We start from the raw sequence: 127,873 nt of genomic DNA on the forward strand, positions 1-127,873 counted from the left end.
ACTTCAAATATGTATATAAAATCAATCATACAAATAAATATATACATAAGTAATTAGAAAACTATAAATTGGCATGAAGCCTATAATATCAATCATTAATTACACTGATGAATATAAACTATTGTAATATATCGTAATTGTTTAGTAACAATAATAATTTTTGTCAAAATACAAGTTCTACTGTTAAAAATACTCAAGTTCTAATAATATACATACTTGAATTCTATTAAAATAAAAGTGTACTACATTAATTGCCGTAGACTTAGTTATTTCTTAATTGACCTCTGTGCAACTAAAATCACATTTTAAACTTTACCTCTAATTATTCCCTACACCGCTATTGTGAATGGGAGATAGTGGATGATGATGTGTTTGTGCTGATGTGTGGTGCAACGCCTTTTTTCTAAATCGATTTAACAAAGGGTGTGAAGTTAAATTCGTCGGCCAGATACGTCCCACACCACATATGTCAAATACGTTCCACATACTATAAAATTCGTTTTCAAATGAATTAAAATTTATTTTTTAATAAAACGAGCACCAAATAATATGTTTTTTAAGAAATAAAGTAAAATTATATTAAAATATATTCAAAAAATTAATATATAAAATAAAAATTAGTTAAAATAATTTTATACTCGTCAAATATGGTAGTAAAATATAGAATTTTCAAATGCAAAAAACAGACACTTGGAGAAGACATGAATCGGGTTACCGGCAGAGTGGAAGTAGCCCAGGACTAGTTCTTTCCAAAAACATATAGTTTGTATGCAATTCCAGCTCTGGATAATTTTGAAAATTTTTTGGAAAAATCGTCAAATTTTGCCAAAAATAGTGGAATTTTCAAGTGGCTCCAAAGAGCATTTGGAGAAGACATGAATCGGGGTACCGAAAAACTGGAAGTAGCCCAGGACTAGTTCTTTCCAAAAATGTATAGTTTATATGCAATTCCAGCTCTGGATAATTTTGACGATTTTTTGAAAAATCATCAAATTTTGCCAAAAATAGTGGAATTTTCAAGTGGCTCCAAAGAGCATTTGGAGAAGACATGAATCGGGGTACCGAAAAACTGGAAGTAGCCCAGGACTAGTTCTTTCCAAAAATGTATAGTTTATATGCAATTCCAGCTCTGGATAATTTTGACGATTTTTTGAAAAATCATCAAATTTTGCCAAAAATAGTCGAATTTTCAAGTGGCTCCAAAGAGCATTTGGAGAAGACATGAATCGGGGTACCGAAAAACTGGAAGTAGCCCAGGACTAGTTCTTTCTAAAAATGTATAGTTTATATGCAATTCCAGCTCTGGATAATTTTGACGATTTTTTGAAAAATCATCAAATTTTGATAAAAATAATGGAATTTTCAAGTGGCTCCAAAGAGCATTTGGAGAAGACATGAATCGGGGTACCGAAAAACTGGAAGTAGCCCAGGACTAGTTCTTTCCAAAAATATATAGTTTATATGCAATTCCAGCTCTGGATAATTTTGACGATTTTTTGAAAAATCATCAAATTTTGCCAAAAATAGTGGAATTTTCAAGTGGCTCCAAAGGGCATTTGGAGAAGACATGAATCGGGGTACCGAAAAACTGGAAGTAGCCCAGGACTAGTTCTTTCCAAAAATGTATAGTTTATATGCAATTCCAGCTCTGGATAATTTTGACGATTTTTTGAAAAATCATCAAATTTTGATAAAAATAATGGAATTTTCAAGTGGCTCCAAAGAGCATTTGGAGAAGACATGAATCGGGGTACCGAAAAACTGGAAGTAGCCCAGGACTAGTTCTTTCCAAAAATATATAGTTTATATGCAATTCCAGCTCTGGATAATTTTGACGATTTTTTGAAAAATCATCAAATTTTGCCAAAAATAGTGGAATTTTCAAGTGGCTCCAAAGGGCATTTGGAGAAGACATGAATCGGGGTACCGAAAAACTGGAAGTAGCACAGGACTAGTTCTTTCTAAAAATATATAGTTTATATGCAATTCCTGCTCTGGATAATTTTGACGATTTTTTGAAAAATCATCAAATTTTACCAAAAATAGTGGAATTTTCAAGTGGCTCCAAAGAGCATTTGGAGAAGACATGAATCGGGGTACCGAAAAACTGGAAGTAGCCCAGGACTAGTTCTTTCCAAAAATGTATAGTTTATATGCAATTCCAGCTCTGGATAATTTTGACGAATTTTTGAAAAATCATCAAATTTTGCCAAAAATAGTGGAATTTTCAAGTGGCTCCAAAGAGCATTTGGAGAAGACATGAATCGGGGTACCGAAAAACTGGAAGTAGCCCAGGACTAGTTCTTTCCAAAAATGTATAGTTTATATGCAATTCCAGCTCTGGATAATTTTGACGATTTTTTGAAAAATCATCAAATTTTGCCAAAAATAGTCGAATTTTCAAGTGGCTCCAAAGAGCATTTGGAGAAGACATGAATCGGGGTACCGAAAAACTGGAAGTAGCCCAGGACTAGTTCTTTCCAAAAATGTATAGTTTATATGCAATTCCAGCTCTGGATAATTTTGACGATTTTTTGAAAAATCATCAAATTTTGCCAAAAATAGTCGAATTTTCAAGTGGCTCCAAAGAGCATTTGGAGAAGACATGAATCGGGGTACCGAAAAACTGGAAGTAGCCCAGGACTAGTTCTTTCTAAAAATGTATAGTTTATATGCAATTCCAGCTCTGGATAATTTTGACGATTTTTTGAAAAATCATCAAATTTTGATAAAAATAATGGAATTTTCAAGTGGCTCCAAAGAGCATTTGGAGAAGACATGAATCGGGGTACCGAAAAACTGGAAGTAGCCCAGGACTAGTTCTTTCCAAAAATATATAGTTTATATGCAATTCCAGCTCTGGATAATTTTGACGATTTTTTGAAAAATCATCAAATTTTGCCAAAAATAGTGGAATTTTCAAGTGGCTCCAAAGGGCATTTGGAGAAGACATGAATCGGGGTACCGAAAAACTGGAAGTAGCCCAGGACTAGTTCTTTCCAAAAATGTATAGTTTATATGCAATTCCAGCTCTGGATAATTTTGACGATTTTTTGAAAAATCATCAAATTTTGATAAAAATAATGGAATTTTCAAGTGGCTCCAAAGAGCATTTGGAGAAGACATGAATCGGGGTACCGAAAAACTGGAAGTAGCCCAGGACTAGTTCTTTCCAAAAATATATAGTTTATATGCAATTCCAGCTCTGGATAATTTTGACGATTTTTTGAAAAATCATCAAATTTTGCCAAAAATAGTGGAATTTTCAAGTGGCTCCAAAGGGCATTTGGAGAAGACATGAATCGGGGTACCGAAAAACTGGAAGTAGCACAGGACTAGTTCTTTCTAAAAATATATAGTTTATATGCAATTCCAGCTCTGGATAATTTTGACGATTTTTTGAAAAATCATCAAATTTTACCAAAAATAGTGGAATTTTCAAGTGGCTCCAAAGAGCATTTGGAGAAGACATGAATCGGGGTACCGAAAAACTGGAAGTAGCCCAGGACTAGTTCTTTCCAAAAATGTATAGTTTATATGCAATTCCAGCTCTGGATAATTTTGACGATTTTTTGAAAAATCATCAAATTTTGCCAAAAATAGTGGAATTTTCAAGTGGCTCCAAAGAGCATTTGGAGAAGACATGAATCGGGGTACCGAAAAACTGGAAGTAGCCCAGGACTAGTTCTTTCCAAAAATGTATAGTTTATATGCAATTCCAGCTCTGGATAATTTTGACGATTTTTTGAAAAATCATCAAATTTTGCCAAAAATAGTCGAATTTTCAAGTGGCTCCAAAGAGCATTTGGAGAAGACATGAATCGGGGTACCGAAAAACTGGAAGTAGCCCAGGACTAGTTCTTTCTAAAAATGTATAGTTTATATGCAATTCCAGCTCTGGATAATTTTGACGATTTTTTTGAAAAATCATCAAATTTTGATAAAAATAATGGAATTTTCAAGTGGCTCCAAAGAGCATTTGGAGAAGACATGAATCGGGGTACCGAAAAACTGGAAGTAGCCCAGGACTAGTTCTTTCCAAAAATATATAGTTTATATGCAATTCCAGCTCTGGATAATTTTGACGATTTTTTGAAAAATCATCAAATTTTGCCAAAAATAGTGGAATTTTCAAGTGGCTCCAAAGGGCATTTGGAGAAGACATGAATCGGGGTACCGAAAAACTGGAAGTAGCCCAGGACTAGTTCTTTCCAAAAATATATAGTTTATATGCAATTCCAGCTCTGGATAATTTTGACGATTTTTTGAAAAATCATCAAATTTTACCAAAAATAGTGGAATTTTCAAGTGGCTCCAAAGAGCATTTGGAGAAGACATGAATCGGGGTACCGAAAAACTGGAAGTAGCCCAGGACTAGTTCTTTCCAAAAATGTATAGTTTATATGCAATTCCAGCTCTGGATAATTTTGACGATTTTTTGAAAAATCATCAAATTTTGCCAAAAATAGTGGAATTTTCAAGTGGCTCCAAAGAGCATTTGGAGAAGACATGAATCGGGGTACCGAAAAACTGGAAGTAGCCCAGGACTAGTTCTTTCCAAAAATGTATAGTTTATATGCAATTCCAGCTCTGGATAATTTTGACGATTTTTTGAAAAATCATCAAATTTTGCCAAAAATAGTCGAATTTTCAAGTGGCTCCAAAGAGCATTTGGAGAAGACATGAATCGGGGTACCGAAAAACTGGAAGTAGCCCAGGACTAGTTCTTTCCAAAAATGTATAGTTTATATGCAATTCCAGCTCTGGATAATTTTGACGATTTTTTGAAAAATCATCAAATTTTGCCAAAAATAGTCGAATTTTCAAGTGGCTCCAAAGAGCATTTGGAGAAGACATGAATCGGGGTACCGAAAAACTGGAAGTAGCCCAGGACTAGTTCTTTCCAAAAATGTATAGTTTATATGCAATTCCAGCTCTGGATAATTTTGACGAATTTTTGAAAAATCATCAAATTTTGCCAAAAATAGTGGAATTTTCAAGTGGCTCCAAAGAGCATTTGGAGAAGACATGAATCGGGGTACCGAAAAACTGGAAGTAGCCCAGGACTAGTTATTTCCAAAAATATATAGTTTATATGCAATTCCAGCTCTGGATAATTTTGATGAATTTTTGAAAAATCATCAAATTTTGCCAAAAATAGTGGAATTTTCAAGTGGCTCCAAAGAGCATTTGGAGAAGACATGAATCGGGGTACCGAAAAACTGGAAGTAGCCCAGGACTAGTTATTTCCAAAAATATATAGTTTATATGCAATTCCAGCTCTGGATAATTTTGACGATTTTTTGAAAAAAAAAACATAAAAAGCATATGTTACACAAAATCATAAAATACATACGTAGAAAAATTACCTTTCAATCCTCAACACTTGTGTTGTTATAAACGATCAATAAAAGAATCGATCCCTAAATAAGGTCACAACTTCGGACACCATAGCAACTGTGTAGGGAATTTTAAGAATTTTCTCAACAAAGAGCTTAACTTTTTTCGACTTGTTCTAGAGTTTTTGTGAAATCTTTAATTTTTTAAGACATTTCCCAATATTCGCAAAAAATTACAAGTGTTTTTATGAAATCTTTTAAAATTTTTAATTTCTAGAAATTCAACTGAATTTCACTATTCATTTGACTTTCAAGATAAAGTCATTGAAAAATTAGAAATAAGTCCTAAAAATCAAAGATTTCACAAAAGGAAAGGCAACTGGGTATGACATTTTGCGAATTTTCTCAAACAATTGCTTCATTTTTTTGAGTTATTGTAGAGTTTTTTTCAATTTTCACAACGAATACGAAAAATATTACCTGAGAATGGTTATCGTGGTAGTTCACTACGCGCGAACGGTCAAGTAGAGTCGAAGGGACTCTATTTTTACATTATTATTACCTGAGAATATAAAAAACACAAGAAAAAAATTGTGCTGTCATAAACAAATTTCAAAAATCATATATAAAAAACGGCGATCCCAACAACAAATTAACAGCGCCCAAAACGATCAAACCTATTGGCAGCGAAGCAATAAAATATGCGTATTTTTCATGGAAAACTTACAACAATATTTTGCTACCTCCATCACTCTCATTATTTATTCACAAAATGAAATTTTGAACTGCCGTCAAGATAATTCTTTAAAAAGGAGTTCATTGAGTGATATTTAATATTAACAAAAGTTTTTACACGTAAAAACTGTTAACGAAAATTCAAATCAAATATCAAATATTGACCAACAGAAGTTGATTTTGGAAATGTTTTTCATAATAAGAATAATAGTATCGACCTGAAACTACCTACATTTTGCGCAAAATTGTATGCTTTTTCAAAAAATCGTTAAAATTATCCAGAGCTGGAATTGCATATAAACTATATATTTTTGGAAATAACTAGTCCTGGGCTACTTCCAGTTTTTCGGTACCCCGATTCATGTCTTCTCCAAATGCTCTTTGGAGCCACTTGAAAATTTCACTATTTTTGGCAAAATTTGATGATTTTTCAAAAATTCATCAAAATTATCCAGAGCTGGATTTGCATATAAACTATACATTTTTGGAAAGAACTAGTCCTGGGCTACTTCCAGTTTTTCGGTACCCCGATTCATGTCTTCTCCAAATGCTCTTTGGAGCCACTTGAAAATTCCACTATTTTTGGCAAAATTTTATGATTTTTCAAAAATTCGTCAAAATTATCCAGAGCTGGAATTGCATATAAACTATACATTTTTGGAAAGAACTAGTCCTGGGCTACTTCCAGTTTTTCGGTACCCCGATTCATGTCTTCTCCAAATGCTCTTTGGAGCCACTTGAAAATTCCACTATTTTTGGCAAAATTTGATGATTTTTCAAAAATTCATCAAAATTATCCAGAGCTGGAATTGCATATAAACTATATATTTTTGGAAATAACTAGTCCTGGGCTACTTCCAGTTTTTCGGTACCCCGATTCATGTCTTCTCCAAATGCTCTTTGGAGCCACTTGAAAATTCCACTATTTTTGGCAAAATTTGATGATTTTTCAAAAATTCATCAAAATTATCCAGAGCTGGAATTGCATATAAACTATATATTTTTGGAAATAACTAGTCCTGGGCTACTTCCAGTTTTTCGGTACCCCGATTCATGTCTTCTCCAAATGCTCTTTGGAGCCACTTGAAAATTCCACTATTTTTGGCAAAATTTGATGATTTTTCAAAAATTCATCAAAATTATCCAGAGCTGGATTTGCATATAAACTATACATTTTTGGAAAGAACTAGTCCTGGGCTACTTCCAGTTTTTCGGTACCCCGATTCATGTCTTCTCCAAATGCTCTTTGGAGCCACTTGAAAATTCCACTATTTTTGGCAAAATTTTATGATTTTTCAAAAATTCGTCAAAATTATCCAGAGCTGGAATTGCATATAAACTATACATTTTTGGAAAGAACTAGTCCTGGGCTACTTCCAGTTTTTCGGTACCCCGATTCATGTCTTCTCCAAATGCTCTTTGGAGCCACTTGAAAATTCCACTATTTTTGGCAAAATTTGATGATTTTTCAAAAATTCGTCAAATTATCCAGAGCTGGAATTGCATACAAACTATATGTTTTTGGAAAGAACTAGTCCTGGGCTACTTCCAGTTTTTCGGTACCCCGATTCATGTCTTCTCCAAATGTCCTTTTGATCCACTTGAAAATTCCACTATTTTTGGCAAAATTTGATGATTTTTCAAAAATTCGTCAAAATTATCCAGAGCTGGAATTGCATACAAACTATATGTTTTTGGAAAGAACTAGTCCTGGGCTACTTCCAGTTTTACGGTACCCTGATTCATGTCTTCTCCAAATGTCCTTTTGATCCACTTGAAAATTCCACTATTTTTGGCAAAATTTGATGATTTTTCAAAAATTCGTCAAAATTATCCAGAGCTGGAATTGCATATAAACTATACATTTTTGGAAAGAACTAGTCCTGGGCTACTTCCAGTTTTTCGGTACCCCGATTCATGTCTTCTCCAAATGATCTTTGGAGCCACTTGAAAATTCCACTATTTTTGGCAAAATTTGATGATTTTTCAAAAATTCGTCAAAATTATCCAGAGCTGGAATTGCATATAAACTATACATTTTTGGAAAGAACTAGTCCTGGGCTACTTCCAGTTTTTCGGTACCCCGATTCATGTCTTCTCCAAATGCTCTTTGGAGCCACTTGAAAATTCCACTATTTTTGGCAAAATTTGATGATTTTTCAAAAATTCGTCAAAATTATCCAGAGCTGGAATTGCATATAAACTATACATTTTTGGAAAGAACTAGTCCTGGGCTACTTCCAGTTTTTCGGTACCCCGATTCATGTCTTCTCCAAATGCTCTTTGGAGCCACTTGAAAATTCCACTATTTTTGGCAAAATTTGATGATTTTTCAAAAATTCGTCAAAATTATCCAGAGCTGGAATTGCATATAAACTATACATTTTTGGAAAGAACTAGTCCTGGGCTACTTCCAGTTTTTCGGTACCCCGATTCATGTCTTCTCCAAATGATCTTTGGAGCCACTTGAAAATTCCACTATTTTTGGCAAAATTTGATGATTTTTCAAAAATTCGTCAAAATTATCCAGAGCTGGAATTGCATATAAACTATACATTTTTGGAAAGAACTAGTCCTGGGCTACTTCCAGTTTTTCGGTACCCCGATTCATGTCTTCTCCAAATGCTCTTTGGAGCCACTTGAAAATTCCACTATTTTTGGCAAAATTTGATGATTTTTCAAAAATTCGTCAAAATTATCCAGAGCTGGAATTGCATATAAACTATACATTTTTGGAAAGAACTAGTCCTGGGCTACTTCCAGTTTTTCGGTACCCCGATTCATGTCTTCTCCAAATGCTCTTTGGAGCCACTTGAAAATTCCACTATTTTTGGCAAAATTTGATGATTTTTCAAAAATTCGTCAAAATTATCCAGAGCTGGAATTGCATATAAACTATACATTTTTGGAAATAACTAGTCCTGGGCTACTTCCAGTTTTTCGGTACCCCGATTCATGTCTTCTCCAAATGCTCTTTGGAGCCACTTGAAAATTCCACTATTTTTGGCAAAATTTGATGATTTTTCAAAAATTCGTCAAAATTATCCAGAGCTGGAATTGCATATAAACTATACATTTTTGGAAAGAACTAGTCCTGGGCTACTTCCAGTTTTTCGGTACCCCGATTCATGTCTTCTCCAAATGCTCTTTGGAGCCACTTGAAAATTCCACTATTTTTGGCAAAATTTGATGATTTTTCAAAAATTCGTCAAAATTATCCAGAGCTGGAATTGCATATAAACTATACATTTTTGGAAAGAACTAGTCCTGGGCTACTTCCAGTTTTTCGGTACCCCGATTCATGTCTTCTCCAAATGATCTTTGGAGCCACTTGAAAATTCCACTATTTTTGGCAAAATTTGATGATTTTTCAAAAATTCGTCAAAATTATCCAGAGCTGGAATTGCATATAAACTATACATTTTTGGAAAGAACTAGTCCTGGGCTACTTCCAGTTTTTCGGTACCCCGATTCATGTCTTCTCCAAATGCTCTTTGGAGCCACTTGAAAATTCCACTATTTTTGGCAAAATTTGATGATTTTTCAAAAATTCGTCAAAATTATCCAGAGCTGGAATTGCATATAAACTATACATTTTTGGAAAGAACTAGTCCTGGGCTACTTCCAGTTTTTCGGTACCCCGATTCATGTCTTCTCCAAATGCTCTTTGGAGCCACTTGAAAATTCCATTATTTTTATCAAAATTTGATGATTTTTCAAAAAAATTTTCAAAATTATCCAGAGCTGGAATTGCATACAATCTATATGTTTTTGGAAAGAACTAGTCCTGGGCTACTTCCACTCTGCCGGTACCCCGATTCATGTCTTCTCCAAGTGTCTGTTTTTTGCATTTGAAAATTCTATATTTTACTACCATATTTGACGAGTATAAAATTATTTTAACTAATTTTTATTTTATATATTAATTTTTTTATATATTTTAATATAATTTTACTTTATTTCTTAAAAAAACATTTTATTTGGTGCTCTTTTTATTAAAAAATAAATTTTAATTCATTTGAAAACGAATTTTATAGTATGTGGAACGTATTTGACATATGTGGTGTGGGACGTATCTGGCCGACGAATTTAACTTCACACCCTTGATTTAACAATGTTTAACTGGACATAGTATGTACATTTTTAAATTAGACAGTAATTTTGATTCAGTTTTTAGTAATGCAAACATATGATGCATATTTGTTTACTTAACTAATTTATAGTAATCTAACATGATGATTTGTGTGCCTCTATATTATTTTCTAACATTGTAATTTCAACATAAGTAATTTTTTTTGATGAGATTGATTTAAGCTTAAGAATTTTCTTATCTGGGTTTAGTTTTTGGTAAAATCACTTGATCACCTAGAACTATATGGCACTATATAATGTAAGTTATACTTAACATACTTTCCTTACAGATAGAAATGGACCGATCGTGAAATAGTTTCGCAGAATGATTTGTATATGTACAAATATACAAAACTTATTTGAGTCGAATTTTATTCCGATATTATTACAAATACAAGAGCTTTTTACGATTAAGTCATGTTCGGAAGTGGACTTTATATGGAAGCTATAGTCAATAATGGATCGATCCGGAAAATTTGTTTGTATATATACAAAACATGTTCGGTGTGAAATTTAATCAAAATAACGTAATGAAGTAATGAATTATTTACTATTAATGATTTTTCAGAAGTCGACTTTATATGAGGCGATCCAGAAAAACTTTCTCATTATATTCATTTTAAATATTGTCCAATTTTAAGTGAAATTAAATGAATTTAGCCTGTTGTTTTGTTTAATTTTTAAATTTGTGCTAAATAAATGTACAGATTTTTGTGGGGAAAGATGTACTTTGGAAAAATCTATATGCAACAAAGTATGGAATAAAATGTAATGTATCGTGATCCTTGAAGGACGTGAGTTATGTGCGTGTGCTCTAGGAAATATTTGATGTTATAGGTAACATATACTAAGTGTGCTAACCTCATGGCCACCGCTGTATATATGTATATTGAATTCATTCAATAATAAAATCAACGTAAAAAATTTAAAAACATGACTGAAACAAATATTAGTAATATTTCTTTTTTATTAATTAAATATATGTAGGTAGTTAATATTACATATTATCGAAATTTTATGTTTTTATTCTAAGTATTGTATCTTGTAGCACTGTGTAATGTTAATTTTCATATTATTGCACATGCTCAAATTCCAGAGTCAGTAAATTTTTTCAACGTCGTTATACCAAAACTGTTTTTAAATTAAAAATCGTAATTAATGTTTAAACTGTTAATGTAGGATTTCAAAAATATATGTACGTATGCATGTAGACCTGGTCCTATATGGTGCATTCTGTAATTGTTGACCGATTGTCATAAAAATTCTTTAATAAGAACTTTGTACAAACAACAAAATTTCATGGAAATGCTATATCGGAAATTGTGACCAGTGATTTGGTTACAGGATATACAAATCTACTCAGAAGAAACATTATTGTTGCTTGTAAAAAGATATACCTGTTACATACAATATCTACATTTATCAAGGTAAGATTTAAAAAGTTTCAGATCATTCTAATCTAAAAAAATATCTATTATTTTAAACTTAATTGTAGTGCCTAGGAAAGAACATGATACATTTAATTAATTTCACTTTTTATTATATTATGACGTGTTTTGCCGCAAAAAAACTACAAAACTAACAAATACATACAGTAATAATAAGTTCAATTAAAACTTTGCTACGATGCGACTGGCGGCTACTGCCGCTGTTGTGTTTAACAGTGACTGTTAACAAGTACATTTTGTGTACATTATAAATACATATGTATGTACGATCTTTTCAATTTGTTTAAATTAACTTTAACAAACTTGTTATAAATTTTTGTTTTTTTTTAATTATATTGTGTGTTAGTACATACTGTAAGATCCAAAAAAGTATTGACAAAAAACTCGTCAGTTTTTATTTAAAAAAATTATATCCAACGTGAGACACCTTTGTATGTTTTTGTGTCTTTTTTAATTCGTGAACGAATACCAAAATACAACAAACAAAATAACATAAAAGCAAGAATAAGAAAACGTAAACAAAAAATACATACATCGATATGTATGTATGTATGAATGTTGTTATCGAAGAGAAGAGAATTGAAAACAAAAGAGAGATTCATTGGTTGTTTTTTTTTTTTTTTCTTCAAAATCGAATATTTGGCTGCTGGGTAAAATACGAAATTCGTTTAACAAAAATTGTACATTTCATTTGCACTTATTTTCTTTTATAAAATGATAAAGATATTTGTTTATATATTAACAAAACTTTAATTTAAAATTCGGCTTAAAGCACTTTCCTTAAATTCAACTTTATTAAATAAACAAACGCCCGTTCACACAATCAAACACGTTTACAAGCAAATGAAGACTAAAATGTAAAACGCACACTATGCAGCACTAAAAGTACTCAAAATATAGTTTGACACATAAAAGAGAAGTGTCGATACAACAAATATAAAAAAAATCGAAAAACAAAAAAAGAAAAAATAAACAAAACAAAAAGTGTATCGATACCATCGCTAGTATTTTACAGTTTCTTCTGAATAAAGAACATTATTTTATAATAAAAAGAAGCCTGTAAGTTTTTTTGAAATAAATATAATAAAACAAAATGTTTTGTGGTGTTTTGTATGAGTGCGTTATGCAACAGTTGTGGTCTTACAATTAAAATGGAGTAATAAATAGCTTTTACATTTAACGATATTGTAACCCGCATTTACATATTGGCATAATATATGCACGTATTTGATATGAAATAAATTAGTAAACAATGTTGGCTCAGTTGTTTAAGCATTAACAAAATAATGTATATTTCAACATTTTTTTTTCTATATAATCGATTTTTTTCATTCGATGTCTCATTGTTTGCTTGTATTATTTTGTTCTCTTTATTCGTTAATAATAAATACAGTATTGTCAATTTTAATATTAAAAAAACGCAAAAATAAATAAAACCGCTTAAAATACCACATAAATATGATCGTCGATAATCGATAATCAGTCGTTTTCTTAAACCCGTGTTATAAATGTCGAAAACTATTTAAATATTCCTATTTGTTTTATATTGGCAGTATCGTATTAAAAACGACTATAACTTCAACTTCGTCCACCACACTCATAATAATTTGTCAGTGCTACGGTTTCTACTCAAAATTACATACGTTAAAAGGTATATTTAACGGTATTTAGGCTTATTTATTTAACGGCATTTTGACGGTAATAGTAATTAGGCTAAATTCAAACTTAATTATTTTTTTTACATTTCATTATACCAATTTTGAATTATATAAAAATATGTTAAATAGCAGAAACATGTAAAAAAACTTTAAGATGCATATGAAATACGTTATTGGCCACAAATGCTTTTAGTATTAACAATAAATAAAATATATAATATCTTAGCGGTAATTGTAAGTAGACTTGTTTTGGAAATGGTTTTTAAAAAATATTTCAGAAATTAACAAGAAATTATATTAGAAAATTTGAAAATTGTTACAAAATAACGATTGTTTGTTGACGGTAGTAAGGCTAAAATTGTATTTTACCGGCAACGAAAGCTTAACGGTAACAAATTTTTTAGAGAAAAAATCTTTCTTTTTTTATATTTTTATTTCGGTTGTTTTTGTTATTTTTTTAAAAAGTCAGAATTCCATTCCGATTTAAAGTGGAATAATAACACACAAATTTCAAATATATTTCTTAAATTGAATATAGACATTTCGCTTTTTATAAAGAAACACAATTGGCACACTTTCGATCCAAATAGAATTCTGTGATATATAAGTATTCCCAAAAAAAGCACTGAAATGAATTATAAAATCATTATGCATCGCTAAAAGTTAATCAAACAATTATCTGGCAACTTTTCGTCCGACTGGAATAAAAAAACACCAAATCACACTGGTCAACAAAATTGAAGTGCCACATGAACTCGTTGAAAATGCTGAATTAGGATTAATAACGGAAAGTATTGCTTAAACATTCAACTTTTATTGTTTCAATAGAAATCGGATATTTCGCGCGCAATATTTTTTGTACAAAATGCAAATTTATTTAGCATGAGGACAAATAACAGTTTTTTTTTAAATTTGCATTTGCAGACATTAAAAAGTTTTATGAACACGAATCAAGGGAATGTTCAATAATTTAAAATAAAAAATAGTCGGGTCAAGTAAAACTCTATGATAGCCTACAACATGATATATTCATTTTCGAAAAAATATACTTAAATCAGCACCTTTTATAAAAACTAAGAATTACATATGTATGTCGGTAAATGCCTATGTATATTCATGTATATTCAGTATCATTATTAATATTAATTATTATTAATATTATTCACAGACACAAAAACTATCCAATACAAAATGAGTTCTGCACAAACGGATTTAAATCTAAAAGTTAAAAAGTCCAGCGATAAGATATCCGAAAATATACACATTGTTGCAAATGATCCATCTTTAGCATTTTTTCGCATACAAGAACATGTACGCAAGGTTATACAGCCTATTTTAGACAAACGCATCGAAGTTATAATGCTGCAAAAAAATTTACAGGGACATTGTTTCGATATGGAATATGCTGTCAGAGCAATGAAAAATATCGAACACTCAGATGGTATATTTGATCAGGTGCAGGATATGATAAAAAATTCCATATTTTTGAAGCAACAATTGAAATATGAACAAATCAAAAATAAGCTGGATAAGGAGACACAAAAGAATTCGGTTTACAAACGATTTTCGGCGCACTTGGCATTAGATTTACCAGATTTTACCGATATTACAGGAGTAATGAGAGAAACAAGTTCACGTATGGAAACAATGATTACATTGAACAAGGATAATGCAAATACTACTCACCCTCCCAACAACATGGAACAGTTACAACGGTCACATACTACTTTACATTAAAATTAATTTAAAATAAATAAAACACTTATTTAAATTGTAGTTTTTTTTTGTTTGATTATTGATATATTTGTTGTTAGTGTAGTTTTTATTTATGTATGTAAGCGCATACTCGAAACATATTGGCAAAAACAATATTTATTTAATTCGCTAACCATGAGTGCGTTTATTGAACTCTGTGCTTAATCATATTTAAAACAACACACATCATGTGGTTGGTTTGCAATAAAGTTGTTTATTTTGAACCAAATTTTTTAACATTACAACTAATCTGCATACTTGCAAAAATATCAAACACTAATGCCAAAAATTGCAATATTTTTAAAATAAACTTAAACACTTTTCATAATCACATGTTCAAACATTTCTAAGGTATATTTCAAAATTTTTCAATTCGAATTATATTTAAAAAATTTCTATTGTATTTCAGAAATGTCCATTTATATATTAGAATTTTCTGAAATATAGTAATTCTGAAACAATTGGAAATGATGTAGAAAAAAAAAATATTCGCTAAAATTTTTTTAAAAATGTAGGTATAGCGTGTTTGATGGGCCTAGCAATACTTTACTAAAAAGTATCTAATCTAAGCATCCAATTGTACCTATTATCTTTATCCTCCAAATTTTGTGACGACAATGCAAACTTATCGTATGCATAAATTTGAATCTTTAGGATTTATAAATAAACCATGAATTCTTCTGATTGGAACATATAAATAATTAATAGATTGTATAACGAACATAAAAAGGTATAATAAAATTATTCACGTGGATATGACGAAAACTGAATACTACGTTTGTCGCGCTCAATAAAAAAATTGAAGTAAAAAAAGTAGATCTATAAAGATAAAAAGAGGAATATACTGACATTTTAAGAGTTTATATGTTTCAACGAAATGTGCATGATTCATGAGATAATGCAGTTAGCTACTTACGTTTTATGATCGTATTCCTTTTGAGCCGCAGCATTAAAAACGAAAATAATATTTATGAATCACATTCTTCTCCGGGGTCATTGTATTAATTTGCAGGCAAAAAAATGCATATACATAAATATTTATGTAAGTATAGCTTTAAAATACATAACTAACACCTTTGAATATACATAAATCTGAAATACTTTATTAAAAAAAATCGGAGAATTCTTCATTGCATTCTTATATGTACTTTTTTATAACATTAGTAATGGAGCAATTTAACTGCTTCGCGACAAGTGAGAATCACGAGAACTTAAGCATCGAAAGCATTTTTGTCATTTCACCAAAAACACATTGCCTAACATTTACAGCTTCTTTGTTCCTAATAAGACTGGTGAAGTATTTGTAAATGAAAAAAGTGTAATTTGCTTAAAAGAACATGAATTATAAAATTATTTCATATTCTTTACAAAAACAACCATTGAATTTATTTGTTTAAATAGGTATTTCTTTACAAATTAGAGTTTTTTGAAACAAAGCTTAATATTTTCTTATAATAATTTTTAAAGTTCGTTATAAAAATGGAAAATTGCATTAAATTGTACTTTAGGGACTGAGAAATTAATTCGTTTTATTCGAGGAATCGCTATAACCGAGTTCGTTATAAGAGATGGGTTTTGTATGAAAATAGTTATCAAAAATTCGGGACTTGAAAAATAATTCTTAATAACCTAGAATTCGTTATAACCGTGTGCGTTATAAACGGGTTTGACTGTATTAGTGAACATTTTATTGTCCATGTCATCAATAACACAAATTTAAAATGTTTCAGAGTCAAAAAATTATTTTTTTTTTTAACATTGCAAAATTAAGTAAAAATATCTACATTAGTTCGTCAAAAATGTGTAATTAAACAAATCAGATTACCCGTTAAAAATTTACGCCAAAAAAACGCTGCAATAATAGCAGACGTACAGATACATATATCTGGTAACATTAGCAATCTATTGTGTCATTACACCAGTGTGCTAATTTGACGTTTTTCTCGTCAAATCTGACGTTTTTTGAAATGGCAAATGTGGGAAAATGCATTTTAGCGGGAAATTTGGAGAATTATTTACCAGCGTTTGTACATTTCTGGCGTTTTTTCCAAGTCTAATGTAATAAACATTGAATATTTCACATATAAAATGGAGAACTTACAATATTTTCCGAAAATTTTAGTCTATAGTTAATCTATAGTCTTACTCTATAGTCGAGATTCAATATTCTTAATATTTTATAACATTTATTGATTTTTTTATTTATTTGGTCAATTAAAAATTACCAGCTACTGATTAAATTTTACGTTTTCTTAAATCTCTCAGTTTCTAGCGCTTTTTGCGTCATTGTTTAATGGGAAATTATGAAAAAAATATCGACAACACTGCATTTCACTACTCTTTTATGCATACATGTTGATTTTTCATTTCATTTTGTTTTGAGTGTGTGGTTTCAATACAATAGAAACAACAAAAGGTAAATAAAAGCTTAAAAGAATTAATTACTTACGAGGAATGCAAAAAGCATCACACATTGCCCAACAAGATTCCCAGGAGAATATACCGAGAGTTTTTACATCTACTGTTAATATGAAGCGGCGTACATTATCTGGCAGTTGTGCTGTTGGCTTCTTTGTGCTGGCATTTGGTTTCATCGCAATTGCATTTGCCACACCCAGCTGGCTGGTAAGTGATTATCGTATCACTGGAGCGAAATTGGAAAGATTAGGACTGTGGGTGCACTGCTTCCGATCGTTGCCCGATGTCAATGATGACAGCCAAAGACGTTTCTTTGTCGGATGTCGTTGGGTATACGATCCCTTTACTACAGGATATGATGAAATCAGAGGATTTTTATTGCCTGCTTTTATGATAGCCACCCAGTTCTTTTTCACATTGGCGTTTATTGGTATGCTAGCATCGGGTATTGGTGTTCTGATATTTTTCTTATGTGCTGGTCCTGATCAGAAGTATTTCATAAAACTTATACAAATCATTGGCTATGTGGTGTTGGGCGCAGGTATATGTGCTAGTATTGCTGTTATTGTATTTGCTAGTCTAGGGAATCGCAACAACTGGATGCCAGAACATGCGAACAATTGGTTTGGCTGGTCTTTCATTTTGGCCTGTGTGGGAGCCGTAATGGCCCTAGTGGCCGCACCCCTTTTTCTAACCGAAGCCAATGTACAACGCCGCAAACGCACTTTATTTAAAGAATCTCAAACACGTTTCGAAATGATGCATGGTGGCAAATAATGAATTTCAAATGCAGTAATTACACTTTGTCACTCAATTTTGGATACAGTCGTAAGTTTTATACCATAAACCACACTACCAACAAAACTACAAGCGATTTAAACAATAACTGGACAAAGCGCAAAATGACAATTTTTAAATATTTAGGAGACAATTTGTTGTTGGTACTTAGGCTCATATATAAACATTTTTCTTCTTAATTTTTTACAATTCATTACATTTTTTATACAATATAAAGACTGTACGAAACACACAAAAAACATTAAAAATATAGAGACCATTTACGTTAATAGTGGATAAAGGCGTAGTGTGACATTAGTAGTTATTGCATACCTTTAATACGACAGACAATACGAAATTCTAACATTCCTTAAATTAGTTACAATATAAATTATAAGTAAACAAATCCCTTTAGTTGGTTTATAAGGGATTGTTCATTCGATTATCAAAAAAAGTTGTTACTTTACAAATAATTGTGCCTTTAGTATTTTTATTACATATAAGTTTTAAAGCGAATCTCTGTGTCTTTTTATTCCGCCCACAATTTGAAATAATAGATATTAACAAATTATAACGATTACATATAAAATATTAAATGTACAAATCATATTATTAAACAATTTATGTAAAAATTAAATAAAAATGCAACATATTTATACATTTATTTAGTATGTATGTGAATTTTACGACTGATATTTATTTCGGTCAGAATAATATATATTTTTTGTGTATTATTAAGAATTTGCATTCCGTCCATGTTTATACAAATTACAAGCAATATGTATTTTAATAAAAAAACGAAAAAAAGCCATTGTTTAATAAATTTACCCATGAATGTGGAAACAGATTGTGGTAAGCAATTAAATTGTGTTTATTTTATTTAAATCTACATTTTGGGTCAAGGTACTACAAAAATACAAAGTACAGTTAGAATGTGGGAAAAAATGCAAACTTGTAAGTAAATTGATATTTTATTGCGATACTCTAGTGAGCAGAAAGAATTATTTTTAGCTCCCTTTGCCTTATTACTTTATGGGTACTATAGTTTCCCAGTAAACCAAACGATATTATAACGATATCGAAACGATATCACTTAGGTGATAAAATCTATCATAAGTGATACTCGTTCTCGTATCGAGAACGATAGTATTTACGTACAAAATTGTACCTTTCCTAATGATATCGTTTTTCCACAATTTTATGATATCGTTTTCGGTATTATAATTTCCAGTAATGACGATAGTAAAATCTCCATTTAAATATGGTTTTTGCATTTTTTATAACCGTCTATTAGTTTTATAATTAACCTACAAAACATTTTTGATAAATATTTGCATTCTTTTTATTTATACATATAAATATGTATATGTATATTTGTATTGTTTGTTTTTAAATAATATAATAAATAATAAATGTTAATTAACAATTAATGCGATTTAAATATAAGAAAGTGAAAAAACAAATAGTGAATAAAAATGCGCAAAAACAATTACTGTGATTAAAATTAAAGTAAATAGGGATTCGGTTATTTGAATAAATGGGTTTAATTAGCTTTCGATTTGTATTTTTCTATTTTGTTTAATCTATCGTTGGCATACAAAAAAAATTTTTTAGTTTTTTGGGCACAGGCATCTACAGATTCAGCTGGATACTTTTTCATGAAGGCATCTGAAAAGTATGTACATTTTTAATATGCAAATATATGAAAATTTTAGATAAATTAAAACCCACCTTTGATGGCAGCTGTACAAGACAACTCTTGTACAGATTTTTTTTGTTTTGTGCCAGTCCAGGAAAGATTTTTCGCCACAGAGTCCTTCATAAGGACTCTCCAGCATTTGAAAACAAATTCCATATGTGAACTTGCCGTAATTCTCCTAAAGTTGTTTGTCTGTAATAATATTAATAATAATAATAATAATCATAATAATAATAATAACAATAATAATAATGTTTACTTATATTACAACAATATTGAAAATACTATACTTACCAATATAGCGTATTTAGCTGGATCTTTTACGTCTGAATCGAATTCCATAAACTGTTTAAGATCCTCGAATGGAGTGTTGGGTAAAATGTTTAAATTTTTAGTTTCTAAATCACCTTGTAATTTTTTCATTCCATTCTTTGTTACAATAATTTCCTGTGTTAGTCTTCCCAATAAGTTTGTGTTGCTAGTAATTTTGACTTCGATATTGGAAAGTTTTTCTAAAACTATATCTAGTTTATCTGAAGATAAATGAGTAAAATTATATTGTCATATTTATAATATTTTTTTATTACCAATTTCTCACCTCTTTTATATGTACTATTTGTGGACTCAGGTTCTTCATTGTCCAGTAATATATTAAAATCGTGTGAACGCTTCATTGTCTTCTTAGTGGATAAATGGAATAAAAATAAATTGATTGTTAAAATGTAAACATAAACATTTTGTTACAGAAACAACATTTATTTTAGATATCTCATGTGAAAAATTTATAGAATTTGCCGAAAATATGTTGAAATATGATGATTTCATCGGTAGCTCAAAAAGGTCCCTTAAATTTAAAACTTCTTTTCCCATAAACATGTATTCGGATCCTTCTGCGATAATACTATCAATTTTAAATACTTTACTTTGAAATATAATGTAATTGTCCGGATGTTGAGTTGAAAAGTAGTAATTTTGTGTCTTCAAAAACGATAAAAATACATTGGTTTCAATTTTGTTGCCTTCAAAATTTCTTATGTTATATTTGCTTTTTTCTGCCATTCTGTTATATATTTGAGAGCCAATGAAGGATTTTTTATGGATAAATCTTTTAATTTCTTGTAGATAATTTTCAAATTCAAACGCATTAACGCTGTTTAATGAACCGAGCAATTTAGCATCATTAGCCAGATGTGTTAAGCAATGATAATTGTATGTTGTAAAATAACTATTGTAAAGCTGAGGTATTTCTTCAACAAAGGAATTTAATAGGTTCTCTGCTAGGGAATACTGTTGATCATTTTCACCCAATAATACCCTCATGGCCAAACTAAGCTTTAAAAAATGGATATATCTGTCAGCACTTAAAAATTTTGACATAATAGTTGGCCCAGTGTACAACAAAAATAACCTGTGTTCTGTTGCTTTCCAACGGTCCAATTCTTTTATGGTCCTTGACTTTCTATTAAATTCTCGTGGTATGTGGGAATTGATATTTAATAATTCTGAGTTTAAAATTAAAATGTTTGCTGAAGATAACGAATAATTTTGTTTCCTATCCTTACACCACGCTTTCAATAGAGATTTCATCACACCTAGGCATGTCACATGCATGTAATCGAAAGGGAATTTGTTTATTATGTCTATTGGGAGTGTTTCGAGAGCATTAGGGCTTAATACTGTGTGGTGTTCTGGAAAAGTTTTGTTACGGAAATCAAAATTAGTCCTATCTGGATACTTTTGATTATCAAATATCATTTTATGATTTATTACTTCGCCTTGAATTTGACATTTGTGACAACAGTAAAATCCTGAATGGGATTTTATATTGAGCACAAATGCTCTGGCGGGTGCGTCACAAATAAAATAGCCCACTGAAACTTTGTACACTTTGTTTTCAAACGTAAATCCCTCATAAATGAGAACCTTCAACTCCTCCACAAAAGCTTTTAGAAATTCCTGTGAATTTTTTGGTTTGGAATAACCCTCGAAACACCCCACAATAAAAATAACTTTTTTAACACTGCCTAAGATTGGCCATACTTGCAATCCCGAGCTTTTGGAAACGGGAAGACCATCAATATTAAAATTAATAGATATTTCCTCTTCACAAATTTTATTGTGTGAAAGATATTCATTAAGGAAACTAACTATCCCATAATGTATGTATGTTCCGCCTTCAATAGTTTCTTTATTGCAGATTCTTGGTGTTTCTTTCAATGTTCTGCAGTCTTTTGGTAAATTGGGTATACTATGTCTGATAATTTTTAACAGATCGTTTAGAGCAGCATTTGTTATGTTATGTTTGATAGACCACTGAGCTATTTGGTCACGTAAAGACTCCTGTTCTCTATCACTGCCCTCACTAAAACTATTGTTTGAATCGAAAGAATCAAATACATTCTCATTTTCCTCTTCTTCGACGGGAATTTCTATATCTGAACAATTTGAATATTCCGTATAATATTTGAAAATTGCACTACTTTCTCTTTTCCCCGCTACTCTAGGCATTTTCTTATTTCTAATCAATAAAAAATTGCGTACATACATATACAATTCATTTTTAATCTTCATACACATAAGATAAATATTGTTTTTGCAAAAATGAGATGATTACTTACCGTGTTTATTATTATTATTCAAAGCTTAATCACAATTAAAAATAACTATTATTAGATTAGCTTTTATCTATATTTCGCTTGAAAATGTTGAATTTAAATTATTTTTTTTTTGTTTGAAGTTTTTTTCAAATAATTATTGGAAACAAAAATATTTAAAAACGATATTATAATAATATCGTTTTCAATGTTAAAATATGATATCATAATCGCCTTTATAAACTAATACCGTTTTCGCTATCATATCGTTCTTTGGTTTATTGGGTTATTCCTGTTATATACGATTATTTTTCATTTCCAAAAAACAAAACGATAACAAAGCGGTTATTACACATTTTATTGCCTTTTTTATAATCATAGTTCAAAATTTATAGAATTTCGTTACACAATTTGACATTTTATGAATTAACACATAATTTTGTCGCTCTCTTTAACCATTGTTTACATTTTTAATAAACGATTTATTTGTAAGCTTGGCATTACTTTATTAGGCATTAGGAAACTTGGCACTACTTTATTAGTCATTGCAATTATTTTTTTCTATTCGAATTCATACAAGATGAAAACATTCAAACTGCTGTTTATGTTTTTATATATAACGAGACTGTCAAACTCTATGTATAAAAACATTTATCATGCAAACAAAACTGTCAAACTCTATATGCGACAACTGCGTCTTTGACACCTTTTTAAATTCCTTTAATATTTATATTACAAATTCTATTTGTTGTTTGTTAGTTGAAAAATATAAAATTTTAATTTCTAATAACCCAATAAACCAAAGAACGATATGATAGCGAAAACGGTATTGCTTTTAAAGGGCGATTATGATATCATATTTCATTATTTAAAACGATATTATTATAATATCGTTTTATATTTTGTTTCCAATAAAAAAATTAAGAAAATACAAACATTTGAAAAAAACTTCAAACATAAAAATAATTTCAATAAAAATTTTCGAACATAAGAAAACTAAAAAGGATATTAAAATAAAATCAACTAAATTATTGATAAATAATCCAAATAAATACGCGAATTTCGTTCGATACTTCAGTTTTGTGGTAAGTTGACATGTATGCAATTTTGAAAAGTTTCAGGTATTTGCAAGACAATGCATAATGTGATGAAAAATATGATTACTTTAAAATATGTATTAATGTATGTATGTAAATATGTACAAATGAATGCAATCCTTCCCTTTTCAGGCTTTTTTATATGTATAATAGCGAAATATTAAGTTAAATAGCGTTTTAAATGAAATTTTAAGAATAAAAGAGCATACAGAAAAAAACTGAAAAATGCGATTTAACTATCATTATTTTTGGAAATTATGATAGCGAAAACGATATCATAATTTTATGGAAAAACGATATCATAAGGAAAGGTACCATTTAGTACGTAAATACTATCGTTCTCGATACGAGAACGACTATCACTTATGATATTTTTTATCATCTAAGTGATATCGTTTCGATATCGTTATAATATCGTTTGGTTTATTGGGAAGGTAGAATTATAATTACAAACTATTAAAAATTTGTAGTTAATAGTATTTATTTACTTTTAAACAAACACTTTCATTTAATAGCTCATAACAGTTTAAAATCAAAATATAGGACCATGGAGTTTCCACCTTGTCCACCTTCTCTAAAACAGATTCAACACTTCCTGAAGTTGGCCCAAGAACATGATACTCGAGATATTGTTGTGGCATATTGGTCAAGACTTTAGTAAGTTGTCAAAGTCTTTAACTTTGCAACATTAAGCATTAATTGTTTTATTGTGTTAACTTTTCCTTTAGTGCTTTACAAGTAGGTCTTAAAATAACCACCCAACAACCGGAGGAAACGAAATTACTTTTGGGTAAGTACAATTCAAATGTTGCTTTATATAAAAGTAGTACACTTTGATTTGGAAAAGGTGCGTGTGGGTAAAATAAACATCCCTTCTTTGGATATGCACGTTATAGTAAACATTCTAATGTGTTTTATTGCTTCTAACTCTTCTTCTACAAAAGTCTGTTGTATTGTGACTTTTGTGGGTAAAACCTTTTAAAACTGTCCAGTTGAAGGCCTTATAAAGATTCGATGACTTTGTCGAATCCTATTAGTGTTATAATAGCTTCTGTGGAATAATCGCTTCTGTGGGACCTGTCATCCTTTTTTTTAAGACAAATCGTACATTAGGTACATAAGACAAGTCTCATTAACCTGTTCAGTTCGTTTACACTATTTTAGAATATCCCAAATATTAATTTGCCAAAAATTTGTTATATCGATAATAAAGTAAAATGTAAATTATTTTATAATTAGGTATCATGGATTGGTTAGAAGCCGTAAAAAAGGAAAATAGCGACAATGAAGCTATAAGTAATGAAGTTGCTGCTCAGGCCCATATGGAAAATTATGCCTTAAAACTTTTTCTATATGCCGACAAACAAGATCGTGAAGGAAACTTTGGAAAGTAAGTTAAAGCAACATTTCCCATATACAAAAGTATAAAACAATAGGATCTAATTCAATTTACAATTACAGAAACGTAGTAAAAGCTTTTTACTCATGTGGTGTTATATACGATGTGTTGCAAACCTTTGGTGAGTTATCGGAAGAAGCTCTACATAATCGTAAATATGCCAAATGGAAAGCTGCCTACATACACAATTGCTTAAAGAATGGAGAAGTTCCCATACCCGGTCCCATGCAGGAACAAAATGAAGACGAGGAAAATGTAAACGAAACAAATGAAGGTGATGAAACTAACAATGAAAGTCCAGTGGATACCGAACCCCAAGATAATGCAAATGCCGAAAGTGGTGAATCGGATAGACCAACAGTTGAAGACATATTAAACAATCCCGACAAGTTACCCAGTCCCCCCATGGAAGAAGAAAAACCCGGAGGTTTTGAACCTTTCGTACCACCAGCACAACCTCATCCAGTCTATACAGTACCACAACCAGCGGCTGATTTAAAAATCACTCCCGAACAAATGTTAAAAGCCCAAAAGTATTGTAAATATGCTGGCAGTGCTTTAAATTATGATGATGTTAAAACTGCTATAGAGAATCTGCAGAAAGCTTTGACACTTTTAACCACTGGAGTTGATAATTAGAATTTGTATATCTTAAAAGGCAATTTAAAGCATTTGAAAGAGAAATGTCATAAGTTTTAAAAATATTTATATATTATACTGATATATATGCGTATAATGTGCAAGCACTATGTTAAGCGGCATATAGCAAGCAAAAAGCTAATAGTTAACGTTTTATTATAATTATTAATTAACCATGTTAAACCATTTTAAATAAACTAGTTGGTGGGTTTAAGACCTACCAGCAATAACTACTCAAACGTTTGTATGTTTTTAATATACATTTTTATTTTTATCAAGACCTTTATTACAAAAAGTATAGAGGGTAATGAAATTAAATTTTAAATCAATTTAATAATTTCACTAAATTAAAAAGAAAAGTAAAATAATAAATAAAAATTTTAAAAACAAAAAGTCGTTTTGATTGCATTCAGTGGAATTTAAATATAACTGCTAGCGCAGCTAATAATTGTGTGAAATTTTAAATCCCAATACTGTATTTTTCTCCTCTGCTTTGAAAAATTTGGCTTTTTCTCAGAATTCGAAGATCAAGTGTTTTTGGAGAAAATATTGAACTGTGTGCGTTTTATATGAGAAGAAAAAAGTTTATTTAGTCCTGTTTCACACCATTTGTTTGTGCCTGTGTGACGGCAGATTGTTCGGCTTCCTTGCGGCTAGTCTGTAATTAGGAAGTATTTAAAATGTGTTATAGATTTGTTTAACAAATTTATTGAAAATTTTCTAGTAAAAGGAAAATTTATCTAAACTTTACTAAAAATGAAAAATTTCTCGTTAATTTTCTAAAAAATAAAAATTATTGAACATTTTCTTAAAAAATAGAAAATTTATTGAAAATTTAGAAAAAAGGAAAAATTATCGAACATTTTTTAACAAAAAGCTAATTTAGGAAAAATTTTGCTAAAAAGAAAAAAAAAAACAATATCGAAAATCTATAAAAAGCAATTTAATAAAATATTTTCTAAAAAATATAAATTTTATCAAAAATTTTCTTAAAAAGAAGAAAATTTATCGAATATATGTATTCTAAAAAAGGGAAATTTATAGAATATTTTTTTTGAAAAAGAAAATTTCTCCAAAATGTTCTGAAACAAAGAAAATTGATTGAAAGTTAAAAAAAAATTTATATCGAAAATTTTCTAAAAAAGGAAATTATCCAAAATTTTATAAAAATGGAAAATTTTTGGATAATTTTGTAAAAAAATGTATAGAAAATTTCTAAAAAAAATTAAAAATTTTCTGTTTTTAGATTTCTATTGAAATTTTTTCTAAAAAGAAGAAAATTTTCTTATTCGTCTGAATATTTAACGAAATTTGTGACAATATTTACCTGATACCAAACGACTAAACGACCACCCAACATAAAGGTGAACACCAACGCTGGTCCTGAACGTTCAAAGGGATCGCTTACCATCCAATGTTGATAAATGCCAAGGAGCATTAAAATTAAAAGCGTTATGTTAGCAGTATTTTTTACTTTATCTAAGGAAAAAAACATAATCCAACTTGAGAATAAAAACAAAAATAATGAAATAAATAATACTTACGATATGGAATAAGTGCCATTGCCAGACCGCAAACAATTTCCAGTACACCAACAGTGCGTCTGTACCATTTTGAGGGTATTTTAATGCCAAACAAGGCAGTCAAGGGAAACACTTTGGCATATTTAACATATTCAGTGCGCTAAAAGTAAAAAATATAAATTAATCAAACTAGTTCAATTACTTTAATGAATCTACTCAAATTAATCTATATTTAATATACATAAATCTTTAAGTTAAACCATATTATTATAAATTGACTACGTCATTTTTAACTCGTATAGACTTTTTAAATTCTCTTTTTCAATTCAAAAATGTTATATTTGAGAGGATTAAAACTAAACATACATACATATGAACATAGTTGGGTCGATGTATACTTAAGATCATTTTTTATTATGATTCATTTTAATTAAATACAAATTTGATTGTAACATAAAAAATACTTAAAAATAAACATTTTGATACCTTTCGCTGGGTTAGTGTTTAGAATTCTTGTTTATATATGAAAAAATAAACAAAAAGTAAAATTTGTATTTATAAACGTATTTAAGTATCTACGATTTCGTACGTCTGAGATGTTAATGGACATTTAATAGAGTGGTTCAATGTTTTATTTCAAAATAAAAACAAAAACTTAAGTACATTCTTCAGATTATGGCCACAGATATCAAATGATTTATTTTAAATAAATTAAAAATTTAAATTCGAATCTTCATAAATATAAGATATATTAAAAAGCTTACACATTTTTTTTATAGTCTAGTCTAATAGTCCAATCTATATATAATAATAGTATATATAATATAGTCTAGTCTATAGTCTAGTCTATAGTCTAGTCTATAGTCTAGTCTATAGTCTAGTCTATAGTCTAGTCTATAGTCTAGTCTATAGTCTAGTCTATAGTCTAGTCTATAGTCTAGTCTATAGTCTAATCTATAGTCTAGTCTATAGTCTAGTCTATAGTCTAGTCTATAGTCTAGTCTATAGTCTAGTCTATAGTCTAGTCTATAGTCTAGTCTATAGTCTAGTCTATAGTCTAGTCTATAGTCTAGTCTATAGTCTAGTCTATAGTCTAGTCTATAGTCTAGTCTATAGTCTAGTCTATAGTCTAGTCTATAGTCTAGTCTATAGTCTAGTCTATAGTCTAGTCTATAGTCTAGTCTATAGTCTAGTCTATAGTCTAGTCTATAGTCTAGTCTATAGTCTAGTCTATAGTCTAGTCTATAGTCTAGTCTATAGTCTAGTCTATAGTCTAGTCTATAGTCTAGTCTATAGTCTAGTCTATAGTCTAGTCTATAGTCTAGTCTATAGTCTAGTCTATAGTCTAGTCTATAGTCTAGTCTATAGTCTAGTCTATAGTCTAGTCTATAGTCTAGTCTATAGTCTAGTCTATAGTCTAGTCTATAGTCTAGTCTATAGTCTAGTCTATAGTCTAGTCTATAGTCTAGTCTATAGTCTAGTCTATAGTCTAGTCTATAGTCTAGTCTCTAGTCTAGTCTATAGTCTAGTCTATAGTCTAGTCTATAGTCTAGTCTATAGGTCTAGTCTATAGTCTAGTCTATAGTCTTGTCTATAGTCTTGTCTATAGTCTTGTCTATAGTCTTGTCTATAGTCTAGTCTATAGTCTAGTCTATAGTCTAGTCTATAGTCTAGTCTATAGTCTAGTCTATAGTCTAGTCTATAGTCTAGTCTATAGTCTAGTCTATAGTCTAGTCTATAGTCTAGTCTATAGTCTAGTCTATAGTCTAGTCTATAGTCTAGTCTATAGTCTAGTCTATAGTCTAGTCTATAGTCTAGTCTATAGTCTAGTCTATAGTCTAGTCTATAGTCTAGTCTATAGTCTAGTCTATAGTCTAGTCTATAGTCTAGTCTATAGTCTAGTCTATAGTCTAGTCTATAGTCTAGTCTATAGTCTAGTCTATAGTCTAGTCTATAGTCTAGTCTATAGTCTAGTCTATAGTCTAGTCTATAGTCTAGTCTATAGTCTAGTCTATAGTCTAGTCTATAGTCTAGTCTATAGTCTAGTCTATAGTCTAGTCTATAGTCTAGTCTATAGTCTAGTCTATAGTCTAGTCTATAGTCTAGTCTATAGTCTAGTCTATAGTCTAGTCTATAGTCTAGTCTAGTCTATAGTCTAGTCTATAGTCTAGTCTATAGTCTAGTCTAGTCTATAGTCTAGTCTATAGTCTAGTCTAGTCTAGTCTATAGTCTAGTCTATAGTCTAGTCTATAGTCTAGTCTATTCAAGTATATATAGTCTTATATAACAAATGCTATTGACCTGACTATTGACAACCTTAGTATTTGTTAAATAAGATAATTTTCAGCTATTGATTAAATTTGACGTTTTCTAGCGGCTTTTGCAGTTTGTGGCGGTTTTTGTAACATGATTTGACGGAAAAGGGCAATAGATAAAAAAGACGAAAATTTATATTTTTGATAAATGTTAAATTTTTTATTTTTCAACATGAAATGGGTGCGTATGATTAATAATACTTTTTATTAATATTACTCATACTCATGTCTTCATGTCTTAGGGTCAATCGTTGGCTTTCATATTTTGCCTTTAATAGCCCTGCTAAAACACTCATGCCTTTTTACTTCATTCATTCAGAGCACTTTCCGCCCACAAATGTTTATGTATGTAAATACATATATGTATGACCAATTTAAAAAAATACATATTTATTAATTTTAAGAATATTTATATAGTATTGTTTATAATTAAGTCTATAGTAAATTAGGATAGCTCAACATAAGAACATTGTCAAAAACTTAATAAGATTAAATTAAAAATAGATAAAAAACAACAAATTTGAAACAAATTAATTGATCTATTTAAGATTTACGCACGATTGTTTTAATGCAAATAAATTTTTGGAAACATTTCTAATAAGAACTCACAAAATATATTAAATTTGAACAAACAAAAAACATATTTTTTTAAAAATGTGTTTGCTTATTAAATTTTGAATGTCATTGCCTCATAATAGCGAGGTCATTTTCAATAAAAACAAAAAGATAAACAAATTTGATGAGGAAATTTTTCGAACATAAATAATATAGAAAATACAAAGAAAAAACTAATAAATATAATGGCATTAATGCATTGCTTTAAAACCTAAATTTTGAAAATCTATGAACTATTTACATTGCTATAAATATGTAGTATGTAAATTAGATTGGTTACAATTTAATGTATGTGCTTATTTTTATTTTTGGGAGAGTAAAGGTAATAACTTTTTAGAGAACAATGACCTTAAACAAAAACTTATTTTTCAGAAAAAAAGCATTTAATATTCTTTCGAATATTTCGAAACAGGTATTCCATTTCGATCGAAGTTGAAATTATTTTAAGAAAATTTCTGAATTTCTGACGTATTTAAATTCCACTTTTGAACTTGAAAAATTTTGAAATAATTTTAAAAATTTTAAATTTCAAACTTAAGTTCTTTAAATTTGAAACGCATTTAGATTTATGGAAGCTGAACAAAATTTGAGTTTAGTGGCTTTTTTAAAATGTTCAGTATTATTTGGAACAATGTTTAATAAAATAATAATACTTTTCTTTATCTAAATTTCCTTTAAATTAATAAGAAGTTTTTGAAAAAAAGTTTTTTAATTTAACATTTACGTTTAAGTTTAACGTTTTAAACCGCTAGATTTTTTGAACTAATTAAAACCTTTTTTAATATGAACTCTTAAGGGTGTTTGTGCAAATTACCCGAAACCACTCTAATGTACACCTTTACTAAATACATAGTAACTTTCTCTCTATGATGTACTTTTTACCTACATACATAGTATGTATTACATACATACATTCATACATATTTAAACAAAACTATTGATTATTCAACGCTTACACATATAAAATGTTTGTTATACTTACTAGATCCTTGTATAGGTCCTTACTTATATGTGGCGTTAACTTAAGTGTACCAACAAAAACAAAAAATAATCCCAATAATATGGAAAGACTTTTCAACACAATGGTATTTGAAGCTGGCATTTTTCTTGTTAATTATTTATATGTTTATTGCAATTATTTACAATACAATAATTCTAAAACTAGTCTATTTCGAAAATCGATTATTTTTTTAATATAACACTAATACGCATACAAGTATGTCAATACAAATTTTAAGTTTTATATTAAACAAACATAATTTTTCTTTATTTTTTTTTGCAAATTTTTATACTAAAAATATTTTCGAAATATATTAATTTTTGATATTTAGAAGCCGTTTTGTTCTATTTATAAAATGTTTTTCTTTGTGGATGAGAAAATATAACAAAAAGCAGAAAAAAACAACAATTCACACAAATCACAAATATTTATATTTTGATCATTTAGAAATGAAAATCTTATGACATCGACGGTACACGAGTTCGAATGAGACTGCTCGCAGTAAATTATCAAAAGTTGAGACCAGCATCCCGAAAATCGATTTTCCTTCCGTTGCTTTTTACTCTTAGTTTTCACCAAAAAAATTATACATATCTATTATTTATTGATGTATTTTTTATGTTTGTACTTAGAGTTTGTTATGTTTCTCTTATTTTTTCCGCTCATTTTTTGTACTATAGTGCAAAATAACAAGGGAGGATTTTTCTGTTTATATACAATTTATTCGTCTGGTGGTTGTTGATACAAAAATACGCAAACGTTACAATTTTTCCATCCCTAAATGTTAATTCAATGAGTATTAGAGTGGTTCATAGGAAATTTGAATTAAATGTTTAATATTTTTCCTCATATTACACGCCGTTTTTATGAATTGGAGTTTCAATATCGAAAATTTGTAAGGTTAAGTGAATTCAAGTGTTCGAACTAATATTCAAATATTTCAAAATTTGCAACAAAATTTTTAATAGAATAGGTTGGAATTTAGTAGTCAAAAATAATCCTTATGAAACAGCAACATTATGTTCGAAAATTCGAAATTTAATTCGAAGTAATTTTCAAAAATGTTAAAAATTGTTAAAACTAATAAGTAGTGAGGATTAACTTAAACAAATATCGGAAAATTGAAGTTGTGTGTGTGTATATTTCAAAACAGATTTTCATTGAAAGATTGAATTTTCACCAAAGAAGATTCGAATTTTCAACGAAAGATCGAAATTTCGCCCAAAAATCAAATTTTCTCAGAAAAATTAAATTTTATATTTTTAATCTCTGCAAACGTAAATTTTTATATAAATTGATTTCAGGTCCGAGTACCCTTAAAACTTTCCGTAAGGTATAAAGAATTATAAAAATGTACCACATCTTATTAATGTTGTACCATAAGCAAATTTAGTAGACTCAAATCAAGACCTTACTGTGAGTTCACGTAGTTAATACATTATTTTTTTTATTTAAACTCACTGATATGTAGCGATAGTAAACGACCTACATACATATTTACACCCAGTAAATATAATTATGGATGCAAATAAAACAAGCAATTTATTGAGTATACTCACTAACTAGATCAAACGATTTTGGTTTCTAGAATTAACTCAACTATAAGTTAAATTTTTAATTAAATATAATTGAAACCAACATTAAAAAAGATAAAGATCTAATTTAGCTATAGTTTTATCGAAAGACTTTTTTTCTATATAAAAAAAATCATTTTGTTTCTTAATGATATGTTCGTTGGGTGTAATTGGAAGATTTGATTGTAAGACTAGCGGCCTCAATTTAAGCTTAAAAAATATTATTCCCTTTAAATCGTTTGAATGAAACAAAATATTTTTGCGTAATAAAAATACAATATTCCTAATGGATTTACTATTATTATTATATCAAAAATCTATAATACTTCAATATAGCCAATGGATATTTATGTCTATTATAATAATAATTGCTTTAAACTGGTTCTATAAATATAAACTACATAATATTTTGCCACTTGGAAAAACATTGGATGATAATACTGTAATAGGTATGTAGTTAGGATATCTAAAAATATAACTTAATATCCATATTTATTAAACTTTTATGCTAATTTTGTTATTACAGCCAATAAACTTAATAATGATGATGAGGAAAATGATGAATATACTCCTGCATTGGAAGAAAATGAGCATATTCCATATGAAGGTGCTACAATAAAACTACCTGGTGGTGCTCAACAATTTTATGAAATGGTACATAATCGACGCAGTGTACGATCATTCAAATCACATCCCATTCCATCCATAAATGTAATAAAAACCTGTATACAAGCTGCAGGCACTTCACCAAGTGGTGCTCACACCGAACCCTGGACATTTTGTGTTGTTAGTAATAGTGAATTAAAACAACGTATACGTGAAATAATTGAATTCGAAGAGGAATTGAATTATAAGCAACGAATGAGTCGTCAGTGGACAACGGATTTACGACCATTGAAAACAGATCATATCAAACCTTATTTAACGGATGCTCCTTATCTTATATTGATATTTAAACAGATTTACGGTTTCACCAAGTCTGGCAAACGTAAACAACATTATTATAATGAAATTTCTGTGTCTATTGCAACGGGTATTTTACTGTGTGCCCTACAGGCAGCTGGTTTAAGTTCACTTGTCACCACACCTTTAAATTGTGGTCCTTTTCTACGAGATCTTTTGAATCGTCCCGCTAATGAAAAATTACTTGTTCTTTTGCCAGTCGGTTACCCGGCAGATGATTGTAAGATTCCCGATTTGCAGCGGAAGGATCTAAGAGATATTATGCAAATGTATTAATTGATGCAAATCTATTATTATTACTCAATTATGTATTATATACACATGTACATACATATACATATTATGTATGTAAACAAAAATTTATGATTTTTGTAGATCAAGGCGGATTTAAATAAATAAATCTCTATGAATACATCCAAGACTTATTTAGTAAGATGACAACATAAGCACAGGGTATATACTTTGTGGCATATGAAATTTCATATCACCATTCAATTTTCCCAAACTCTGAAAATTAATTAACTTGCACCTGCTGTCATTCTTCAATAATTTGTCTTGAAAAAATGTTTTTTAACGCCGTTTATAAATAGACAGGCATTGATGTTTTTATCAGTCATTCGAAACTATAATGCTGCCATACTTACAAATTAACACATATGGTTAAATTTAAAAACAAAACCGCTAAAATAGTTTACGAAATAATAGCTGATTATTTTTTATAAAAAATTTATGTAATTTTGCAATTGAATGAAATATGTACCCACTTCACATGAATGTTTAAAATTAAATAAAATACAAATATGTTTGTGATTTTTTAGAATCTTCTCAAAGGTTTTATTTATGAAGTTTCGACGATTTTAATTTCATAAATCTGGCAACCAAGTCAACTAATAATCGTCCATTTTGGCATTTTAAAAATATCTACGCAGTCGGGAAGTATAATAATTCGTGGCCGTCGTCTTTAAATTGAGTGAAAATATTACAAAACTATTTAAAATACTATTATTTAATAGAAAAAAACAACAAACAATATAAATTAGTGGTAATAATAACAGCTATTCAATGGAAAAAAGCACAATTTGAATTATTGTAAGAATGAAATTCCTGCAAAAGCAATTACTATTATTTGTTAACAATGTGTTCTTTTTTTTAAATTGTGAAAATGTATATATGAAAGGAACTTGAATAAATAGAAATTTTATTATTGGACGCAGCAGAATAGAAATAAAAATACAAAAATAAATCCATGGTAAACACCACTATATATTTAGTCAGTATTCAATTTAACTCATCTTATTAACCCACAAAATACTACGAATGCAGTAATATAGTGTATATAGAGAAAAAATAAAGGAAAGAAAATAATTCTTTGTAGTGCATTGCATTATTAAATGTAGCTCTAGCTGTCATTACATACGAATATGATTACCAAAGCAAACTTTCGAAAAGTCAAATAAATATTGCATTTGTGTGTGAGTTATTGAATGAGTAGAAGTATGTGTGTGCGTGTGTTTATGTGTGAGCTGTTTATTTGACACGACAACAGATCAGCAGCAGCAGCAACAGCAGGGGGAATCGGAAAATATTATGAACAAAATGAAAACGCGTGTTATATTATCAGAAAGGAAACACAAAAACTATCAAAAATAATTTAAAAATTACCAAAAATAAGTGAATTACATATAATCAAAACAACAATATTTTTGTAAATTGTTTAACATCTTTTTTATTTGTGAAAACACTCTCTTGTGACTGACTGACATATGTATGCGGGTTTCACCTTGTAGCCAGTCTGTCAGTCCATTTTGTATACCTACTATACTAATCTTTATGTGGTGTGGTGTATATAAATAAGATAAAAAAATTTCATTGCAAATGTTTTCTGGTGTTGGTGAACTGAACACCAAGAAAATATACATATAGTTAACAGATCCTAAAATAAATCCTTTTAACAAAAAGGTAAGTTTTGAAAATTATTGCTGGTAAAACTCCCTCAAGTTCTTTGTTTTTATTTAGAACAAATTTTCCATGTATATGTGTGTACGTGCCTTTATTATATTAATTCCACACTTGGTTACAACTTTTTTATGATTTTTTTTTGGAAATGCTTATTTCTTTAAAGTACAACATCATCGTTTCATGTTTATTTTGCTTATACTTACGAGAACTAAAAGATGTGTATATAAAAACTTTCACTTTTTCAACTTTCGTATCATTATTATAAATTTCATTTATTAGTTGAAAGAATGAGTTATTGGCTGATTCAGTGTAAAGCAAAAATTAATAAAGATTGAGAATTTTCCCTTAAATACATATTAGTAATGTCAGATTTTGGCGGGGAGGTTAAACCAGTATATACTATGTACATGTAATTCGGCTTTGGAAGTTATGACCGTGATGTTCTGCTGTTTCTTCTAAATGAGTCCAAAGGTTCAGTGTAGTAGTTTGTGGGGGGTATTATGAGGATAGTTTTCACATGCTGATTAGAAAATATGTGGGGGGAGGGTCACAAAGGAATCTATAAAAATGTAGCATAACCTCATCGCAGTATTAGAATGTAGTGATGTTATCTACGATGGGATGCAGTAAACAGGTGGTGAATATGACACTGTAGGCGATTTTCCTATTGACAATATTACAAAACGCGTTTTCTTCCAAAGCCATGGTTTCACAAACAGACGTAATTCCATCCTTTTCTCTTGATATTCTAAAACTTATTTCTTTAAAATCCACATGAATATTATTTTGTTTACAAAATTATATTTTTATTTTATTTAGTTTCTTCCCAACAACTTTTATCATCTTTGTAAAACATTTTAAATAATTCCAGATTCATTCTCCACAACTTGGTCACCAAGTATCAAACAATTTCCAATTTAAAAACGTAGAAAATTACGTTAAAATTCTTTACTTTTAAAACAAATATTTTGACTTACCTTGTTCTAAGAGGGTAATTGGAAGAAAACGCAAATTCTAACTTTACTAAGTGTCTAATTTGCTGAATGCAATGAATCGGTATCAAAACAAAAATAAAAATTCTGCTTTAGCCAGTAACGTTGGCGGCGGAACTTACGGAAAAATGTCCACCCGCCGCCAAATGGAACACGAAAGTGGTTATTATGAAGATGTACCAGAAGATTGTTATAACTATAATGCGAATAGCGGAGGCACAGGAAAACGTCCAAGACAATTGTCCAATGAAGCTTTATATGGCAGTGATAAAAAGTATAAATCTCAAGTGACGCATTCAAATATGACTGGCAACAAAAAGAAAAATACATCCTCATCAACAGCGTCATATGGTGGTCTTGGTATGACTAAAAAGGGTCGTAACGTTCCTGAAGTTAACAGCAATGGTACAGTTAATAAAACGGCGACGACAACAACATATCACACACAGAATCTTTGCTCGAAAAAAAGTAATCCTATTAAAAGCAACAATAACAATAATACAACAAGCAACATAAACAAAGAAGCAAAACTAAAGAATGTTGCTGGTATAAATCCCAAATTGTGTCTAAATGCTACAAATTACAATGACTACTCCCATAATAATAACAACAATAATAACTATGGAATATCTATGGAAAAGAATCATCATGCAAATGATTTAGTAAAGAATACAACCACAGTTGATATGAATGAAATTGTTGAAGTTCCTGACAGCGATAGCGAAGAGGAAGCTAAGGCAGCTACTTCTTTAGTTAGCAAAACAAAGGCAAAAATTAAAAACGGTAGAGCCAGTAGCTCCATAAAATGTGTACCGACATATGTAGTCAGTGGTAGCAGCAGCAATAGCAATCATTCTATACAAAATTTCCACGAACAACAGGCATCCAGCTCAAAGTTACAAACATATAACAATAATAACAACAACCATACTACTAGCAGCAATAAGGAAGTTAAACAAAAGGACACAACTACTGATAATGAGTCAAATAGTAATCCCAATGCCGATCTCGAACGTTTACAGCGTGAAATAGAAGATGTCACACAAGTTCATACAAGTTGTAAGTGTATTACAAAAAATAATTAAGTTTTCTGGGAAATTTTGCAATTATTTTTCTTTAAATTTTAATTAATTAACAACTAGGCATTGTGGGTGATGACGAAAAAGTTAACTTATCGCATTTCGAACTTATACGAGTTTTGGGCACAGGAGGTAAGTAACCAGCAAGTAAATGATGAGAAAATTTTTTTACATAATGGCATAAATTTACAGCTTATGGTAAAGTTTTTCTTGTACGTAAGAATGGTGGTGATGATAATGACCAATTATATGCTATGAAAGTTTTGAAAAAAGACACCGTAGTTCAAAAGAAAAAGACTGCCGAACATACAACCACAGAAAGACAGGTGAGTTAAGGTTATAAAACAAATAGCGCTAAAAATCTAGCTTGGAATTAAATCTAGATAGATTGAAACACCTAAAAACCGAGATTAATTTTTACAATCTTTTGTTTCCTAGGTACTTGAGGCTATACAGCAAAGTCCATTTCTTGTTGGATTACATTATGCATTTCAAACGGATTCAAAGCTATATTTAGTTTTAGGTAAGTGAACTCTACTTTTCATTCACAATTCCCAATAAACTTGTAAACTAATGAAATAACTCAACTTACAGATTATGTTAGTGGTGGTGAGCTCTTTACACATCTATATAAAGCAGAGCATTTTTCTGAATCCACTGTTCGTGTTTATATCGCAGAGGTCGTGTTAGCACTTGAACATTTACATAAACTTGGCATTATCTATCGCGATATAAAATTAGAAAATATACTACTGGATGGTCAAGGCCATATTGTTCTGGCCGATTTTGGTCTTTCGAAAATCTTTGCACCTGACTCGGATCATCGAGCCCATAGTTTTTGTGGTACTCTTGAGTATATGGCCCCCGAGATTATTAGAGCTGGGCCAAATGGTCATGATTTAGCGGTAGACTGGTGGTCGGTGGGTGTACTAACATATGAACTTTTAACGGGTGCTTCGCCATTTACTGTTGTGGAGCAGCAGAATTCTCAGAGCGACATATCGCGTCGTATACAAAAAGTAGATCCTGTTCTGCCTCCCACACTAGGGGAAAACGTTAAAGATTTTATATTGAAAATGTTGCATAAAGATCCGAAAAAACGTTTAGGTGGCAACAGCCGCAATGCAGCAGAAATCAAAAATCATCCGTTTTTCCGCGGCATTAATTGGAATGAGTTGAAAAGTAAACGCCGAAAAGCACCATTTAAGCCGACATTGGACAGCGAAGACGATACTCAAAACTTTAGTGAAGAATTCACTAAACAGCCAGTTATAGATTCGCCGGCTCCAGTGCCTGTAAATACTCATAGACTATTTCGTGGTTATTCTTATGTGGCACCACAACATCGTAAAAAGCTTTTGGAAAGAGAAGGAATTCCCGAGTTCTATGAGGAATATTGTAGTGAACCAATTTTGGTAAGTTTTATTAAAACTATTATGCAAACAAATGGTTATTTACAGCTCTTTTTAACACAGTCACCAACTCCTGCTCCTGATAATATACAACTGAAACAATTATGCGGTAATGGTGCATTTGGTAATTGTTATTTGGGCGTGGATGAAATGGATGACAGAATTTTTGCTATCAAAGTTATACCCGAAACTAATTATCGCCCGGCTGAAGTTGATGCGCTAATTGCTTGCGCTCAAGATGAACACCCCTCAATTGCACAATTCTATGCTGTTTATCGCAAAGATTCAGACATTTGGATTATTCAGGAATTCGTAGAAGGTTGTGAACTTTCTGATCAAATAATGCAATCCGAATGTGGAATTGATGAGCTGTTGTGCAGTGACATATTTAATAAATTGGTGCAAGCTGTACACCATATTCATGAGAAGAAATTCATACATGGAGATGTTAAACCAGAAAACATTATACTTACCGTAGACGATATGATAAAACTGGTTGATTTTGGAGCAGCATGGTAAAAGCTTCATAATATTCTAAGTTACTTTTATATTTCAATTATTTTATGCTTTTAGTTATCATGGCAATGTTAAGAGCTGGCATGATAAGCCTCGCTTTACAATTGATTATGCTCCGCCAGAAATGCTACAAAACCCCGATTATGCCACTTATACAGAGTCTTTGGATATTTGGTGTTTAGGTGCTACTTTGTTTACCATGTATATGGGTCATTCTCCCTTTCGGCAGGGCCGAGGGGATCGCCAGGTAAGCTACGAAATGCTAAAGCAACGTATTCTAAATGAGGCCATGTACACTGAGTCTGAGCGTTGGCAACAGGCCTCGGAAGAATTAAAACATTTATTACAAGGCTGTATGGAAAAAGATGTAAAAAAACGTTTAACACTTCATCAAATACTACAACATCCTTGGTTCGATGTAACCTTTAAACAAAAGGCGTTGCTACCGATAGCAACTGAAAGTTACGAAAGTGATCTTTATAATACAGACGACATTCGTAACTCAAGAACGGATATAACGGAATCCCACATTAAGGAAGAGAAACAGGAGGAAGAGGTCGCTATCGAAACCTGTTCTAGAGCTGAAGAGGAGAAAGAGGAGAAGCACATACTTGAAGATCTCGAAGTAGTTGACTTAAGACAACAAAGTTTGCAATCAGAAGGTGATGTTACAAGTGGTTTAGGCCAAAGCAAATCCTCTGATGAAAATAGCTTAACAGCAATGGAAACTGATGAAGTTTCTTTGGCAGAGATACGTGATGAACATATAGCTGAGATGCCCCTAATTGCTATAAATAGCTGTCCTCCTGAAAGTCTACCGGATTTGGGTGATTTCCAAGGCTTCGATGAAAATATGCCACCCATAACAAGTTGGCTACTAGACGTAAGTAAATTTATTATTTTCGACAACGTCAGACAAATTATCGGCCGAACAAGTGTGACACGTAGCAGACAAACTAAACAAAATGTCACAAGTGCGCCACCGCCAGTAACGCGGCGTTCAATGCGCAGAGAAACAAGTCTTAACAAAATCACTAAACCCTTACTAGCCAATAACAAAAATAGATCTCCTCCAAGATCATCAACCCAACGTAAAACCCGAAGTGCAATTATCAATAAAGAGTGTGTACCCGATGTATGGATGCCTGAAGAGTTTTCTGGTTTCGATGAACAGGAACGCAAACGTTTGGCTTTGAAAACCAAGAGTAGTTGGCGTATGTTCTGTACGATACTGCACAGTACCCAAATGTCTTTAAAATATTTCAACTTTGATCGAAGAGTCTATAATCGAACACTGGATGATAATAGTGAGGAAATTAAATCTAATAAAAATAAAACTTCAACAAGAAAACAGCAAATAACAACGCCGCCCATGCCACAAGTAACAGCAACAACCAAGGAGGTTTCAGTAGCATGTCGTAAACAACCCAGTCGTTTAGCTCGTGCCCAAAGGGCCCGTTATGTTTTTGAATGATTGCTGTATAATATATATTTCATAAAGTATCCGGACAGTCCTACTTACATTTGGCTGTTTGTAGTTTCAATTTAAATTTCTCTTACAACTGACGGTTCTCTGCTGAATGTGTATTTTTAATTAGTTTTTTTTATTATTATTTTTTTCAACTAACTAACTGATGGTTTGTTTTCCCATAATTGTTAATTAAATTTGTTATTATTATTTTTATTTTCTTTTATATTATTGTTTTGGCAACTAGTAGATATGTTCAAGTTCTTTTAACAAGTGTGCATTAAAAAAAAAAGAGAAATAATTTATATTTTAAAAAAACCAAACATGCAATAAATATCATAATTTTTTTTTATAACCAAGACCAAGTAGAGACGAAATGTGCGCCAGTGATTTTAAGCGAGCAGAATATACGATACTTGTGATGAAGAATTAAAATAGCCAGCAACCAATCGGTTAGAGTTTTTAAAACTATGACGCTGAAAAGCAAATATCAGGTTATTAAAATAGGGTGTTGTTATTTTGTATCGCTATAGAATAAAATATTTCTGACCCATTATAAAAATGTGCTGCAAGATGTCATAAACTATTCACTTTGAAAATATTTTGAAGTTTACATTGTAATGCACAAAGTACTTAATTATTGAGAATAGTACTATTTCTATAAAGTGCTTTTGAGGAAATACTAGTTAAAAAAGCTACGTCTTTGAAAATGGTACTTTTTTAAAAGGTACTATTTTTTAAAATATATGCTTTTAAAAAGATTGTTAGACGAATACCACTTTCTTAATCACTGGACCAATTAAACTTAAAAGTTTTAAAATACAATTTGAATGAATGCAACACACATTTCTTATTTTTTATTAAGTTATAGAAATTTCAAAATATATACTTTGAATTGAATAAGTTTATTTAAAGATTTGTTTAATTTTCTATTTTAAAACCAAACCCCCATTCAGTAACATATCCTATTAAACAAGTTTTTTTTTAAGTTACCAATTTACATGACATGATGTAGTTTATTTATTTAAGAACTACGGTTTGGAACTTTTTAATTACATCCTAATACTTGGTTGTCAATGGAAAATAAAAGAAAAGAAAAATGTATTTTTTTAACTTGAACTTGATATTTAGTTAGCAAAATTTCATTAGAACAAAATTGTAATTATTAAGCAAACCTGTGTATTTTAAATTATATATAGAATTATATTTTAAAATATATATATAGGATTTGGGTAATTTGTATTAACCATAAGTTATTCACTACCATCCAAAAGAAACAGCGTTGATTTTACCATAATTATAACATATATAATGCCTCATTACACCAAAAAAAAGAAAAAAGAATGAAAAGGAAATATTTCCCAAACACACACCTGCATCATTAATTATTTTTGACAATTTTTTTGTTTATTATTTTTCTTTAGTATTAGTTTTTTAGCTTTTAAGTATTTTATAAATTTGAATTTTGTTTCGTAATTTTCTACGAACAATGTGCATTTTTATTTAAAAACACACTTTATCTCTGGCATCGTTAATGTTTCGTTAACAAAATACTAAAATAATAAAATAAAAATATTTAATTTATAATAAAATATAAACAATGTTGTACTGTGTATGCCAAGCATTACAAAAAAAATTATTTTTCTAAAAACAATTTTTTTCTTTTGGTTAATTAGTTATTGTTTCCAAAAAAAAAAAAACAAGTTCAAAAGTTAAATTTTCATTTTATTTTTAAATTTTCATTACATTGGCTCTGTAAAAAAATATAAAATAAAATAGTATAAATCTTTGTTAAAACTTTAAATTGAAACCCTTTGAAGTTTTAAGTTTAAAACCCACACACAGCATTCATTACATTTTGTATAAAAACTGAACCACTGTAAAAATAAATTAAATTTATTTAAGCACAAACGTACATAAACATATCCGCAAGATTCCCGTTTAACAATTTTGTTTTAAATAACCATAACAGTGGTTGGATATTTGTATAAAATCATTTAATTATACTTGAAATATATAATACAGATCAGATGCCTTTGAAAAAGATGCCTTAACTCCCAAGACAAATGCAAAATTTAAAAAAAAAAAACAACAACAACAAATTCTAATGACACTTGTAATTAAATAAAATCAAAATGATAAAAAAAGAACATCATACATATTTACAAAAAAAATACATAAATAATAATTATAATAATAATAATAAAAATAAACCAAATTTTAAGATATAATGAATTTAAGAACCAATAACCAACATTTATAAGTAGCTAATTTAAGAAGAAGAAAAACAAAAACAAAACAAAACATAAAATAACTTTAACAAAATCTTTGAATAACAAATAAATATTCAATACATAACTTACAAACCCTACAAACATACATACATACATACATATTTGTAAATAGGCTTGCCTCTTAAGGGAACGTTAAATTTATAGTATAAATAAACTCATACTTAATGTTGTTTGTATACATCCTTAATCCAAAGATAAACAAACTTTTAACACATTACGTTCCTCCTTCTACTGTAAACTACAACAAAAAAAGAAAGAAAGAAAGAAAATCGCAAGTCTTTTATTAACATTTGTATACATACATACATAGATCAGCTTCAGCTGAACAAGTTTTGTAATATATATAAAAGCAATCGTTAAGGTAACAATTTCTTTTATTTAAATACTTTTTATTTTTATTTTATTAATTTTTCATAAAACTGTTATAGCAAATCTTAAACTATAGGTAATTAGTTAATACATTTGTTAGGTTATATTTAACTTGAGCTATTCTCAACTCTGTAGTGGAAGAAATAAAAAAAAAAAAGAAAGAAAAAAATGAAATAAAAACAATTTAATATAATTTAGTTTTTATTACTTAAGGTTTAGTAATAGACAATTTAACACACACACACATACATATTTCCCTGTAAGAACAATTAAACATGTATTTTGTTATAAATAAAAATAAATATATATTATATTAAAAATTTGTTTATTTTAAAAACATTTTTTCCTAACAAGTTTTTTAACCTAACCTAACAAGTTTTTTAAGTTCGAATTTTGGAAAAACATTTTAAAATGTTAATAATTATTAAATTAAAAATTAAATTAAATGAGTACCAGGCATGGAAAATTCAGTACTTTAGTACTTTTTGCTAACGCTGTACCCCAACGCCATTTACTTTTTCTAATTTATAAACTTTTGAAAAGTAGTCAATAGACCAGTCTGTAGGCTATAGAGTAGTCTATTATCTAGTATATAGTATAGCCTATAGACTAGTCTTTAGTCTAGTCTATTTTTTAGTCTATAGACCAGTCTATAGTCTAGTTTATAGTCTACTCTATAGACTATTCTATAGTCTAGTTCATAGTCTAGTATATAGGCTAGTCTATTGTATAGTCCATAATCCAGTCTATAGACAAGCCTGTAGTATAGTCTATAGTCTAGTATATAGTCTAGTCTATAGTCTAGTCTATTGTCTAGTCCATAGTCCAGTCTATAGACAAGCCTGCAGTAAAGTCAATAATCTAGCATATAGTCCAGTTTATACTCTAGTATATAGTTTAGTACATAGTATATAATCTGGTCTATAGTTTAGTCTATAGTCTTGTATATAGTCTAGTCTATAGTTTAGACTATAGTTTAGTTTATAGTCTAGTCTATAGACAAACCTATAGACTATAATCTAGTCTATATTTCAGTTTAAAGTCTAGTACATGGTATATAATCTAGTCTATTGTCTAGTCTATAGTCCAGTTAATAGCCTAGTCTATAGTATAGCCTACATTCTAGTTTATAGTCTAGCGGAATTAGTTTATTACCTTTAAACTTAGAAAATACTATTTTAGTTATAAATTAGAATTTAAATTTTCCATGGCTGGTTAGTACCAAAACTATTTTGGTTCAACTTCGTTTAGTAATGTTGTGAGGTGGACGATATTTATTCTATTCTGGGATCAATGCTATTTGTTTGAAACTGAAGTTAAGTGTTATGGTTTTTATTATTTTTTTATTACTTGATCCAAAGGAGAAACAATATCATAGAATGAACCAAGTTTTCATTTTCGGAGAAATAATCAGTCCCTTATTTTTTGTCCATAATAACAGAGCCACCCTAGCACAATAATTCACCCTATAAGAACAGTGACAGTCATTTGACCGGTCAATTGACTGTCACTACTGAGAATATACCCATCATTGCGTAGAACAAAGCTCCCATCACTTTCTTAAGGGCAATATGTAAAAAGTGATGGAAACATTTGTGTACATGTGATGTTGCATCACCCTCGCGCTTATGAATTCTATCGACTTTAAAACATATATTTGAGCTGCTCACTCTTTTGTTGTTTACTAATCATGGATGATATAAATATTAGACATGATTGACTAATCATGCTTGATGGATATATCCATCACAATTAACAAATAAAAAAATGATGCATTAATCGGTCATTGTTGACTAATCACACTTGATGAATATATCCGTCAAATCTGACGGCTATACCAATTTATAATAAAACACAATTTATTGATATTTTAATATATATATTTTGTTAATTTTATTAATATAGTAATCATATACATAAATTACCAGTCTCTTCACCATTTTACATATTTCGCAGAATCTTAAGTCCTCTGATGCTCCTATTAATTTGTAGAAATAAGTTGTCTGTAAAGAAATACATAAGTATTCATAAATATCGAAATATAAAAATCATAAGTACATATTTATGTTACCATTGATTAATTAAACTCCGAATTGTTTATCTTCTGATCCACTTCCTGAACTTTTTTAAAATTTAGTTTATAATAATTCTCTTTATTTTTAATAATTTAAAGACTTTGTAATTTTTTTATTTTTTTGCTTCTTGATCTTTAGCTTTCGCAGAAACAATTAATTTGTAACGACGAAAAATACAACTCTGTAACACAGTGACAGTCATTTGATCGGTCATTTGGCTGTCATTGTTGATCAAAATATAAATTTTAATACATTTTAATCAAAATGTAGTTGTTTCATTCTTTCATATGCAAATTCAACCCTATACCACACATTGGGTCCAGTAACGGTCATTTTACCGGTCATTTGACTGTCATTGTTGATGGAATCATCCATTAAAATTTTTTTTTTCGACAATTCTATAAAAAAATGTTGCGTGTGTGTTAGTAAAATCATTTTGTATGTGTTAGTTTCGGTCATTCATTTCTTATAGGGCAGTAATTTCGAAAACTGATGAATATTCTAAAAAATCATTATAAATTTATAAAAAATCGCTAAATTATTAACACTAATATTTGATTGGCAATAATCAATGCTGTTAACTTTTCCACATTGAAATATATTAAAATCGCTAAAATCAATCAAATTATTATTATTATATATTTAAGGATAAATTCATCTAACTTTCTGTTTAAAACTTTTAACAATAAATACCCCAATAAACACAATATTTAATTACTAAACATTCAATAAACTACATTTTATTGTACATTTTTTACTTAGCATTTTTGACATCGAGTACTCGCCCATAAGTAGATAGCGTATTAAGTAACCAAATACTCAATAGTTTCTCAACTCTATTATACTGCAGAGACCCGCGCCGATTCGTCTTAAAGACGACTAATCCTAGCCGCCGAACAAAACGTCAAAACCGCAGCCGCCGAAAATTTTTCAGCTTAATACGACTTGAAAATTTCGCCATATATTGTATAACTTACAGAAAACTTTCGCTGAATTTATGGAATTTTACAATATTAAATTAATTTGTTAAGCAAGTTTTCTTTTATCTAATTATAAAGTTGCTCATTGAAATTTGGTCGGTGTAAAGCTTTGCTCAACATTCAAGCTCTCAGATATATCCGTGTTTACGCTGCTAGAATTTGTTCGCGCCAAATCTGATGTGTTCAAAAATCTAGACAGAATAATTAAGAATGTGGAATTTTTTGGTACTTTTTATACCCTACACAGAACCCCCCGAAAAGGGTTTCTGAAAAGCTGCACAACTAAGTTTTATACAATCTTTGATGACCTTGTCAAATTTCATAAAGATCGGGCGTCATTTGACCCTAGTTCCCATACAAAGTCCACTTCCGAAAATTACTTCAATGTCCAAAATTAACTTATAAACACAAATATCGCTATGAAATTCAGCACAAATAAATATTATATAAATATATTCACAAAACTTTATCGGGCTTGGTCCATATTTGCCCTTAGCCCCCCCTATAAAGCCTCTTTCAGAAAATTAGTTTTTCACCCATAAATTGCTTAAATGTATCGGAACAAGGTAATATTGAAGATAATTGCTTTACTATGAGAAATAAATCACATTTAATATTCATAAATGGTGTAGGGTATAATATGGTCGCTCATGCCCTACTATACTTTCTTACTTGTTTTGTTCTTTAACTGAGTTTTAATTTCATCATTCACAACTATTAAAGCTTTCGTTGTAGTCGAATGAATTCTCACCAAGGTGAAGGGTATAAAAAGTTGAAATAAAAATAATTCTCGTGAGTTTAAAAATAAATCTCGTGAAAATATGTTGTATAACGAGAGAAATATATAAAATAGTATTCAGGAATACAAAAATTTCATACTCTGGTAGACAATCCCGATTTTAAAATATTTGCCTACAAAATCCCATTTTTTAATCTCGCGGACTCCGTTTTTATTTAAAATCGTTTAAAATTTAAAAACTAAACGTAGTTGAAAACATAGCTGGCTTACAGCGGTTTTAAGCCGCCACCGACATTTTGTAGTGTCAGCCGCCGCCGTTAATATTTATCGGCGCAGGGCTCCGATATACTGTCTTTTTCTCTGTTCGCTAATTTAGCGACGTTTGTGAATTTTTGTGTAAATTCGTGCCAGCACGTTATTTTTATTAAAATAATTATTTCAAAAGCATAATAAATTGATTTAAAAGTAGTGCAAAGATACATACGATATGGCGCAATTCGATTTAACTAGAACTAATTGCCAGTTTTTGGACAGGCATTTGACTTTCCCCCTTTTGGAATTCTTGTGTGGCAAAGAGGTTAGTTTTCGGGCATCGACGGACGTCGAGACAAGCAGCATTTTGTTTTGACACAAACTGTGCTGAGGAACAATAACGGAGCGAAATGACTAATAAAAGATGATTTTATTTTTAGATTTACGATCAAAAAGAGTTGTTGGAGTATATTTTGGAGACAGTTAACAAAACCAACATGATTGATTACACCATGGATACCCGCAAGCGTTTGGGCTTAAGCCAAGAAATGCCCGAGGAGTTGGTGCAACGTAAGGCTGAAGTCTTGGCCACCTTGAAACAGTTGCAAAATGAAGTAGCTCCCATTATGAAAGCCACAGACATATTGAAAAATGGTGAAAGCATGAAAGATTCCAAAACTTTCGTCAATGCTTTGCAAAAGGACTATAACTTTAAGGTGGAACATTTGGAGAGTGCTTACAAATTGGCCAAGTACTTGTATGAGTGCGGTAATTACCAGGAATCCACCTCCTATTTGTATTTCTGCTTGATTGTTATGTCTCCCAATGATAAGGTAAAGAACGAGTTTGTACAGTGCTAAATTATTTCATTAACTATTTATTATTTTGTAGAACTACTTGAATGTCTTGTGGGGAAAATTGGCTGCTGAGATCTTAACCTTGAACTGGAATACAGCTTTAGAAGATTTGACACGCTTGCGTGATTACATCGACAATGCCAACTTCTCCACCGTGCAGGCCTTGCAACAACGTACATGGCTCATCCACTGGTCTGTATTAGTGTTCTTCAATCACCCCAAAGGACGCGATTTAATCATTGAGACTTTCTTGAACAAACCCTCTTACTTGAATGCCATTCAAACTATGTGTCCTCACATTATGCGTTACTTGGCCGTCGCTGTCATCATCAATCGCACTCGTCGCAATGCTCTCAAGGAACTTATTAAGGTCATCCAACAGGAGTCCTACACTTACCGTGATCCCATTACTGAATTCCTTGAATGTTTGTATGTGAACTTCGATTTCGAGGGTGCGCGTTTAAAACTCCACGAATGTCAAACAGTCATTCTCAATGACTTCTTTATTGTGGCTTGTCTGAACGAATTTGTTGAAGATGCTCGTCTCATGATTTTCGAAACTTTCTGTCGTATTCACCAGTGCATCACCATCAGCATGTTGGCTGACAAATTGAACATGAATCCCGCCGAAGCCGAATGCTGGATCGTCAATCTAATCCGCAATGCTCGTCTTAATGCCAAGATTGATTCCAAATTGGGTCATGTTGTTATGGGCACCCAACCTTTGAGTCCTTACCAACAGTTGGTGGAGAAAATCGATTCGCTATCTATGCGATCGGAACATTTAGCCGGTTTAATTGAACGTAAAAGTAAGCAAAAACAAAATCAAGAGTCCGCCGATTCATGGAAGTATTACTAGACAGCACATACTATACTTCATCAGAATATTTTTATATACGAATTCTTATAAAATTCCAAAATTATTAAAACAAAAATAATAAGAAAAACATTTTTTATTGTATAAAAACTTTATATCGTACCCAAAATGCAATGCCAGTACATTGCAAAAGGCCTTGTGAATAAAATAACATCTTCCACATATTCTAGGCTGAAAACAAATCAATGTCTATTTATTTTCTTTATTTTATTCGGAACCTGATTACATACAATTTTCATAATTTATATTAAAAATAACTAATAAATAAGACGATAACCTAAATAATGTAATTACTATGGAAAAGAAGGTCAAGCTTATATTAATTATATACAAACACACCTTAGGATGTTTATATATACTGACTGATATAATATGTCCTGTGGCATCAGGATTGGCATGTTTTAAATATTCGTACTATACAGGTACGTTTCCAAAGCAAAAACGTAATTTAAAAAAACAAATGAACTAAAATTTGTGTTGTAGTCAATAGGATACTATGGAATAATTAACTAATTATTTAACATTTCTAACATTCAGTTGGTAGCCTCTTGATGTCATACAATGAATTGCTACCTTGACTTGGCAGCAGGGGAATTTTTAGGGCTTACCACCAGCCAATCTCTAGTGGGTAAATTCTGCAAGTAATTTATCCATTTACGTACGCAAATCAACCAGATAACACCATAAACCAAACACACTATTGATTCAATATAAAAGCCATCAAATACTATTCTACACTCGGCACCAGCAGCGGTACATTCCTATAGAAATACAAAAAAAAAATTGTATAGATTTCATAACGTCAAAATATATTTTTATTCAATTTACCTCCTTTTGTGTTTTTGTAAGACAAATATTGTCTTCGACAACAGTTTCGTCTGGTCTGATACAGGCCTTCCAAGTTAGCACATCAACCAGCCACAATATTACAGTGTTTGCCCAGTTACCGCCAAGATTTGAAAGTGTATTCAAGAATGTCATGTAAGTGCCTCCTACGGCAGGGTCTGATATCTTGGCGAAAAATGCCATCACAGCTACAAACATACAATACAGGAAGATTTGATATATACCGTAATTGACAACAAGCAGGACGTAATAGTAAACTGGCACTTCGCCACCAGCTATAATATAGGGTGTTAAATAGGCAATAACAGCCGCCAATGACGCGAAAAAGATACGGTAAGGAATGGCTTTGACATAAACTTCCATGGGACGCGGGCCGTTTGTATAACGACTCACCACTAGAGGCAATATAATTTGTAAGGGAATTATGGGTACCACCAACAAAGCCAGCTTCTCTTTGGGTACCCCTGCATCTATTAGTTTGAGTGATGTGACTGCATCGCAGGCAGCAAAAGTTACTTTCACAGTCAATAAAATGCCAGCCAGTATTTGTATGGGACGCATGCGCACCATGTCAATAAGAATTTTATAACTTTCATAAATATTCAGCTCATGTTCCTCGTTGTATCTCGATTCCGCATGATCGTCTTTTATATCATTTTCCTTTTTAAATATGGCCACAAGCGTGGTGGCTACTAGAAAACATATTCCCCAAAACCACAAGAATTCTGGTAGAGTTACCATACCTTCATCACGAGGAACAGTACGCAAATAGGTATTACAGAAGTCTTTCGATTCCAATGCTATAAAAGCCACATAACCCAAAAAATAACCAGCCGTTTGTCCCACACTATTACAAGTAGAGGCATAGCCCACATTACATCTCTTAAGCATGGTCAAAGCCCAGCCATCCACAGCAATATCTTGCGTGGCGGCCAAAAAATTGAGCAAAAAGAAAAGAGTTGTAAGTAATGGTACATTCGGTTCTAGGCCATTACCTCCCAACCAACGATCCACCACAAAAGACAATAATAGCATAAACAAACCAATCAAGTACTGACAGGGCACAAGCCAAGATTTTCTACGTCCAAAGCTCTTTACATAAAGCGAGTCCACAATGGGTGCCCACAACAGCTTAAGACTGAAGGGCCAGTAGGCAAATGAAAATTCAGCTTGTTGCTTATAGCTGGCACCCCGATTCTGCAGCAACATTGGAATGGCCGCTATCAGACCCAACGGTATGCCTTGTAAAATATACAGGAAAAGAAGAATTGCTATGTTGCCCCTGTCACCGCGTATATCTGTTTTTTCATGACGTTCCTCATGGTATGCCTCGGTCGGTGGCACTAGCTTCTGCCTGTCCCCATCGGACTCCTTGCGTCGTCTAACATCCATTACTTTGGCAATAAATGGAAACTCGCTTAATGAATTCAAAACGGCACGAAATCAAAAGCGACACGTCACTCCTTCAATAATCATTTACGTTGCGGTTGTTGGTGCAGCTACTAAAGCAGGTACTTGAGGTGAGGGTTTTTACTGTTTTCTTGTTTTTTAATAAAGCAGCAATGTATTTGTGTTTTTTTTCTGCGTTAGTTACTTCTTTTGTACGTCACAACAAATAATTTATATAAAAAACTTGATAAATATTTAAAAAATAATAGTGTAATTGATTATTTTTAAAAGTTCTAAATAGTTTTTCTTTTTCTAAAGACAGCAATGAAAAAACCACAGATTTGTGATGAAAACAACAATAAAAAAAATTTACATTTGTAATCACCTGTTTGAAAAACTGTACTTTTTTCAATACTTAAATGTGCAACTGTGCACATATTTTATATTAAGGGGAGTCCAATGAAAAAAAATAGGTTTTGTTAATTTGAAATTTTTAGTAAAACAATTTTTTTATGAAAAATTAATGTGCTGTTTCTAGATAGCATGCGAACACTTTGAGTTAAAATTTTATTTGTATTTTGTTATTGTTACAAAAACAAAATACATTTAAAATTTTTACTCAAAGTACTCACACGTTATCTGGAAACTACACATAAATGTGTTGTACACATCGATTTTTTTAATTTTAAATCATATTATTATTATTATTATTAAAATTACATTTCTATTAAAATAATCGCAAATTTGAAAAAAAAAATTGTGAATGAATAAAAAAGAAATTTTAATGAAAAATTAATTTTTTAGAAACAAAAAATTTTAGAAAAAAATAATTTTTTTAGAAAAAAAAAATACATTTTTTATAAAAAAAAATTTAGTGAAAAACTGAATTTATAATAAAACAAAACTTAATTTTTAGTTAAAAACTGAATTTTTTAGAAGAAATACATTTTTAGGAAAAATCGTATTTTTATAAAAAATGGCATTCGATTAAAGAAAATCGGGGTTGGGTCAATAATTACGGAAAATTGTTTATTTCAAAAACTCTAAGATATACATACATATGTATGTATACAAGCTCAATAAGAAAAAGGTGTTATTCCAGAAAAAGAGAGAAAATTTCCGGGTCGAAACAAATCACCCTCAAGTTTTTAAGTGGAATTGAAAATTGTTTGTTATTATTATAATTCAGAATGTGTTAACCAATATCTTCATTTTAATAGGTAATTGTTTTTTATATAAAAACAACAATGGAAACATGATTATCTATTTGCCAAACAGATTTGTTCAAGGATCTGTTAACTGCATATACGTTGGTAATTTCATTTCAGTAAAATCACTAGCATCCTTATACATAAAAAAACCCGTAATTTATTGTAGGTAAAGAGAAAAAACCAATTTCCTTTAATAGTAAATTAATAGTAAGAATATGGAATTTAATAATCCAAAATTTTGTAATTCTCAATATCAAGTTTACAAGATTGAAGTTGATAAAATTAAATTCCATATTCAAATGATACGTAGTGTAAATGAAGAATAAATTTGAACCTTGTCATGTTCTAGGTGTGAGCATTGAGATGCTACTCTGAAACATGTATATCGTCACCTGAAACGCAAACGGCCCTAACTAACCAAAAATTCGAAATCGATTTTATTGTTGATTCTTATGTATTGCATCGAAACAAATGTCCACACAAAAAATTGGACTCCTATGACCAACATTATCGATTATATTGACAAAAAACAAAAGACCCTATCTACTAAAACGTATGAATATTGAAGGTAAAAAATGTATCCATTTTTATATACGCCACTGTCAACTATGATAACAAATTATAGGTTTTACTATTAAACAATTTGTTTATTTACTACAAATAAATCGCGTTGATAGAAACAAACTTTTCGATTTTAATAGTTTTTTGCTTCTCCTGTAAACTTTTAAAAATGTTAGATAGGGCCTTTTGCGTTTTAGGTGACTATATGTAACTGGACTAAAAATTATATTTTCAAAGTACTTCTCATATTTACAATAAACTCTATAAAACAGTCATTTTAAAATAAAATAATACAATTACGATGCGTTGTTCATTTAATGTGATTAAAATTTTAACTTAGAAAAAAAACTACACAAAAGATAGTGATAATAACAAAGATGCTAAAAAAAGGAAACTTTATTTTTATTGTTCTTAAAATTTTATATATTTTACAACTGGCGAATAAAACGAGGCATTATTGTTGTTGTTGGTTAATTAAACATTAGAATTTTTAACGGCAGGCATTATTTTCGTAATAAGTGTTTTGAATTCTTTAAAGAAAACACAACTTTTTTGTTGTTTTGATTTGTATCAAACAATTACATACATACGTTGCTTAAATTTATTCTTCCCATTTGTGATGGACCTCGGGCGTTAAATTAACGATTTTAACGTGCACAGCTTGGAATTTTTCCAATTTGGGTGGTATAGCACATAAGCGATAACTGACTTCATCACCCGCCATAGGGACATATTCACCTTCAATGCTGGACAGGCAGGGCGGAACAGGCAGAGGCAGATAAGTGAGGAAATTAATTAGGGATAAATGAATTATATGTATGGTTAAGGTAATTAATGCACAAATTTGAGGCGCAATTTGTTTATCATTTACAAATTTTTTAATGTTTATACATATCTACATATATCTTTGCATATGCATGTATGTATGTATGATTGTATGTAAATTTGTATACTTACTCTGATATGTGACAAAATACTTCGTCCCCACCCGCTTTGGGAGTTATAAAGCCATGACCCTTAGATTGACTGAAAGATTTGACAATACCACTAACAACCGGATTTTCCATAGCACGGGCAGATCTAGTTTAGATGCAGTTTGTTAAGCAAAGGAATAGTGGTGCAATCATATTAATAGGGATTTACTTACGTTGATGCAGTTCTTGTGCGTTTGGTTATAATTGGACTTGGAAGCTGCAAGTTTTGGCTTGGACTGCCACTACTGCTACGGCGATATACTGGTGGCTTACCAGGAGTAAGTTTCTCAGGAGTACTTGGTGTCTCAGACATGTTACGCCTTTTCTATTTTAATCTGTTAAAAAATTGTAAATGGCGTCAGCCGGTCTGTTGCAAATTAAATATTTACTGTTTTTTAAGGTTTTACAGTTTCTAAATTTTAGATTTACTTGCTAATAAATACTTTTAGTTAAATATACTACAATTTTGTGGTAGTTTTTAATTATTTTAATTTCAATAGAAATTAATTAGCAAAAAAATCAGTGCAATTTAATTTTCGCGTTACTTATGAAAGTCACGGTGTTGCCCAAGTTTGTTATTTTAGCTTTTTAAAGTTTTAAAGGGTAACATTGTACGAAAAAAGTACTTTTTTGGGGAAATTTATGGGAACTTTTAGAAATATGTAATAAATAATTTTTAATTTATATGAAAGATTTTACTTGTTATTTAAAGAAATGTAAATATACATATTTCCTCGTTTCTACTACATTGTTTAATAGTTATGGTTCATCAAAACAACATTTACAGCGTATAAAATGGTAGTCCCCAAGAGGTGTCAGAGCTGGATGTACCCAATGAATAATAGGTTGTTCATTATAATTATATAGATAATAAAAAACATTTACAAGTTTATTTGCATATTGAATATACAAAATACATTCTAGTCAAATTTTAACTCGATATAATTATTAATTCATGAGTTATTTACGATTAGGTGACTTTCGAAAGAGGGCTTTATGTGGGAGCTTTGGTTAATTATGGACTGATCAAGAAAACAATTAAAATACCTTGGTCTTGTGCTTACTTTTCTTATATACAGTACCCCGTTTCTGTATTTTTCACATCGAGAAAAATTGTCGGAAAATTTGTGATCATCCTGTATAAAACAGGGCGAACATAAGAAATTTAAATATTTGTTGTTAAATTTTAACGCGTACATTTTGAAAATAAACTGAATAACCCTGTTAAAAAGTGGAAGACCATCATATTTTTATTTTTTTTTTCGATTCGAGAAAAATACAGAAACGAGGCACAGGGTTGAAATTATGTATATTAAAAATATAACATATATTATATAAATAAATTATTAATAAAGATTTTTAGACAGATCATAAATAAATACACAAATGTTCCATTAATATACATATATTTGCATTATATTTTTGAAAATAATGATTTGTATTTCATCATTTTATTTAACGTTTGTATCTTGGAGGTAATTGGTACCAATAGTATTTAGTAATCAGTAATCAAGTTCTTAATGTTACAGCACTACTGCCTCTTTCTCAAAATAATACAACAGAGTCAAAGAATCAAATCAAATGTCTACAAATGTTTGTTATATTTATATAAAACTCAAAATTTTGTTTACAGAATGCTGTTTTTCATTTAAACAAGTGATTAAGTATTAAAGAAAAACTCTTACAACAAATATGTCAACGGAAGAGACAGAAAATGACCATGATTATGCTGCGAGTCGGCTAAGAAGTGATAATGATAGTAGTGATATACGTCCCCGAACTATTCTACGGATAATACGCAATTTTATTTATTTATTTATTTATTCATTCATTCAAGTAATACAAAGCCTTTAAGGCCAATCTAACATATTACTTAGTAATTATCACCTAAGCATAAATAATTAAAATAAAATAAAATTATATATATGTACATATATATATATATATATATATATATATACAATACAAAAATAAATAAATTTTAATCAGATTCTATCAAAATTTTAATGGTTCCCCAACCGTAATGTCAAAAAGCAACAAGAAGAAGTATATAAAAGCAGTAATTTTAAGAAAAAGAATAATGGCCCAAATTAATAGCGACAAAAACCTTCTTTTGCTTGTATTATTTTAAGGTTAAAAAAGCATTATTTGAGGTTAAAAAAAAAGCAGAAAGTTAAGTTAAGGTTAAAGAAAATTATAGTTACATTTCCAAGAAACAAATAACAGTTAATCTTACTTACCAATAATAATTTAATAAGTTTGCAGAAGATATAACAAGCATTATACATATCCAACATTTGTGAAAAAATTTAACAGTTTAAGACGGAAAACATTATTAGAGTGTGAAAAAATACGCAATTCAGCCGGTAAAAAATTCCAACACCGAGCAGTTCGTATCAAAAATGATCTTTCGTAAAATGAATTTGTAATTCTAGGTATTAAAATCTGCGGTCTTCTAATTGATCTACTAAAGGTAAATCTTTTAAACAAGGGTAACGGTCTTCCATTTTTAATAACAGTATGAAAAAAAGTAATACACCGAAGTTTTACAAAATTCTCAAAGCTGCATTTTAAAAATTGTTCAACATATTGTGAAATATGATGTCTCCGCTCAACATTGTAGACAAAACGAACTATCGTATTAACAATGCGGTTTATCCTAGATAAGCCAGTGCCATTAGCTCCTGCCACAACTTCAAGTCCATATAAGACTTGTGACATAAGAAGAGAATAAGCCAGTTTATATCTGATATGAAGAGGATAATGAATATTTATAGAAAAAATTTTCCGTAAAGTGTGCAAAACCTTTGAAACAGTATAACCTATATGCGAACTGAAATTAAGTTTACTATCCAAAATAAATCCTAGGAATTTAAGTTGATCCACAAACTCAATTTTAACACCATCAATAAAAACATCGAAGTTAACATTAAATCTATCCATTGGATTAAAGACAATAGCCTTAGTCTTCAAAGCGTTAATAGACAAATAGTTTCTTACAGACCAGCTAGAGATAGAACGAAGGCAATAATCTATATTAGTACACAAAACATCACTAAAATCACGACTGCAGCTAAACAGTAAAGCAACATCATCTGCATATAAAAACGTTTTGCATATAGTCGTATTAATGAGGCTAGGCAGATCATTAATGTACATATTAAACAATACAGGTCCCAGGACCGAACCTTGAGGAACACCTGATTTAACTCGAACTAAACCCGAATCAACACCATTAAGTCTTACATACTGGGATCTACCTTGAAGATAGGATAAAATAAGTTTACAAGCCGTCATAGAAAATCCAAATTCAAGTCTAAGTTTGTCAATCATCCTCCGAAAATTAATAGAATTAAAAGCCTTCGACAAGTCTAATGAAACAAGTACGCTAAAATGGTCATTATTAATATTTTCTCTGATAGAATCAGTTAGATCAAGAAGGAGAGAAGTGGTATTGTAACCCTGACGAAAAGCATATTGGGAGTGATAGAATTCTATTGTTGTAAAACTCAAAATTTGTTCCTTAATAAGATGTTCCATTACTTTTGAAAGTGCAGGAAGTATAGAAATAGGTCTAAGATCTTCAGGTCCAGTGATAACTTTCGATTTGGGAATCGGAACGACACGAGCCGTCTTCCAACCAGCTGGGAACTTAGAAGTCAACAAAATGGAGTTGAATAAGTGAATCAATAAATCAGATACATAAGGAAATATTAATTTAATGAACCGAATAGAAACGCCATCAGTCCCAGTAGAATTTGATCGCACTTTATTTAAAGCAATTAAAACTTCAGATTCATCAACACATCGAAATGACACCCCACTATCCGGAAATTGAATATTCTCTATAGAAAAACTTGTATCATCTACTCCATAGTTTACAAAATAATCATTAATAACATTAACATCCAAATTAGAAGACTGATCATCATCACCAAGACACCCAACATTCCTAAGCACTCTCCATATACCCGGTCCATCAAGATTACTAAATAATTTCGAAAAATATCGCCTTTTTTCAACACGAATAACTCTTTTTGCTTTATTGCGATGTTTGCAAAATATCTTCCAATTCAGAGCAGTTTTATTTTTCCTGTATGCTAGAAAAGCCAAGTCTCTTAAAGATTTTGCTAAAACAACTTTATTGGACGTCATCCAAACATCATTATCAAATTTGATTTTTTTTTTTAACTACAGGCACAAAAAGCAATAATGATTGAAAAAGAGAGCATAAACTAGAGCATATTAAGTCCACATCACTGGAAGCATAAATTACAGATGTATCAAAATCAGACAAAAACCTTATAACACCATCCCAATCAATTCCATTATAATTAAGGTATTCAATATATTCATTTACATGACTTATATTAAAACCAAAACAGGCACATATTACAGCATGATGGGATAATGCAGGGTATTGATATTGATCCGAATATCGCAATTCCAAACTATCAGTAATCAACATATAATCAATTAGAGATGTAGAGCGATGAGAGATATCAAAGTGGGTTGGTTTGCAATTATGTATTATACTGAGCCCCAAACCTGAACATAGGGAACGAAAAATTACTGACTTCGAGGTGTCAAATAAATTATAATTAAAATCACCAACAATAATCACGTTGGAGTAAGTGGAAAGAAGCTGAAAATGTTCAGATTCGAAGGTATCAATGTCACCGTAAGGCAGATAAACCACACCAAACAGAATCTTCAAGTTGTTAAAATAAATTTCTAAAAACAATGACTCACAAACTCCAGGTAGAGTTGTTTTAAATACAATCTTAAATTTCAAATTGGAGCAGTGATTCTGGACAATCGACGTCGGGTAACTCGGATCATAATTATATAAGTGTTTTTACAGGGGCTAGCGTAAGCGGGAGTAATCTGACTATAAATGCCTCTGGAGGTACGATGGAAAGTGATAATGATATATTCTATGATGACGATGATGATGATGGTGGTGGTGGAGACGACGATGCTGCTAATGAGATCATGAATTCCAACTCATCTACCATAACTTTTGAAACAGGTAAAGTCTTGAAAGACGAACAAGTAGAGACAATATCGACCATTTTGCAAATCTTGCTAGTAAAGGGATACATTTAGTTATATGTATGCCATTAAGACAATATTTTTTACCAAATGTCTATTTTTTATGTTTGTACTATTTTTTGCACAAAAATTACAGTTTACTTTTATTCATACTGTAGGTCGGAACTTAAGCTTGTTTAAATTAGTAGATTAAAAAGTTTTTATTTTTATTAGATAATAGATCAGAAGATTCGATTAGCACGGTGACAACCATATCCTCCGATCAAACACATTCCGAACAGTCCAGTTCGTCTGAACAAACTAATTTCTCAGAGCAAACTAGTGATTCCATGTCATCGAGATCTGTGCAATCCGAAGCAGGTAGAATGGAAACGTACACAATTAATATGCAATAACATATTTATATAATTTTCGTATTTTAATTGTAGCCTCCATAGAAGAAAATCCTCAGCCAGTTGTTGATGCTGCTTCAAATGCTCTTGAAATTCAACCAGTTGCCAACGTAAATATGAATTCCAACAATGAAGTAATAAATTTAGACTCTCCTTCACCACCTAAAAAGCGAAAACGTTTATCGTTAGAGGCGAGTGCCATCAGTTGCACTCCCAAAGTAAAAGCCAGAAACGAAAATGATTTGGACGATGAAGACGATGGCTTAACATGTCCCATTTGTTTGGATAATTGGGAAATGTCGGGGGAACATCGACTTGCATCGCTTAAGTGTGGCCATTTGTTTGGCGATTCCTGCATACGTCGTTGGCTGCAGGAGAGTTCTCGTCAGTCGGGACAAAAGGTGTGCCCGCAATGTAAAACAAAGGCACATGCCAAAGACATACGCTATTTATATGCAAAACGTTTAAGAGCCATAGACCGCAGTGAAGAGCACCGTATGCGTGAACAGCTGACTGAAGTACAAAGTAAAGCACAAAGTTTGACATTGGAATTGGCAACTTTAAAGATGTCATATGCTCAGGTAACGCAAAAACTAAAGGCATTAGAATCTGACAATGATTCACTCAATGTTTTGCTGAGAAATGGTGGCGGCTCCGCTTCTAACTTTCCAAAAATTGTAGCTCGAAAAGCTTCGTTAATGTATAAATTGTTTATGGAACGTAATATTGAGATATCAAGAGAGCCTGGTTGTCGTGTTCTGACTTATGCCAAGGAACATACCGCTTTAATAGTTTCTCAAAAGAGCATCCAGAATCTATTTCCCGGCTATGGTTTAAGATTTGTCGATACAATTTCCTTTAAACCAACTAATTTTCTACATACTTCCCTTAAGCTAGTGAGAGATATAAGTCTATCTGATGACCAGCAGTTACTAGCGGCCGCAAGCATGGAGTCAAAGGTAAAACTATTTGATTTGCGCACTCTTTCAGTGGCGGCAACATTTAAGCCGGCGGAGAAACCATTATGGTCCTGTTCTTTAGGGCGCAGAGATAGTGAGCACTTTCTCTACCTTGGCTCTCAGCAAGGCAGCATTTATGTGTATGACACACGTTTGCCAGATACAATTTTGAGCGAACATCAAGCCGAAGGAGATTTTAGCCCCGTGATACAAGTAGCTTCAATACCATCCAGTCAATTATTTCCTTGTGGTGGATTTCTGGTGTGCAAACTTACATCTTTGTGGTTTTATGAACATACGGGAGGTGTGACACGCTCAACGCGTCTAGCTATAGAAGGACGTTTTATTTCCATGGATTTTAATGCCGCCCAATTTAGTCTACTAGTACAAACAAGGAGTTGTGCCCGTTATCCTCGCGCGCGTTATATACTAGGAAAACTTAATAAAATCAATAGCGTTCCAGTGTATGAAATACAAGTTACATTCTTCGCATCCACCAACAGTCCCGTGATGGCTCGTTGTTCCCAAATCACCGTGGATTCAAATACACTAGTAGCGTCGTATATACAAGATTCAAAATTATTATCATTATATGATGCTAATCGTGAGCAGTGCATACAATCATTGCCAGCGCAAGATATAATTTATGATACTTGCCCCATATACACAAAAGATTTTACCTATTTGGCCGCCTTAACCGAAACCAAATGCAGACTATACAAATTAAACTCTACCTAAAGGATATTTCCATTACTTAATACTATTAATTACTACTCCTTGTTTTTTTATTAATATATGTAAGTGTTTAAATTTAAACAAACAAAAATGATAAATGTATAGGTATTTTTTTATTATCAAACCAAATTTGTGAATGTAAGATATATACAGTGTCTCTCATAAGTATTCGAATTTAGGTATAATATGAAAAGAAACCAAATTTAATAATATATTTTGAATGCAAAATTCATAACTTAATTTGTTAAATTGTCTAGACAGTCCTTAGCTTTGATATCACACTTTTTAAAACTTTAAAAATTCACATTTACTTAAATTAATTTAGCTTTATTTAAAAAAAGTCCATAAAATTACCTCACAAAAGTATACGAATTTTTCCTGTATTTCATATTTGACTATATTATACGAAACACAAAAATTAGAATCGAATGTTTTTTTGCTAAAAATTGTTTTAAGGGGTAACTATCAACCGAATGGATATACTTTTGGCCCATTTGGTCCACAATTTTGGGGCATTTGTGCCATCTTTTCATGTAATATCATTAAAATGGCGATTTTTGACAATATTTGTATTTTTTCTCCTTTTTCCCAGAGATAAAACCAAAATTTGTTATTGGGATTTAATATACCCCTTGGGGTATCTAAAAACAATATTTTTTGTTACAAGAATCTGTATTTAAACGTTCCAATATATATTATTGGAATCATTCTTCTATCGCTAATTCAATTTATTGGATCTCAAGTCCATTTTTATAATACCAGGGTCAAAAATTTTCGGGGAAACTTGTCTTCTATATATTGTTTTAGATATCAGCTGTTATACATTTAAAGTCTTCAATATATTGTGGAAGTGTACAATTCCAAAGCATGCCTCGAAGAAACGCCATACAATATAGTGGAATCATTCTTTTTATAACCAATGGCCTCTAGGCTGAATGTCGCCATATCATTATGGTCTAACTCAAAAATATTGATATCTGTTTAAATATTATCTACTATGATCAAAATAAACCCAAAATTTTGGACATACAGCGTTGTTGTAATGGGCAACATAATCGTGAATGTTATGAGTAAAAACTGAAATCTACTGTATAGGATGACGTTTTGTTAAGGCATGTTTTGGAGTTGTATACCACTACGATGCTTTGAAAATTTAAAATATATTAGTGCTAATATCTACAATAATATAATAATAGCCAACTTTGTCGGAAAATATCGATCCTAGTGATACGAAAAGGCTCTTAAGATCCAGATAATTCAATTAGAAACAGAAAAACGATACCAAAAATATATCTTGGAATGTTTAAATACAGGTCCTTATAACAAAAATTATTATTTTTAGATACCTACCTCAAGGAATCTATTAAATCCCAATATTAAATTTTGGGTTTATCTCTGGAAAAAGAGATAAAAAATGGCAAATATGGTCAAAAATCGTCATTTTAATGATATTATATGAAAAGATGGTACAAATGCCCCAAAATTGTGGGCCAAATGGGGCAAAAATATATCCTTTCGATTGATAGTAACCTCTTGAAACAATTTTAAGCAAAAAGACCATTCGATTCTAATTTTTATGTTTCGTAAAATATGGTCAAATATGAAATACAGGAAAAATTCGTATACTTTTGTGAAGTAATTTTATGGACTTTTTTTTAAAAAAGTTAAATTTATTTAAGTAAATGTAAATTATCCAAATTTTAAGGAGTGTGATATTAAACCTTAAGACTCTCTAGACAATATATCAAATTTAATTATTAATTTTACACACAATAAATATTATTAAATTATGTTTCCTTTAAAAGTACACCTAAACTCGAATACTTATGTGAGACACTGTATATCGGGTTCGATTGAAATATTTTTGTTGCTGCTACATCGATATGACATTTAAAATCCTACCCATATTTTCCTAATACATTTTGTATACAAAATTCTAGATCAATAATGTAAGAAATCTCATTTTCCCTTAATATATATGGTGTGTAAAAATTATTTTTATTTCGTATTGTTTTTTGAATGCTGCTAAGGGTTTCAAAATTATTGAAATATAATAGAAGTCAAAAAGTCGAACTTTTCATCATGCCAGGATGCACTAAGTAATGTGCAATCATTACTTATTACATCATGCTTTACAGAATTGTTTATGGATACTCTGAACTTATACTAATTTCTATCGCATTAAATTACAATTGCGAGGGAATCACATAAATATTGCAAAATGTGAAGTCGTTTTCAATTGAAGCCAATTAGTTGGATGTAAAGCCCCCTTCACACGAGCACACAAGTAATATGATCTGTCAAAATTTTGTGTAGAAGAGAACGGATGGGATCGTCTAAACGCAATATGTAATGAAACCATCACACATTGAGAGAAAATACGGATGAAAAATTTGACAGTCGTATGGCTCTCTTCATTTTTTGAAATGATTCAAAAAACAAGCAAGTCGCATTAGATCAGGGATGTATTTTTATGTAAACACATACAAAAAAAGTGAAACAGCTGTTCCATCTTACTTTGTTATTGTTTTATACCAATCGTGTAAACACAAAAAATATAAATCATACGACTTTTATTCTCTTTTTTGTCATACGGATGGAATTTTATTTTACTTTTTCATTAGACTTCCCTACAAGAACAGTGACAGTCATTTCCCTACAAGAACAGTGACAGTCATTTGACCGGTCATTTGACTGACACTACTGAAGGAAATATCGATCATTGCGTAGAACAAAGTTTCTATCAAGTTCTTAAGGGCAATATGAAAAACTTGATGGAAACTTTCCTGTCCATGTGATCTTGCATCACCCTCGCACTTATGAATTATATCGACTGTAACACATATATTTGAGCTGCTCACTCTTTTGATGTTTAGTAATCAAGGATGATATAAATATTAGTCACGATTGACTGATCATGCTTGATGGATATATCCATCACAGTTAACAAATAAAAAATGATGTATTAATCGGTCATTGTTGACTAATCATACTTGATGAATATATCCGTCAAAACTGACGGCTATATCAATTTATAATAAAACACAATTTATTAATATTTTAAGATATAAATTTTTTTAATTTTATTAATATAGTAAGCATATACATAAATTAACAATCATTTCACCATTTTACATACCTCGCAGAATCTTAAATCCTCTGATGCTCTTTTTAATTTGTGGAAATAAGTAAGTCTGCAAAGAAATACATATAAATATCGAAATATAAAAATCAAAAGTAAGTATTCATGTTACCATAGATTGATTAAACTCCAAAGTGTTTATCTTCAACTCCACTTCCTGCACTTTTTTTAAATTCAGTTTATAATAATTCTCTTTATTTTTAATAATTTATAGACTTTGTAAATTTTTGTAATTTTTCGCTTCTTGATCTTTGGCTTTCGCAGAAATAATGAATTTATAACGACGAACAATACAACTCTGAAACACAGTGACAGTCATTTGATCGGTCATTTGACTGTCATTGTTGATGGTAATATAAAATTTAATAAAATATTATTCAAAATGTAGTTGTTTCACTCTTGCGTATGCAAATGCAACCTTATACCACACGTTTGGCACAGTGTCGGTCATTTTACCAGTCATTTGGCTGTCATTGTTGATGGAATTATAATTTTTTTTATAGAATTCTCTAAAAAAAATCTGCAAGTGTGTTAGTAAAATAATTTTGTATGTGTTAGTTTCGGTCATTCATTTCTTGTAGGGTTGACTGACACTACTGAAGGAAATATCGATCATTGCGTAGAACAAAGTTTCTATCAAGTTCTTAAGGGCAATATGAAAAACTTGATGGAAACTTTTGTGTACATGTGATCTTTCATCACACTCGCACTTATGAATTATATCGATTTTAACACATATATTTGAGCTGCTCACTCTTTTGATGATTAGTAATCAAGGATGATATAAATATTAGTCACGATTGACTGATCATGCTTGATGGATATATCCATCACAGTTAACAAATAAAAAATGATGTATTAATCGGTCATTGTTGACTAATCATACTTGATGAATATATCCGTCAAAACTGACGGCTATACCAATTTATAATAAAACACAATTTATTAATATTTTAAGATATCTATTTTTTTTAATTTTATTAATATAGTAAGCATATACATAAATTAGCAATCATTTCACCATTTTACATACCTCGCAGAATCTTAAATTCTCTGATTCTCCTTTTAATTTGTGGAAATAAGTTGTCTGTAAAGAAATACATATAAATATCGAAATATAAAAATCAAAAGTAAGTATTCATGTTACCATAGATTGATTAAACTCCAAAGTGTTTATCTTCAGCTCCACTTCCTGCACTTTTTTTAAATTCAGTTTATAATAATTCTCTTTATTTTTAATAATTTATAGACTTTGTAAATTTTTTAATTTTTCGCTTCTTGAACTTTGGCTTTCGCAGAAATAATGAATTTATAACGACGAAAAATACAACTCTGAAACACAGTGACAGTCATTTGATCGGTCATTTGACTGTCATTGTTGATGGAAATATAAATTTTAATAAAATATTAATCAAAATATAGTTGTTTCACTCTTGCGTATGCAAATGCAACCTTATACCACACGTTTGGTACAATGTCGGTCATTTTACCGGTCATTTGGCTGTCATTGTTGATGGAATTATACATTTTTTTTATAGAATTCTCTAAAAAAATCTACAAGTGTGTTAGTAAAATAATTTTGTATGTGTTAGTTTCGGTCATTCATTTCTTGTAGGGTTGTATGTAAAGTGTGACCGTGTGAAGGGCCCTTAAACGATTAAATATGGCAACTACGTTGGGTGGCATCATTGTAATAATTGTGAATTAAATGAAATGACGTGGAATATTCTTGTGTGAACGATTTGTATCAGAAAAATTAAGAAAAAAAGAAAATTTGTTCACGTCGATATTTACGAACAAAAGTTGTTAACACAATAGAGAAAAAAGTACTTTATATTTGTGCAAAAGTTAATAGGTAAATTACTTGAAAAATGTTGACCAACTTTGAGTCGAAATCGGCCCGTGTAAAGGGCTTATCTTTTCATCCAAAACGACCATGGATTCTCGTAAGTTTACATAGTGGTGTAATTCAATTGTGGGATTATCGCATGCACACTCTGCTGGAGAAGTTCGACGAACACGATGGCCCAGTACGTGGCGTAGCATTCCATCAGCAAATGCCATTGTTCGTTTCCGGTGGTGATGATTACAAAATCAAAGTGTGGAATTATAAACAACGTCGTTGCATCTTCACGTTGCTGGCTCATTTGGATTATGTGCGTACGGTGGCATTCCATCATGAATATCCTTGGATACTTAGTGCTTCTGACGATCAGACCATACGTATTTGGAATTGGCAATCGCGTAACTGTATTTGTGTGTTGACGGGTCACAATCACTACGTGATGTGTGCTCAGTTCCACCCAACTGAAGATCAAATTGTTTCGGCTTCATTAGATCAAACAGTACGTGTTTGGGATATATCGGGTCTTCGTAAGAAAAATGTCGCTCCCGGTCCTGGCGGTTTGGATGATCACCTTAAGGGTCACCCAGGTACTGCTGATTTATTTGGACAAGCAGATGCTGTCGTTAAGCATGTATTGGAAGGTCATGATCGTGGTGTAAACTGGGCCAGTTTCCATCCAACATTGCCTCTAATTGTTTCGGGCGCCGATGATCGTTTGGTTAAGCTATGGCGTATGAATGAATATAAAGCCTGGGAAGTCGATACATGCCGTGGTCATTATAACAATGTTTCCTGTGTTCTTTTTCATCCACGTCAAGATCTTATAATTTCCAATGGCGAAGATCGTAGTATCCGTGTTTGGGACATGACAAAACGCCAGTGTTTGTACACGTTCCGCCGTGATGGAGAGCGTTTTTGGGTTTTAACCGCACATCCCACATTGAATTTGTTTGCTGCTGGTCATGACGGAGGTGAGTTAATTATTTTTAAGTTAAAATCTTAATGAACTAAACCAGATTTTATTCCTTTTAGGTATGGTTGTTTTTAAGTTGGAACGTGAACGCCCTGCATATGCCGTACACGGCAACATTCTTTATTATGTAAAAGAACGTTTTCTACGCAAATTGGACTTTACCACCACCAAGGATACCGTTGTTATGCAATTGCGCGGTGGCGGTAAATCACCGGTGCACAGCATGTCTTATAACCCTGCTTTAAATGCTGTCCTCGTCTGTACACGCACCAACAACTTGGAAAATAGCACTTATGATTTGTGTCAAATTCCCAAAGATGCTGAATCTCAAAGTGAAAATGACAGTAAACGTTCGTCGGGTATAACAGCCATATGGGTGGCCCGCAATCGTTTTGCTGTTCTCGATCGTAATCAGCAACTTGTTATTAAAAACTTTAAAAATGAGGTCACTAAAAAGATACCAACCTTCTGTGAAGAGATCTTCTATGCCGGTACTGGAATGTTGCTGATCCGCGATCCAGAGTATGTAACGCTTTATGAAGTTCAACGTTTGGTATCTGTGGGCAGTATTAAGCTGGCTAAATGTCGCTATGTTGTCTGGTCTCCTGACATGTCATTGGTAGCTCTGTTGTGTAAACATTCGGTTACTATTTGTGATAGACGTTTGCAGTATTTGTGTACGATACAGGAGAACTGTCGTGTCAAATCCGGCGCTTGGGATGATTCGGGCGTATTTATTTACACCACCAGCAATCACATTAAATACGCTTTGACAAATGGTGATCATGGTATTATTCGCACACTTGACTTGCCCATATATTTGACTCGAGTCAAAGGCAACCAAGTATTCTGTTTGGATCGTGAGTGTCGCACTCGTGTGTTGCATATTGACCCAACTGAATATAAATTTAAATTGGCCCTTATCAACCGTAAATACGACGAAGTATTGCATATGGTGCGAAATGCTCGTTTGGTTGGTCAAAGTATTATTGCCTATTTGCAACAGAAGGGCTATCCAGAGGTGGCCCTTCATTTCGTAAAAGACGAGAAGACACGTTTTGGTTTAGCTCTCGAATGTGGTAATATTGAAATAGCTTTAGAAGCCGCAAAAGCTCTCGATGATAAGGAATGTTGGGACAGACTCGGCCAGGCTGCGCTTCTGCAGGGCAATCATCAAATTGTGGAGATGTGTTATCAACGTACCAAGAATTTCGACAAATTAAGTTTCCTTTATCTCATCACTGGCAACTTGGAGAAACTTCGTAAAATGAATAAGATTGCAGAGATTAGAAAGGATGTGTCTGCTCAGTATCAAGGAGCTCTTCTCTTGGGCGATGTCAAAGAACGCGTTAATGTTTTAAAGAATTGCGGCCAGATGTCCTTGGCATACCTAACTGCAGCTACACATGGTCTTGATGAGCAGGCAGCTGCCTTAGGCGAAGTTATTGCTCAAGAGGGCAATACTTTGCCCGAAGTAAATCCAAATGCTACATTACTGAAGCCACCCGTACCAATACAACAGGTTGAAACCAACTGGCCTTTGCTCAGTGTATCCAAGGGCTTCTTTGAAGGCGCCATGTTGACGCGTGCAGGTACTAGTGCCACCGCCAGACAAGCTCTCAATGTTAATGCTGATGCAGCCTTGGATGTTTCTGCTGGCGATGGTTGGGGTGCCGATGCTGACTTGGGTCTAGACGATGATGGCGATGATGAGATGCAAGATGCTCTTAATACAGAAGATGGTGGTGAAGGCGTTGGTGAAGAAGGCGCTGGCTGGGATGTAGGCGATGATGATTTGGTAGTGCCAGAAGAGTTGGCTTCGAAAATTAAAGCCTCTGCTCTTGACAGTGGCTATTATGCTGCTCCTAACAGGGGACAATCTCCACCACAACACTGGGCAAACCACTCGCCTTTAGTGTTGGATCATATTAAGGCCGGATCATTTGAAACTGCATTCCGTTTGCTCAACGAACAACTGGGCATAGTAAACTTTAAGCCTTTCAAAACGCTCTTTATGCAAAACTACAGTTGCTCTAAAACCAGTTTTACCGCCATGCCCAATTTACAGCCATTGACAGCTTATCCTTTACGCAACTATGCCGAGACTAATGCCAAACAACAACGCCCTGCATTGGGCATAAAGTTAAATGATTTGGTGCAAAGACTTCAGGCTGGTTATCAATTGACCACTGGTGGAAAATTCTCAGAAGCTGTCGAAAAATTCCATTCGATATTAATAAGCATTCCCTTCTTGGTCGTTGAAACAAAACAAGACATAGCTGAAGCCCAACAATTGCTTAAGATCTGTGCTGAGTACATTTTGGGTCTTAAAATGGAAACCGTACGTAAAGGTTTACCCAAATCAACATTGGAAGAACAGAAGAGATTATGTGAAATGGCTGCCTACTTTACACATTGCAAACTACAGCCTGTACATCAAATTCTCACCCTACGCACAGCCCTCAATATGTTCTTCAAATTGAAAAACTACAAGACAGCTGCCTCATTTGCTAGACGTCTATTAGAATTAGGACCACGTCCCGAGGTAGCTCAACAAGTCCGTAAGATTCTACAGGCTTGTGAAGTTAATCCCGTTGATGAACATCACCTGCAATATGAAGAATTTAATCCATTCAGCATATGTGGTATAAGCTTTAAACCCTTGTATCGTGGTAAACCCGAAGTGAACTGTCCCTTCTGTGGAGCCTCATACGATCCTCAATATAAGAACCAGATTTGCACCGTCTGTGAAGTGAGCCAAATTGGCAAGGATTGTATAGGATTAAGGATATCGAATCTTCAATTTCGTTAGATTATTATAAACAACTTTAATTTTTATTCATGTTTCAAACAATAATTATTTTATAAAAAAAAAACTTTTTTCGACTAACATTGTTGCAATGATCGACTATGAAACGATTCCACACTATAATAAAGTGTCCATATAATTTTTTCTTAAAAAAATAATAAATATACTACATAATAATTAAATAATCAGTATTTATTTTTTGTTTAATTTTCAAACGATCTATAAAAATCCCAAATAAAGATGTTAGACAATTAAAAACAATAATAAAAAACGATATTTTTAATTAAATTATACAAATATTTGTATTGAAAAAACAATTTTTAGAAAAATAGCAAATTTTGAAATCTAATTTTTAGTAAAAAATTTAAATCTATTTTAAATCAAAACTTTTTTTTTTACTAAAAAAAAGTATTGCTAGCAGACGTCAAGTTCTCGGTACGTCTATCGTGAACTTGACCCGAAAATAAATTTCAAAGAATTTATTTCTAAGATGTGGTTTTTATAAAATCGACAGAGGGTGAGTCATACTCTAAATTAAGAAATCAAAGGCAGCTGCAACTGGTTTTTCTAAGTTTTATTTTATTTATATGTTTAAGTTTACAAGTACGTTTATATAATAATGAATGCAATTATTATAATTTTACTTAAAAATTTAATACGTTTTATCTCTTAAATATTTAAAAATGAGCTGTGATGTAAAGAATATATTTTTGGTTAAAATGATGATATAAAATGAAATTGCAATATAATTATGAAAATAATGTCTCTAACGTCGCCATATATTTGCTGCACCAACTCCAATACCGCCCGAGGCTACACCCCGTCGTACGGCGTCCATGTCTTCTGGACGATTTTCCCGATAAGCTCTTTTAGAATCCTCAAATTCCCGCAATCTTTGGTTATAACGATCTATCTGATCTCTTAGTATAGCATCTTCGTGCATAGCCCTGCGTTCGTCATACTCCAAGCAACCGACACCATCCAACCTCTCCAGATCTAGCCAGCCGCGGAAACGCACACATACTCCATTCATAATGAAATAAGATTTAATATGCACCTTTCCCGGCTCCTTTTCAAACTCGCACTCCTTGTCGTGTATATAGGGATTCTGGGTGGCATTGAAAACCAGTTGTAAATTTGTGCCCGATGCCACAAATGAAATCTCAGTGTGACCTTCCCGGCAGCCATTTTGAAAGCGTATTTGTCTTTCCTCCAAAGCTCGCTCACGATAACCCGTATACCGTATCTCACTCTCCCTGCTCAAACGACGAAAAAGTTCATCACTTTCGAATTTCGACTTTTGATCAGGAACCACACGCGGCATTTTAAATATGAAACGTGGTTTCGGTTGTTCATATAGGCCAATTGTATCGTACGGTATCATTCCAGCTAAGGCTGCCTCGTTCATGGTGTTTTGGTTTTCGAAGAAACAGCAAAGACTTGTTTGGGAGTAGTCCCACTTGTGTTGAGCAGCAATTTTTGATGATTTTTTTCTTTACACTGAGTCAAAAGAAATGTGTTTTTTTGTTTGCTTTAGATTTGTTGCTAAATTAACTGTATATTTGAGTTATTTTTCGAAAATTAATGTCTCCAACAAGCAATTGATTTGCTTAAAGTTGCTCTAGTCTCTAGTATTTAAAGATTTTCAATACGAATTGTGTTATACTTACATTTTTGCGGTTTTCTTTCCTGGATTATTTTGTTTATTGTTGTGATGCCAATAGGGTTGGTTTTTTGTATATGACATTTTTGTGTTATAGAATTGAGACATAAAAATGTCTTGACAGACGATGTCAGATTGTTATTTTAAAAATGATTCATAATGATAAAGTCACCTGTTCTAATTACATTTTGAATCGAAGTAAGTAAGTAAGTAAGTAAGTAAGTAAGTAAGTAAGTAAGTAAGTAAGTAAGTAAGTAAGTAAGTAAGTAAGTAAGTAAGTAAGTAAGTAAGTAAGTAAGTAAGTAAGTAAGTAAGTAAGTAAGTAAGTAAGTAAGTAAGTAAGTAAGTAAGTAAGTAAGTAAGTAAGTAAGTAAGTAAGTAAGTAAGTAAGTAAGTAAGTAAGTAAGTAAGTAAGTAAGTAAGTAAGTAAGTAAGTAAGTAAGTAAGTAAGTAAGTAAGTAAGTAAGTAAGTAAGTAAGTAAGTAAGTAAGTAAGTAAGTAAGTAAGTAAGTAAGTAAGTAAGTAAGTAGTAAGTAAGTAAGTAAGTAAGTAAGTAAGTAAGTAAGTAAGTAAGTAAGTAGTAAGTAAGTAAGTAAGTAAGTAGTAAGTAAGTAAGTAAGTAAGTAAGTAAGTAAGTAAGTAAGTAAGTAAGTAAGTAAGTAAGTAAGTAAGTAAGTAAGTAAGTAAGTAAGTAAGTAAGTAAGTAAGTAAGTAAGTAACTCCGTCCGTCCGTCCGTCCGTCCGTCCGTCCGTCGTCCGTCCGTCCGTCCGTCGTCCGTCCGTCCGTCCGTCCGTCCGTCGTCCGTCCGTCCGTCCCCGTCCGTCCGTCCGTCCGTCCGTCCGTCCGTCCGTCCGTCCGTCCGTCCGTCGTCCGTCCGTCCGTCCGTCCGTCCGTCCGTCCGTCCGTCCGTCCGTCCGTCCGTCCGTCCGTCGTCCGTCCTCCGTCCGTCCGTCGTCCGTCCGTCCGTCCGTCCGTCCGTCCGTCCGTCCGTCGTCCGTCCGTCCGTCCGTCGTCCGTCCGTCCGTCCGTCCGTCCGTCGTCCTCCGTCCGTCCGTCCGTCCGTCTGTCCGTCGTCCTCCGTCCGTCCGTCCGTCCGTCCGTCCGTCCCCCCCTCTTCCTCTTTGTCCCTCTCCTGTCTGTCTTGCCCTCTGTCTCTGCGCCTTTGTCCCTCTCTCCGGCGTGCCTGTCGCTGTTTTGCCGCCGCCGCCCTTTTTCGTGTCGGACGCCGCTGCCGTTAATAATAACCGACGTAGGGTTCTGCTTATACTACACGTGCGGGTTAGTTTTATTTAAAACAAAATAAAATATAAATTGTTTTTAACTAAATTTGCTAGTGTTTTTTTAAATAATGGCAGTTCCTAAAATCGAATTAAATGCAAAACCTAAAAAAATTGTATTTGATGATGATGGTGAAGTCATCACTGAAACAAAACAAAAATCGAAAAATAAAAAGCAAAAGTCGTCCGGGAAAAATGAACATGATGAAAGTGTAGACGATATCAAAACTGAAGATGAGGCACAAAATGCTGAAGAGGATGAGGAGGACTATTTTGCCAAACGGGAAAAGAAAAAAACAAAACAACAATTTGAAAACATTGAAAAGGCTTCAGAGACACAGAAAAAATGGTATTATGTGGTGAGTTTGTTTGAGACACAATTGAGATTGTGATATTTATTTGATTTGCTTTGTAGTTTCCGCAATTTCCAGCTAGCGAGGAAATTTTAGATATGAAAGACAGTGAACAAATGGAACTACACAACATTTGCCGCTCTTCTTATGAACAGGAAAAAGTGATATTTTTAAAAAGTAAGTAGCCATTGCGTGATTTATTTGCAAACATATGTAGAGCAATAGTGTATTTTTTTATTGCAGATAATCCCTCCGATGCTAGATGGCTTCAAACTGCCCTCCACAAGGGTACAGCAAAGGATCGTGCTAATGCTGGTGCCTTATTGGTGACTAGCAATCCTCTAGCTAATCTTGACTCACTTTCCACTCTTATCAGTTTCACTAAGATATCAAATAAATCTAGTGCTGAAGTTATAGCCATAGTTACAGACTTGTGGAAAGAGGTATTGCTGCCACCTCATCGTAAACTATATTCTCTTCACATGCGTGGTGCTGATTGGAAATTGGTACGTAAGGATACAAACCTCACTAAAGAACAGCAAAGGAAAATCTATGCTTATTGGCATTTTGAAAATGAGCTAAAAGATCAGTATTTTGGTAAGAAGAATCAAGTTTTCAATTGATTGTTTAATCAACTTTTTTTGGTTTGTAGAATTTTTAAAAAATATTCAACAAGGCATCCAGACGGGACAGGATAACAATAAAACTGTCTCTATATTAACAGCATCACAGTTGTTATCATTTGCTCCCGAAAAAGAACAAATGTTACTGACCATGCTGATCAATAAGTTGGGTGATCCAGTGGCTAAGATTGCCTCAAAAGCTTTACATCATTTGACCGATGTGGCTCACAGACATCCCAATATGTGTGGTGTAATAGTTAATGAAACTGAAAAGTTACTCTTCCGTAATAATATCTCGGAGCGTGCTCAACATTTTGCTCTTTGCTATTTGGCTAGCATAGCACCTGCAGGTCGACCGGAAGTCTGTACAAAATTAGTACACATTTGTTTTTCCCTCTTCAAGGTTTTGGTACAAAAAGGTGCCATCAATAATCGCACAATGCAGGCCATCTTACGCTGTTTACAGAAAGCCATCTTAGAAGCTAAGCCTGCTGCTGGAAGCACAGAGTTGTTAAGCAAAGAAATGCAAGATACCATCTATCGTTTGGTGCATTTGGCGGATATTCGTGTATCCATACAGACGCTTGGTTTATTACTGCAATTGGTTACCGTCAAGACAGAGAAAAGTGATCGTTTCTATAATGCTTTATACATAAAGATGCTTGACATGAATCTAATCACGATTGGTGTTAAAAGTGCTGCTCAACTGTTGCACATTGTCCACAGAGCCATTTTTATCGATGCAAATATACCTAGAGCTCAAGCATTTATTAAACGCTTGCTGCAGTTGGCCTTATGCATGCCCTCAAATGTAGCTGCAGGTTGTTTAATAGTTATACACAAATTATTGCGTAGTCGCAAAGAACTGTGCCTTGAACAGGATAGCAAGTCTAGCAACGGTACTAATACCATAAAAGTATCAGTGACTGACGAGGAATTGGCAAAGTTTGATAGTGATGGTGAAGAAAAATACGATGATGTTAAAGATACTAGTGAAGAAAAGATTGAGGAAAAGAAGCCGGATACAAGCAATGTTGAATCGTCATGGCATCATTCCAAAGTAGCAGCATGTGAGAGTGAAGGCAAGGTGCGTGAGTTGAATCCCAGTAAATATGATCCTTATCATAGAGTACCAGCATTTGCGGGAGCCGAATACTGTCTACGCAACGAGCTACTATTGTTGAGGGAACATTTCCATCCTACAGTTCAAGTTTTTGCCGAAAGCATTTTAAATAGTAAGTTAATCTTTAGTTAATACTTTGTTGCAATTTTTTAACACTTATTTTTTTTTTTTTTCCAGACAAACGTATTGATTACTATGGTGATCCATTGCGTGATTTTGGTTTGCCCCATTTCCTGGAAAGATTTTCTTTCAAAAATCCCAAAAAGTTGGATCAAGAAAAATCCAATGTCACTACAATAGGTCACAAGCATTATGTTTCATATGGTCCTCGTGGCATGCCAGTAAAGTCTTTAACTCGTAACAATTGCAGTGAAGAGGAAATGTTTATATTTAATTATTTGGAACAAAAACGCAAGCAATCGGTTGTGGCGAAAACTTCTGCTGATGACGATGAAGAAGAGGCTGAGGGCGATTTGAAAGCGGGAGATGTGGATGATGATGAATTTGAACAATATCTTGATGGATTCTTTGGTAAAAAATCTAAGAAAGAGGACAAACATGAGCCGGGTGAAGAAGAATTAGACTTTCTCAAAGAGTTTGAGGGTGTACTGGGTGGCGAGTCTAAAAAGAGTAAAGGAAAAGCCAAGAAAAAGGTTGCTGATGATGAAGAGGATAATATGGAAGATATTGATGCTGATTGGGGTGACGATGATGAGGATGATGATGACAAAGGAAGCGATTTATCAGATGATGAAGAGGGTTCTATTGATTTTGATGCAAATGCTGAGGAGGATGATGAAGACGATGATGATGCTTCTATATCTATGGATGAAGATCTTGACGACGAAGATGAACATAGCATAGATAGTGATTCAGACGAAGATGGGGAAGGTGAACCAAAACATAAAAAATCTAAGAAGGACGCATTAACAGATATGAACGAACGTAACTTTGCTAAAAAGTTAAAACATAGCGATGGTAATTTATTTATTATAATTAATTTAATTCAATGTTATTATTAAATATTTATTTATATTTTTGTTTTTTTTTTATATAGACATGAGTTCCCTCTTTGCGGCTGCTGACGACTTTGCTGAATTGTTAGAAGAAACTGGCAAAACTAAGGGCCAAGGTACCTTGAATGCTGTTTTCAATACAGATAAATCCTCCGAAAAACAATTGAAATGGGAAGAACAAAGACGTTCGAATAATAAATCGTATAAAAATAAATCAAAACCAAGTGGCGGTAAAATGTTTTCCAAAAAACGTAAACATTAATATTAATTAATAATTTAATATTTTACTTACAACTAGTTATTGTTAATAATAAATAAAAAAAATCTATACATATAAAATCTTGTAAAACTTGTTGTTTGATATTTCTTGAACTCCGGAGCTTACAATGAAATTAAAATTATACCGAGATACCTATCCTGATAAATATTTATTTTCCTGTTTAGTGTTTTGGAATGCAAATTACATACTTCTTGTCTATTTATAGTGTTTTCTCGGAACACTCGTTTCCATTACAATTCGATCCGAAACGAAAAAACGTTTATAATACTGAGCGACAGCTGCACCAAACGAATATTTTTCCCCGGGAAAAAACAATCGACCAGTCAAACTGTTATGTCAAACAACGGCCTTAAACTTAAAAACTTACCTCAATCTATGTGTCTATGTATGTATACAACATCAAGATTTTGTTGATAAAATAGGGATTAAACAATTCACTTTAAAAATTGCTATTAAATATATCACAAATATTTGATTTAAAACGGTGGAATGTAATTAAAAAAATAGCCAGTGTTTATTGGATTTATTAATATGTAATTACGAGGAATAATAATAACTATTCGCCAAACCGTATTATTTTATTAAAACTATTTAATTTTTTATTTTTCTTGTGATTATTTTGTTTTAAACTTTGTGCCAATTTTTAATTTGAATTAACATTAAATTCGCTTGATAAAAAAACGTAAACAACGGTCAATAACAAAACCAAAAATAAATATAATTACAATTGTAACTACAACTATCTGACGACAAGGCATGCAATTTGTATTGCAAACTAACAATCGTTTTGTCGTTGACGGCATAACCGCCGATTTATTGAGCAACGGCAAATTCTTTTGTTCGCATGCCATGCATGTGTTTGTGGATTTGTCAAGTTGACATAAATTTTTGTTTTTGTAAGTTTAAGCGCGTAAAAGGATTTACATATTTGCATTGTATTTTCGTTTGCTAAAAGGATTTGTTTAAAATGTGCCTTAAAGTTAAATTAAATTAAATATTTTGATGTTAATAAATTCAATAAAAGTAAAGTGAAGTGTAAATAATAAAAACTATGGAGAAATTTACAGTAAATGTATAAAATTCTTGAATTTTATGTGTGGTGCTTGCAAACTGCAACTAATTACATTTGCAACTTTTTGTTACATAAAATTTGCAAAATATTTCAATCATTACAAGGTAAGTTTTAATCTTATTCCTTACTTGAATACTGTACATATGTAATTGTAAAATTAGTACTAATAAGTTATTTTGAATCAAATATTCCGGGTACCCGGCATCTAATCTATTGTTTTCATAAAGTTATGCAAATTGAGTCTGTTTTCGTGCTCACAAGACTTGCAATGTGAAGTTATTAGTTTGGAAGGGATTTTATTGCAAAGTTAGGATAGAGTAGGTAGTAAGATAATTTCATTCAAATCCCTTAACTGAAAACAGTAGAGATTACAATTCACTGCTCACAGTCTAACAGCTTGAAGTGCTCGATAGCTGTATAATACTTTGTCCAGAACTTTACGAACTATTATAAGTGTGAACGAACTTTTATAAGTGTAAACGTAGATATATCCTAAATCTAATTTTTACGAAATACTGGTGGCCATTCAGACAATACAAAATCTATAAGTTTTTAAACTAGCTTGGTTACCTGTTATCTTTGTTAGGTTAAGAAGGGTTATGCACCATAAAAAGGTGCAACTCATATTAGTGTCATAGTGTGTGATAATCCAAAGATCCAAAATAATATGAACATATTATGTAAGTAAAGAGGAGAGAGGAATGAAATCAGCTCGATTCCTAAGTGGTTTCAACCTGGAAATTGTGAGAGAATCTGAGTCTTCCTAGTCAAAGAAATAACAAATTCCCCTGATAAATCCTAGTAGACTGCAAGGGTTGAGTCCTGCACTTTCCTTCAGTTTGTCATGGAACTTATTTCCCAGCCATTTCAATCTGATATTCTGTATTCTAGAAAAAAGGCAAATTATGTGCCTAAACCAATTGACTCTAGTTCGTCCGCATCTTCGTATGTCCAGCAATGGTCAGGTATATGGTTGTCCCACTTACTGACAAAGATTCTAATTGAGCAATGCCCCATTAAGATCCCTATTAGAATCCTTAGACAGCGCGAATGCAGTACTATAAGTATCTTGGTAGATGTCACATCAAGTGTAATTAAAATTTTAAAGTTTTCAAAATTCAAATTTTTATGGAAATTCAAATTTTTACAGAAAATGTGTTTTTTTTATAAAAATTCAAATTTTCACTAAAATTTAAAATTTTTACTAAAAATTCAAATTTTCTATTCTAACAGAAAATTTTCACTAAAAATTCAAATTTTCACAAAAAATTTAAAATTTCACTAAAATTTCAACTTTCAATAACACTAAGTTTTTACCAAAAAAGCAAATTTTCATCAAAAAATTGATTTTGAATAAAAAATGAATTGTCACATAATATTGATTTATAAACAGATTATTGACTCTTCTTCAAATTTAAACTCAATTTAAAAAATTTTATAGTTTTTTAAAGTTTTATTTAAGATTTTATTATTTATTATTAAATTTTGGATTTTTCAATATATGTATATATAAGAATATGTACATATGTATGTAAATGTATACATGTACATATGTATAAAATTACATCGATTACATCTTTTGATTTCTTCATTATTTTATTTATATTTTATTACCAAGTATTTTTGTTTTTGTTTTTTCTCGAACTGTAATTATTGTAAAGAAGAAGAATGTTTGTTTGTCTGTTAGTTGGTTAAACAATAAATTAAATATGTTTGTATTTGTTGTTAGAATGTAAAGTATTTTAGCGTATTAGCAGTTTCATATTTTATGATGAAATCTAATCATTTTTCAAGCATTTCAATTTGAATTTATATTATTATTTTTTTTAACATCTACATACAAATATCTTTTCTTTTATGCAAAACTTTTTTGTATAATTTATAAACGTTTTCTCTTTTCATAATAAATATTTAAGGAAAAATTAATTAATAAAAAAAAAATTTAAGGCTGGGTAATTTATACGAGTTTAAAATATTTTGTTTAACCCTCTTGTGCCCATTTATATTTTATATACAATAATAAAACTTTGGTCACTAGTGCATAGTTTTTTTCTGTTTTTTACTAGCTTTATAATTTATTTTTCTTCAAATTTCGAGTATATCATTTTAATTTCGACTTTAGTTTAAAAAATCTAATATTTTATTGTTAGCAGAGTAAAAAATTAATTTAATATTTTTTTATATTTATTTCGTTTTTATTTTTCTTTATTGATTTTTTTTGAATAACAGTCTCAAGAGTTTGTGTGTTTTAAATTTTGGTTTTAACTACATTTTATATGTATAAATAAATAAATGCTTTCCAAAGGTTAAATATTGTAATAGTTTATATTTTAATAAAATTAATTTAAAAAAGTACTCCTATTTTGGTTGTTGTATAATTTCCTAAATTTTCTTTTTGTTGTTGTCGTTTAAGTATGCAGATGATGGCCGAACAAAAATGTCTTGTCTATAGACTGATCTTGAGTACAGACTGATTAGATAGTCTTGACTACAGACAGATCTATAGCCTTGATTATAGAGAGATCTATAGTCTTGACTGCAGACAGATGTGATCTATAGTCATAAGTATAGATTGATCTATAGTTTTGACTATAGAGTTATCTATATAAAATCTTGACTATAAACTGATCTATAGTCTAGAAAAAATACTGAAAAATCATAACTTTTCGCAATGCATAGAAGATATAGTCTTAACTATTGACCGATCTATAGTCTTGACTATAGACTGATCTATAGTGTCGACTATAGAGTGATTTATAGTTTTGACTATAGACTGATCTATAGTCTTGACTATAGACTGATCTATAGTCCTGACTACAAACTGATCTATAGTCTTGACTGCAGACTGATCTATAGTCTTAACTATAGACTGATCTGTAGTCTTGACTATAGACTGATCTATAGTCTTTGCTATAGACTGATCTATAGTCTTAACTATAGACTGATCTGTAGTCTTGACTATAGACTGATCTATAGTCTTTGCTATAGACTGATCTATAGTCATAACTATAGGCTGATCTATAGTCTTAACTATAGACTGATCTGTAGTCTTGACTATAGACCGATCTATAGTGTCGACGATAGAGTGATTTATAGTTTTGACTATAGGCTGATCAATAGTCTTGACTATAGACTGATCTATAGTCCTGACTACAAACTGATCTATAGTCCTGACTACAGACTGATCTATAGTCTTGACTGCAGACTGATCTATAGCCTTAACTATAGACTGTCTTGACTATAGACTGATCTATAGTCTTTGCTATAGACTGATCTATAGTCTTGACTACAGACAGATCTATAGCCTTGATTATAGATTGATCTATAGTCTTGACTGCAGACAGATCTTGAATGTAGGCTGATCTATAATTTCGCCTATAGACTGATCTATATTCTTGACTATAGTCTGATCTATAATCTTGACTATAGACTATCTATAGTCTTGACTATAGATTGATCTATAGTATTGACTACAGAATGAACTATAGTCTAGAAAAAAAAATAAAAGTCATAACTTTTCGCAATGCACAGTGAACAATAATGAGACGGCCCAAAAAAAAAAAACATTGATGGTACACAGTACACACAGTGTACAGTGGGTGTGAAAAAACAAATAGAGATTACAAATTTTGTATACTTTTAAAGTATTTTTTTATTGTTTAAAAAATGTTGTTTTATGTTTTTTGTTTTTATATATAAATTACATAAAAAATACGTATGAATGTTTGTTTTTTTGTTTTGTTTTTGTTTTCATTTGTTTTATATCAAGTATTTTGCATAAATTATTATGTTCGTATGTTTATTTTTTTTTTCTTGTTTTAATATTTTTTGTTTCTTTTTATAGTTCATAACTTAGAGATATTATTTAAAAATAAAAAAAATGTTGTTGTTTATGTATAAAAAATAAAACTTATTAATAAAATTTACAAAACTTTAAATACTAAATTTGCTTAATAGCTAAACTAAAAACAAAAAAATGAAATATTGAGAATTTTTGCGAAGTTAGTTTTGGGAAATTATTTTCTTACAATTCATATTAAAATATGAAATTATAATTAAAAAAATATATATAATTCACAAATGTATATAGAATGAAGTAGAAGAGAAAATTGTGGAGATTTTTTGTTAACGTCTGCTTAAAGGGATTTTGTTCCACGTTCACACTCACATTATAATGTTTTTTTTAGAATGATGCGAACTCTAAAATAAATTTTGTGTAATTGGGGGGTGAGTGTAAGGGCGAGAATATAAAGTTAAACTAAATCAGTCATCATAAGCATCTTCATCTTTATCAGTCAGAGCTGAGCTTAGTTTTAGGGTTCTGTCTCAGTTAGTAGGGACTTAATCGACGCGAGCATAACGTGGTACAATATCGTTACTAATCCAGAAATTACAATTGGGATAATCTTCTTGTGGCAGAGGATCTTGACCGATATTAAGTACTCGTCTTCTGGGCTCGTACTGTGGCATGGTACCATGGGAGACATAGTAGTAGAAGAGTTGTTGCATGGACGATACAAAGCGTCTTTGTTCGACAGTGTGTGGTTCATAACGGCCCAAAATGGCCTGGACATCGGCATCTACAGTTGCCAATTGTTCTTCACCCTCACCCTGTGTGACCACATAGAAGGGTACTGAGGGTTGAAGGCGGGCATTTGTTAGTAGCGGACAGATGGTGCGAATATCGGAGATCATAGAGATTAGTGCACGATAGTTGGTAGCATTATAACGTTGTATGGCTTCGTCGGTTAGATTAAGAGCTCCAATTTTAGATGATTCCAAGAAATTGCGTACTTCTTCAGCCGTCCAGTTAGTGCGTTTATGTAATTTATCTGTGTGAGATTCATGAGCCGTAGTACCCATAACCAATTTGGGATTACCGGTATGTTCTATCTTCCACGATTCGGCAGGATGTTCTTGTAAAATATCACCATCAATTACCAACCATTCGTGGTGAGCAGTAGAATTTTCTTCTAAAGTGGGAACGTCAAGAGGGAAATGTAACCAAGTATCAGGGGTAGCATCCCACAATTTTTCGGCTGTTGTGCTGCGCAGACAATCCACGTCTTGGCATTCGATGGCTTGCATAATTTCCTGGTTACGTTTCTCAGATTCCGTTAACGCTTTGCCGGGCAAAATGGCCGAGGCAGAGGAAACCCAAGCTCGTGTATATAAATCTTCGGCCTTTTTCGAAGTAACTAAGGCAGATACCAAAGTACCACCAGCACGGTGACCCAATAAAGTAACTGATTTGGGATCGCCACCAAAATGAGCAATATTCAATTTGATCCATTTGAGGGCCGCAATAATGTCACTTAAAGCATAATTTCCCGAAGTATGAGGATAAGTATCCTTGGTTAAAGCTTCTAAGGCTAAAAAACCAAATGCTCCCAAACGGAAATTGGGTCTTACAAATATAACATCATGGGAACGTGAGTAACGGGCAGAAGGTCTAAGAACTCCAGGTGAAGGACCAGTTAAACTCTCTGCTCCTATCATTACTATAACCGGTAAGGGATTATCGTAGCGTACATGTGGTGTAACTACATCCAAATACAGACAATCTTCATCTCCCACTACCGTACCATTACCCAATCTCTGGGTACACAGTTCACTGGAGTTGTGAGCTTTCAAAGTGCCATTCCAGCAATCATCGATACCTTCAATTATTTGAGCCGGTCGCCAACGTCTATCACCCACGGGTGGTAAGGCATAAGGAATACCACGAAAAGCGAAAGCACCATCTTCCTTCAAGCCTTCCACCATGCCACAGCCGGTAACAGCATCCATATAACGTCCCTCTCTTATGGGCGGTGAGGTAAGCGTCTCATGCGAGAGCACATAACCAATAACAGCAATAAGCAAGACAAATAGTAAAATGCCTAAAGCTATTAGAGCATCATCCACAGAGCATTTATATGAACGTAAACGTTGGCAAAATGATACTGGTGGTTCGTCTACTTCTTCGGGAGATTTTTCATCGTTTGCCTGTTTAATCTCTCCACTGGGAGATTTCTTAAGTTTAGCAATCTCTTCTACACCATTATTCTTTGTCGACGCCTTATCGACACAGTCTTGATCTTTAAGGGAATCATCTAAAGTCTCCATGGAGGCGAGGCCGGCTTTACCCATGCCCATTTCTACATCATCATCGGATTTCTTTTTAGGCACCATATTGGCTATGGGCAACTTGATGGCATTTAAGAGACCTCTCTTCTTGGGAGGACCATCTGAGTTTTGCTGTTCAGCCGTGGCTTCTGCTGCTTCTGCGGTAGCTTCTGTAATTGTGGATAAATATATTTGTTAATTAAGTTTTCTTGTTTTAAAAGCTATGACAAAACTTACCACTTTTATTATCAGCTTCTGCATTGGCAGCCTGCTGTTTAGCTTGTTTCTCGGCAGGTTTGCGTACAAAAAAGTTGCGCAAACGTTCACCAAAGTTTTTAGCGGGCTTCTCTTCCTTTTTAACGGGTTTACTTTCGCCCTCTTCCGTTTCTTCTTTATTTTCTTTCTCTAGTAATTCACCTTCGGCACCATCACCATCGGACTTTGGTTTATTTTTCATAAAGAAACCAGGCAGCTTTAAACCACCAATGGGTATTTTCTTGGGCTTAACTTCTCTTTCTTCGGCCGATAACTTTCTTTCATCGCTACCATCTGCCGTTTCCGTTTTAGCACCTCCTTCTGGTATATCTATTATTTCCTCACCGCCACCATTAGCTTTCTTTTCATCCGACTCTTTTGAGTCTTTATCTTTCTTTTCGGTCGTTGGTGTGGTGGGTTTTGAAGCAGATTTCTTTTTATCTTCCGCCAATTTCTCAGCACTTTGTTTAGTTTCATCGTCTTTCTTTTCCAGCATTTTGTCGGTTTCCTTGGGTTCCTCAACCACCTCCTGTTGTGGAGTGCTCTCAGTCTGAGGAGTTTCTTTCTCTTCTTGTTCTCCCATTTTTATTAGATGTTAAACTTTGTCTTTTTTTATATAAAATTTCACTTTCTTTTCTGGCCTTTAAGCTGCGTTTCTATTTAGTAGAGTTGAGTTAAATCTGTAAACACAATTTGATAAATTGATGTTTTATTAGTTTTATGTTTCGTATATTCTTAGTTATTCTGTTTAAAATACTAACATAAACAATAACTTTGTTATTTTTTATTTATTTTCTAAGGATCTAGGATCTATCACGTATGAAAGATAAATTTGTAATGACTAACTACTAGCCGTTAAAGCCGGCTTTATATATTATTTAGTATCTCAATATCTTGGAAATTTGTATACAATAAAATAAAACATCCCTGTATTTTTGTTTACATTTGTATATTATATACATGTGTAATGTAAATATACATATGTACGTGTAATTTTAACAATATAAATATCCTTTTTATGCGTGTGTATGTGTGTGTATTTAGTATCACAAAACAAATGACACATTTCCTTTCATTGTCTAAATAGTACGTGTATAATTTTCCTCTTACACATTTTCTTTTTTTGTGTTTGTTTGGTTTCTTTTGTATTTTAAGTGATTTTGCACAATATGTATAATCCCTGTTTTTATCTGAAAATTGTTACCTGGTTTATTTCAATAAGACTACCTGGAAAATCCCTTATCCAGGTAACAAAAACTGTTTAAGTTCTTTATTCAGTTTCTTGGCATTTTTTTTAATTTGGTTTTAAGATTAATATTGTAATAAATATTCCCGTTAAAATATGTGCCATAAGAATATAATTTTCCAAAAACTGGGTTTTTGTATAGGAAAAGCCACAGTCTAATAGATTTTCACCAAGTCTATATTTCAATGTTCCCGCCATTTTAATAAAAAATGGGCAATTTCTCAAATGTAATATTTTCCATTTACAGAAGTTTCAGGGTTTACTTAAAAGCTAGTTCCATTACGGAGATTGCATTGAACAAGACTAATACTAAGCAGAATGTCTTGACTATAGTCAACACTAAGGTTTAGAATATAGTCATAAATATTATGCTGACTATAATTAAGACTATATTCGACACTGTAGTCAAGCCTATTGTCGAGACTATCGAGTCAAGATTATTGTCCAGACTATAGTAAAGACTATTGTCCAGACTCAAGACTAATGTCAATACTATAGTCAAGACTATTGTTCAGACTATAGTCACTACTATTGGTCAGACTATAGTCAAGACTATTGTCAAGATTATTGTCCAGACTATAATCAAGACTATTGACCAGACTATAGTCAATACTATTGTCCAGACTTTAGGAAAGGCTATTGTCCAGACTATAGTCAAGACTATAGTCTAGACTATAGTCTAGACTATTGTCCAGACTATTCTCAAGATTATCCTGCCTACAGTCAAGCTTATTGTCAAGACTACAGTCAAGCCTATTGTCAAGACTACAGTCAAGCCTATTGTCAAGGCTATAGTCAAGACTATTGTCCAGGCTATAGTCAAGACTACTATCCAGACTATAGTCAAGACTATTGCCAAGACTATTGTCCAGACTACTGTCCAGACTATAGTCAAGACTATTGTTCAGACTATAGTCAAGACTATTGTCCAGACTATAGTCAAGACTATTGTCCAGACTATAGTCAAGACTATTGTCCGGACTATAGTCAAGACTATTGCCAAGACTATTGTCCAGACTACTGTCCAGACTATAGTCAAGACTATTGTTCAGACTATAGTCAAGACTATAGTCAAGACTATTGTCCAGACTATAGTCAAGACTATTGTCCAGACTATAGTCAAGACTATTGTCCGGACTATAGTCAAGACTATTGCCAAGACTATTGTCCAGACTACTGTCCAGACTATAGTCAAGACTATTGTTCAGACTATAGTCAAGACTATTGTCCAGACTATAGTCAAGACTATTGTCCAGACTATAGTCAAGACTATTGTCCGGACTGTAGTCAAGACTATTGTCCAGACTATAGTTAAGACTATTGTCCAGATTATAGTCAAGACTATTGTCCAGACTATTGTCAAGACCATAGTCAAGACTATTGTCCAGACTACTGTCCAGACTATTGTCCAGACTATTATCCAGACTATAGTCAAGACTATTGTCCAGACATTAGTCAAGACTATTGTCCAAACTATAGTTAAGTCTACTGTCCAGACTAGATCCTTTTCCATAAGAAAATTATCTAATTGTAGCAAGGCTGTATGCCAGACCATAGTCAAGACTTAAGGTCAGATTGTAGGCTAATCTGGGTAATATAGAAAGCACTATAGTAGAGACTAGAGGCTATAGGTTATACTAAAGGCAATAGACCAGCATTTAGGACGAATTATAGTGGGGACTGTAGGCTAGACTTAAATTAATCTATCTCTAAATTGCTACAGCTCCCTTTCAAACAGTTATAAAAGGCAGGTTTATAACTCTCTCTTTAAAATGATAATAGTTCAGAGTCAGATCTCTGATCGGTATAATAACTATAAAATTGAAAACTATAGCGATCGGAAAGTTTTCAATTTTCAATAAATTATCGGAATTATAATGGATTTTTGATAAATTTTCTTTTTTTGGTCATACAATTAAGGTTAAAAACTTATTAACACGATTTAAATGAAGCAATTTAATTTAAGATAAAATTTTAAAGAATTATAAATCTACATCAATATGACATCATTGTTTTTCAAAACCCCCAGAAGATATTTTTCAAAAATTAAAAAACATAATTTAAAAATAGTTGGTAATTTTATTAATTGCTGTAAGTTGTTGGTAATAATTGAAATGACAACTAGTCACGCTACTTAGGAAATGGATGACGTGTTGCACTTGCTAAACATTTGTATTTTAACGCACTTTTTTTCTCAAAAAAAAATACCCCACATTATTTCAGTTTCTAATAGATTTGAACCCAAAGATCATCATTAAAAACATCTTATCTGTGTCGCTTGTTATTTGCTCTCATAGCCTGCTGTTGTAATAATTTGAAATGAACTAAATATTTTAAACATTTATTTATAATGTTGCAACATCAGGAAATTTGAAAGAAAAAAAACTAATTTCTATTTTTGTAATTTAAACTTTGTTTAAAGAACAGTGGGTTTAAAGTAAGTAAAAAGCACAAAACATTGTAGCGAAATTAATAATTTTATACAAAACAAATGCAATATATTTTTTATGTAGAACTTAAGGCTGGAGAAAGTGGAATAATAGCTTTATATAAATATGTAAATAAGTACACAAATACATACTTTTATTTAAGCATTTAATAACACATTTATATATAAAGGCTTTTAAAAATTCTACTTTCGTGTGGCGCCTAGTTTATGTCATAAAACATAAAACTACTTTTATCCAGATTAAAGTCAAGAAGTAATAAAAAAGCAAAAATTACCTGCTTGACATGAAATGTTCCTGCAGACAGCAGTCATATATTATTAACTACCATGTAAAGGCAAATCCTATTCCATTATATATATTTTTTTGCTAAAAACATAAATTCGTACTTTTAATTTAATATTTATAACTGTCTAGTATAGAAATTCATACAGTTAGTTGTACTTAACGAGTCAATAAGACATGCTGGTCACTATAATCTTTAGTGGTCTTGTAAGTTAATCTTTAAATTTGTTAGAACTGTTTAAAAGTTAAATTAGGCGACCTTTACGGGTAGCAGCGAACGACCAGACTAATTCCCAATTCATTAGTTTGTGATTAGTTTTAGTAGCGAATTGTGGCAGCGAAGAGGGGATTAAATGTCGGATCTAATGTTCGAAATTATAAATTTCTTAAATCTTGTGAAATACTTGCTAATAAAATGAAGGGAAAATGAAAATTGTAATCAAAATATCATTACAACAATTCCACGTTTCTAGTCCGTTTCCGAAGCTTTATGTATATCAATGAATCATCTATGAGAGTCCTGGACCAGGACTTATATATAGACAGGTTTCTATATAACAGAGTATTATATAGAGATTTTTCAATATAATAAACGCTTATAAGGTCAATTACTGAAGGAAAAGTTAAATTTATCCGCCGCCGATATTTTCTATAATAAGCCGCCGCCGCCGACCTAAAATGGTTGCGCCGCCGATCATTTTGCATCGGCTTGTATCTCTGGTCCTGGTCCAATTAAACCTATAAAAATGTGCGGTTTAGTTAAAGACCCTGTGAATTGTCTTCCAATTAATTTGAAGGCATTAGTACCCTGACTTCTGAAAATATCGAAAAACTTCAGATTCAGAACGGCTTAAACATTTGTTGTCTGTTAAAATCTTAGAATTTCTAATATTTGAAACTTCAATTAAAATTCTTAAAAGAAATTCTTCAATAATACCACTTTTCTATAATAAATATTAAATTTTTTTTAAAATATAAACAATTTTCTTTAAAATAAAACTGAATAATCAAAAACCCCTAAATTAATTTCAACACTTGACTCTTGAAACCTAATAACGGAAATGAAAGATATAAAACATTTGACCGAGACCCTTATGATGCGCTTGAATGCATCCCAACACCAGCAACCTCAAACAATTATCTCCAAAATTTATTTTGTCCAACACGTTCTTCGTTCATCTTGTCTACAAATATAAACAATATAAACATTTTAAACAAAAACCAAGACACGCGTTTACCCTTTTTCTTTTATTACATTCTAAATATTGGAATTTCCGCTAAGAAAATTTTTGAATAATTTAATTTAAAATTGTTTATGTTTGTTAAAAAAAAAACGGAGATAAACTCACGTAGTAATTTTTATTATTAAAGTGTTGAAAAATTTGTTTGTATTTGTTTTTGGGAAAATTATACAAAATATACACAAATTTACTTTAAATTTTCAAAATACAAGTGGTATTGTTGTAATATAAACATTTTTTTCACTTTTTTGTGTGTGTGTGTGTTTTCAAGTGTAAAATTTATCTAAACATAAATATAAGATATGAGTAAAAATAAGGGAATAAGTCATTAGAAATTCAATAATTATTGCATTTCTTTCAGAGGAATTTAAACAAACAGTTGTTTATTTATCTAAAATAAAGACAAACTTCTTAAAATTCTATTAAACCTAATTATATTAAAATTTAAGGAAAAAAAAGTCGGCATTAATGGAAATTTTTATCTCTTAAGAACTTAGTCTGAAATGTTGTAGTGAAAATGTAGGAATAGATCACCTAAACAAATTAATATTTTATCTAATGGATGTATTCTTCTATAAGAATGAATAAATATTTTGGAACTATTAAACACTTTAGATGGAAAGATCAAGTCACTTAAAGTTAACAAATTTCGCAAAAATCGTTGATTTAAGAGCAAATTCTGAAAACTATAGATATTTAAAAACTGTACTGAAGAAGCATAATTAAGGTATTAAGAGTGTGATTGTGATGGCATAACTATTAACTTGGTGCACCGCCCTCACCTTGAAGTTATTATAACCCCGGGTATAGGAATGGGAAAGTTAACCAGTAACATAAAAGACTTGTCCAGTACTGGTACTTGGTGAAGTCTGTTTGGGTAAGTGAAGGTTAAAGGTCTGATTTACGTAGATTAACTAATATTTCGTATTAAGGGAACGGGCTTGAAAAAATTAGCGGGGAAAAAAGACTTCGGTGGCTACGCCAAAATTAGAGTGGCTGTGGAACTAAATGTTGAGGAAAGATTTGATATTGCAGATGTTGGAGTTAGTGTTGTTTGATTATCGTTGTATGCGGCTGTTATATACTATAATTGATTAATACTTAATTGCCTCTTCTTTGTTTACTACATTAATAACTGACTTGCCCCAGTGGCAAGGAGAGAAGATAAGTTTGTTTTATTGAAGTCGTGGGTTGGCTACGCGGCGAGAGCAGCTACGAGCGAGCAGGAGCTATCGATCTAGCTCTAGCGAGCACTATCTAGCTCTCCTACGAGCGAGCGATCGAGCTAGGCTATGCGAGCATCTAGCGATCTCGGCAGAGCTAAGCGAGCGATCTATCGATCGATCTAATCGATCTATCTATCGAGCATCTATCTATCTATCTATCTATCTATCTATCTATCTATCTATCTATCTATCTATCTATCTATCTATCTATCTATCTATCTATCTATCTATCTATCTATCTATCTATCTATCTATCTATCTATCTATCTATCTATCTATCTATCTATCTATCTATTTAAAAAATCAATTTAAATGTTAATTGCACAAGAATGAAAGAAAAATAAAATTAAGCCGTTAAACGATTTAATGGGGAATTTAGAAATCTTTGAGAAACTAATTAAATAATTAACATTTTCAAAAATGTCCCCCTCCTTGAAGTGCTTGAATACTTAATGGCGGCATCATCCTTTACATGTGCATACTTAAGTATATAATTTTAATAAACTTAAAAAGGGATTTAAAGAGAGAAGACAAACAAACAAAAATAAAGAAAACTATTAGAAAATCAGAGTCCTATAAAAGCTGTTGCCATGTTGTTGCTCCAAAATAGAGAGTTCAAATGTAAATAAACCTTTTAGGACTAAAGATAACAACCTTCCACTAGCAGCAGCAACAACAACAATAAATAAAAAAGGAAGTTGAAAATTTTATGAGGACTTACAAGGTGTTTTCGCATAACAAAAAAACAGAAAAAAACTTTTTTAAGTTTTGTTTGATTAGAATTTTACCTACACTTAGAAATCATAAAAAAATAAATAACCAAATACACACGGATACACTTTGCATATACGGAGACATGAATACAACTTAAATTATATGTATGTAGTTGAGTATTTGCTCATAGATACATTTATTTTAATGTTATTTTTTGGTGCTTTTTGCAATTGTAGTAGCTTTTGTTTTTGGGTACTTTTCAAGCACTTGTACACATTTAAAGCTTCAGGAAAAAGGATATTTTGTTCTTCTTCTTTTTTTTAAGTTTATTTCAGAAAAGTTTTGTTAAATTTTTTAAATTTTGTTAAAATTATAAGATTTCCTAAAACACTCACATTTTTTTTATAAATTTATATTTTTTTTAATATAAAAATTATTTACTTTTTTTGTTTGTTTTTAAATATAAAATTTATTTATTTTTTTATTATTTTGTTGTTGCAACCTTTAGTTGCATTTATCTCATCACTAACTAAAATGTTGTTACAAGTACTGTACTGTTTGTTGTTGTTATGTTTGTGGTACAAAACATTCTCTTTTCAACACAATGCGGCAGAAAAATATTAATGAACAAGAAAATTTTGTTTTTTTTTTGTTCTTTTAAGTTCAATTACAAATTCTTTTTTTTAAATAATAAAACAAAATTTTATATTTGTTTTTTTTTTTTTATAAAACGTAGATCCGACGTATTTTTCTCGACACGTACGTACGGTTCCAGAGCGTTATTCGAACTATTCGCCGGCGCACAAAAACTTTTAAAAAGTAAAATCATCAGAGAAGTTTTATTTTATTTGTCTTCTATAAAAAAAAAGTTACACATACACACGCAGTTACACATTTCCACAAAGTATTATTATGTACTTGTTCCAAAACAAAACAAAAAAGCATTTAATGTTTACTCCAGTCGTTCGTTCGTACATCCAATTTTCCACACTCCACCAAACAACATACACATACATACATGTGGAAGCACATACATACAAATCAACCCAACAATAAACAAACAAAACGCCACTTTGAAAAATCCGTTGCATCTGAAAAATGCATGCAACCCGGGGAGAGAGATACTTATGCTATACAAAACATAGATACATACAAACACAACCACTAACACACACACACTCTTTGGTATATGTACAATTAATGGAAAAACAACAACTACAAGAATAAAAATAATCCGAAAAACATCCACACGTAGTTATACTTTAAAGACCCTCGATACTCGTTGTTATTTGGCATGAGTTTGAAAACCAAAGAACAAAAATAGGGGATGTTTTGGATTATATTTCTCTGTTGGTTTATACTTCCAATTTATTATTTCATTCTGTGTGTGTGTTACACATACATATAAGCATGTTATTCCAATACCACATCTACCACATTTACTCACATCGGTGGGTACATAGCTGGTAATAGAAATAGGTACACTTTTTTAGAGTAGGATTCACATCGCATATAATAAAATCAGGGGACTATCGCAACTAATCGAAGTATCTTTTTAAGTTTTATAAGTATTTCGACCGATACCGTTGTAATTTGTAACCAGAATGGCATTAATTGGAACCGACACTGAAGTCCAGGAAGTTGAAACAAATCTCTTTTATTTCCGGGAATCAGTTATGTATAGTTTTCCTTAATACCCATTTGAATCCAATAAAATTTTTACCCAAGAACATTTTCTTTGGTTTAAAACTTATATCGCTGGTCTACTTAGATCATTCTAAAGCACACGAAATCGAAAGAGACTTTGCTACTTCGTGAATACCCTAGGGTTTGAGGTACTCATGTTTGGTGATTTGCAATCCCCCTTGCCTTACTTGTGCATAAGCTGTCGCCAAGAGGACGATTATTTCCTCTGCCGCTTATATACTTTATCTTCAATTACATGCTCAATGTCTAGGCTGACTTGGGTTCTTTATTAATGATACAGGTCTATTTCCTTGATGCGTCTCTCAAGAAACCAACTTTGGTTGTTGATAGTTTCAATAACAAGGCCCTTTCTGATGGGTGAGCATGCAAGGTGATGTGAAACGGTCGATCACTTTCTCTGTCTCATCAGAGCAAATTGGGATCGTCAATTTTTGAACGGTTTAGCCGATCTGTCAATGTCCGATGAACTCGTTATTTCGCAACTTGTTTTGGTTCGATTCTTTCTCAAAAATAATATGTTTGTGAAGTATGATTAGTTCCTGCAATCGGTCCATGGACCAACCCCAGTCAGTCGGTTTTAACTATATAATGTCCTGGAACTCGGATTATTGCCAGAACGTCTAATAACACGATTACAGAATGTAGTGCACCAAAAATAGTCGATTGTTTAACGTACTGTGTGATATCTTCCTGAAATCTTCTATTTTATCTCTTTTGCTGAGTGAATTAATCTGACTTTCGTCCTCAGAGGCACAGACTACTTTATATTGAGCTCTTTTCTATGATCTGGACTAATTAGAAGTACCGGCTGGTTCTAACGGGGACCACAGGAACCACATAAGAGAGAGAAACCATTCTCCCTTATGTATAAACTCTCAACATAAGGGAATGGTAATTCTAAGGGTACCGCAATAGGCCACAAGGCCACAAGTGAACTCGCTAACTAGCGAGCAACCCACCAAAACTAACCTTCGGCCTCAGCAGCTTATTTGTATTTGGAGCATCTTGTATTTAAATATTAGAGTTTTTATGACCTTTGTATTTCAATTGGAACAGATGAACTAGTTTATTCGGAGGCATTTGAAGCAGTGATGATCTAGACTTCCACAACTCGAGGATCAGTGAATATAAAATTACTACGGATTGATGATTGATTTTGAAGGATATGATCTTGAAAGCGCCACATGATTCCTTTAAACTGTCCAATCGTGCGTCTGGACTAAGTTTTAGTTAAATTTTTGGATTTATGTCGAAATAACGGACACAAACTGGAAAATTTTTAGGAACTAAGTCCAGGAAATTGAATTTCTGAACAATGAACGATCATTTTTTTCACCAACTTTTTACTACCAGAACCGATAGAGGCGAATTTTTCGGATCATATGTAATATTATCCTCCTTTCAACCAAATTTATGAAATTTTAACTAAAAATCAAATTTTTACTAGAAAATTATTTTTTTTAAATGCAATTTTTACTAAAAATTGTGATTTTTTGGTAAAAATGGAATTTTTAGTAAAAAATATAATGTTTTGTAAAAAATGGAATTTTTAGTAAAAATTAAATTTTTAGTAAAAAATGAAATTTTTAGTAAAAAATGAAATTTTTAGTAAAAAATTAAATTTTTACTAAAAAATGAAATTTTTAGTAAAAAATGAAATTTTTAGTAAAAATGAAATTTTTAGTAAAAATTAAATTTTTTGGTAAAAAATTAAATATTTTAGTAAAAATTAAAAAAGTTTTATCAACTCTGCATACATTTAAAGTACTGCCCCCAAACGAATTTCTTTTAAAAAATAATCTGTGAAATGACACTGGAAACATACACAGTTTGGTTTCATAGGATAATAATGACAAAAACAGCAAAACCAACAACAACAAAAACATAAATAAAGAAAAAAGGATAAATGAGAAAAACAATAAATGTGTAATCATAGCATGTACTCTCCTCACTCTACGTGAATACAAAAGCAGTGGAAACAAAAATCAAAGAACTTTGAAAAAAAAGTGGATGAAAATTTACATTTAGGGTAGAAAACCATAGTTGGTGCTGTCTGATGTGTTTTGTTGTGCATCATGACGAGAAAAAAATATAATGTGAAAAATATACTAAATCAGGAAAATAAGAAAACCATCTCTTTGGATATATTTTTTTGTTATTATTTATTATTATTTTTTTCTTGTTTGGGAGTTCTCGTAATGGAAAACAAAACAAAAAAGTAAAAAACGACTTTTCCTTTGTTTACAACACCTATCATCGATCTGTCTGTTTTTTACGTTTTACTTTAAATTTTTTTTGCGAGGGTTGTTGTTGGTCTTGGATCTTTTTTTTAACAGCTGGCGGCGAAATTTTACACACATCTGTACAGTGGATTATGAAAATGTTAAAAATATTACATTTTTTAAAATTTACAAAATGGATAAAAATTGATATGTTTAGCGTATGATCATTTTGCGCGTTTGGTACTTTACTGTTTACTCAAAGTTCTTGACTAGTTACGACTAAAAGTTTATTCGCGATATTGTAACATGTATTTGCTGCGTAATGTATCTTAGAGATATAAGCGTGATACTAGCTCTATACCTCATCTATCTATATATCTATCTATCTATCTAATTCTATCTATATATCTATTCTATCTATCTCTATCTATCTAGCGAGCGAGCGAGCGAGCGAGCGAGCGAGCGAGCGGATGCGGCGAGCGAGGCGAGCGAGCGAGCGAGCGAGCGAGCGAGCGAGCGAGCGAGCGAGCGAGCGAGCGAGCGAGCGAGCGAGCGAGGAGCGAGCGAGCGAGCGAGAGAGCGAGCGAGCGAGCGAGCGAGCGAGCGAGCGAGCGAGCGAGCGAGCGAGCGAGGCGAGAGCGAGCGAGCGAGCGAGCGAGCGAGCGAGCGAGCGAGCGAGCGAGAGCGAGCGAGCGAGCGAGCGAGCGAGCGAGCGAGCGAGCGAGCGAGCGAGCGAGCGAGCGAGCGAGCGAGCGAGCGAGCGAGCGAGCGAGCGAGCGAGCGAGCGAGCGAGCGAGCGAGCGAGCGAGCGAGCGAGCGAGCGAGCGAGCGAGCGAGAGAGCAGCGAGGAGCGAGCGAGCGAGCGAGCGAGCGAGCGAGCGAGCGAGCGAGCGAAGGCGAGCGAGCGAGCGAGCGAGCGAGCGAGCTAGCGAGCGAGCGAGCGAGCGAGCGAGAGCGAGCGAGCGAGCGAGCGAGCGAGCGAGCGAGCGAGCGAGGAGCGAGCGAGCGAGCGAGCGAGCGAGCGAGAGAGCGAGCGAGCGAGCGAGCGAGCGAGCGAGCGAGCGAGCGAGCGAGCGAGCAGCGAGGCGAGCTAGCGAGCGAGCGAGCGAGCGAGCGAGCGAGCTAGCGAGCGAGCGAGCGAGCGAGCGAGCGAGCGAGCGAGCGAGCGAGCGAGCGAGCGAGCGAGCGAGCGAGCGAGCGATCGATCTCTCTATCTATCTATCTATCTATCTATCTATCTATCTATCTATATCTATCTATCTATCTATCTACTATCTATCTCTATCGATCTATCTATCTATATCTATCTATCTATATCTATCTATCTATCTATCTATTTAACTAACTAAGCAAGTAACTAACTAAGCTGGGACTCTCACATAACTTTTTTTCGAATTAGATCAACCTCTTACATTTCATATACAATTTTCTAAAGGAATATTTGTAACGCTTTTGTCAAACTATACTCAAACTTTTGTCATTTAAGAAAGGATTGTTAATTTGAGCTCAAGTCTTTCGAAATGTTAAATGACTAGAAAAACAAGGATACATTATCCTTATCTAAACTAAAGCGAAACAAAAAGAAGGACTACAAGCAATTTGTTTCATTTGACACTGTTGTTGTCATGCGTTGTGCATTAATTTCAAAAAATGGTATCTGTGGTACATACGATTTTTCGGTTTAATTTTTCCAACTTCTTTGGGTAGAGGAAGATAGATAAACAAAATTCGGAAGTAGGACACAACAAACATATACAAAATATTTATATTTAAACGTACTTGTATATGTAAAGATACAAGTACATGAAATGATGAGATTTATTTATCACGACTTACGCATCACAGTAGAATTTTTTGCGCTAGAGTTTATACAAGAGGAGTTGACGATGATGACGGCTGTTTCATACACGTGTTACACATATTGTAACTTATTATAATGATCTTTCACGCTTTTGTTGTAAATTTTAAATAATGTCAAAAAAATTCCTTATGAAAATTTTTGAAACAAATTTGGTATAGTTATCATCTTTAGTAAATATAGAAAAATAAACATTTCTGGGTGGGTATATAATATATAAATGTAAGAGTCTGATTATATACCGTGTAAGATTTCTTAGTCCTATTATATCCCCTGCAAACTGGACAAACAAACCACCCACTGTGTTTTGAAAAGTTGGTTTGAATATAATTTTTGTTGTCTCTTGAAATGGTGATATTTGTTTATCATATTTTTGTTATGGCAATCGAACGAAGAAAATCCGCTAATTAAATTAATTTGACCCGGTTAAAATCATGTCCCTACAATGGGAGGTTACCATTCCGGAAATTCCTGTTAACAACTCTAGCTATAATCAAGTTCTAAGTACATGAACCTATATCTGAATTCCATAATCCATTATCGATCCATTACTTTAACATGTATAGCTGCTGTAGGGTCATATGTAGATGCTCTTAATCGACTATATTTTCTTACTTGTTTTTGAATAAAAATGTTGGATTAAATGTTTGAACTTTTTTCTTTTAATATACTTCCTTTTTATGAATCATTCGCAAAAAAAGCACATGGACGCCTAACTGTTTTTACATGTTTTCTGCTGAGTCATTTTTACGTGGGTGATAAAAATTATGAAAATTAACCCTGCAGTTTAAAAAATGGCAAGAGTGAACTTTGTACTTATTACATACATATTTACAAAAAGAGCATTGAAACATATTTAAGATATGAGGCGGCGCTTACAGCCGAACGTACCTTTATTTTATTCGAACTGGCCAAAAGCGGTTATAGGACAGGTCATCTATGTATACTGGACCCATTGGAAGGTTATACACAATCATTGGACGTGCCTGATCGCATACCAGACACCAGAATATGTCGGAAACTTTGAAACGATAATCCCAGATAGAATGTCTTGTTCTAGCGGAACATTAGAGCAAATACCAGTAGTCCGTTGTGACACGGACAAAGTGGGCCTGGGGTTCTATACTGAAGACCCAGATACAGAAATATGCCACTGTTTACCTAATCATAACACCCAGCAATAACAGAATGCGTAAATTGGAATAGAATAAATATGACGGTCACTGCCCTTAATATATTTACCGACAGCCAGAAGGCAGTTAGGGCGATATCAGGTGATAGAATTAAATCTAAGACCGTATTGGATTGTAAGAAAGCTTTAACTGAATATTCTCCCAGAGGTAAGGTTTGCATCATATGGGTACCACGCCACTCGGGAGTAGTCGACAACGAAAGAGCGAATGTAATAGCTTTAAAGGGTAGGGAGCTCGAGGTAGTTAACCTTACAAACGCAAAACCATTCGACGCAACAAAAGCTGAATTAAAAATAAGGCCTCTTGGAATAGTGAAACGGTGGGTAGAAACACCAAGATCTTATGGGTTGACCCTGATGAGAGCAAGACGAGAAATCTCAAAATGAGCAAGTCCGAGGTTAGTATGATGGTACGTATTCTAAGTGGACACACAGGATTACTAGCACATCTATACAAAATCGGACAAGCGGATTCAGACGAATAGAGCATGTGGAGAGTTCAATGAAACTGTGGATCACTTGCTTTGCCACTGTCAAGTATTCGTCGAAGTTAGATCCAAGCATCTTGGAAGTGATATTATTCCGAAACTAACATTCCTGACTAACACTGAATGGAAAATTCTTAGTAATTACGTCCAGGAAACTGAGTTTCTGAACATTGAAAAATAATACATTCAGTGATTTTTTTTTTCATGATAGTGGCCTAGGTGTTTTTCTTTGGATTTGATGTAGTATACATCCTCCTATCAACCTAACCTAGGATAAAAGGTCTGCTTCAGGTATATAAAGATCAAATCAGTTCAGCGGTTTGGGTGTAATTGACTGAAATGCAAAACTACAGGAACACTCCTCACGGACTCTAGGATATAGTTGTATATCAAGTTATGGATGCAATTCGATTTGACTTAAATGCGATAATAGTATGAAGTAAACATTTTGGTCTTACTGCTTCTGGTTAGACTTTGTATCCCGGGAGGAAAGTATAAAAAGATCGGAACGAACCGATATTCGATATATAGAACGATATATAGAACACTTTTTACAACCTCAGTAGTCAAACTGATTAGATAAATTTGGAAAATTATTATTGTAAATTTCTTGAGTATCGACCCGATATTCAATATTGACCAGTTCAATAGCCAAACCGATTATTTAGTAAACTACTGGTTTCGAGTGTCGGTTAACTTCTGGTACGTTGCTAACTAGAATAATGTAGAGTAGAGTAAAGTATAACAAGATCGGTACTTCCTTTCTTGATCTCTTTCTTATATTAAAATTTGTATAAACAGTTTAGGAAGTAACTCATTTTAAAGAAGCTAACCGAAAATGTTCCTTGTATATATTTCCTAAAAATCAATCAAACAGAGTTTCAATGTAGAACACTCATTATTTCAGAACTCCTAGCTGTAGCTATTTCATATGATTGGACTTCCCTTAATGTATTTGCTTTCTTTGTTTTTTGGATAAAAGTGTGTTAAGCTCTCTACTATTCCAAATTTTATTATGTGTCAAATTTGAAAATATATCTCATTACTGTTACTTATTTATTAAAATGTAATGCGTTTGTATTACTATGCATGTAGTATCTAAAATATTACTGCAACTTTGAGAAGCCCTTCAATTAGTTTTATTATTATATTTACATTTTGCTGAAATTGAAAATAATATTACTAATTATGCGAAATATGAATGCTTTTACTTAAATAGAATTACAAATATTGTTGTGGTAACACAAATTCAACATGATTTTAATTTAAATTGTAATCTAAATCTAACAATATTCTTTATTAAAAAGTATCTCTAAGGCAAAATTAATTTTTTTAAATATTTAAAGATCTGAAGATCATAGAACAACTATGTCGCTGCAAACAGTGGATTCTATAGGTGGTAATTCGTTTCCAAATACTTTTCTTTTACCGATGTTCTTACCATAACGGTTAGTTGAGGTATCAGTTAGTTACTTCCTGTAAGGTTTTCCCCCAAAATTTTTGCCATCTATTAAAAATCGAATACTCCTATTTTTACTTTAACCTCTGGGACAAATTTGAAATTCATCTCTCTCTCTCTTTAAATTACAATCTGTATAATTTTGTATAAATTTAAATGTGAATAGAAATGAAATATATATGTATATATCGGTATAGAGACTTAAGTGTTAGGTAGCAGCGATAAATTAAATCTAATTTCAATTGTAAGATAAGAGGTACAAATAAATTGGAGAAAATAAAATGCATGAAAGAAATCATCATCATTATCATTATAGTCAGCAGCAGCAACAACAGTGAAAAACTCAACTAACCAGCAACTATTGTACGGATGGACAGACAACTAAACCATACAATATTGCAGCAACAATGAGGGGCCATCATTTAGTTTATTTAGAATGAACCCAGAGGAGCATTGAACCCATAAAACACTGTTTGCTGCTGACTGTGGCAGTTACACTATTAAATAATACAACTAGAAGTAGTAGAAGTACGACGGACGACGAGTACGCTTACACGATGGAGTACAAAGTATATACATGGACATGTTATAGTATCGTACGGAATATGTACTTCATCTACTAAAAGGAACGAACGTGCAGTAATGATGAGCTAACTAACGAATGAGTGCATTGTTGTACCATTTACGAGTATTATTTGTTGTTAGTATTTTATTGTTATTTGTTGTTGTACGAGAATTGCAAGAAGAAATACGAGTTCGAAATTGAAAACAATTATTCTATTCAGCAAAATTCAATAATAAGAACAAAACTTTAATGTGAACTATTTATGTAGTAGAAAAGTAATAAGTATGTTTTTGTTGTACCCTACATCACCTAGATGGTGGAGTATTTAGAGAACCTAAATTGTTATAACTTTCTGAAAATTTTTAATTATCCTATAAAAGATCTTTATCTTTACATAAATAACCCTGATATATTTAATCGGATCTATAGAGAAGTCGCGAGTCTGGAATATATAGTATATAGTCTGGACTAAAAAGTAGTCTATAGACTGGACTATAAAGTAGTCTAAAGTCTGGACTATAAAGTAGTCTAAAGTCTGGTCTATAAAGTTGTTTAAAGCCTGGACTATAGAGTGGTCTATAGTCTGGACTATAGAGTGGTCTACAGTCTGGACTTAGTGTAGTCTATAGTCAGGACTACAGAGTAGTCTATAGTCTGGACTATAGAGTAGTCAATAGTGTGGACTATAGAGTAGTCTATAAATTGGATCATAGAATAGTCTATAGTCTGGACTATGAAGTAGTTTATAGTTTGGTCTATACAGTAGTCTATAATCTGGACTATAGAGTAGTCCATAATCTGGACTATAGAGTGTTCTATAGTCTGGACTATAAAGTTGTCTATATTCTGGACTATAAAGTAGTCTATAGTCAGGTATATAGTCTGTTCTATAGAGTAGTCTACAGTCTGAACTACTGATTAGTCTATAGTCTGGACTATAAAGTAGTTTAAAGTCTGGACTACTATAGTCTATAGTATGTACTACTATAGTCTGGAATATAGAGTAGTCTATTGTCTGGTCTCTAGAATAGTCTGTACTATAAAGTAGTCTATAGTTTGTACTACTACAGTCTATAGTCTGGACTATAAAGTAGTTTATAGTCTGATCTATAGAGCAGTCTATAGTCTGGACTATAGAGCAGTCTATAGTCTGGACTAAAGAGCAGTCTATAGTCTGGACTATAGAGCAGTCTATAGTCTGGACTATAGAGCAGTCTATAGTCTGGACTATAGAGCAGTCTATAGTCTGGACTATAGAGCAGTCTATAGTCTGGACTATAGAGCAGTCTATAGTCTGGACTATAGAGCAGTCTATAGTCTGGATTATAGAGCAAGTCTATAGTCTGGACTATAGAGCAGTCTATAGTCTGGACTATAGAGCAGTCTATAGTCTGGACTATAGAGCAGTCTATAGTCTGGACTATAGAGCAGTCTATAGTCTGGACTATAGAGCAGTCTATAGTCTGGACTATAGAGCAGTCTAGTCTGGACTATAGAGCAGTCTATAGTCTGGACTATAGAGCAGTCTATAGTCTGGACTATAGAGCAGTCTATAGTCTGGACTATAGAGCAGTCTATAGTCTGGACTATAGAGTTGTCTATAGTCTGGACTATAGAGTAGTCTATAGTCCAGACTATAAAGTAGTCTATAGTCTGGACTATATAGTGGTCTATAGTCTGGACTATATAGTGGTCTATAGTCTGGACTATAAAGTAGTTTATAGTCTGGACTATAAAGTAGTTTATAGTCTGGTCTATAGAGTTTTCTATAGTCTGGACTATAGAGCGGTCTATAGTTTGGACTATAGACTACTTTATAGTCCAAACTATAGACCACTGTATAGTCCAGACTATTCTAGAGACCAGAATGTAGACTACTGTATAGTTCAGACTATAGACTATAGTAGTCCCTATATTAGACTACTTTATAGTCCAGACTTTAGACTACTACTTTTGTCTGGACTAAACTTCAAAAAATTTCTTGTAGTGAGTGGTGTAGCATAGCATGTGTTCGGATTATGTCTAACTATAATTGTTTACATGTTTTTGTTGGTCTTCTGCAATCTTAAGCTCATGTAAGTTATAGGTTTTTTAAACAATAATTTTACATGTATAATTTTTAATGTTTTAAAGAAATTTGTTCTACAACATTTCAATAATGAAAAGAATAGCTATAAGATTTTATAACATTTTCTTTAATAAAAATATTTGCAATTTTCTATATTAATGTATAGTAATTGATTAAATATTTCTGCCAATGCATTCCAATATTAATGTTTAGCGCCGTTTTTTGACCTAAGAAGTTCACTGCACGTAAAATAGAAATCAAAAGGAATTGGCAAAAACCGTTACTTCCATCAGATTTAAACCTTTAGCTGCATATAATCACGTTCAATAGCATTTTAGTAACGATAGACCAATATTATTTTTTGCAATTATCACAATATGCCGTTAAATTTCAGTCGAATAGAGTAACAGTGCGCGGTAATTTGAAACACCTGTGTGTGAACGTTTAATTAATTTAAATGCAAAATTTTTCCAGATTGAAAAACAAAAAAGATTTTTAACTACTGATTAAAGCCTCAATCCCTACAAATTCAAAGCATCTGTTCATTTTAGCATGTAATATAATCCATATTACAATAACAAAATTATACTGAATGACTTTGTGGTGGCTCCAAAATTAAAAAAAAAAAAAAACACATGGAAACACTCTCCCTTTAGCTGTGTCATTCAGAGTGGAGGAAAAAAATACACTAAAGACCAATTGAAATGGAAACTGCCAGGCGTCCAATGTAAAATAAATCTACGAGATAAATAAAACACACAAGTGTTTTTTTTACATTTAAATAGTTGGAGTAACCACAAATACTTAGTATTAATTGAATGAAATATTATGTGGTTGATTAATATATAACTCTATCAGAGATTAACTTTAATTACGTTTCTGTTGCAGCTTTTTTCTTTCAACGAGAGGGTGATATTACATAAATTAGTTGGTTTAAAAAGTCACAAGTTATAACTTTGTTATTGGGCTTAATCATTTATTGTTATTAAACTTAAATGGAAGCAGTCATGGGCAAATGGACATGTCAACACATTGTGTGTGATGTTATTCTCAGCTGAACTAAACTGAACTGAAACTGAACTGAACTAGAACTGAACTAGAACTGAACTAGAACTGAAAATAAGAAACTGAACTAGAATTGAACTAACTAGAACTGAACTAGAACTGAAACTAGAACTTGAACTAGAACTGAAAACTAGAACTGAACTAGAAACTGAACTAGAACTGAACTAGAACTTTGACTAGAATGAACTAGAACTGAACTAGAACTTGAACTTAGAACCTGAACTAGAACTGAACTAGAACTGAACTAGAACCTGAACTAGAACTGAACTAGAACTGAACTCGAACTAGAACTAGAACTGAACTAGAACTGAACTAGAACTGAACTAGAACTGAACTAGAACTGAACTAGAACTGAACTAGAACTGAACTAGAACTGAACTAGAACTGAACTAGAACTGAACTAGAACTGAACTAGAACTGAACTAGAACTGAACTAGAACTGAACTAGAACTGAACTAGAACTGAACTAGAACTGAACTAGAACTGAACTAGAACTGAAGACTGAACTAGAACTGAACTGAACTGAACTAGAACTGAACTAGAACTGAACTAGAACTGAACTAGAACTGAACTAGAACTGAACTAGAACTGAACTAGAACTGAACTAGAACTGAACTAGAACTGAACTAGAACTGAACTAGAACTGAACTAGAACTGTACTAGAACTGTACTAGAACTGAACTAGAACTGAAATAGAACTGAACTGAACTAGAACTGAACTAGAACTGAACTAGAACTGAACTAGAACTGAACTAGAACTGAACTAGAACTGAACTAGAACTGAACTAGACTGAACTAGAACTGAACTAGAACTGAACTAGAACTGAACTAGAACGTAACTAGAACTGAACTAGAACTGAACTAGAACTGAACTAGAACTGAACTAGAACTGAACTAGAACTGAACTAGAACTGAACTAGAACTGAACTAGACTGAACTAGAACTGAACTAGAACTGAACTAGAACTGAACTAGAACTGAACTAGAACTGAACTAGAACTGAACTAGAACTGAACTAGAACTGACTAGAACTGAACTAGAACTGAACTAGAACTGAACTAGAACTGAACTAGAACTGAACTAGAACTGAACTAGAACTGAACTAGAACCTGAACTAGAACTGAACTAGAAACTGAACTAGAACTGAACTAGAACTGAACTAGAACTGAACTAGAACTGAACTAGAACTGACTAGAACTGAACTAGAACTGAACTAGAACTGAACTAGAACTGAACTAGAACTGAACTAGAACTGAACTAGAACTGAACTAGAACTGAACTAGAACTGAACTAGAACTGAACTAGAACTGAACTAGAACTGAACTAGAACTGAACTAGAACTGAACTAGAACTGAACTAGAACTGAACTAGAACTGAACTAGAACTGAACTAGAACTGAACTAGAACTGAACTAGAACTGAACTAGAACTGAACTAGAACTGAACTAGAACTGAACTAGAACTGAACTAGAACTGAACTAGAACTGAACTAGAACTGAACTAGAACTGAACTAGAACTGAACTAGAACTGAACTAGAACTGAACTAGAACTGAACTAGAACTGAACTAGAACTGAACTAGAACTGAACTAGAACTGAACTAGAACTGAACTAGAACTGAACTAGAACTGAACTAGAACCGAACTAGAACCGAACTAGAACCTAACTAGAACTGAACTAGAATCGAACTAGAACTGAATTAGAAATGAAATAAAAATTTTCGATTTTATTAAAAAAACAATACATATTTACTAAAGATTCAAAATTTAAGTGAAAATTTTAATTTTTAATGAAATTTCAAGATTTTAACAGATATGATTTATCATAACATAAAATTGTTAATGAAAAATGTTTGCAGAAATTATTTTTACCCCAAAATAAATAAAACTGGGGTGATTGAATATAAAATTATGAAACTATATTCCTCAACTGTCGAATACACTAAACATACAAGTCAATTGCATCTCTCAGCGGGTTATTTTTGATTCATCATAATAAAATCTCAAACATACACACAACTTCAATTCAGCAAATTTCAGTAATAAGTTCATGATCAAGTTCAGCAAAATATTTAATTAAAAATGTGAATAATACCACCACCAGATACTTACATTCAAATCATTTTATATTACACTTTGTTGGTGGTCTCTTTTGGTCTTAATTATAGAAATAATGTCGAATCTTGTATGTTGAATCGATGAAATGTGTGGGAGGGTGTTGGTGGTGGCAGAAACAAATGTATCTGCAATTGATTGCTGCAATGCTTTCAAAGCAAAGTTGGAAAAACACAAGACAAATCTAATGAGTGAATGAGTTGGAGTGCAGCACAGAGTGTTTGTTTTGAAATAAAACAGATCAATTTGCTGAACATCAGTTTGTCTTTCGTTAGTCTCAACTCATCTGCCTGTTCCACACAATTCAAATGTAATGAGTTTGAAAAGATACTGGTTGTTGAACAGTGTTCTCATCAAGCAATTAACAAATACAAAAACATAAACAAATAATAAATAAAATTAACATTACAATACAACTGCATTTTATTATTAACACCTGATATTCGTTGGGTTGAGTGTAGTTTTTGGTTTTTATAGTTTTAGTATCCTAGAATTTTCACCCTTGTTAATTTGTGGTAGAACTTTTGTTGTTGTGGCTTTCTTTTTATGAAATTTATATTTGTTTATTTATGTTGCCACTGTGGCTGCAACATTAATTATGTTTATGTTTAGGTCTCTTCTTTTTTTGTTCAACGTTGAAAGGAAGTGATGCATCACGTGCTGTTTCCATTGATGACATATTTGTGTTGTGTTTTTCTTTGGTGGTACGTGTTATTAATCACTATTCAAGAATAAGATCAAGGTATTCCAGAAAAGCAGAAGGTATATGAATTAGAATAAACAATGTTGGAGCTTCCATACAGAAGCTTCCATAAAACTGGTCTATAACTGAACTAGAACTGAACTAGAACTGAAACTAGAACTGAACTAGAACTGAACTAGAACTGAACTAGAACTGAACTAGAACTGAACTAGAACTGAACTAGAACTGAACTAGAACTGAACTAGAACTGAACTAGAACTGAACTAGAACTGAACTAGAACTGAACTAGAACTGAACTAGAACTGAACTAGAACTGAACTAGAACTGAACTAGAACTGAACTAGAACTGAACTAGAACTGAACTAGAACTGAACTAGAACTGAACTAGAACTGAACTAGAACTGAACTAGAACTGAACTAGAACTGAACTAGAACTGAACTAGAACTGAACTAGAACTGAACTAGAACTGAACTAGAACTGAACTAGAACTGAACTAGAACTGAACTAGAACTAGAACTGAACTAGAACTGAACTAGAACTGAACTAGAACTGAACTAGAACTGAACTAGAACTGAACTAGAACTGAACTAGAACTGAACTAGAACTGAACTAGAACTGAACTAGAACTGAACTAGAACTGAACTAGAACTGAACTAGAACTGAACTAGAACTGAACTAGAACTGAACTAGAACTGAACTAGAACTGAACTAGAACTGAACTAGAACTGAACTAGAACTGAACTAGAACTGAACTAGAACTGAACTAGAACTGAACTAGAACTGAACTAGAACTGAACTAGAACTGAACTAGAACTGAACTAGAACTGAACTAGAACTGAACAAGAACTGAACTAGAACTGAACTAGAACTGAATTATAACTCGGACTTAACTGTGTTTTAGTCAAAACCATAGTGTTAACTGTTATCCTACTAAAGGCTTGATGACTATAGAGATCGATTAGTCGACACTTTCTAACAACTAAAACCGAAATTTCCAAAACTCCCCATAATTCCGCAAAATACATGGCAAAATTTTATATACTTATACTATACATACAATATGTAAATATATTCAGACACATTAGCAGTTTTCGTTTAATTTTTGAAAGAACGTCATATGACATAATTTATTGCTCTTATACAAAATTAATTCAAATTACAATTTGAATGAATTGTGTGCCCTGGTAGGCTATAAACGCTAAACTTTTTTATAAACAAATTTAAACGAAAAACTCTAAACTGCACTTTTTGATTTACAACGATCTTGCTGTAAATGAGTAAAAGCCCCAGTATCCAAACATAAATATTAAAATAATCCAATAACACATAATGGAGGTGGGGAGACAAAGTACAAAAAAAAGACAGAGTTGTGGCCCACATGTGTGTAAATTCAAATAATTTGATTTCAAGTTCATACCTTCAACTTCATATTTGCAACAACATGTAATTGTTGTTGACATTTTTCAAAAAAATAAAATACACAAAAAATCACATTTAACCAAACATCTACAATGTGTTTTTGTCTTTTTTTTTGCGGAAAATTGTGGAAAAACTTTTAAAAGCAACATCACGAGCAACTGCAACATAAAAAGTGTCTCCTTGGATTTTTCTGCAGCTGCAAAAACTAAAAGTGCAACACGTGTGTGCTTGCGTGCAATGCATGAGTGACTGAGTGAGTAAGTGGCCCCCTCTTGTCATTGTGCCATAAATGGATGTGCAACAACTGATAAAACATGCAGTCAATATTCGGTAAGCGACATAAATTTATATCAGTGAATGCATGTGTCTATAGAAACATATGTGAATATCAAAGATAGCGTCAGCTGAAATGGAAAATTAATACACTTCGAAATTTAGTTTTTAATGAAAAATTGGATTTTTGTGAAAGATAACATTTGTACATGAACTGAACTAGAACTGATCTAGAACTTAACTAGAACTGAACTAGAACTGAACTAGAACTGAACTAGAACTGAACTAGAACTGAACTAGAACTGAACTAGAACTGAACTAGAACTGAACTAGAACTGAACTAGAACTGAACTAGAACTGAACTAGAACTGAACTAGAACTGAACTAGAACTGAACTAGAACTGAACTAGAACTGAACTAGAACTGAACTAGAACTGAACTAGAACTGAACTAGAACTGAACTAGAACTGAACTAGAACTGAACTAGAACTGAACTAGAACTGAACTAGAACTGAACTAGAACTGAACTAGAACTGAACTAGAACTGAACTAGAACTGAACTAGAACTGAACTAGAACTGAACTAGAACTGAACTAGAACTGAACTAGAACTGAACTAGAACTGAACTAGAACTGAACTAGAACTGAACTAGAACTGAACTAGAACTGAACTAGAACTGAACTAGAACTGAACTAGAACTGAACTAGAACTGAACTAGAACTGAACTAGAACTGAACTAGAACTGAACTAGAACTGAACTAGAACTGAACTAGAACTGAACTAGAACTGACTAGAACTGAACTAGGACTGGACTGAACTAGAACTGAACTGAACAAGGACTAAACAATTACCAATATATAGTTATGTTTATTACAACTAATTATTTGTTCCTGTGTACTATATAATACTTACAGAAACCATTAATATTGGGTTTTTCTTAAATACAGATTTTGACGTTGATGACAATGACAAAAAAAGATACAACTAAAATAAACTACATACATAAATGTTACAATCATATTTATCCAGGCGTGGCATTTGTCTTTCAACCAACCAACTAACCAACCTCACCTTTTAGAAAAGGACTGACTTAGCTAGATGGCTGGCTGTTTGACTGTCGTTGCTGTTAGCATTGCAGATCTTAAGCGATGTTTAGCAAAAACTTAACCAAGCAGAAATTATGTAGCAGTTGTTTGCGTGCCAATTTTTTAAGTTTTGTGTTTGACATGTAAACCATGGAAAATGAGTGAGTGAATGTAGTAAAAATACTAGACCTTTTTATAGGCAAATCTCGATTGTTAAGTGGGAGTGAGTGAATATTCAAAAATAATCACATTTATCATAATTTTCCATTATAAATTAAAGATAATAAGTAAGGATTTAATAAAATTATAAATTACAATATTGTAAGAGAAAAATTCGAAATGATGTCATATTAAGTTTAAAGTTCAAATTATTTAAAGGTTATTACTTTTTTACTTATACGAAAATTCCTAATGAAAACGTTTTCCATTTATATTAGAAAATAATAATAATTCTTAAAAATTACGTGCATTAAATTAGAAATATTTTTTATTTTTTCAATAAATATATTTTTAGTACTTTTATTAAGACATTATTATCTTACACTCAAGACTTCATACAAAATAACTTGTCACATCCAAGTTGATTCTAACCCAACAGATATTATTTTAAATATATTTCCACTGGCCTCCTCTTACTCGCACCCTCTTATGTTTACTGGGTTACTTTATATTCCTTTTCAGAGATAACAACAATATTGTGGCCTTAAACGGAAAATATATAATTTTTTTCTGTAAAATAAGTAATTGAATAAGAATTTTTCTTAAACAAAAATATATAAATGGCATTTTCCAGCAACTAGAACTGACTGAGTAATAAAATTGATGACAATGCTGGGAGAATTGCGATTACTTTGTTTAAAACGTAAACAAAGCTATTTAAAGACATACAACTTTATAAATAATACCAAAACAATTGAGTTCCAAAAGAGGATATGATGTTGTATCAATTGGACAGCATTCCTGAAGCGAAACTTCAAAGACACGTAATTGTTGTGTATCCAAAAGATGTGCAATTTTGTGTGTGTAAATTGTTTAATTTAGGACTTCTTTTTCCATTATGTTTTGGAAGTCACTCCTATTTTTCATTGTGAGGAAATTAATTGAAGAACTAGAGGAAAAGTAGAGGAGAACTAGAACAGAACTAGAACAGAACGAGAACAGAACTAGAACAGTACAGAACTACAGCAGAACTAGAACAGAACTAGAACAGAACTTGAACAGAACTAGAACAGAACTAGAACAGAACTAGAACAGAACTAGAACAGAACTAGAACAGAACTAGAACAGAACTAGAACAGAACTAGAACAGAACTAGAACAGAACTAGAACAGAACTAGAACAGAACTAGAACAGAACTAGAACAGAACTAGAACAGAACTAGAACAGAACTAGAACAGAACTAGAACAGAACTAGAGCAGAACTAGAACAGAACTAGAACAGAACTAGAACAGAACTAGAACAGAACTAGAACAGAACTAGAACAGAACTAGAACAGAACTAGAACAGAACTAGAACAGAACTAGAACAGAACTAGAACAGAACTAGAACAGAACTAGAACAGAACTAGAACAGAACTAGAACAGAACTAGAACAGAACTAGAACAGAACTAGAACAGAACTAGAACAGAACTAGAACAGAACTAGAACAGAACTAGACAGAACTAGAACAGAACTAGAACAGAACTAGAACAGAACTAGAACAGAACTAGAACAGAACTAGAACAGAACTAGAACAGAACTAGAACAGAACTAGAACAGAACTAGAACAGAACTAGAACAGAACTAGAACAGAACTAGAACAGAACTAGACAGAACTAGAACAGAACTAGAACAGAACTAGAACAGAACTAGAACAGAACTAGAACAGAACTAGAACAGAACTAGAACAGAACTAGAACAGAACTAGAACAGAACTAGAACAGAACTAGAACAGAACTAGAACAGAACTAGAACAGAACTAGAACAGAACTAGAACAGAACTAGAACAGAACTAGAACAGAACTAGAACAGAACTAGAACAGAACTAGAACAGAACTAGAACAGAACTAGAACAGAACTAGAACAGAACTAGAACAGAATTGGAACAGAACTAGAACAGAACTAGAACAGAACTAGAACAGAACTAGAACAGAACTAGAACAGAAGTAGAACAGAACTAGAACAGAACAGAATTGGAACAGAACTAGAACAGAACAGAATTGGAACAGAACTAGAACAGAACTAGAACAGAACTGGAACAGAACTAGAACAGAACTAGAACAGAACTAGAACAGAACTAGAACAGAACTAGAACAGAACTACAACAGAACTACAACAGAACTACAACAGAACTACAACAGAACTACAACAGAACTACAACAGAACTAGAACAGAACTAGAACAGAACTAGAATAGAACTAGAACAGAACTAGAACAGAACTAGAACAGAACTAGAACAGAACTAGAACAGAACTAGAACAGAACTAGAACAGAACTAGAACAGAACTAGAACAGAACTAGAACAGAACTAGAACAGAACTAGAACAGAACTAGAACAGAACTAGAACAGAACTAGAACAGAACTAGAACAGAACTAGAACAGAACTAGAACAGAACTTGAACAGCACACAACTGTAGTAGACGAAATCTACTACAGAACTAGAACAGTACTAGAACAGAACTTGAACAGCACACAACTGTAGTAGACGAAATCTATCCATTATCACTGTATGTTTTCTTGTTTGTATTGCTCTTTAAGAGTTTGAGTTCTGTTCTTTCTTTCGTACTTCTTATTTTTGCAATGAAAAGAAATTGAAATGATTAGAGGCCGTTCTTGAAAGAGAACAACATCAGGAAACTGGCAAACAAGTTATAAAAATGCATTTCATCTTCAGGCAATACTAAACCAAAGAAAGAATATATCGTACAAAAAAAACCTTAAAGTCTTGTGTATGTACTCTCTTAGATAATGAAGATATAGCGGATGTTATAAAAAAACTATGAAAAAAAAACTATCAAATTCTAAAGCATTATTAAATGTTAGTAAAGTTCTTGTGTAGAGATGGCAGACAGGACGAGTTATTGCCAAAGAAATCATTAAAATATTTTTTATTCAGACAATATTTCCGCTTTAATAAAATCACTAACTATATGGTATAGAAAATATGGGTTTAATCAAGCTTTTACGAAAAGCTAGAATTATTTGATCAGGCGAAACATTTAAAAATATATTTGCTATTATGAACTCTATATTAATTGTACAGTTTTGTTATATATTATGTTATTGGAATAAGGTTAGACGTATGGATATTGTTTTTAAAATATCACGAGTTTTTTTTCACTTATTTTCTTAAAAAGCTTTCTAGTTTTAACTTTTAACCTCAAGGATTTTTCCTTGCATTCTGATTAGACAATTCAAAATTTTTAAAGATATAATTAATGTATTGTATTTTTAATTTTCATTATGTTTGAGAATTAATTAACAAATATAAATGATAAGAAAATGTGTGAGAAATTTTGATGAATAGAAAAAATAAAAAAATCGCCACTTGAAACACTTGAATTTCTTTTCCAAATCTTTGATGTAAATATGAGTATTAGACTGCCCCAAAATTGTAGTGAGAAATGTATTAACTGGAACTGAAGGAAACATAACTGAACTGAACTAGAACTGAATTAGAACTGAACTAGAACTGAACTAGAACTGAAGTAGAACTGAACTATAACTGAACTAGAACTGAACTAGAACTGAACTAGAACTGAACTAGAACTGAACTGGAACTGAACTGGAACTGAACTGGAACTGAACTAGAACTGAACTAGAACTGAACTAGAACTGAACTAGAACTGAACTAGAACTGAACTAGAACTGAACTAGAACTGAACTAGAACTGAACTATAACTGAACTAGAACTGAACTAGAACTGAACTAGAACTGAACTAGAACTGAACTAGAACTGAACTAGAACTGAACTAGAACTGAACTAGAACTGAACTAGAACTGAACTAGAACTGAACTAGAACTGAACTAGAACTGAACTAGAACTGAACTAGAACTGAACTAGAACTGAACTAGAACTGAACTAGAACTGAACTAGAACTGAACTAGAACTGAACTAGAACTGAACTAGAACTGAACTAGAAACTGAACTAGAACTGAACTAGAACTGAACTAGAACTGAACTAGAACTGAACTAGAACTGAACTAGAACTGAACTAGAACTGAACAAGTAGAACTGAACTAGAACTGAACTAGAACTGAACTAGAACTGAACTAGAACTGAACTAGATCTGAACTAGAACTGAACTAGAACTGAACTAGAACTGAACTAGATCTGAACTAGAACTGAACTAGAACTGAACTAGAACTGAACTAGAACTGAACTAGAACTGAACTCGAACTGAACTAGAACTGAACTAGAACTGAACTAGAACTGAACTAGAACTGCACTAGAACTGAACTAGAACTGAACTAGAACTGAACTTGAACTGAACTACAAATGAACTAGAACGGATTATCATGGGTTTGAATAAAAATCGAATAATTGAAAGAGTAATGGCACTTTGAGGTTCGTTTTTTTCTCAGTAGAAATGTGAACCAGTCTAATATGTAGTCGTTAGAATCTATTTTTTTTACTTTAATAATGATATTTAAAAGTATTAAAAATCAATTGATTAGAAACAAAAAAAAAAACAATAGATAATGTAAAATAATATGAATAATAGAAGAAAGCAGACCAATTGAAAATGTAACAAAGAATCTGAAAAAGAAATAAAGAACCGAAATAATGAAACAATCACTGTCACAGTGACGAATACTGACGGGACTGACGCAGTGATTTATCTGTCTATTCTCTATGATTGTTGTTAAAAAAGAACAATAGTAAATGCGTTGTGTGATGTTTTTTTTTTTTTTTTTTTTTTTGTAACAATCTACACAAAAAACAATTAAAAAACTAACTACAATAATAAAGTATGTTTTTTTTTAAAACAAACTTTACTCACACATATGAATAAAAAATAATAATAAAATGAGAAAAAAAACTGCAACATTTTGTAAGACATGCCTGAGTGCATTTGATATACGAGCTGAATGAAGTTGAAATGTGAAAAAAAATAATCATTTTAAAAACTATAACGGATGTACATACAGGCGAACATACATGCACTGTACACAAATGCACTTACGAATGTATAAACATAAGTACAGTGTTGAGCACAACATAAGCTACAAAGCAAAGTGAATCATTAAATTGTTAACAATATCCAAAATTAAGCAAAAGTTTTAACTATTATTTTCCCATTATTAAGTTGCTTATGTTTTGTTCAGTACTTTGTTGAGTACTCTGCAAGTGTGATGATACAACAAAAGTAACATTTAAAAACTAAAACTAAAAATACAATAAAATGGTAATAACAAACAAACATATAAATAAACCAACCAACTTATTTTGTTTTTAACAATTTTTTCCTGCAACAAAAATAAAAAAGGGGTCAATGGACAAACAGATTCTAACCATAAAACACAACATAAAAAATAAAATTGTAATCCAGCCAACAACAATAAAAACACAACCAAACAAAAAAACTTTGTAAAAAGAAAATAAAATTTTCAACTTTAACATTAATTAAAACGACCATTGTAATTTCTAAAGAATTTACAACAATTAAATAAAGACCAGAAGAATTCAAACAATAAATGAAAAAGTGAAGTGAAGAAATGAAATAATTCTACAACTATTTCGTGGTTGTCTGTCCATCCATCCGTCTGTCTGTCTTTCAGTCTAACTATTCATTTGTTGTTCTGTTTTCTTAGGAATTAGAATTAGTTTTTTTGTCGATGTTTTTTATGTGTGTCTCAGTATGACACAGTTTTAAAGTTCTTATCTTGTAAATGTTGCAATTAATAGAACATGTTTTTTTATATTTTTTATTATTTATTTTGTCTTGTTAATCATAATAAATGCTATTCGAAGACGGACTATAAAGTATTGCAGACGGTCATGTATTAAGCAGTTTTGTACTAGAATTAAGCCACTGAAAATATTTCAAGTGAAGTTTTTTGAATGCAGTTTTACAGTAGTTTTGTTGCAGTAGTATTAGGGGGTATTCGTTGAAACATTATGCCTTATCTATATGTGTATCAGGGTGGTTTCAAAAGAACAGTTTATTGCAATTTGAAAAAAGATCGCCATTGGTTCTCGTTTCTCTTAAAGTTCAATACAGAAATGAACTAGAACTGAACTAGAACTGAACTAGAACTGAACTAGAACTGAACTAGAACTGAACTAGAACTGAACTAGAACTGAACTAGAACTGAACTAGAACTGAACTAGAACTGAACTAGAACTGAACTAGAACTGAACTAGAACTGAACTAGAACTGAACTAGAACTGAACTAGAACTGAACTAGAACTGAACTAGAACTGAACTAGAACTGAACTAGAACTGAACTAGAACTGAACTAGAACTGAACTAGAACTGAACTAGAACTGAACTAGAACTGAACTAGAACTGAACTAGAACTGAACTAGAACTGAACTAGAACTGAACTAGAACTGAACTAGAACTGAACTAGAACTGAACTAGAACTGAACTAGAACTGAACTAGAACTGAACTTGAACTGAACTAGAACTGAACTAGAACTGAACTAGAACTGAACTAGAACTGAACTAGAACTGAACTAGAACTGAACTAGAACTAAACTAGAACTAAACTAGAACTGAACTAGAACTGAACTAGATCTGAACTAGAACTGAACTAGAACTGAACTAGAACTGAACTAGAACTGAACTAGAACTGAACTAGAACTGAACTAGAACTGAACTAGAACTGAACTAGAACTGAACTAGAACTGAACTAGAACTGAACTAGAACTGAACTAGAACTGAACTAGAACTGAACTAGAACTGAACTAGAACTGAACTAGAACTGAACTAGAACTGAACTAGAACTGAACTAGAACTGAACTAGAACTGAACTAGAACTGAACTAGAACTGAACTAGAACTGAACTAGAACTGAACTAGAACTGAACTAGAACTGAACTAGAACTGAACTAGAACTGAACTAGAACTGAACTAGAACTGAACTAGAACTGAACTAGAACTGAACTAGAACTGAACTAGAACTGAACTAGAACTGAACTAGAACTGAACTAGAACTGAACCAGAACTGAACTAGAACTGAACTAGAACAAAACTAGAACTGAACTAAAACTGAACTAGAACTGAACTAAAACTGAACTAGAACTAAACTAGAACTGAAAGTGTCGACTATCGAAAGGACTATAGTCTCAACAATAGACTGGACTCTGGGCTCTACTCCACTGAATTATAGAGTAAATCGTATATTGGTTTATAGTCTCGACTAAAGACTTCCTTTACTTTATAACCGTGAATATAGATTGAACTACAGGCTCCACTATGGATTGTATGAGTGCATCGTTCCTTTGATTCAACTGCTACATCATAAAACTCTACATCTTGACTAATTGAATCCTAAACAATGTTACCGTTTAAATTCCCATTTGTAAATGAATTATGACTATTTCGAAAACTTAATTTTCTTTTGATGCAATTTACATATTTGTTCTCCAACTGATTGCTTTCCTTTACTTTATGGTAATTGTATGATTGTCCCACAAGTATACAATGACAACATCTTTTAGTGAAAACAATTACACCCCAAACACAATAAAACTGAATGAATAAAAAAAGTACCAGTATATTAAGGAAAAAATAAAAAAGAGCAATAAAAAGAAAAAAAATAAAGTTATTGCAGTAGTTGAATTTCTTTTCTTCTTGTATCTAAATCAAAAAAAAAAGGGAGTCATCGTCGTCACATCAAGCAGAAAGAAACGGACGACTAAAGGAACTAACAAATGGAATACATACTAAATAATTGCAAAACAACAAACAGACAGACAGACATTTGTACTACAAATATCCATAAAAAGAACAAATAAGAAAGCGAACATACATAAATAAAGTGGACCAAGAGGGTTGATCCCTTTTATTGTTCAGTTAGTGATAGTTTTACTGTTTTTTTTCATTTTTTATATGTGTTTTGATAAATGTAATGACAAATTTAAATCCTATGAGCGCATTTTATTGTTATTTATAGACAGATATACAGATATACACATGTTTTCAACATTTTAAGGATTAAGGATTGAAAAATCAATTGTTCGAAATAGTTTTGGGGGTGTTTTTAGAAAATATATGTTAAGCATCTTTTTCGTCATCCTTATAACCTACTAAGTGGTTTATTAAAGTTTTGCTACATAATAAAAAATCTCCAAACTATAAATTTAATACTTTTGTATTATTTTCAGTTTTTTTTTGTTGTTTTGTTTGTTATAATCAAAAACCACACCCGTTGAAAATCTAATGTTGTCAGTAAAAGAGGTACTTACACTCCTTTTTCTGCAATAAAACGTACAAATTCAATTGTAGTCGTTCGTATCCCAAAGGTTTAGTTTTTTTTAAATGTATTTTGTTGAATTAACGGTATTTTAATAACTTTATACCAAATACTCTTATACACTTCAATTCATGTTTTCTTTTTATAACTTTTGTTTTATTTTTATTAAAATATTTTTTATTTTATTTATATTTTTTCTCAATCTCAAACTTGTTTTTTATTATCTCTACTTTTTGTTTAATTTTTAAACAAAATTTGTTTTTATATTTCTTTTAATTTAACATTAACTGAGTAATAATAATTGTGATTAAATCCCGATATACAACACTTTTGCCGGCCACGACTTTACAACGAATGTAGTCGTCCGTTACTCGTACAATAACTTTGCGAAAAATGAGAGAATAATAAACTTGTACTCGATATGCTGCCGCTGCACTCACACCCGTTTATGCGAAAAACTTGTATGTTTTATGCTTAAACTTGTCTACAAGTGTTGTCAATTGAGTGCGAATTTTCGCCAAAAAAATCGTAATTTTAAGGAAGTTAGACTAATATACTATATATAGTCTAGACTAAAGATTAGGCTGCAGTGTAAACTATATAATAGAATATAGTCTTGACTATAGACTGCACTATAGTCTCAACTATAGACTGCACTATAGTCTCGACAAAAATCTACACTATAGTCTCGACTATAGTCGGCACTATAGTCTCCACTATAGACTGAACTATAGTTTGCACTATAGACTGGACTATAGTCTCCACTATAGACTGGACTATAGTCTCCACTATAGACTGGACTATAGTCTGCACTATAGTCTGGTCTATAGTCTCCACTATAGACTGGACTATAGTCTCGACTATAGACTGGACTATAGTGTCGACTATAGACTGGACTATAGTCTCGACTATGGACTCGACTATAGTCTGCACTGTAGTCTCGACTATAGATTGGACTATAGACTGTACTATAGTCTAGACTATAGGCTGGACTATAGTCTCCACAATAGACTGGACTATAGTCTGCACTATAGTCTCGACTATAGACTGCACTATAGTCTCGACAAAAGTCTACACTATAGTCTCCACTATAGACTGGACTATAGTCTCCACTATAGACTGGACTATAGTCTCCACTATAGACTGGCCTATAGTCTGGACTATAATCTCGATTATAGACTGAACTATAGTCTCGACTAGAGACTGGACTATAGTCTCGACTAGAGACTGGACTATAGCCTCGACTATAGACTAGCCAATAGTCTCGACTATAGACTAGACTAAAGTCTGGACATTAGACTGGACTATACTCTCGACAATAGTCTCGATAATAGTCTCGACCATAGACTGGACTATAGCCTCGATTATAGACTAGCCAATAGTCTCGACTATAAACCGGACTGTGGTTTCGACTATAGACTGGACTATAGTCTCGACTATAGACTGGATATAGATTGCACTATAGTCTCGACTATAGATTACACTATAGTCTCGACTATAGATTGCACATAGTCTCGACTATTGGCTGAACAATAGTTTCGACAATAGTCTCGACTATAGACTGGACTATAGTTTCGACTATAGACTGCACTATAGTCTCGACTATAGACTGTTCTATAGTCTCGACTATATACTGCACTATAATCTCGATTATAGACAGACTGAACTATAGCCTCGATTATAGACTAGCCAATAGTCTCGACTATAGACCAGATTGTAGTATCGACTATAGACTGTACTATAGTGTCGTCTATAGACTACTGGACTATAGTCTCGACTACATACTATAGTCTTGACTGTATAATGGACTATATTCTTGATTAAAGACTGCACTAAAGACTGGACTATAGTCTCGACTATAGACTGTACTATAATATCGACTATCGTCTCGACTATTTTCTGGACTATAGTACCGAATAACTATAATCTTGACTATATACTGGATTATAACAGAAATTTAATTTTAGTTTGGAGACTATTTTCTACAGAAAATTTCTCTGTTTCAAAAACTAGTTTTCTATAGAAATTTCTCTGTTTAAGAGACTAGCTTTCTATAGAAAATTCCAGAGGCAAATTTTCTCTGTTTAGGAGACTACTTTTGTATAGAAAATTTCTCTGTTTAAGAGACTATTTTTCTATAGAAAATTTCTCTGTTTCAAAGACTAATTTCTCTGTTTAAGAGACTAGTTTTCTATTGAAAATTTCTCTGTTTCAGAGACTAGTTGTCTATAGAAACTATCGCTGTTTCAGAGACTAGTTTTATATAGAACATTTTTCTATTTCAGAGACTAGTTTTCTATAGAAAATTTCTTTATTTAAGAGTCCAGTTTTCTATAGAAGTATGTTCTGTTAAGTATAGTACGTTGATGTTGATATTTGCGGAATAATACCAACAACAATTTAGCAACACCAATTAAACTGGAAAATAAAATAATCCAAGAGAATGAAAGCAAAACAAAAGAGAGCTTGGAATATAATTTAAATCAGTGATGAGTTTTTATTTTGCTGTACCAATTCGTTTTCAAAATTGAGGAAATTATTTAGGAAATGAGAATTAAAGTACTAAATTTAGCATGTACTTTTATCCCTCCACAAACCATTACTCATTTCTTTTAAACTCCCAAGAAAATAGTGCAATTGTTTGTTTTTTGGGGAGTTTCATCATAATAATGCATATTTAAATATTGACATATGGAGTGACCAGATACTAATCCATTTAAACAGAGATACGAATCATTGATGTCTGTGGGTGATAATCGATAATAACGAGTTTGTGTACGTGCTTGCAACGTTTTGAAGAAAAAAGACATTATTTATTCATACAGTTGTATGCATGTATGTATGTATGTATGTATGTATGTGCAACATAAGAGTTGTGGTAAAAAAACATATTCTTTTGCAATGCACTTGCATGTGTAGGAGTATAATACTTCATAATATTGTGTTTCTAAGGATAAAATAATCAATATTAATAGAATTTAAAGAGAAGTATTTTAAGTTTATTTTTTAGGGATCCATAGGAGAACCAATTTTATTATTAGTTAAATAACTAGTTCCATGTTAGTTTCCTTTCCATTTGGCCTTTTTCCTGTTTTATTTTAATAACAAATATTTTTGTAATTAACTGCCAATTAAAAATTCGACTGCAAAAGTTCAATGAAACTTTTTAATTGTTATGAAAACAAACAATTTTTACACAGTGTAAAATTTTCCCAATGTTTTGAAAAATTCTCACACTACAAATTTTATTCCTTTAATAACCAGTTAATAACAAGTATGAGTTTATACAATATCCATCCATCAATATCCGTAGAATTGGCAAAAGTCACGTGTTGTTTTTTTTTTCAAGCCTTTTTCCAAAGGGGCTTAACAGTTTGTTTTTGTTGTTGTTTTTGCTGCTATTTACCCTTGGTATAAACTTTTGTTTGCAGGCACTTTACTAGACGCTAGAAGATTTTCTTTCTCTCAATAAACGAAATTTATTATTTAACAAAATCAGCTGCCAATAAATTTTGCTTTTTTGAAATTGTTGTTGGTGGTGCAACCAACATGATTATTTTAATCACTACAAAACAAAAATCGAAAATTTTAGGGATGTTTTCTCAACATTAATGTTGGAAATAATTAATGTTAGACAATTTATAATATTGACTTGTATACGAGTTAGCACGATTTTAAAAGTGTGTTTCAATAATTAACAATCATTTGTTATTTGTACTTATTGTAGTGCAAATAATGACCGTAGAACCGTAATGGGTAATTTATTTGTTCTGGATAATTTCTATAAAAAGACAGTTTTTGAAAATCTTTTAAAAATACAAAGAAAATTTTGAGAAAAAAATTTGAATTTTGGATTTAAAAACAAAATTTTCAAAAATTCTTAATCAAAACATTTTCGAAAATTTTCTATAAAAAAGAGAATTTTTTACAGAATAATTTTCTATAGAAAATTTCTTTATTTTACAGACTAATTTTCTATAGAAAATTTCTGTTTTACAGACTAATTTTCTATACAAAATTTCTCTATTTAAGAATCAAATTTTCTTTAAAAAATTTATGTCTCAGACTAATTTTCAATAGAAAATTTCAGATTCATTTCCTATAGAAAATGATTGTCTTTAACAGACTAATTTTCTATAGAAAATTTCTCTGTTTTACACACTAATTTTCTATAGAAAATTTCTCTCTGTTTTACACACTAATTTTCTATAGAAAATTCCTCTCTGTTTTACACACAAATTTTCTATAGAAAATATTGTCTAGTCTATAGTCGAGACTATTGGCTAGTCTATACTACAACTGTAGTCCAGTCTATACTCAAAACTATAGTCCAGTATATAGTCCAGTCTCTAGTCGAGACTATAGTTCAGTCTATCGAGATTATAGTGCAGTATATAGTCGAGACATAGTCCTGTCTATAGTCGAGACATCGTCCGGTCTATAGTAGAGACTATAGTCCAGTCGAGACTATAGTCCAGTCTATAGTCGAGACTATAGTCCAGTCTATAGTCGAGACTATAGTCCAGTCTATAGTCGAGACTATAGTCCAGTCTATAGTCGAGACTATAGTCCAGTCTATAGTCGAGACTATAGTCCAGTCTATAGTCGAGACTATAGTCCAGTCTATAGTCGAGACTATAGTCCAGTCTATAGTCGATACTATAGTCCAGTCTATAGTCGGTACTATAGTCCAGTCTATAGTCGAGACTGTAGTGCAGTTTATAGACGAGACTATAGTGCAGCCTATAGTAGAGACTATAGTCCAGTCTATAGTCGAGACTATAGTCCAGTTTATAGTCGAGACTATAGTCCAGTTTATAATCGAGACTATAGTCCAGTCTATAACAGTCTTTAACAGACTAAAGTCCAGCTTAACAGACTAATTTTTTATAGAAAATTTCTCTGTTTTACGGACTAATTTTCTATAAAAAATTTTATATATAAAAATAGAAATTTTCGAAAAATTTTCTATAAAAATAGAAATTTTCGAAAAATTTTCTATAAAAAGATAAATTTTCGAAAATTTTTCTATAAAAATAGAAATTTTCGAAAAATTTTCTATATAAATGGAAATTTTCCAAAGATTTTCTATAAAAATGGAAATTTTCGAAAAATTTTCTATATAAAATGGAAATTTTCCAAAGATTTTCTATAAAAATGGAAATTTTCGAAAAATTTTCTATAAAAAGACAAATTTTCGAAAAGATCTCTACAAAAAGACAAACGTTCAAAAAATTTTCTATAAAAAAATTTTTGAAAAAGTTTATGTAAAAAGTTTCAATTTGTTTAAAGAAATTTTTGAAAAATTTTTTATAAAGCGAATTTTTCGGAATATTTCAAATTCCCCTTAATTTCAATAATTGCTTTTATAAAAATATAAAAATCAAGTGTTAGATAGTAAACCAATTATTTATTTGTTATTGGTTTTAACAGCTGTAAGAAGCGTTTAAACTTCCGGTTAATTACAAATTTCTCAACAAAACAGAAAAGAAAAGCTGTTCGGTGTCGAGACCAGGCCCACCCAAACATTCACCCCAAACAACAAACACCTTGTAAAACATTCGAAAGCAGTCAGTCAGTGAGCATAAGGAAACACACGGACCCACAAAAATGAATTAAATTACTTTAGTTTACATATTGATTTTGTCTAATGACCACCAGACATACTCATAAATAAAGCTACAGACAAACAACAAACATACATATGCAACATAAATATACCAATGGTAATGGAAAATGCAATAGCAAAAAAATTGTACTCAGACAGTTATTAAAAAAAGAAAAGAACAGAAAAAGTACAGCCATGATAAATAAAACATTAATTTGGGTTGTACAGTTATTAATTTCACATGTAATGAAGAAAAAATATTGTATTTAAAAAAAAAATTATAGTAAAAACGAGAAAAAGAAAGAATTGTGACATATGTATGTGAACGCGTGAAATGTAGTGATAAATATCATTCATTCTCCCACCTCTAATAATGACAAACAAACACACAAATAATAATAAACGCACTATAAACAATAACAAGAACAACCTCAACTTAATCGATAATTACACCGACAACAAAATAAATAAACAAAAACAATACAAATGACAAGACAAGAAAAACTCTACTCGTTAGAAGATATAAAACACAACAACTCAGCACCAGTGACATACTGAAATGATAAACAAAACGAAATGAAATGAAAAAAAAAAAACTTAACTTAAAACAAGAGAGTAATAAAAATATAAACAAAAAATATAAAAATTTCTTTAAACATCCGCCCGCCCGTCAATAGATTTTTTCGGTGGTTTTATTAACAACAATTACATTTTGTTTGGCGGCAGAGTTGCCGTTTAGGTGTTAATAAATTTGTTAAACAGGGTAGATTTATTGTGGAGAAAATTTGTTATTTATTAATTGGGGTAGTGAAGCTTAGAATTAAGAATATTTTTATGATTGTTCTTTGGCATAATTTGGGAATGTGAGGAGTAGAGCAATTATTTTTTATAGATTACCATTTCGAACTTAAAAAGCTAGAATTTGTTGAAAAATATTGAAAATTTTCTTTAAAAGATACATATTAAAAAATAACAATCTGTAAAAAATATAAATTTTTTATGAAAATAGAGATATTTTCTATAAAAACAGAATTTTTCACAAAAATTTTCTATCCGAAATGGAAGTTTTTCGAAAAATTTTCTATAAAAGTGGAAATTTTCGAACAATTTTCTATAAAAATGGAAAATTTCGATAAAAAAATTATAAAAAATGCAAAATTTGGAAAAATTTTATATAAAAAATTCAAATTTTTTAAAATTTTTCTTTAAAAATGCAAATTTTCAAAAATATTTCTATAAAAATGCAAATTTTCGAAAATTGTTCTATAAAATGGAAATTTTTGGAAAAATTTCTATAAAAAGGGAAATTTTCGAATAATTTTCTATAAAATGCAAATTTTCGAAAATTGTTCTATAAAATGGAAATTTTTTAAAAATTATCTATAAAAAGGGAAATTTTCGAATAATTTTCTATAAAGAATGTTTTAGTTATAAAAACTTATAAAAAAATATTTATAAAAGAGGAAATTTTCAAAAAAAGTGAAATTTGGAGATATTCAATAAAAAGGAGATATTTTCAAAAAGATTTCTATTTGAAGGGAAATTTTCGAAATATAATTTCTATTTGAAGGGAAATTTTCAAAACAATCTATAATAGGGAAATTTTGGAAAAATCTCTCAAAAGAGGGAAATTGTTGAAAATTTTCTATAAAAAAGAAAGTTGTTTTCAAAATTTTCTATAAAAATGAGAAAGTTTTTATAAAAAACGAAATTTTGGAAAAATTTTATTAAAAAAATTTAAAGACGTAGAAATTGTCAAAAAACATGTCTATAAAATGGAAAATTGTTGAAAATTTTCTATAAAAAAAGAGTAGTTTTTAAAAATTTTCTATAAAAATGAGAAAGTTTTGAAATCTTAAAAAAACGAAATTTTTGAAAAAATGTTATTAAAAAAGGAAATTCTGAAAAAAATTTAAAAGTTTATTCTATAACTAAAGAAATTTTCGAAAAAAATCTATAAATTTCTATAAAAGAAAGAAAATTTTTCTAAAAAAAAGTAAATTTTCTATATTATGTCTAGAAAAGGGTGATTTTTAATAAAAAAGACACAATTTCGAAAAATTTCTATAAAAAATAAAGAGTTTCTTTTAAAATTTTCTTTAAAAATTATAAATTTTTAAAAAAATTATATAAGATATAGAAATTTTCAAACAATTTCTATCATAAAAAGAAATTTTCGAACAAAACGGAAACTAGAATTTCTTTAAACTTTCATCTTTAAAATAATTTCTAATTATAGAAAAATTCAATTTATTTATTTTTAAAAAAAAATTATTCAAAAAATTACCCTTTAAATTGAAATTGTTCAATAATATTCTCTTTTTTAAAAAAATCGATAAAATAAATAAATTTTGAAGAAGTAGAAGATACATTTAAAATTTTATAGAAAATATTTGACAAATTTATTTCATTCAAATAATTGTTTGGCTAAATTTGAATCTTTATTAAAATACTCCACAAACTTTTGTCTTTTAAGAAAAACATTGATATTTTACCTCATTAAAGAAAAATTTACTTTAATTTTATTTCAGTTATAAAAATCGTTTGCTGGCAACACTGTTCTAACATTGCATGTTTATGCGTATCTACCAAATGTGTTAGTGAACTAGTAAAAATTGTGGTCAAAAAACAACATTCAACCAAGTTAGTGAGTGTTTGTACAATAAATAACAAAAAAGTTTTGTTTGCAACAATTAAGTTGATTAACGAAGTGAGACCAAAATGGTGATGATAAACACATTTTTTTCATTTCATTCAAATTCAAATGTCCAGGTAAATAAAATTTATGATAAAATAATAAATTTTTATGATAAACAAATAAAAAACGAATTTAAACAACTGTCGGTATAAATGTCGTAATACTTTTATGTTTATGTTTGCATTTATTGTTTGCGGCAAACCAAGTTATAAAATTTATAAATTTCAGTGATTTTAATTGCCTTTTTTATTAATTATTATTAAATAATTAAAAGGGTTCCTACACAACACTCATATAATTCAATAATTTTAATAAAGTTGTAAATCTGAAAACAGTAGTTAAAATGTAATTGTGCCTGCATTGAAGATTTTAGAATTTTTATGCTGGTGATCGGTCGGTTGGTGGTAGTGTGGTCATGCACATAATTTTATGGTGTTGAAAGATCAAAAGATCAGATTGATTATTGAAAGGGTTTCATATAGTTTCATGTAATAATACTTCTCATAACAATAAATTATTCGATTTGTAATAATGTAATTCTTATTTGTGGTTTACCAAATATTTTCAAATAAAATTTTATCAATTTATGGACATAAAGCGATAAAATTTAATTAGATTTTAGTATTTATAACACATGACGCTTTCCGTTAAGTCATTAAAAATCGTAGGGGCTGGAAGAAAGCATCAGGCATCATAGACAGATAGATAGATAGATAGATAGATAGATAGATAGTAGGATAGATAGTCGATATAGATAGATAGATAGATAGATATCGATAGCTACCTTCGGTCATAGCTCGCATGATAGCTCGCTAGATAGATAGAGATAGATAGATAGAGATATATAGATAGATAAATAGATAGATAGATAGATAGATAGATAGATAGATAGATAGATAGTAGATAGATAGATAGATAGATAGATAGATAGATAGATAGATAGATAGATAGATAGATAGATAGATAGATAGATAGATAGATAGATAGATAGATAGATAGATAGATAGATAGATATAGAGATAGATAGATAGATAGATAGATAGATAGATGATAGATAGATAGATAGATAGATAGATAGATAGATAGATAGATAGATAGATAGATAGATAGATAGATAGATAGATAGATAGATAGATAGATAGATAGATAGATAGATAGATAGATAGATAGATAGATAGATAGATAGATAGATAGATAGATAGATAGATAGATAGATATATAGATATATAGATAGATAATAGATAGATAGATAGATAGATAGATAGATAGATAGATAGATAGATAGATAGATAGATAGATAGATATAGATAGATAGATAGATAGATAGATAGATAGATAGATAGATAGATAGATAGATAGAGAGATAGATAGATAGATAGATAGATAGATAGATAGATAGATAGATAGATAGATAGATATAGATAGATAGATAGATAGATAGATAGATAGATAGATAGATAGATAGATAGATAGAGATAGATAGATAGATAGATAGATAGATAGATAGATAGATAGATAGATAGATAGATAGATAGATAGATAGATAGATAGATAGATAGATAGATAGATAGATAGAT

General features: G+C 31.5%; 15 protein-coding genes across 32 annotated transcripts; 9 read left to right on the top strand and 6 right to left on the bottom strand.

Moving 5' to 3' along the window:
- The first annotated feature begins 12,313 nt into the window (after positions 1-12,313).
- Positions 12,314-15,087, top strand: LOC119610639 (BLOC-1-related complex subunit 8 homolog). Of its 4 annotated transcripts, none has more exons than XM_037965943.1 (3): positions 12,314-12,712; positions 14,236-14,407; positions 14,480-15,087. In XM_037965943.1, exons 2-3 carry the CDS (start codon positions 14,398-14,400, stop codon positions 15,046-15,048), a joined length of 579 nt encoding a protein of 192 aa, XP_037821871.1. In that variant the 5' UTR covers positions 12,314-12,712; positions 14,236-14,397; the 3' UTR covers positions 15,049-15,087. The 4 variants fall into 4 exon arrangements, with proteins under 4 accessions (XP_037821871.1, XP_037821872.1, XP_037821873.1 ...); XM_037965944.1 differs by having other exon boundaries at positions 14,236-14,399; XM_037965945.1 differs by lacking the exon at positions 14,236-14,407 and having other exon boundaries at positions 12,318-12,712.
- A 2,312-nt stretch (positions 15,088-17,399) lies between these two features.
- On the top strand, positions 17,400-19,126 carry LOC119610638. Its single transcript, XM_037965942.1, has one exon. The coding sequence runs from the start codon at positions 17,521-17,523 to the stop codon at positions 18,259-18,261; it is 741 nt and encodes a 246-aa protein (XP_037821870.1). The 5' UTR covers positions 17,400-17,520; the 3' UTR covers positions 18,262-19,126.
- Positions 19,127-19,789: 663 nt separating this feature from the next.
- LOC119610650 lies at positions 19,790-22,936 on the bottom strand. 3 transcript variants are annotated; one of them, XM_037965963.1, is made up of 5 exons: positions 22,579-22,852; positions 20,559-20,637; positions 20,255-20,493; positions 19,993-20,152; positions 19,790-19,929 (listed from the first exon to the last, which is right to left on the bottom strand). In XM_037965963.1, exons 2-5 carry the CDS (start codon positions 20,632-20,634, stop codon positions 19,805-19,807), a joined length of 600 nt encoding a protein of 199 aa, XP_037821891.1. In that variant the 5' UTR covers positions 20,635-20,637; positions 22,579-22,852; the 3' UTR covers positions 19,790-19,804. The 3 variants fall into 3 exon arrangements, with proteins under 3 accessions (XP_037821891.1, XP_037821890.1, XP_037821888.1); XM_037965962.1 differs by having other exon boundaries at positions 20,559-20,640; XM_037965960.1 differs by lacking the exons at positions 19,790-19,929; positions 19,993-20,152 and having other exon boundaries at positions 20,412-22,478; positions 22,579-22,936.
- A 351-nt stretch (positions 22,937-23,287) lies between these two features.
- On the top strand, positions 23,288-25,928 carry LOC119610636 (vacuolar protein sorting-associated protein VTA1 homolog). Of its 3 annotated transcripts, none has more exons than XM_037965939.1 (5): positions 23,288-23,343; positions 24,165-24,308; positions 24,380-24,441; positions 24,891-25,041; positions 25,113-25,928. In XM_037965939.1, exons 2-5 carry the CDS (start codon positions 24,199-24,201, stop codon positions 25,687-25,689), a joined length of 900 nt encoding a protein of 299 aa, XP_037821867.1. In that variant the 5' UTR covers positions 23,288-23,343; positions 24,165-24,198; the 3' UTR covers positions 25,690-25,928. The 3 variants fall into 3 exon arrangements, with proteins under 3 accessions (XP_037821867.1, XP_037821868.1, XP_037821866.1); XM_037965940.1 differs by lacking the exon at positions 23,288-23,343 and adding an exon at positions 23,929-24,085 and having other exon boundaries at positions 24,167-24,308; XM_037965938.1 differs by lacking the exon at positions 23,288-23,343 and having other exon boundaries at positions 24,092-24,308.
- A 6-nt stretch (positions 25,929-25,934) lies between these two features.
- Positions 25,935-31,636, bottom strand: LOC119610637 (transmembrane protein 35A). The gene is made up of 4 exons (XM_037965941.1): positions 31,125-31,636; positions 27,234-27,372; positions 27,017-27,168; positions 25,935-26,347 (listed from the first exon to the last, which is right to left on the bottom strand). The coding sequence occupies exons 1-4, from the start codon at positions 31,242-31,244 to the stop codon at positions 26,279-26,281; spliced, it is 480 nt and encodes a 159-aa protein (XP_037821869.1). The 5' UTR covers positions 31,245-31,636; the 3' UTR covers positions 25,935-26,278.
- Positions 31,637-32,866: 1,230 nt separating this feature from the next.
- Positions 32,867-34,361, top strand: LOC119610649 (iodotyrosine deiodinase 1). The gene is made up of 2 exons (XM_037965959.1): positions 32,867-33,165; positions 33,243-34,361. The coding sequence occupies exons 1-2, from the start codon at positions 33,003-33,005 to the stop codon at positions 33,953-33,955; spliced, it is 876 nt and encodes a 291-aa protein (XP_037821887.1). The 5' UTR covers positions 32,867-33,002; the 3' UTR covers positions 33,956-34,361.
- Positions 34,362-34,580: 219 nt separating this feature from the next.
- LOC119610633 (chromosomal serine/threonine-protein kinase JIL-1) lies at positions 34,581-42,703 on the top strand. Of its 6 annotated transcripts, none has more exons than XM_037965933.1 (8): positions 34,581-35,638; positions 36,510-37,689; positions 37,773-37,841; positions 37,902-38,035; positions 38,148-38,232; positions 38,304-39,124; positions 39,185-39,636; positions 39,695-42,703. In XM_037965933.1, the coding sequence occupies exons 2-8, from the start codon at positions 36,687-36,689 to the stop codon at positions 41,109-41,111; spliced, it is 3,981 nt and encodes a 1,326-aa protein (XP_037821861.1). In that variant the 5' UTR covers positions 34,581-35,638; positions 36,510-36,686; the 3' UTR covers positions 41,112-42,703. The 6 variants fall into 6 exon arrangements, with proteins under 6 accessions (XP_037821861.1, XP_037821857.1, XP_037821856.1 ...); XM_037965929.1 differs by having other exon boundaries at positions 34,581-34,928; positions 35,226-35,638; positions 38,304-39,636; XM_037965928.1 differs by having other exon boundaries at positions 38,304-39,636.
- Positions 42,704-47,882: 5,179 nt separating this feature from the next.
- Positions 47,883-49,730, top strand: LOC119610645 (eukaryotic translation initiation factor 3 subunit E). The gene is made up of 3 exons (XM_037965954.1): positions 47,883-48,139; positions 48,255-48,647; positions 48,706-49,730. Exons 1-3 carry the CDS (start codon positions 48,050-48,052, stop codon positions 49,528-49,530), a joined length of 1,308 nt encoding a protein of 435 aa, XP_037821882.1. The 5' UTR covers positions 47,883-48,049; the 3' UTR covers positions 49,531-49,730.
- Positions 49,713-52,143, bottom strand: LOC119610644 (acetyl-coenzyme A transporter 1). Its single transcript, XM_037965953.1, has 2 exons — positions 50,377-52,143; positions 49,713-50,309 (listed from the first exon to the last, which is right to left on the bottom strand). The coding sequence occupies exons 1-2, from the start codon at positions 51,784-51,786 to the stop codon at positions 50,118-50,120; spliced, it is 1,602 nt and encodes a 533-aa protein (XP_037821881.1). The 5' UTR covers positions 51,787-52,143; the 3' UTR covers positions 49,713-50,117.
- Positions 52,144-53,915: 1,772 nt separating this feature from the next.
- On the bottom strand, positions 53,916-55,138 carry LOC119610647 (cold shock domain-containing protein CG9705). Of its 3 annotated transcripts, none has more exons than XM_037965958.1 (4): positions 55,075-55,138; positions 54,703-54,864; positions 54,513-54,635; positions 53,916-54,301 (listed from the first exon to the last, which is right to left on the bottom strand). In XM_037965958.1, the coding sequence occupies exons 2-4, from the start codon at positions 54,840-54,842 to the stop codon at positions 54,157-54,159; spliced, it is 408 nt and encodes a 135-aa protein (XP_037821886.1). In that variant the 5' UTR covers positions 54,843-54,864; positions 55,075-55,138; the 3' UTR covers positions 53,916-54,156. The 3 variants fall into 3 exon arrangements, with proteins under 3 accessions (XP_037821886.1, XP_037821885.1, XP_037821884.1); XM_037965957.1 differs by having other exon boundaries at positions 54,937-55,123; XM_037965956.1 differs by having other exon boundaries at positions 54,959-55,120.
- Positions 55,139-56,045: 907 nt separating this feature from the next.
- Positions 56,046-62,725, top strand: LOC119610643 (E3 ubiquitin-protein ligase RFWD3). Of its 3 annotated transcripts, none has more exons than XM_037965951.1 (4): positions 56,046-56,405; positions 59,394-59,561; positions 59,798-59,944; positions 60,013-62,725. In XM_037965951.1, the coding sequence occupies exons 2-4, from the start codon at positions 59,444-59,446 to the stop codon at positions 61,671-61,673; spliced, it is 1,926 nt and encodes a 641-aa protein (XP_037821879.1). In that variant the 5' UTR covers positions 56,046-56,405; positions 59,394-59,443; the 3' UTR covers positions 61,674-62,725. The 3 variants fall into 3 exon arrangements, with proteins under 3 accessions (XP_037821879.1, XP_037821878.1, XP_037821880.1); XM_037965950.1 differs by having other exon boundaries at positions 56,046-56,330; positions 59,325-59,561; XM_037965952.1 differs by lacking the exon at positions 56,046-56,405 and adding an exon at positions 56,869-57,002.
- A 3,769-nt stretch (positions 62,726-66,494) lies between these two features.
- Positions 66,495-70,631, top strand: LOC119610641 (coatomer subunit alpha). Its single transcript, XM_037965947.1, has 2 exons — positions 66,495-67,629; positions 67,691-70,631. The coding sequence occupies exons 1-2, from the start codon at positions 66,684-66,686 to the stop codon at positions 70,441-70,443; spliced, it is 3,699 nt and encodes a 1,232-aa protein (XP_037821875.1). The 5' UTR covers positions 66,495-66,683; the 3' UTR covers positions 70,444-70,631.
- Positions 70,632-70,999: 368 nt separating this feature from the next.
- Positions 71,000-72,178, bottom strand: LOC119610646 (protein big brother). The gene is made up of 2 exons (XM_037965955.1): positions 72,111-72,178; positions 71,000-71,940 (listed from the first exon to the last, which is right to left on the bottom strand). The coding sequence occupies exon 2, from the start codon at positions 71,846-71,848 to the stop codon at positions 71,207-71,209; it is 642 nt and encodes a 213-aa protein (XP_037821883.1). The 5' UTR covers positions 71,849-71,940; positions 72,111-72,178; the 3' UTR covers positions 71,000-71,206.
- Positions 72,179-73,338: 1,160 nt separating this feature from the next.
- On the top strand, positions 73,339-76,834 carry LOC119610642 (CCAAT/enhancer-binding protein zeta). The gene is made up of 6 exons (XM_037965949.1): positions 73,339-73,740; positions 73,797-73,911; positions 73,978-74,331; positions 74,387-75,592; positions 75,658-76,458; positions 76,538-76,834. The coding sequence occupies exons 1-6, from the start codon at positions 73,453-73,455 to the stop codon at positions 76,756-76,758; spliced, it is 2,985 nt and encodes a 994-aa protein (XP_037821877.1). The 5' UTR covers positions 73,339-73,452; the 3' UTR covers positions 76,759-76,834.
- Positions 76,835-81,082: 4,248 nt separating this feature from the next.
- On the bottom strand, positions 81,083-118,367 carry LOC119610635 (neurotactin). 2 transcript variants are annotated; one of them, XM_037965937.1, is made up of 3 exons: positions 91,766-92,136; positions 84,194-84,891; positions 81,083-84,126 (listed from the first exon to the last, which is right to left on the bottom strand). In XM_037965937.1, exons 2-3 carry the CDS (start codon positions 84,792-84,794, stop codon positions 82,190-82,192), a joined length of 2,538 nt encoding a protein of 845 aa, XP_037821865.1. In that variant the 5' UTR covers positions 84,795-84,891; positions 91,766-92,136; the 3' UTR covers positions 81,083-82,189. The 2 variants fall into 2 exon arrangements, with proteins under 2 accessions (XP_037821865.1, XP_037821864.1); XM_037965936.1 differs by lacking the exon at positions 91,766-92,136 and adding an exon at positions 117,983-118,367 and having other exon boundaries at positions 81,084-84,126.
- Positions 118,368-127,873: the final 9,506 nt, after the last annotated feature.

Source organism: Lucilia sericata, unplaced genomic scaffold (genome assembly GCF_015586225.1).
Source record: "Lucilia sericata isolate MDLA Ls3-8-SP2 unplaced genomic scaffold, ASM1558622v1 Contig001258F_arrow, whole genome shotgun sequence".
Lineage (NCBI taxonomy): Eukaryota > Metazoa > Arthropoda > Insecta > Diptera > Calliphoridae > Lucilia > Lucilia sericata.

Excerpts from the sequence above, each read along its gene's own strand:
- LOC119610645 (XM_037965954.1), top strand. The coding sequence starts at position 48,050 with ATGGCGCAATTCGATTTAACTAGAACTAATTGCCAGTTTTTGGACAGG. Across the intron at positions 48,140-48,254 it reads AATTCTTGTGTGGCAAAGAG|ATTTACGATCAAAAAGAGTT; the intron begins GTTAGTTTTCGG and ends TTTTATTTTTAG. Across the intron at positions 48,648-48,705 it reads TTATGTCTCCCAATGATAAG|AACTACTTGAATGTCTTGTG; the intron begins GTAAAGAACGAG and ends ATTATTTTGTAG.
- LOC119610637 (XM_037965941.1), bottom strand. The coding sequence starts at position 31,244 with ATGCCAGCTTCAAATACCATTGTGTTGAAAAGTCTTTCCATATTATTG. Across the intron at positions 27,169-27,233 it reads AATGGCACTTATTCCATATC|ATAAAGTAAAAAATACTGCT; the intron begins GTAAGTATTATT and ends TTTTTTCCTTAG. Across the intron at positions 26,348-27,016 it reads GTTTAGTCGTTTGGTATCAG|ACTAGCCGCAAGGAAGCCGA; the intron begins GTAAATATTGTC and ends TCCTAATTACAG.
- LOC119610644 (XM_037965953.1), bottom strand. The coding sequence starts at position 51,786 with ATGGATGTTAGACGACGCAAGGAGTCCGATGGGGACAGGCAGAAGCTA. Across the intron at positions 50,310-50,376 it reads TTACAAAAACACAAAAGGAG|GAATGTACCGCTGCTGGTGC; the intron begins GTAAATTGAATA and ends GTATTTCTATAG.
- LOC119610643 (XM_037965950.1), top strand. The coding sequence starts at position 56,222 with ATGTCAACGGAAGAGACAGAAAATGACCATGATTATGCTGCGAGTCGG. Across the intron at positions 59,562-59,797 it reads TACCATAACTTTTGAAACAG|ATAATAGATCAGAAGATTCG; the intron begins GTAAAGTCTTGA and ends TATTTTTATTAG. Across the intron at positions 59,945-60,012 it reads ATCTGTGCAATCCGAAGCAG|CCTCCATAGAAGAAAATCCT; the intron begins GTAGAATGGAAA and ends TTTTAATTGTAG.
- LOC119610650 (XM_037965960.1), bottom strand. The coding sequence starts at position 22,468 with ATGCCTAGAGTAGCGGGGAAAAGAGAAAGTAGTGCAATTTTCAAATAT.
- LOC119610633 (XM_037965928.1), top strand. The coding sequence starts at position 36,687 with ATGAATCGGTATCAAAACAAAAATAAAAATTCTGCTTTAGCCAGTAAC. Across the intron at positions 38,036-38,147 it reads ATACAACCACAGAAAGACAG|GTACTTGAGGCTATACAGCA; the intron begins GTGAGTTAAGGT and ends TTTGTTTCCTAG. Across the intron at positions 38,233-38,303 it reads AAAGCTATATTTAGTTTTAG|ATTATGTTAGTGGTGGTGAG; the intron begins GTAAGTGAACTC and ends CTCAACTTACAG.
- LOC119610636 (XM_037965939.1), top strand. The coding sequence starts at position 24,199 with ATGGAGTTTCCACCTTGTCCACCTTCTCTAAAACAGATTCAACACTTC. Across the intron at positions 24,309-24,379 it reads GCATATTGGTCAAGACTTTA|TGCTTTACAAGTAGGTCTTA; the intron begins GTAAGTTGTCAA and ends CTTTTCCTTTAG. Across the intron at positions 24,442-24,890 it reads GGAAACGAAATTACTTTTGG|GTATCATGGATTGGTTAGAA; the intron begins GTAAGTACAATT and ends TTTTATAATTAG.
- LOC119610649 (XM_037965959.1), top strand. The coding sequence starts at position 33,003 with ATGGATTTACTATTATTATTATATCAAAAATCTATAATACTTCAATAT. Across the intron at positions 33,166-33,242 it reads GGATGATAATACTGTAATAG|CCAATAAACTTAATAATGAT; the intron begins GTATGTAGTTAG and ends TTGTTATTACAG.
- LOC119610642 (XM_037965949.1), top strand. The coding sequence starts at position 73,453 with ATGGCAGTTCCTAAAATCGAATTAAATGCAAAACCTAAAAAAATTGTA. Across the intron at positions 73,912-73,977 it reads AAAAGTGATATTTTTAAAAA|ATAATCCCTCCGATGCTAGA; the intron begins GTAAGTAGCCAT and ends TTTTTATTGCAG. Across the intron at positions 74,332-74,386 it reads GCTAAAAGATCAGTATTTTG|AATTTTTAAAAAATATTCAA; the intron begins GTAAGAAGAATC and ends TTTGGTTTGTAG.
- LOC119610635 (XM_037965937.1), bottom strand. The coding sequence starts at position 84,794 with ATGGGAGAACAAGAAGAGAAAGAAACTCCTCAGACTGAGAGCACTCCA. Across the intron at positions 84,127-84,193 it reads AGAAGCTGATAATAAAAGTG|AAGCTACCGCAGAAGCAGCA; the intron begins GTAAGTTTTGTC and ends CCACAATTACAG.
- LOC119610641 (XM_037965947.1), top strand. The coding sequence starts at position 66,684 with ATGTTGACCAACTTTGAGTCGAAATCGGCCCGTGTAAAGGGCTTATCT. Across the intron at positions 67,630-67,690 it reads TGCTGCTGGTCATGACGGAG|GTATGGTTGTTTTTAAGTTG; the intron begins GTGAGTTAATTA and ends TATTCCTTTTAG.
- LOC119610647 (XM_037965958.1), bottom strand. The coding sequence starts at position 54,842 with ATGTCTGAGACACCAAGTACTCCTGAGAAACTTACTCCTGGTAAGCCA. Across the intron at positions 54,636-54,702 it reads CGCACAAGAACTGCATCAAC|ATCTGCCCGTGCTATGGAAA; the intron begins GTAAGTAAATCC and ends CATCTAAACTAG. Across the intron at positions 54,302-54,512 it reads GTATTTTGTCACATATCAGA|CATTGAAGGTGAATATGTCC; the intron begins GTAAGTATACAA and ends CTGCCTGTCCAG.
- LOC119610646 (XM_037965955.1), bottom strand. The coding sequence starts at position 71,848 with ATGAACGAGGCAGCCTTAGCTGGAATGATACCGTACGATACAATTGGC.
- LOC119610638 (XM_037965942.1), top strand. The coding sequence starts at position 17,521 with ATGCAAAAAGCATCACACATTGCCCAACAAGATTCCCAGGAGAATATA.